This window comes from Dermacentor silvarum, chromosome 9, assembly GCF_013339745.2.
Source record: "Dermacentor silvarum isolate Dsil-2018 chromosome 9, BIME_Dsil_1.4, whole genome shotgun sequence".
Lineage (NCBI taxonomy): Eukaryota > Metazoa > Arthropoda > Arachnida > Ixodida > Ixodidae > Dermacentor > Dermacentor silvarum.
Window position 1 is genome coordinate 128,435,195 of NC_051162.1, and position 127,473 is coordinate 128,562,667.

Consider the following 127,473-nt stretch of genomic DNA (forward strand, 5'->3'; position numbering starts at 1 on the left):
GGAGAGTCGATGTGCAGGAGCAGGCTGCGTATCCTTGTGGGCCGGAATCGGAAACCAGAGTTCTGAACCTGGAAGGACACAGTGCTTATTTGTTAACCAATGGAGGACGCAGCCGTAATACGAGCCGTCTATACACGACACTTACCAATAGCAGTGCCGGATGAGCAAGAAAGTCCAGTCTGTCAGCAGGACCACAGCGGCGAGAGGATGTAGAAGGGATAACACTGTCGCTCATGGGCGGGTGTTGCTCGTGCTCGAGGTAATCTCCTCTGGAGCGTTGACCGGAGAGTCGATGTGCAGGAGCAGGCTGCGTATCCTTGTTGGCCGGAATCGGAAACCGGAGTTCAGAACCTGGAAGGACACAGTGCTTACTTGTTAACCAATGGAGGACGCAGCCGTAATACGAGTCGTCTATACACGACACTTACCAATAGCAGTGCCGGGTGAGCAGGAAAGTCCACTCTGTCAGCAGGACCACAGCGGCGAGAGGATATAGAAGGGATAACACTGTCGCTCATGGGCGGGTGTTGCTCGTGCTCGAAGTAATCTCCTCTGGAGCGTTGACCGGAGAGTCGATGTGCAGGAGCAGGCTGCGTATCCTTGTGGGCCGGAATCGGAAACCGGAGTTCTGAACCTGGAAGGACACAGTGCTTATTTGTTAACCAATGGAGGACGCAGCCGTAATACGAGTCGTCTATACACGACACTTACCAATAGCAGTGCCGGGTGAGCAGGAAAGTCCAGTCTGTCAGCAGGACCACAGCGGCGAGAGGATGTAGAAGGGATAACACTGTCGCTCATGGGCGGGTGTTGCTCGTGCTCGAAGTAATCTCCTCTGGAGCGTTGACCGGAGAGTCGATGTGCAGGAGCAGGCTGCGTATCCTTGTGGGCCGGAATCGGAAACCGGAGTTCTGAACCTGGTAGGACACAGTGCTTATTTGTTAACCAATGGAGGACGCAGCCGTAATACGAGCCGTCTATACACGACACTTACCAATAGCAGTGCCGGATGAGCAATAAAGTCCAGTCTGTCAGCAGGACCACAGCGGCGAGAGGATGTAGAAGGGATAACACTGTCGCTCATGGGCGGGTGTTGCTCGTGCTCGAAGTAATCTCCTCTGGAGCGTTGACCGGAGAGTCGATGTGCAGGAGCAGGCTGCGTATCCTTGTGGGCCGGAATCGGAAACCGGAGTTCTGAACCTGGAAGGACACAGTGCTTATTTGTTAACCAATGGAGGACGCAGCCGTAATACGAGTCGTCTATACACGACACTTACCAATAGCAGTGCCGGACGAGCAAGAAAGTCCAGTCTGTCAGCAGGACCACAGCGGCGAGAGGATGTAGAAGGGATAACACTGTCGCTCATTGAACGGGTGTTGCCCGTGCTCGAAGTAATCTCCTCTGGAGCGTTGACCGGAGAGTCGATGTGCAGGAGCAGGCTGCGTATCCTTGTGGGCCGAATCGGAAACCGGAGTTCAGAACCTGGAAGGACACATTGCGTATTTGTTAACCAATGGAGGACGCAGCCGTAATACGAGCCGTCTATACACGACACTTACCAATAGCAGTGCCGGATGAGCAAGAAAGTCCAGTCTGTCAGCAGGACCACAGCGGCGAGAGGATGTAGAAGGGATAACACTGTCGCTCATGGGCGGCTGTTGCTCGTGCTCGAAGTAATCTCCTCTGGAGCGTTGACCGGAGAGTCGATGTGCAGGAGCAGGCTGCGTATCCTTGTGGGCCGGAATCGGAAACCGGAGTTCTGAACCTGGAAGGACACAGTGCTTATTTGTTAACCACTGGAGGACGCAGCCGTAGTACGAGTCGTCTACGCAGTAGGTCATAGTAGGTCAACACAGTAGGCCAATGAGGCTTAACCTCATTTATAGCGTAGGCAGGAGTGTGCGACTTGGACGAGTGACTTGAGTAATGTGCTCACGAAAAGCAGAGTACTTCAAGCCAGAGCAAAAATATTTGGGCCGCTGGAATTTCTAACGTCATTCACCATAACAGCTAATAACTGTATTCAATGACTGGGAAACGGCAATATCTTGAGACAGTTAACACCCTTCCGGACAAAGATAAAGGATCTATGCAGGAATGTATCGAGGAAGTTAAAAATTCAGACTAAATGCCTGGAGAGTACATCTTCAAAAAGAAACAGAACATAAGCACTGACACTTATTTTCTGGGATGCAAGCCCGGCGGCCCGTAAGTGCAGCAATACATGGTACTGATATATGAGAGCGGAGACAGAGTGCCTATTCTGGCAAACAGTAGCTCTAATGAAGACCGTCGCCAGTCTCGCAAAATTAGAACTTGCGAGCAAAAATGTGCGATGCGGAGGTACATCACGAATAATCTAAAACGAGAAATTGACTTTAGTTTTGGAGCACTGCTATAATTGAGCAGAATTGGTGAAGCGTCCGTTGAACAGACAATAAGGAATTACTGAGGGAAAAAAAAAAACCGTGGATCAGATTTCGTCGCCAAAAATTTTGTCAGGGATCCGAGTTGCTACAGACTAAAGAATAGCGTTTCAAAAAGCAGGATAATAATGAAAAGACAGAAATATGAATCACGTGTTAGATATACGCAAGAAAGGATCACAAGACAAGGTATTGAAGCTGACAGATTCGGCAGTTACTTGAATATTTGGAGAGTAAGTGCGTGAATGTTTCGTTCTGGAAATAACAGAAGACAAGGTCAATAGTCCACTAAAAAGCAGAACAAATAAATACCGCCGATACCTGTTTCATTTGGCTAGAACAAACTGAATATTACAAAAGAATTGAAATTCAGGAAGCAAGTGAATGTGCAGACAATACGCGGATGTCATTGTTTTAAGACAAGGCCTATTGAGACTACCACGCAGGACGCCTGCGGTAGGGCCTATATGACAAGACGAGCAGCACCAGATAACATTACATAGAAGAAATTTCTTGGCACTATTCGACACGTATATGAACAAACGTTTCGTGGTGAAGTGCGTGACACTCCGACTCTTATAAGAACCAGATTTTGGGTAATCAGAGGACGAAAAGAAGCGAAAGAAGTAACACCACAGTGCGTTGCGTGGCGACAATTCCAGACCGTTGTAACAGGAAGTACCTCATCCTGCTGATAAGTGACGATGGCCGCATTATTTGAAATAGCTGGCCTACATCTCACCGGTGCTCTGGGAGCAACTACAACAAAATGATAATTGTAAAACTAGTAATTTTTACATGTGCCGTCACAAGAGCTGTACACTTAGAAACTGTTAAAGACGCTTCACCTCAGTTTTCTACAGGCTTTTCAGCGCTTCTAGCACGAAATGAAACGCGCTTAGAGACAATGGAAGACTTTCAGGAGAATAACAAAGAATCGAATCGCTAAACAACTCAAGATTTCATCAATCATCAAGTGGAAATCCTTCCGGAAAACGCACTGTGGTGGAGTGATCGATTCCTATGAAAGGACCATTCGCAGTTTCAAATCAACAGCGAAAAGCGATTGGCCGATGTGTACTGCATATTGCAACACTAGATACCTTAATATACGAACTAGATGGTATCATGAACAACCAATCATTAGCATACGTTTACGGTGAACCTGGAGAACCTACCCCTTTAACTCCCGAGGACCCGACTGGCGGAAACAAAACTTGGAGGAATCAATGAACAAGACGGCAACCTCAAACAAAAGTGGAGACTACGTGAAATTAGAAAATTATGGCACTCCGACTACATGAAAAAAATTAGGGGTGTCAAAACGAAACCAGCTAATAAATATCACCAGGAACTGAAGAAAGGTTACATCGTCTTATACTTGGAGAGCGACATTTAAGTGCCTTTTGGATAATCTGCGTGGCGAAGGAAGTTTTCCCAAGCATAAATCAAACCTCTACGGTCTGCACATTAAGGTCGTCTGACAGCAAGTTTCTTTGGAAGCCCACACAGTTGGTTTATTTGAGGCCCCGGGAAGATGTAGCAACAGTATTAAGGAAAGGAGCACTGTGAGAACACAGAGCCGTCACTGGAAAAGCCCCATCTTCTGACAACGCTTCATTCAAAACCAGACGTTGGGAACCTGAAATGTCACAGGGCTTATAAACCACACGAGAAAACAACCGTAGTACTACTGGAGTACACATGGTACTTGCCAGAAATAGTGCAGGGAGCCGAACAACAATCCGTCTCCAGCAGCCCACAGGCAATAAAATGCAGGTGTAACACGTCCGGCCATAGGACGAATAGAGCTTAGTCTTTGTAGCGTAGGCCGGTGACTAGATGTACAAAAGTGCGCTGGATATCCTTGTGAATGGCTGCAATCGAAAGCAGACGGTCGGAACCTGAAATAACGCAGTGATTATTGAACACCCGATAACACAGCCATAGTACCATTTGAGTGTAAATGGTACTACTTGCCAGTAGTAGTGCCGGGAGAGGATCTAAGTCCAGTCTTGCACCAAGACCTCCATAGCGAGGGAATGCGAAGGAGTTAACGCGGTCGGTGAAGGCACCAATGGTGCTCAAGGTCATCCTCTGCAACGCAGGTAGGAGAGTAAACACACACACAATGAACAGCTGCAATTGCAACGAAATGGACTACTTACAGTAGCTGCTGCACGGCCACGTTACCGCCGTATGGGTGCAGGGCGATGACCAAGGTCTCGCCTGCCAGCAAAACCACACCGATGAGGGAACACGGTAGGCCGTGGTACGAGTGATACTCTGGAAGATAGCGAGGACAGTAAGTACGCACTGAAAAAAGAACAGCAACAATGGCAACGAAACGGCCCGCTTACTGTCGCTGCTGTCCGGCCGAGCTCCGATGCGGACCGCAGGCGACGTCCGGCGTCGAGGGCTGCATTAACAGGATTAGTAGCTAAAGCTGGCGAGGAAATTCCGAATGCCGCGTTTGCTTCCCCGATTCCACATTTCGATCGATAACACTGACGCGCCCGGGCTACCTTCTCACGAAATAGTGGTCTCGGGTCGCAACGCAATTCGGAACGGGTCCATGTCCCTGACGCAGTCGAAAGAGGACGGCTGTCAGCTAGCCTGCCTAGTGTGAGCTAAGCCTTGTGTCAGCTAAGCCTGAAGCTACACACGCCGCCACCCCGAACACGGTGGCCCGTCCTCTTCGATTCCGGCACGGAGAAGACCCGATGTGGCCGCAGCCGTGCCCACGAAATTCGGGCTTACCATTAGTCATCTAAACTAAAGTTACGCAATTTTCCAATACAGCTACATTTAATTGACAGCTAACGTTCCAAAAGCGTACGCCACCCTTGCCAGCTTGGATACCACTTAGTATCTTACTTGTTGAGCGTTTAAGCTCGTGTAGAAGCTTGCTGTGACGAGGGGTTGCTCCGCAGTTCCTTGGTTAGTGGCCACGCTCGGACTTCGATGTCCACAGCTGCCGGCCAATGTGCTAACGGGGAGCCATGGGACGATTGCTGCTGAATATGATCTCATCTGGAACGTAGGCAAGAAGATACTTGTCCAGGTATGTGCTGAAACCAACGCAGCAAAATTGTGACGTATTTTTGCCGCATTTCTAGGCGAAATTTCCCATTCCTTTACCACATGAACACGTTTAGAAAATAAAGATAAGCAGCGAGAAAGTCACTTTCAGAGCATCTGCAGTTATAATCAATTCCTGCCAAACTGCTGGTCGAGTGGATTATAACTTCTTTTAGGTCAAACTCCAACAAGCACGATATATGCTCCTGTGTGACCGGCAATTTGAAAATAGTTTCAAAAGCAGGAACAGTGCATTGGTAAAATGTTTCTTCTAAACTTCACACATCAAGCGTTATTGCCAGCCGTTCACGCTTTCCAACATTTTATTAAATTAATCAAGTAAGCAATCCGTAAATTAAGAGTTGTATTTGCCCCTCCCCATATGCACATTTCAAACTACATACTAGCCTGAGAAAATGAAAGATATCACTCAGAATTCAGTTTTATACATGGGTAGGTTTTTGCCGAACACACGATGGCACAATACATATGAATCTGGTAGTCATCGCCCTTAAATGAAGTAACTCCTCCTTTAACAAGGGATCCTCCAACAGCTTGGCTGAATGTCTTTTAGCCATTTAGCCTTGCCTGCACTGCGATCGCCACAAAACTCACTAAGGTCGCTCACGTGAGCATTATGCAATGTCTGTCTTTGCAACTTCTAGTCAGCTGTGGGAAGCGTAACCAAAGCTGGCTATAAGATGCTTACATTTAGAAACTATGCAAAACAGCATCTATGCAACGGTTAAGGCTTGAATGTAATTGGTCACTAACAAAAGCATTTACTATTGCCCATATCGGTACACAGCACTATAAAAAGCAACAAGACATTTCTAACGTCACCAATGAAGTTCCCACCTTTTGGCAACACTGGCTGGAACGTCCTCGTGCACCACCATCGAAAATAGACACCTGGAAACCCGAAACGACAGAGAGCTTATTAACCACTGGAGGACAGCTGCAAAGTCTGAGTCGTCAGACGCGATATTCACCAGTAGTAGGGGGCGAGGAGCAAGGTCTCGTCTGCTAGCAGGACGCCATCGGTGAGGGAATGCAATGTAACACACACGGTCAGCCACGGTACGAATGTTGCTCTAAGCCATCTCCGGGGGGACGTTGGTAGAATGGCAAACGTGGAGCAGCACATGGGATATCCTTCCTACTCGTGGGCCGCAATCGAAAGCAGACGTCGGGATCCTGAAACGACAAGGCTTGTTTTTTTAACCGCTCGAGGAAAGCCAAAGTACGAGTCGTCTGTACGTGGTACTTACCCATAGCAGAGCAGGGCGATGAGCAATCTTGTCTGCCAGGAAGACCACAGCGGCGAAGGAGCACAGTCGGTCACGGTACGAGTGGTGCTCAAGGTCATCTCCCATGGGACGTTGGGAGGATGGTAAACGTGGAGCAGCGCACTGGATATCATTCCTACTCGTGGGCGGCAATCGAAAGCAGACAGCAGACATCGGTATCCTGAAACAACAAGGCATGGGCATGGCAGCGCTACCAGCACTCAGATCGCAATTAAAATGTTCATTGACGTTCTGCAGCTAATGTTCGCGTCGGTTCGGCCTGCGCACGTGGGACAAGCGGAGCGGTTCGTTCGATGCGACTTGGGCTGTGTAAGAGCACAATGCCCACACCTTTCGTTTGATTATCTGGTACAACTCCGAAGAGCTACACGTGCAGACCGCTCTGCACATATCGAGACAGCGCAACGACACCTCTGAACTGTAAAAGGCCGCACCGGTAACGCCATGGTCAGTGGGCACAGCAGCGCTATACCAGCATGCAGGTCGCAATGAACCCCTTCGCCTACATTGCGCAGGTGATGAAACGTACGTGCCTTCGCACGAGTACTTGGTTTTTGCTAGTTCTGGCATGGGCACGGACATTTTCCTTTGTGATCGACACGGCTGTGTGTATTAGAAGCCTACTTCTGCTAGGAGGGGGCATTGAAACTAACCAAGGACCAGGCCTTACGCAGTTTGCTAACATAACGAAACTCTTGCCGATATTAAGGACACAAAGTAAAAGCGACCGGTTGATATAGAAACCAAATTAAACTCTTTAACGACAGTGGAAATAAATAATGATGCTTGCAAAATCGAGGTTATTAGTGTCAATGGCAAACGACAAACACTCGAAAAAAGATTCGACCACCTGAAAAAAAAAATCACTTAAGGTCAAATTTGATTGTATATGACATCCCCGCGGTGGACAGGGAAACAACTAACCTGCTAGAAAAACTTGCTACGGGGTTTTTGACAGCTGGAAGCTTAGTCACGTCGAGTCACGCCCAGAGCAGCCGAGCAGTTCCAACCTAGCGTGAGTGGCAGCGCCGAGGCTTCAGTTTTCTCAGCAGCCAAGCGGCAGGAGCGTTGCATGAGATCTGTTCGTTACACAGAAAACAAGAACTCAATAAGGACGCCCATGGCCAGGAAGCGGCAACTATTGAACGCATCCACCGTCTATACAAGGCAAGAAACAAAGCAAGGCCTGCTAGATCTAGGCGCCTAAATTCGCAAAAAAAAAAAAAAAAACGCATTCAAAAGACAACTTAACATACGGTCTGGTTTATCCGAGAATACCTTGCACGAAAAGTAGAAAAGGCAAAAGCTAGGGAAGACACTACGAAAATAACTAACGAAAAACAAAGTGTCCCTCGCATTCGGCAAGCTCTACACCAGCAATCGGCCATACGTCTGGTGCGACCAAAACAACGCAAAACAACGAGAAAGTGCCAGCGCAAACAATTTACGCCGATCCAGCGGACATGTTTGAATGAGTGAAGCGAGGCGTTCTTGAAACGGTTGATTCCGGCGTGTTTGGCGGAAAAAAAAGCGCGCGCATGTTCTCACGTAACCGTGCTACAAAATGTGACAAATCTTATATAGCCTTACATTTATTCATTTCTTATTTAATTGTACCGGTAACTTCGTCGCCAGTCCCCGTTGTGGTTATGTACCATAGTATGGAGATCATAAAAACGCGGTAATCATCGCGAAGAGCTTATTGCGTAAGCACGATATGCACCTCCTACTTGGGCATTCGCCGTTTTGGGCATGTACCATTACGCCGCCCACTTCTTGCCCGATGCGTCGCATGAAGCGATGCGTCGCATGAAGAAGTGACAGGGCTAACCTTCTCGCCGGCTGTAAACGATGGCGCACAACAATGGCTAAGCAAACACGTCTGCCCTGTGTACACAAACGCCGGTACACGTGGGGTACGCAAGGTAACGTTTAACATCAACTCGCCACTCAAGTATTCCACTGAACGCTGAATCGTCAACGCAAACAGCACAGAAAGCTTTCGCATACATCGATTCCCACAGTGCGTGGAATCCGCATATCCTCTTTTTAGGTACTATCACAGTTATATGAGCTACAATACGAAAGCGCGTTATTAAGCGGTCGCGCGCTGTAGCTCATACTAAGCTCGATGGTGCATGAGGTATGCCCACCTGCTATGCTCTACATCGAGAGCGGTAATGTTGCAAACAAATAAAAGTGGTCGCAGTTTCACCTGAAAGGCGAAGCATCAATTGCGATAGCAAACTTGTAGAGAGCTATACGGAGTAATGATATTAGCTTTATCAGCTGTATAAACTTGGACATGCAGCAGCATCGGCAACACGCAGAACTGTTGTCGACGCCATCGGCGTTTTGCCCGCGTTCGCTCAAAATGCGTGCGGCGTTGGTGACTGTTGCCGGAGCCTGTGATATAAATAGGCACTTGGTGCTGCAGCTAAACGTCGCCTCCCTTCCCTCCCCCTCCCCCACGGCTTATCGCGCGTCGGAAGAAGGTGCGTTTGCTCTACATATATGGTGATTGTAAAGGAGAAAAGAGACGCCTACTTCTGCAGCCCTTAAGCGAGCACGGCGCGGAACGCGCGTTTGTTCTCCGCCGTGCGTTCACTCCTCGTGAAAGACGCGCCCCTCGCGCCTTTTCACTCGCACATACAGCGTTCGGCGCGCGGCGACGATTTCTTCTCCAAATGACGTCATACGGAACCTCACGGCGACGGCGACGCCGACGGCAGAAATCTGCTTTTGAGTGTCCATATAATTGCTATCGCAATAAAATGATAATAGAGGACATTTCAGTAGTACGAATCATGTGTATGATATTTACCAGCAGTATACGCAGTCAGCCACGGTACGTGTGGTGCACAAGGCCATCTCCTGTGGGATGACGTTGGGAGGATGGCAAGTATGGAGCAGTACACTGGATGTCCTTCCTATTCGTGGACCGCAGTCGAAAGCATACATTGGGATTCTGAAACGACGACAAGGCCTATTTTTAAAACCACTCGAGGACATAGCTGTAGTACTACTATTCGTCTGCACGTGGTATTTACCCGTATTGATGCAGGGCGATGACCAAGGTATCGTCTGCCAGCAAGACCACACCGACGAAGGAACACGGTAGGCCGCGGTACGAGTGATACTCTAGAAGATAGCGAGGGCAGTAAGTACACACTGAAAAAAGAACAGCAACAATGGCAACGAAACGGCCCGCTTACTGTCGCTGCTGCTTGGCCGAGCTCCGATGTGGACCGCAGGCGACGTCCGGCGTCGAGGGCTGCATTAACAGGATTAGTAGCTAAAGCTGGCGAGGAAATTCCGAATGCCGCGTTTGCTTCCCCGATTCCACATTTCGCTCGATAGCACTGACGCGCCCGGGCTACCCTGTCACGAAATAGTGGTCTCGGGTCGCAACGCAATTCGGAACGGGTCCATGTCCCTGACGCAGTCGAAAGAGGACGGCTGTCAGCTAGCCTGCCTAGTGTGAGCTAAGCCTTGTGTCAGCTAAGCCTGAAGCTACGCGCCGCCACCCCGAACACGGTGGCCCGTCCTCTTCGATTCCGGCACGGAGAAGACCCATGTGACCGCAGCCATGCCCACGAAACTCGGGCTTACAGTTAAGCAAAAAAACTAAATTTACATAATTTTCAAATGTAGCTATACACGCCTAGCGAGCGCTAACTAGTGGAACTCAACAAACAGTTAACTTCTCTAAGGCGTGCGCCACCCTCGCCAGCTTGGGGACCATCTACAGCACTTTACTTGTTGAGCGTTGACGACGCTCGACGTGTGGAAGCTCGCCGTGACGACGCTCGACGTGACGAGGGGTTGCTGCGCAGGTCCTCCGTTAACAGCCACGGTCAAAGTTCCACCTCCGCAGTTCACAGTCCAGGTGTCGCCGACGAGTGGGAACGCGCACAAACAAAAAAACGAGTACTCCGCAGGCACGACTTCAGACTCGTACGCTTCGTCGGCTCAACTGGGGTGTCGTTGGCGTATGGTAACGTCGCAAACGCCCCAAGGGCTGAAATGCCGGCTGGACGTCTCATACATTCCGGGAGGTCGAATGTGCCGAGAAGGAGCAACTTGACGGATAAAAATGTCCGCGGTCACCGCTGTTTCACAGGTCGAACAGTGAGCCGTCTCTGGTAGCAGCCGGTATACACGTTTGCTGCTGCGGTGTCGGCAGGCGTTCCGGGCACCAAGTCTCTCAAAGCGTGCCTCACATTTCGCAGGCCCGGGCCAGTTCTTCCAGAGTCGGCCTGAGGCAGGAACACGCGTAGCGTGCAACGTCCTGAAGCGCTGCCACTGTTAGCGCGTAATTAGGACCAGCAGGACCGCGGGTTACGGTACGACGCAGAGGGCAGCCGACACGAGGAACATCGAAGTCGACAGAAAAATACAAAATGGCGGCCCAAACCCCCGGATGTTCGCGATATCATAGAGAAAGAAATTGCGATATGATCACGACGACCACGATGCCAAGCTCTTTGGCGCATGCGTTGATACTCCCGGGCATTCCTTTTCTTCTCGCATTGCTCTCATCTCGAACTACGTCACTGGCTCGCTAGCCGCCACGCCGCCGTTATCACCGCGATCGGCGCGACTGGTGATGGAAAACTAAGCCAAAGGAATAAAATCAAAAGGAAAAAAAAAGGAAGTAGCCTGGATACAGTTGCCGAACTCGGAATGTTCTAGAAGCTTCCACATGCTTCCACTGTGTCCTTGGGCAGTATTGGCGTTATCGCTGTTGCCTTCGTTTTATCGATATACGTAAGCCGCCGACGGAAGACGGAAGCTTCGCGGTTCCGTGGCCGCCTTGGCATTCGCGTTGGGCTCCGGCCGCGAGCATGACTTGCCACTCACGAGCGCGCGTCGCATCATGCTTCGAGTTCTCTGTACACGCGTGGCCGCCTGCTCCTGCGCACCGTTTCCCTTCGAACAAAAATTACAATTCTAGGCGTTGGCGACCTACGACCTGATTAAGAGAAACGCCGTAGCTGGGGGCTCCAGGTTAATTTTGATCACCTGGGATTCTTTAACGCGTGCACAAATCGTACACGAGCGTTCTTGCATTTCGGCCGTTATCAAACGCCTGCCGCAGCCGTGATCGATTTCAAACGTTTTGATTTCTGTATGACTTGAGCCACTTTAGTTTTTCCGGATGTTGGTGTCCTAGAACACTAGCATCGTGTCTTTGCTAGCGACGCAATAGAAAAGTTAAAAATGAAGAAAAGAGAGTTAATGGAAAGCTGTTCTTTCTATACTCTGACTGACTCGGCGAAAAGACATGGCAAAGGATTTCGGACGAGAAAATCTCACGCATGAAGATTTTGTAACCACGAGAAACACCATGACGAATTATTCCATAGAGCCCCTAATCACAATCAACACTTTTAAATATATTTCAATCCCTTGTTCAAAACGTTCTTTACCAAAGATTGATACATCTGATCCGACCGCCTGCTTCCTTCGCGTTGGTCTGGCCGATGGTAGACTGAAGTTTGTTTGCTTCCTATTTTTGTATAACTTTATTTCAATATTATTTTGTCCTTGCTTTGCGCGGCGATCTCTCAAGCAGTGGCCTCATTGATCCATGGCGTTCTCGTGCTGAGAACGGGGTCGTCGGTTCGATGCCTACGGCCAACGAAGGCTTAACACAGGAGCCAAATTTAGCGCAGGGTAAAACGACCTTTTATTTTAGGTTAAAACCTATACACCCGATAGTAAACATGTAAGTAATGAAGTAGCTGCATGCCTAATCAATAAAACATTTATAGCCACGACAATTTCAATGAATACTGCACGATCCCCCCCCCCCCCAAAAAAAAAAAAAAATTGTCCACGTGCTTTTTATTTTTTTTTTTCATACAGCTCCGAATTGCCAAGAGACACCTTTACATGACGACTAACAAAACAATTATACGCATGTAGAATTATCATTCAATAGGGTAGAACTGCCAAGCAAAAAATTGAGGAGCCATTCCACTCCGTGAAGGTGGATGACCAGAAAAGCTGTAGCACGTCACACAGGCTTAGACAAGGGTACATTGTATTTATTCTCGTCATGTAGTAATTGCAGTGACGATTGCTTTGTGATTGCTGTGATATACACTGGTTGGTTTGGTTACAACCTGTCACGGAGCGGCATAGTTTCGAGTCATCGACACGCCGATTAACGGGCGCGCCAAAAACGTCGTGGTCTCACGGTGCGGCATAGTTTAGAGATAGTGACACGCCGATTAACGGGCGCCAAAAACGTCGTGATCTCACGGTACGGCATAGTTTCGAGACAGCGACATGCCGATTAACGGGCGCCGTATGGCCGGCGGCCGCTGTTGCTTCTGTGCTTGTCAACGGACCCAAGTGTGTGCGTGTGTGTCTGTGTGGTGCAGTATAGGGGGGGGGGGGGGGGGGGACATCCGTTTCCTCGCCCCTGATTAAAAGGGGCGCAGGCCAAGACTTTTGGGAGGAGTCATGAGATAATTAGGTGAACCGTCACCCATACCTGCCGTTCCCCGACCTAAGGAACTAGGGAAAGGAGAGGCTATTTAAGCGCAGGTTTTAGGCCCTGCTATTCAATTCAGTATCGCCTTGGCCGCCTAGCTGCGTCGGAACTCCTAGTAACTAGTTGACGTACGAGACGACAAACCAACGTCTGCAACGAAGCTCACGGTAGTTCACCTCAAGTTAGCTCAACCTGCTTGAGGGAAGTCGTCAGATCTAGACTCCCGGGAAACCCAGCCCAGCAATCGCATCCACCTGAACAAGATCGGCTCGCCGGCACTCTGACTCTTTCACTGTGTTCGCTTGAGCACGTAACGACCAACCCGCTTGTATACCCCGTCTATCGACTTCGCGCCGACGGCGAACGGGTGACAGCCGTGACATGACAGAATTTAGGCCAACAAAAATTTAATTATGGGGTCTTACGTGCCAAAACCACGATCTAATTATGAGGCTCACCGTAGTGGGGACTCCGGAATAATTTGGACCACCTGGGGCTTCTTTAACGTGCACCTAAATATAAGTGCACGGGTGTTTTTTGCATTTCGCCTGCATCGAAATGCGGCCGCCGTGGCCGGGATTCGATCCCGCGACCTCGTGCTTAGCAGCCCAACGCCACAGCCACTAAGCAACCACGGTGGACAATTTAGGCCAAAGTTCAGAAGGTTGAGTACTACGGCCCTTGTTGATCTTGTTCTGGATGACGTCAGTGATTTATTCAGCGTTTATTTCTGAGAAAAGCAGCTCAAGTTATGTTTATTTGCATCACAATGGCGGGTGTGCTCAAGCAAAAAGTGAAAGCATTTCATTTTAGGGTGCCCCAGTACCCTGTGTAGATTACGTACGGCAATGTTAGCAAAAGTACGTCATTATTAAACGAATAAAATTCGAAAAAAGTTTACTTATTAGTACAGTCTAGTAAAAAGAAAGGATACCACAGTATAGCTGTGGAGGACGCCAATAATGAACAGACTGAAAAAAAAAGAAACACAATCTTGAAAGTCTGTAGTAAACAGGACAGACCATTCGCTTCTTGGAAGCAGGATAAGGTTACTCCTGAAGGTAGAACGTCTAGTGGACAAGTTGGCTCTCGTATTCATGAAATGCCGCGATTATGCCATAACAACACGCGACTGTACGCTAACAAATAAAAACATTTTTTTTAAATCGAAGCTTTCTTTGCGACTATTCCATTGCTGCTGCCGCTGTCGCCGCGTCGGAGGGTGGTTCCGAGCGTGCATATTCATGGGAGGACCGTGGCAGAAAGAGCGACGCGAGAAACTCGTTTGAACCTTTCCATCGCACCGCATGTGCACAATGCCCTCTGGAGCTCCCTGGGCGTCGTAACATTAGCCTCTTGACAGCTGTAATTATCCGTGACCCCTCGCAAGAACACTGCAGAAAGTGCAGTGCTTACCCTTCCACTAATGTGCAAGTTTTGAAGAGACGTAGACAGAATGATAGAGAGGGGGCAGGGAGAGCAGGCAGAGAATTGACAGAACAATCACATATAGATACTCTTCGCGCCCATATCGCGGTCCATTGGCATAATTGGCAAAATCAGATGGTTACGGCCCCTTTGAAAGACAAAGCTGCTTTACTAGACTTTAGTTTACTCGCGCATACATTACTGCCTATTAATCTGGGGCACAACAGCAAAAACAAATAAAGATAGTATTCACACGCTGCAAAAATGAACGTTCCGCGCCGAACGCCTTCTGCTCTACTACACCCGCTCCAGCATACACTGGCACCGCTAATGACCATCTGGACGCGCCCATACAATCAGCAGAAGTACGTGCAGCCATCCTCGCACTCCGCCCTAACTCGGCCCCGGGACCTGATGGCATTACTAATAAAATGCTTCGCAACCTAGATGAGGATTCTCTAACAGCCCTCACAGCTTATTTTAACACGTACTGGCAAACTGGACAACTCCCGCCACAATGGAAAGAAGCCAAAATCATTACGATTCCCAAACCCGGGAAGCGCCTCCTACTCGAAAACCTCCGCCCCATCTCACTTACTTCATGCGTCGGAAAGGTCCTGGAACACGTCATCCTCACACGCTTACACAAACATATGGACGACAACGATCTCTTCCCCAATACCATGGTTGGCTTCCGCGCTAAACTTTCTACTCAAGACATCATGATTCAGCTCAAGCACCAAATTATCGATGGCGATAAAAGCTCGAGGCTGGACACCAGAGCCATCTTGGGGCTAGACCTAACTAAGGCTTTCGATAACGTCACGCATGAGGCCATACTGACCCAACTGGCACAACTCCAGGTTGGACACCGAACATATAACTACGTCAAGGATTTCCTTACAGGTCGCACTGCCACCATCACCATCGGAGGGATGCAGTCGCGAATTATTCACCTTGGCAGCAAGGTACGCCGCAAGGATCGGTTCTGTCCCCTATTCTGTTTAACGTGGCCTTGCTCGGATTACCGCCTGTATTAGCTAGCATCCCCAACCTCAAGCATAGCCTCTAAGCGGACGACATCACCCTGTGGGTTACCGGTGGCAGCGACGGGGACATCCAAGACACGCTGCAGCAAGCCATCAACGAGGTTGTTGCATACGTAGAACCACGCGGCCTTGGTTGCTCCCCACAGAAATCGGAGCTCCTTCTATACAAGCCTACGTGGGGAGGTCGACGCCCAGACCCTCATCCCCCCGAGATACAACTCCACGTGCATCAGCAACTCATACGTACAGTGCCTAGCATCCGTATCCTTGGCTTACGCATCCAACAAAACGGCAGAAACACGGAGATGCTCAAGCAATTAGATAGTCATGTACACCAAACCACTCGCCTCATTGCACGCATCGCAAATCAACATCATGGCATGAAAGAAAACATCCTGATTCGTCTGGTAACCACCTACGCCCTGTGCAGGATCACCTATGTCGCCCCGTACCTTCACCTCAATGCGACTATAACAATCTCAAAGTCAACATCATGATTAAGAAGGCCTATAAGCAAGCCCTACAGCTTCCAATTTTCACATCTAACGAGAAACAGGATGTCCTTGGCCTTCACAATACCATAGACGAGCTTATTGAAGCTCAGCATATAACCCAATATGAACCACTCGCCAACTCCACCACGGGCAGGCACATTCTGCGCACCCTAGGCATAACCTACACCACTCAATTCGGACCAAAAGTACCCGTCCCTCCAAACATTCGCGCTCAGTTAGTTATATCGCCCATACCTCGTAATAAGCACCCAGAACACAATCAGGAGCGACGTGCAGACAGGGCTAAACATCTACAAAAGCGCTACTACCAAGCCGCAGATGTAGCCTACGTGGACACCGCGGAATACCCCCACCAGAAAGCCATGGCGGTCGCCGTAGTCGCGGGCTCGCAGTACCGCCTCGCCGCGGCCGCATCAATACTCACCACTCAACCCATGGTCACATTCAGAGAAATCCTCCTCCACTACTGCAGAGAGCGATTACGCTACCCGCCAGCACACAAAACACTGAATAAATCACAATCCACCACTTGGCGACTACTTCAGACGCGAACTTTCCCAAACCCCGTGCTATATCACCGAATTTACCCCGATGCTTACTCCCCACTCTGCAAAGCCTGCGAGGCCCGCGTTGACCTCGATCACGTCATCTGGGCATGCCCGAAAGCTACAGCCACCAACACACACCGCACTAACACTGCACACATCCTAACTACGGCCGAGCAGTGGGAGACTGCTGCTCAGCTTGGACGCAGAAGAGCACCTCTGGGCCGTCCGGATGGCCGAAGACGCCGCCAGAAAGCAAGGGCTGGCCGCCGTCTGAGGAAGGGGAGGCCTGGGGGTTATTCTCCCAACCCCCGCCGCCCCCAGACCCCATCATGGGCACAATAAAGTTTTATCTCTCTCTCTCCACTTTTCCATAAGCACAGCATCTTAAAATTCGAAAATATATTTTATAATAAGGTAGCGACAGTCATCTACGATCAAATTAAATCGAACTCAGATATATTTAACGATACTTACTCCCGGAGGACACACACGCATAATCTTAGGAGAACCACACATTACAGTGAAAGGATTCGGACCAACTACGGCAAGCAAGAACACGAATTATTCCTTCGTTTTTAAACAGGATGGTCATGAGCATAGTGAATGAAAGCCGGTCCGAAGCAATTTTCAAAAGAAAAGATAAACACTTATATACTCACGCTTCGAACATGACAGTTGTTTCTCTCTCTTCTGTGAAAGACTTGCTTCTCTTGTATGCTTTTCTCGGAAGTGTATTGTCCCCAAAATTCAGCCGTGAAAATTTGTTTTCGATAAGCTCTTCATATCAACTATGTTCTAATTCACTTGTTAAAACTACGTCTTCGTTTATCCTCTTCTTTCTTGTTTTTTTTTTTTTTTTCACTGCATTTATGTATTAGAGCACCAGGCTGAGTGCTCTGCAATATTTTTGTTTTGTTTTACAGCCTAAGCTGTTATGGGCTGTTTGTACATTGTAATGCGCTGTTTGTAAACGTAGCTGTTTTGTACATTGTAATACCTTGTGGCAAATATATATTACAGCTAGAAACTTGCTTACTCTTGTGGACCGTCACGAAACACTCAGCTTCCACCATTGGTGCGCCATAGGTGCAGTCCGTCATTTATTGTGTGTATACAGCGCGCATATATTCAAGTGTGTGTCCATTCACTTATTCTTGATACGTCGGCGATAGAGTGGGCGTAAGTTTTCCTGCCATTTGGACATATGTGTGATAACGTGCGCGAAACTTACTATGACAGGAAGCGGCGCTACTCCCTTTGTCATTGTTTAACGAGTGGTACTCACTCTTGCCGACGTTCTGGGGATGAAGCCCTTTCTTTGAAGGTTAGCGATACAAGGCGGGCGGATGAGCAAATTTCTGTATCCTCGAGGAAAGCTGTACGTCACGAAGTGCCGGTAACACGTTCGGACAGTTGCAGCAGCTGTCCGCGAACTTCGCCACACAGATTCATTCTATTCCTTAACATGCCAGTCACTATTTTTGCAGCCAACTACTGCACACGTCTTTCACATTACATTATTCAATCTAGCATGATTGGAGCACAGTGTGTTAGTGAAAACTCAGTTGCATTTCCGACAGCTGATCGCACAGAAGCAAGGTGGAAGCGGTAATGGTTTCGTATTCGTGCGCGGTCGCTGAGGAGAGGTATGGCGCGCCGCCGAGAGCGCCATCTCGTTTCTCTAAAACAAACTGCTCCGCGAAAAGGGTCAATAGTTCTAAAGTTCATGTGATGTTTTCTTTACTTATTAATTAGACAAAAACACACGCAAGCATTGATATCAGTTATTTCTGCCACAATTTTCGGGGCATACGAATATAATTTTTATGAAAACATACATATTTTAATAGACAGTGCATAGCGTTCAATAATTCGTTTGCAGCATCTAATATACAATGAAATTGGCAATGCAGTTATTCATGCATTCGATCCCACGACAAAATCGATAAGGAGGAGGCCGCGCTGCAACCTGAGCCCCCCCCCCCCCCCCCCCCCCCGAACAAAATTTCTGGCTACGCCACTGGCAGGCGGCACGCATTACGGCCGGCTTAAACAGCTCCGCTGTTACAAAGGGGACGCAGGGCAAGAAGCTGCTTTGATACAGCTTGAAGAACGCCCGGCGGTCGATGATCACATGCCAGTATCTTCACAATAACCGAGAACTCGACCCAACTCCGTATAGGCTCATGAGCTAATGGATCGAACAGAACTGTGCCGGGTCGGAATCTTTCGGGCACGGGCCAAGTTTAAAAGTCACAGGCGCAGCACAGTCACAGCGCAAGCTGGTAGAGCGGCTCAAGAGTAGCTCCAATTTCGGCACCCCACACACCAGAGTCTTCGCGACAAAGCCTCTTCGCCTCGTTTTGACGAGAACGATCTGAACTGTCCGCCCGGCGTCGACGGCGAGCTGCGGCTTGTAACGCTCTCTGCACAGCAGTCTGCTGAGCCCGATGATGCCTGGTTGTAGCCGCGCACGTAGCTCTACGATTCGCTTCTTCAGCAGCGGTTCGTACCTTGCGAGGAGACGCCATAACGTGTACCGAAGAGGTATCCAGAATACGGGGCGCACATCTCACATAGGAATCGCGTAGATTGCGCCTCGTCTGAATCGCATCTCGTCTTCTGCGCCTGCTACGTTTGCACGTGCCCTAACTAGATGGCGCCACCATACTGGCGGAGGCTCGGATCGTCTGCGCCTGCGCTTATAGAGCATTTTTCCGGTGCCCGATAGCAAGCGCCTGCGCGGCTCAGTGGTAGAGTATCTGGCTCCCACGCAGCGGGCGCGGGTTGGATCGCGGCGGGAACCGGGTACTTTTTCGAATTTCCAGCGATAGCGGTTACGGTCGCCGGACGCCGTGGGCGGCGCACACCATCGCGAACCGAAACGGCTATTGGAATGAGCCCATAACAGCTTACGCGGTAAAATCAACGGGACGCGTTCGGGCGGACCGACGCATGATACTTTCGGGCTCGACCCGAGCCTGAAATACCGGCCGCTGCAGTGCTCTGGGACACTCTACACAGTACAACTTATAAAGCTGCCCATCTTAATTGATGTGCGACGCTCTTTGCCGTAGATAGGTGGGTCATCTTTCGTGGTATGAAGACAAGACTGATGTTAGAAAATCAGCGTAAGCTTATCCAAATTGAGTACCAAGAATCATGTTACGTTGTAATGACACCTGGCGCCACATCTAGCGATGGTGGGTCCCTGCGAAGTTTGCTCCCATTATGAAAACTTCAGGCCACGTCCGTTATGTAAAGCAAATTGCCATTCTTAATTCATATACTACATTACTTACGACAGATATAGCGCCAGCACTAAAAAGCCCTTTTATAGAAGTTACCGTATCTAGGGTGTAGGGGTGAAACATACAATATGGCGGCTGTATGCTTGACGCGAAAAATACGTCCGTAGCGACTTTCACGCGGTTTATAAAAATGAACTCTGAAGGTCCGCTCACACACGCATTGACTTACCGTACGGCAAGTCTTCCCGACCTGCAGAACGAAACAAAGGCAAGGCAGACGCTTACCCTATTACCGTATGCGGTCAATACGGAAAATTGGCACGACTGACGCCTGAAACTCTCATTGTTGGCCACTTCTCGTTGGGTGAATCCCATGGATTCAAACCTCGCAGCTATTTCCGCGTAGCCGTATGGCCTATTGCATGCAAGCAGGGAACGACAAAGTTAACATCTGAATTCGTTTATTAACTGCAACGAACTGGTTAAAACACAGTAGCTGTATTTTTCATTGAAATGAAAGGTTTAAAGATAAAACATCTCAGCATTATCGCTTTGTTGGAGAATGACAATGCTACAGAAAGTGCCAAAAAGGTCTTCATGAAAACTAGGGGCAAGGAAAAACTTCGAGACAACATATTCCGCTGTACTCTTGGGTGTTGAATTTGGCACTGGTATGGTATCGCAACAAAATGTTGAAGGCATACAACGCAAGGTGAAGCGTCAGTGTGAAACATTCCCGCATGTTTTGATGCTGGATTTGGCATTAGGACAGCTTTTATCACCAGACTCACATAGCGGCTGCATTAAGCTTGGGGTAAGGTGGAATGTTTCAGCATCCCCTTGATGCTTGACTAGACAGTCTAATCACATGGCTACGGAGAGTACTTGAAAGGCCGCACAGCGTTAACGGTGGATTCTCAAATCGTACCAACTCGTTACTGGCCTAGCCTGGGACCTGTACCGTACTTTCCCTTCCGTAAGGCTCGCTTGAAGTTGCGGGCCCAGAGTCGAGCATCCTTCATTCGTCCCGCTGGTACATCGGCAAACTCCGGTCTCTTCCACAACAGGTCGTTGGGGTCCGGCGCCACGAACGCCGTCAGCCTCATGGCGTAGTCCACGTGATCGCACAGGTTGAGGTCTAGGAAGAAACAAACGCTGGCTGTGCGGCACCACGGCCTCGTTCGCTGCATCGGCTCGTCAGCGTCTGCCAGGAACTCGCGAACGCGCTGGCTAGACAGGTCTACCTCTTGCGAGTGGCTATCACGCAAGATGCGGTTGAGCACCTTGGCGCTGAGCGCAGTCTTCTCTTGCACGACGTACAGGAGGTGTATTATGTCCAGGTGACCGAACTTGGCTGGCGTCAGAAAACCTTCCTCCAGGAACCTTACGTCGGCGCTGAAATAAGGAATATAGAAAAACAAGACTCTGTTAGAGGATTTGAGTCACGGGCGTGAAATGTTGTCACGCGAGAGGTACTGGTTCAATACCGAGCACATCTACAAGATGTGACGTTGTGACGGTGAAGAACACGGCTAAAAATTAACTCTTTATTGGTCGAACTTGTCCCTACCAAAGCAAACAACACACAAAGCACAACGATAGCGGCGACCACAGTCAACGGCCGCCGAAATCTGATCTGCGGGTCAAATGCGTCGGCTACATAAATTTTGTACATGACTTATGGTACATTGCAAGGTAATCGCCGCGGCTCGTGCACGTCCCATAATGTACATTATTCGTGTTGTGCACAGAAACTGATTAGAGAACATTCTTTCGCTTTAGAATTGGCGACAACATTCGAGAAAGCTCTGATACATGTAGCACGTCCTGCGCAGAGCAATAACTCTGCAACAGTGGTGAGCCTATCATACTATCTTCACCAGCAATGACGTCCATGGAACGACGAAGGTTGCATCACGAAGACGGCATGGTGACAAAGGGATGGCGATGAGTGCATGACGATGATGACATGACGATGATGGCACACACCCAGCGGCACTTCACGTTACAGCAAACAAACAAACAAGCACGCTAATTGAAACTGTACATTGCATTACATCCACCATCAGCCCACCACTGCGGACGGCGCAAAACTAGCAACTAGCTAAGAAAAGGTAACGCTGTGAAAATAAGTTCAGCCCTTGAAGTAAGGCAAACGTACCGCCATAGGCCAAGTGTCAATCTGCCTATTCCAAATCTGGCCACGGGGCATCCTTTCTGCTAAAACGGCCAATTTCATCGTTCACTTCTACGTCAACTACTCTCTACGGCCTCCCCAGAAAAAAGGATGGCGCTACTAACAGCGGAGAGCACTGCGGCTACGATTGTTAACGTGGGCGGAAAACGAACAATAACTTGTAAATAAATTACTGATATTCACAAGTGTTCCCTGTAACAAACGGGCGACCACAGACGCGTACGTTGTTGAGATTTCGTTTGTTTCGTTGATACGAGCCAGGCCACGGGCTCCAGCGGTTTCCAGAGCACCTTTGTTCGCGCGCACTGCCATGATAATTATGATTTTCGATAATCTAAGCAAATCTCGTGCTCAGCAGTGCAACGCCTTAGCTAACTGAGCCACCGCGGCAATGCACGTTGAAGCCGCAATCTGTAGGCGACTATATAGCGCCACATGCTAAACCGACGCTACACGAGGCCACAGAAGTATCGTACTTGTGGATCTAGACGTTCTTCTGGCTTTGTTTATTGCGCCTTATATGCCTTCATTGCTGTAAATTTAAGAGGCATCTATACTTTTCGAAGTGCAGAAGACGCTGCGAACGCGCGCCACTAATTACAACGGTTCAGCTTGCCTAAAGTCCCTAGATTTTCTGCTCTTTTTTAAAGAAAGCAAAAAAATATCTAGGGACTTTAGGCTTGCCGATGTGGCCAAATCGAAACGCGCCAAGCGTTTCAATGCATTGGCTTGCCTGCGATAAATTAATAAGGGCGTTTTATGCCGCCAGGCATTGCATGCGTTCATGGGTTTCCTCGAGATCACATTTCGTTCAGATGATCATACACTTAAAGGACATTTACGACCAAGAAGAATGTCAGCCGGCTTGGTATTCACTTTTGATTAGGTGTTTAACTTCCCCTTACAAGTTTTTGCTGTGAAGGACGGTGTTGCTGTGTGTGACGTTATCTTCATATGGACTGCTCGTTGACCTTTGATTAGTTATGTCCACCTGGTACTCATATTATTGTAAATAGCTCCTGTAAATACAACATTTCATTCATTGTAATAAATACCATGTTAAAAAATGCGTTCTTGGGGTAATAGTTTAAATATCGGGCTTCTCTGCAAGAGTATTGTGTTCGAATCATGCCATCGGATAATTTTTAGTAATGTTTTTTTATTGCATGATTATTATATGAAACTCTAAGCACGCGGCTACACTTGGTTCTATGACTACACCGCGTTGGAGCCTCTTCGGCGCTGTGACTGCCGAAGCACTCCCTGTCGGCGCTCGATAATGTCACGATGCAGTGACATTAGGCAAAATCATAACAAGAGCTTGGTGGCGCAACCCACCACCCCGTTTCAAGGGCAACGCTCATAGCGTCCATCGATCACATCCGTTACATCCGTGGCCTGAAATCAGTAGTGAAACCCGGCATAAAACACTTTCGTGTTAAAATGCAGGTCGGAAATACGATTACGAGACCTACGGTGTTCGGTGATCAGACCTGTTCCGCCGCCAGGATAATTTTTGTGCGCTATAATTAAAGAAAGGTAAATAAACAAGTTCTACTTCCAAGTTAGGCCGTGATTTCCGGTGTGAACGATTTCAATTGCGTCCCAAAATATTCAGTCGTTTTCAATGTGCTGCGTAATTACTTTTTTCCGCGCTTGACTTGCCGCGCCCGTGAAAAGGGCAGCGTGTTTATATGCGAGCACCCTCGCCACAACACCACTGGCGTCATAAATACTAGATTGGAGGAACCCCGCTCATTGCTTGACTCGACAATCGCCCAGAAGTGGCAATATGTTGATGTTGTTACTAAATTGCGTGTTCCGCATGATTATCGCTGTCTGCACAATTGAGGAGGCGGTTGGGGAGTCAAGCAATGAGCAGACGGAGTTCTTTCAGATCACTGTCGCGGCTACCGGAGTCGCTGCACACGGTACTTTTGATTGCTATAGTTTACTCCCGACGAGTAAAGCGCGGAAAAGATATAATTGCGCGCGGAACATGGCGCGCCCAAAATGAACGGCATGTTTTAGGACGCACTAACGGCTTTTCTATGGGAAGCCACGACCTTTACTCCAAAAGCTTAATTTACCTACCTTCTTTAAACAGAAACGTAATTATTACAAAACAAAATCACGCGCTATTCCACTGCTGTGAAAGTGAATTACCAGCGAAGCAGTTTGGCACACGACATAGAGGTGACACAGAATTTAGATCAAAGGTATGAGCAAATTTGAGTATGATCATATCAAAGGTATGAGCAAATCAAAGGTATGAGCCGTGACGCCGCTCATTCCGAAGAAAGACACGAGCACACACACTTTCATTTTCATCGGCGGCCTTGATCGGCGGCATACATTCGCGTGGAAGACTACCGCCACTTCGGGGAGCCAAAGGAAACTAGACACGCGGGACGGGACCGTCGCGCCGGGGGAGCAGAAGGAAACTAGGCATGCAAGCGCTTGAAACGACGACAAAGAGAGGGCGGTGCGAGCGTACACGTGGCCGACGCGGGTCGCACAGCAGCAAATCTTCGAGAAACACTAATTCTCTATCTGATAGTCTACTGATCTTTAAAATGGTGCCTATATCGATAACTAATCGCCTGAAAATGCATATCCTGTAAGCTTTTTTTTTTCAATTCAGCTTTATTCAACATCTCTCAGATGTTTGGAGCACGTACAAAAAGCCTGAGAAGGCTTGACTGGGTTCATGCACCAGGACACGACATACATCAGTCCCATATCAGTCATATCAGTGGTATCAGTCCCCTACATGTACAGAAGAAAATCAATACGCAGGAAATGCAAAAAACTTCAGAAAACTATATAAGAATGCAAACAATGTCAAATATATGCATACAGAAATTCCATAAATATACTAAAATATTTAGAAAATTGATTGAAACAGAAATGGAAGAAACCGAGAAAACACAACTAGTGTTTCAACAAAAGGTAAAACATTGGAGAGTTATACATATAAGCATATAAGCTTCGAAGCTCATTAAAAGAGATCATTTCTACATCTGTGCCATTTTTGGCCAACTCATGTAACAAATTCGGTAAAGTGTACCTTAGCATTTGCTTAGCAGCATAGGTCGTGCGGCACTTGTCAACTTTCCATGTTTTGGGATAGCGTGTGTGGTATGAGGGGAAATATTTTTTTTTTTTCAATCTCGCCAGTGATTTCAGAAGGTAATTTTTCTTATTTGTTTCCAGCTTACGTTGTCGAAGCAGTCTGAAATTGTACATACATTGTACGTTAACAATCTTAAACTTTTTGAACATGTCCTCTGTGTGACTTAAGGAGCTTTATAAACTAGGCGTATCGCACGCTTCCGAAGCAAAAGACGTTCCTTCATATTTTCTTTTGTTTTGTTCCCCAAACTAGTGCACCGTAGTTTAGCGTGGAAGAATGAATGCATAGAATGAAGCGATCTTGTTTTAAATTCGGGATCTGAGTTTGTGCACACCCAGATCTGTTGATGGACACGGAATGCACGGAACCCTTGCCATAGACAGCCTCGCCGTTAAAAAAAAAAAAAAAAGAGTACTCTGGTGGCGGAAAAGAACTCAAGACCAAAAATCATTGGTCGGGACACACTTGCCCAGGCCACACTGTATACTCAAAGCACGCACGCAAGCACACACACCATTGTGTTAACAGTAGATGTCGTTACCTGGGCTGTGCTTCTGCTGCGTTGACGTGGTATGCATACTGACCCAGCACCAGGAACACGATGTAAGGCTTCACCTCTCCCTCGGGCGAGTACGTCTTGCGGGCCAGTTCGGTCAGGAACCTGCCGTTGGGGACCAACACGTCTCCGTCGAACGACGTGGGCACAGCCGCGGCCAGCGCCATCTTCATCCGGGTGCGGAAGAAGTCCTGCACTTCTCTCACGGGCTTGGCTGCGACAACGGCCAGCGCCAGGCTGTAGAAGCCGATGATCAGGCCGGCCTCGTTCAGGGCCGCCCGAGAGCTGCGACTCTTCCTTATCAGGTCGGCGAGGAAGTCGACGAACCCAGGGGACGAAGGGAGCGGCTCGACATCCTCGAGCTTGTGTGCAAAGAGTGTGGGGATCTTGTCGGGGTTCAGCACAGGCTCTATTACACCCCGTAAAGGCAGGTATATGACGTCCTCGACTCTGTAGATGCTGGCGAAGAGCGGCTTCCAGGGGGCAGACGGCGACGGCGTGGAAGCCACGCACTCCAGCATGAGGTGGTCGAACAACTGCTGCCATCTGGTGGAGGCAACGACCCTCAGCCACGACGCGTACAGCGACCGCCGAGTGTCTTCGTCCGGGTAGCTGACTCTCCTCAAGATTTCCCGTGCGGCCTTCATGGCGACGACGTCGCTCCAGTCATCGGGGTTGGATATTTCACGTTCTACAGCGGGGAATACGAACATCAGCAAAAATCGCATCATATCGGCTACAAAGTCCATAGCTGAAAAAGAAGCGAATGGCCGTCAAGACGGGACAACAGTAATGAAACTTGAGACCGCGAAGAAAGCGTAGTTCCACATAATTCAGACGCTATATAGCGGGTGTCTTTTTAAGGGGCGAAGCTCCTTAGGGTCGAGCCTTGTCCCCCGTCGCGCCGTTGTAGCCACGCTAGTACTCGCCGCTCCCGCTAGAGGCGCAGCTGTGCTCTCTTTCTCTCTCGATCCCGACGCGCGCTTTCTCTCTCTCTCTCTCGTCCGTAGCTAGGGGCACTGCGGTGCACAAGGGCGTTCATTCCCGACGCGCTCTCTCTCTCTCTCTCGTCGGTAGCTAGAGGCGCTGCGGTGCACAAGAGCGTTCGTTCCCGACGCGCACTCTCTCTCTCGTCCGTAGCACTGGTTTACCCGAATGATCCCCCGGTGCTTCGCCCACTCATCATCATTCACGTCGTGGATATGCGGTGATTTTATAGGCCTTACAAAAGTTGCAAAAATCGTCTGTGGCAGAAAGCGTAATTGTAGCCCCTGAACTGGATTACTTGAAGCGGCGGACATTACTTGCACGAGAAATCGAATACATAATCGACTACACTGGGACCTTGTTATAAAGAAACGGCATATAAGGAAATAATGGATGTAACGAAGTAAATGAAATTTCCCTTGAAATCCCCATAGATATCCATGTAATTAAAACCTGGTTTTAACGCAGTTAAATTACCCTGGCAATGGATATAACGTACTAGATTCTTCTGCGAAACAAAAAATTTAAAAAACCCGACCGTTGCGCGCCGAGTTCATTGCTTTCCGCGGGGTTCGGCACTAGCTGGCCGCGGCAGTTCAAAACTCCCTCGCGTCGAATACGTCGAGCAACACTGTTTTTTTCTCACCGCCGCGCGCGCCCGCGCACAAGCAGCAGTTCCCAAGCAATTCACTTATCTCTCTTGCGCGTGCCTGGCTGCGCGGCTACGCACGGTGGTGCGAAAGATTAGTGCATTCACTTCTACTAACTTCTACTGGTGCAGTGCGCCTCGCACGCTGGCGTAGCTGTGCATGGCCTCGGCGATCTCCCCGGCGCAATCTCGGGGGCCACGCGCCAGCGTGCGCGAGTCGCACCATGCTGCGCGGCTACGCGCGGCCGGCGGTGCGAAAAATTAATGCATTTACTTTCTCTTTCTCTACAGCGTGCCGCGCAGACAGCCGCAGCTGAACCCGGCCTCAGAGATCTCCCCGGCGCAATCTCGGGGGTCACGCCCAGGCCCTGCAATCACTTCTCCCTCTTGAAATCCCTATATAAGAAAAGTACCGCCATCTACTCTTTCCTCCGCCGCCTCCTCTCCTAAAGCGCTTGCTTTTTACTTTTTGCTTGCGAAAGCCAAGTCGACCGTGGCGCACCTAGAGAGTCCACGTTGAAGCTTTCAGGCCGGGCGCGCGCCATTGCCGCCGGCGACTGCGGCTGCGCAGAGGACTTTCAACATGGCTCTGAGGCGGAAAAAAAGAAAATATAAAGAAGTAAAAAGCGCACGCTATCATTGTCCAATCAGAGATACAGGAGAGAGAGAGAGGCGGCGTTTATCAAAGGATGGCGGTACTTTTCTTATATAGGGACTTTACTCCCTCTACCTTCGCCGCGCGGGCTGGCAGCTGAGCGTGGCCAACGAGATCGCATTCGCATCGGTGCCAAAAGTTTCCTACAATTACAAGAGGGAACTCTGGCGCTGCGATCGTTCAGCCCCCATGGAAGTGATTGATGCTACATGGATTTGCCTGATCTTCGTGCTTGGGGCTTCAGACGTTCTTGTGGCTTCGTTTATTACGCTTTGTCTGGGCCTAAATTGGACTTTCAAAGCAACTTACACTTTATTTTAGTACAAAAAGTAATAAGGCCCTACAAGCAAGCATAATCGCTGTTAATTGCAGAGGTTCCGCTTGTCCATGCGTCCGGGTTTAATGGTTTCAATATAGGGCCACTGTGCTAGCGGTCCAGTGTTCGGATCCTGCCATCGGACAATTTTAATAATGTTTCCTTAACTCTTTATAACGCAGTACTTTATTGAAAATGAACACTTGGCAAAGTCACGTACGAAGCCATTCAAAGACAGAAGAACGAAGTCTAGGCGAATCCATGTACTACCCAGTATTCCTATGATGGCTGAACTCCCCTGATTGCAGCTACAGTGGACACTAACGCCGCAGTTCACTCTTGTAATTGTATGAAAGTTGCGAAGTTTGCTTGCCTCCGCGATCACACAGCAGATCGCTGTGTTGCGTGCCACGTGCGGCTCGACCGCGACGAGCCAAGCGGAAAGCGGACGCGAAAGACCATCACAATGGAACAGAAGGCAGCTACCTAAAAGATGCCGCATCAGGTGCTAAGTCACGTGTTGCACACGCCGAAGATTATTTTGACGTTTATTCAAATGTAGCGGTTCCGAGGGCCGCAATGGACGTCTTCTAATTGCCAAGTTTACAATTGTGCACCCCATTGGGCATATATTGCAGTAAACGACCATAATGGATACAACGAAGTAACGGATATAACGAAGTAATGGCAGCTCCCGACTTCAACTTCGTTACAACGAGGTTCGAGTGTAATTAACGAAAATGAGTAACTTTCTAAGTCATTACTTTACGCCAAATATTGCAATTTAGGAGTTTTAGCCGGCGAGTTTGCCAGGCATATCCACCTAAAGCGAATAGTGAGGACGGCAGCGGTTTCGAGATATGCGCCGCCAAAGTAGCGTAAAACATGTGCTGTTGTTCCGCTTACTTTTTAAAGAAAACGTCGCTTTACGCATTAAAGCACAAAAGTACGTGGGACATATATGTATTTTGTCGCCAACTTCGGCAAATAATACCTCGAAACTGTTGTCAGCCTGAAAGTTCGTTCCAAGCGGATGCGCCTTGCGAGCTTACTGTAGTGTTGACTTTTGCTTGTACAAGCAAAAGTCTATAGCTTTATATTTTACGCTACAACCTCTGATGGTTGCTTTACAAGAGGCCGCCGTTTTGCGTGTGTCTACGGTACACAATTGTCCAACGGCACCTTTTTTTATTCTTTTCCCACAGTTGCTGATCTTTTTTTTTTTGGCAACCATTTATTTCACGTTTTTGGTAAGCTAGTCAGACAGCAACATTTCTTCGTTCGAAAGCTTGTTTGCTACCAGGGTCGAACGTTGTTGAGATGCTATTCGTGCAGTTTTCTTTTTTAATTAAAATTAGTGATCCTGTGTTTAAAACTGATCATTTGTTCTTGATAGCTGCCTTTTTCGCACAAGCCAGTTAGGTGTGGTACCTAATTATAATGAGATAAATAGACCTGCTATAATTAAATTCGTCAGCGTTTGAATATTCGATATTCGAAACCTACTATTCGTATTAGAAAAATGTCATATTCGCCCACCTCTAGTAACGCCAAAACTGAGCTCTAATCACTGCTGAAATCAGGGTAACGAACCGCAACTGAATAAGAAATAAAAACGTTAGTTTTATATAAACACCGCAACTGAATTGCAGCTCGAGTGGAAACAGCGGAAAATACCAGGACGTGAGAAAATGTGAAACGAGGGTGCAACTGGAGCGTTACGATATATATATATATATATATATATATTTAGTTGTATCCATCCGGGACAAAACGGGACAATAACGGTTTTTGGTTCAGGCTGGCAACGACCTCTGGAGAATTTCATCCATGCATTACCTGCACTTCTGGCAAAAGCGTGCTACCTCATATGTAAATGCACACTACGTTACCGTCATTTCAGAAGCGGAAGCACCGTTACTGCTGTTTTCAACTTGGCTCGTCGGGAGGCAGACACGTTAGTAATGCACTCCCGAGCGGTTGAAATTGGTGACTGTCACATAGGTCTGAGGTCGGAGACCTGTATAATCGCTGGAATGAAGGCGCACTCCCTAGTCACTTTTGATCGCGTTGGTTTGCAGACTGAAGGTGCGACAGAACTGGCGTACTTTTTCGGACGTATTGCTTCTGAGGCGTGCTTCCACAATGTGTTTTATTTAACTGCTTGCGGAATGAACATTACGCTCACCATTTTTTAAATCTTTTTTGTGCAGCTAAGGACCAGCATTTTGTTGCTGTACAAGAGAAATTTATGCTGCTTCCCTGCAGTTACTCCTAGAATATGCAAATGAACGAAACCCGGAACATACCAGTTTCAATCGTAATTTTTATCGCTCCAGAGTTTAACTGGAAATTAACCGTTTTCGCTGAACCGGGAACGGAAACCAGAACGAGAAGAGCTTCAATTGGTTCAACACTCCCGAGGAAATCGAAGTTTAATGTTCTCTTTACAGAGGCACTAAGTAGCAACGCGTAAATTTAGTTCGACAAATAATATTTTCAAGGTTCAATTTGTATTTATTTTCGTAAAATATTTGGTTATTAGCGGAGAGAATGAAGGTCGAAGTTTATGCAAGTATTTCCCATCCGAATCGCAGCGCCGATACGTCGGCTTCGACATCGCGGATGTTCGAGTTAGAACATTTGCCAAAACTTACTGTTTGCTCAAAATTGCTTTTAACATTCCCTTCGTCCCCTAGGTTGAGTCCACGGTTCTTTAAGAATGCTATGCAATCTTAAGTTTATCGGTGACCATTTAATCATCGCGTTACCATTATATGGTTACCGATAACACCTTACACCGAGTGCGTATGCGCAGTCGTTAACATACTCTGAACAGTCAACAAAGTGCTTCCGAACTTTGTCACAACCGCGATCAGCGTATCATTTATCGCGTGCCTCTGACATATGAGCGATTGGCTGATAAGAGCATCGCAACAACGCCGGCAGTACAAATGCTGGCTTCAATTATTGCTCTGGACTGACAGAATGTATGGATCTCAATAAAATTTCGATAAGACCAGTATTGTATGGCAACCCGTAAGAAGCTAATTAGATAGATAAATGGAGCGGATATGATAGCCGGTTAGGTGACCTTTGTGTGTCTAAGTCATCAACCTCGCTATCAGAAAGAGAACTGGAATTTCTGACAGCCCGATGCATGCATAGCTCTGAGCGCGCTGGCGACCTTAATTATGGCGCAATCCTCCGGTCAAAACGAGGAAAAAGAAAGAAAAGAAGGAAACGCAGTTGAAAGCACTATGTCTATTCCTGTCTCTTTTTCGTGGTCGTTTATTGTCACCGCAGGAACAAATCGCCTTAAAGCCGCTATGCGCTTGTTCTATATAAATGCACGATAATGGAGGAGAAAGAATTGAATAAATCTACTGCCCTGAACTTGATGAGATGTTTATGGCATTCTAAAGAGAAAAAAAAAAGTTGAAATGTGCAGACTGTAAAGGGACCGGATTTCATGAGACCATAAAATTTAAAAAATGCTGAGACAGTTATATTCAATGTTAAGTTTGCAACTCTGACTAAAAAAAAATACATCATAGTTGTGTAAGCTATCAGATCCGCTGCGACATTCTAAAGCGGACAAAATTGATGTGTAGATTTTTAACGCAGAAATTTAGGACAGCACAAAAGCACACGAAACGAGAGGCACAAGCGCTAACTTTCAGTTACGGTTTAATGCCAGACGCTTTGAATATACAGATGAACACATGCCCCCCCCCCCCCCCCCCCCCCCCACACACACACACACACACAAGAAACCAGCCAAACACATGGTAGACATACAGTTGGCATTGTCGACATACAGTTGAAACTCGATATTTAACGAAGTGATGACCACGCTCGAATTACTTCGTTGAATTGGAAAGTTCGTAAAATCGAGACATGAATTGTCGGTGCTTCACAATCTAAAACTGTAACCTAGCGACACCCAAAAGCTATGGCGACATTGCATTTGCCGCTAACACAAAACACCCAACACCCTCCCTCTCCCCCCCCCCCCCCCCCCCCTTGCGCCATCTGGTACATAACAGCGCTACCGACTGCTGAGTCCGTTGTTCCGTGCATACGCACCGTGCAGCCTCGTCAAACTAAAGCTAGGACCGTGTCTAGGGCGGCTATAGATGATTTAACGCGATATATTGGCGCGCACGCTCGAAGAAAAACCTGTCTGTCTCAAAATAGAAATCACCGCTTTCTTTACTCATTTATTGCAGGAAAAACTTCGTTAGATCGGGTTTGGTAGCCATTAGTTTTGTTAAGTGAAGTTGATGACAGCATTGAATCCGATGGGTACCTGCCGGGGAATGAAAATCTATTGTTAGGTCGGGAACTTCGTAAAATCGGGTTTCGTTAGATAGAGTTTTAACTGTATATTCAGCTGTCACCATGCAGCTACCATCGAGAAAATCAATTTCTTTTCTAGATAAAGAAACTGCTGGAGACCTCACGCACTCATAATCGTCACTAATCATTGTTGTTGCCTCAACAATATTGTGCGTGCAGCGATCTTGGTCCCGGAACAGAGTCACAACATGGCCAACATATGGAGCACAGCTGCAATCGCCACTATGATGTGTAAGGTGACATTATTTTTTCCTTTATTAAACGTAAAATATACAAATACAATATTTCCGACTGAATGTGGCCACAGTATCGTGCAATGTCGTGGAGGAAGCATTAGGCATCCAAGCGATCCAGCGAGCTCGAGACCGGAAGTGCTAACGCCTATCCCGCCAAAAGAATCCTGCCTTGCGTGCCGCGGAAGCAGAAGCACACCGTCGTAGACCCCACGATCCCGCGGTTTGAGCCGTCCAGGTTGAAGCGAGGCGCCGGATTCGGCAAACAACTACACCAACCAACACAGAAGCTGCAACCAATGCCTTCTCCACACAGTTTCTGGACAACTCACTTCGCTGCAATGGCTCGGTGTGCGATCGGTTTTGTTTCAGGGACGATCTCTGCCGTGCCTCTGCATCACCAGGCGATACTATCGTTAGAGTTCCCTCTCAATGTTTAGGTTGTTTTCCCCGTATCTGCAGTCGTTTCGCAAGCACTAAATACCTCCTAAGTAAACCGCCAATGGCTACAAGTCGAATGAATGGTACAAATCAAAGAACAAATCGTAAACATACGTGTCGATGAGGTCGCGATGGTCACTTCGTTGCCTCGAAACATCGAACACGACAGGCCTTCAAACGCGCACATCAAGAGACGCGTGGTCGAAGTCCTCGTACATCACCGGGGTATGTAGTAAATAAATTTGAATTTCAACCGTGGTTCGTGTTTCTCGTTGACACCGTTTTAAACATGTACGATGATCCCGCAACAACTACACAGAAATGAAGACCAATTGGACCTGAGCCAAATCGGACACCTCACGACTGCACTGACATCTGCGACACCGTACACGTCGCCACGGTCATGAGTTTAAAATAGGGACACCCCCGTCGTGTGGGACGAAGACAAATACCTCGCGATAGTGCCAGGAGAGAGGAAGGCACCTGAGGCGCCGTTACAGGTGGTATAGGAAATGTGTTTTGATGCACATCTCGACGTCAACACGGCAACCGCGTGGTGGGTGTGGCCATTTATCGCCGATAAAACGTACACGCAGAACGATTGGATCTCTTCGAAGCTAGACACCTCTACGAATGTGTGAGGTGTGCGCAGTGCCATTAGAATACTCGTCGTCGCAGTGACTTACTTTAATAACAAAGCCTCACAGGTTGTGTCCTATACGTCCCCAATGCATCGCTGCCGTCAGATATTCTCCAAAACTTCTCGTTGAAGACTTCAACATTCCAGCGAACAATGCTGATTTCCTGAACGATATTCAGTAACCCTTATGTTGCGACTCGCCACCCAGCCGGGATCCGTCGTCACATCTGGAGGAACGTGTATTCATTTCGCCGGTCTTCGAAAACAACAATTTGATGCAAGACTTTCGCAGTCGGATACTTGTGAAGCTTGATGCGACTGTTATTAAGTGCTCTTATACGTAATTCTTTAATTAAGTGCTCTTATACGTAATTCCATTTACGCTTCGAGACTTCTATTCGCAGAACTGCTTCTGTTCTTCTGCTAAGCTCGGATCAGTGCGAGGACTTTTCGAGACAAGCATGGAAATTGGTCAGATATTTATTTTCTGTCCTGTGTGTGTCTCAAAGATTGGATCATCTCTTTAAATATTCTTTCACACAACGGTGCACAGTAACGCCCAATCAAATGGCAGTTCTTCTTTCCCAGAATTTGTCCACTGGTCCGAAATTTGCCAATTCTCTTTCCCAGCAGCTGTGCATTGGTGTTGAGCTCGGCGCAGTTGTTCATTGGTATTAGACTCGGCAGCAATCTTTCGCACGGCACAACCACAAAAATAATTGGTTCTAGTAGGTCACCGATCGCTCCCGCCTTCGTCCGCCCCCGCAGACATATATATCAGCGTGTGAACTACTACGCTGCCGTTGTTGCTCGTTTTCATAACAAGTTGGGGAGGGCCGTACACAGTGTCTTCGGGCTCACACTTGGGACCTCATGGCTATAAACAGTGGAATACCACCGTAGGGCGCATTTCTGAGAATCCGCGTCTTTCGCATCGCGTTAATGTAAACGCCATCGCTTGGACGTGATAACCCCACTAGAAGTATGCCCTGCAGACCACCGGATGGCAAACGCCATTCCCATTGTCAGACACGCTCTGCGCCTTTGAATACATGCGTCAAACCGAAGGAATGAGCAAGTGCGGGGCGTGGCAAGTTGTCTGCCTTTTAAATGAAAATTTAAAATTGTTCAAGCATGATTGTAACAGAACAAGGTTAAGGGGGTGAGTGCTTCGAGTTGCACGCGCAGGACACTTCACAAATGAAACTGGTGCCGCAATAACCGACGACCCGTGAATGATACATCAACAGATCATACATCTATTCATGTATAATCAACAAATGGTTAACCAGCGAAGCTGAAACGTGCGGCCCCGGTGTTTATCACTGGGTTAATCCCAAAGGTTCATTAAAGTACTTCTCAATTATGAGGTTACACACACGTTCGGCTGTGACGACGTCACTGACGCAGTCCGCCGTTGTCGCTTGCGTTCGATGTCTCGAGTTTGCTCGGCGGCGTGGTTAGCAGCATTCGCCCGCCATTGGCGCTTGCGATTCTTCGAAATTAAATTGCTTCAAAATTAAATCTGTCCGTTACGGTAAGACAATGAATGGCTCACACCTTCTTAAGCAATGGCTCATACCCCTATAAACGCGGCCTCCCCATTACGACGACAGAAGAGCAGTGAAATTTTAGGCTGGAATGATGAGCGGCAACGCAGCCAGCTGTGGAAGACGACGACGACGACGAACGCGGGAGCAGTGGCACGAGCGCGTGCCGAGGCGCCAACGAGCCAGCTGCGGAAGACGACGACGACGCTCGAGTCAATGCTGATGATGATCGTTTTCTGTACACAGGCGATTTCGCCTAGCCATATACGATTTCGCCAACACGCACAATAAAGCTTCGCTTTAAAACGCACACACGCGCGCGCACACACAACACACACACCGCAGAAAATCGATAAGCACAATCGGCTGTAAACTGGAAACCAAACGTGGTGATTAATTCCCTGTCACGTCTATAGGGCTTGATATATGTGGCCGCGCAGCAAGATACGTATAACACGCACCTCAAACGTGAGCGTCAAAAGTTACTAAAAGGATTCGATGTAAACCGCAGGCAACTACCGGGAGATGTGATCTAAATTTCTGACTAAGGCGTACTACTCAGACTGGAATTGAAAAATAACTGCACTTAAGACGACTTCGATCATTACCCATCAGAGATTTTTAAAAGATATGTACTGGTCATAGATTCCCCCTTTTTTAAACACTGTTCAGAGCATTTCCGACGCATGAAGTGTTTACGTTTTCTTTATCGGTTGCCGATGGATATAGGCGCGACCGCTTTTAAAACCAACGTGGCCAGGACGACAGTTCACATGGGCCTCCTATAGCTGAATTCAATTCAATTATGCGGTTGTACGTGCCAAAACCACGAGCCGATTATGAGGGCCCGCCGTAGTGGGGGACTCCAGAATAATTTGGACCACCTGGGGTTCCTTAACGTGCGCCTAAATCTGAGTACACGGGTGTTTTCGCATTTCGCCCCCATCGAAATGCGGCCGCCATGGCCGGGATTTGATCTCGCGACCTCGTGCTTTGCAGCCCAACACCATAGCCACTAAGCAACCACGGCGGGTCCTAAAGCTCGGCAAAGTGTCGTTTGTGTCTTTGGGAATAAAGCAGGTCTACCTATCTCTGCAAAAATTTCGGGAGTAGTGGGTGTGATTAATAACAAACGAGATTCTAAATAAAGCACGACAATTTCAGCTCAAACAAGCATAATACTAAAAAGTGAAAGCAAGAACCACGATCACACTACACACCATTGGCATGTGCATAGTGCAATTTTGTAATGGAATCAAATACGAATAGATGAAAAACGCATACTCGGAGCATCAAATTAATGCTACATAACTTCATAACTTCCTGAACTAATCATAATACGCAGCATACAGTTACAAGGCGGGAAGAAAACATACTGGACTTATTTCCTTCGATAAACACACGCTACTTGGATGTCCGCTCCAGGAGGGTATCTTAAAAAAAAATCGCCAAGGCTGCTGCTGATTAGCTAATAAATAAAGACGAAGCAACAGCTTCACCAATACGTGGTTCACTTCTTACTAAGGCATTGGTAATTACGAAATCGTCAATTGTAATTATTGCTTCTGATTGTACTGCGAACTAATAAGCAAGAACAGGTGCTGCAGACGGAACACAGGTGCTGCTTATAAGAAGTATGAAGGTAATAATCGCAGTAGCTATGTTCATACACAATATTCGAAGACATCGATGATCAAATTCTTTAATCGAATACTTCCACTCGAAACAGAATCATTCGTTTCGCGTTAGCAGTATCAAATATTTGCAAAACTCAAGCTACCTTCCGTCACAATGATGTGACGCACCAAAATGATTGGCTGGCAAGCATCGCAAAAGAACGACTTGCAGAAAATAATTTATTTTTAGCTTCCAGGGTTACGAAGTCTTAATTGAAACAGCTGGCAGAGATATTCTACGCGTAGTGCGTCTCGGTTTTCGGGTGAGTATCACGATACAAGCGTGAGTGAATGAATCACACGACATCGAATCATTCATTCGATCGAGGATCGCCGATTCGCGTGGTTTCGAATTCGACGAGAACTTCGGCACGCAAACAAGAGCGTTTCACGGACACGCACGCTGGCCTATCACCGTGTTGCACTGAAACACAAATAGCGGAGACATACCTGATATAAAGTCCATCTCAAAGCGAAGCTTGACGACCTGTTCGAAGCAACATAACCAGTCAAAGCTTTCAACTACACCAGACGCGCAGCACCCAACGAGATCAACAACACGCACCAGCGAAGGCCAAAGCCGGCCGGTGGCGCGCAGTTTCAATGGCAAGACATACCGCGCTGTGATTGGTCCGTCATTGTGCTTTGTTTTCACGATAGTTTGATAGATGGCGCAACTTGGCAAGCGGGAAAGATACCCCGATAATTAAAAGAACGGTGGCACTAGAGATGGGTCGCTCAGGAGCGAGCCGGATCTTGTGAGCGGCTCTTTTTAAAGAGCGAGTGAGCGGTCGTTCAGTAAAAAATGAGCGGCGGTTCTTTTGGAGAATGGGAGCCGGTTCTCTCGCGTTCAGAGAGCCGTGCCGATGCGTTCCGTCAGAGCCGGGTCTTCTGCTGGGTGCGACTTCCGTCCGACTTCACCCCCTTGCCTTCAGCTGAAGAACGACAGAACCGCCGCTCACTTACTGAACCACGGATCTTATCGAGCCGCTCTTTTGAAGAGCGGTAGAGCCGTGGCGCTCAGGAGCGAGCCGGCTCTTTTGAGCCACTCTTTTTAAGAGCGAGGGAGCCGTGGTTCAGTAAGTGAGCGGCGGTTCTTTCGGAGTGAGGAAGCCGGTTCTCTCTCCTTGAATGAGCCGTGCCGAACCGTTACGTTAGAGCTGGGTCCTGCTGGGTTTCGAGGCTTCGATTTCTGACCGACGAATGGTTGCTGGTGTGGGCAGACTCGCGCTACTGGTGCTCGCTCGCAGTGTGTGGTGTGCGCAGCAGTCCCTTTGGTTTTTTGTGTGTCCTATGGTGTGACACCCGATGCCACCGAGGGGAGAAGAAGCCTTAATTGGCAATGGATGGTACCGTTCGTTGCCTGCTGCTGTTCGAACGGTGTCTCACGACTCTCACCGATCGCACATCGTGCGCTGGTCCAATAACACTTCGGAGATGGTCTTCCGTGTCTTTAAAGACAACAGGCGAACGTACAGTTTACGTCCTGGTCTTCATTTGTGCTAATAGTGTAGTCATGAAAATGTCTCCCATGACATCCACTTCAGTGCATTTTCTGAACGTGTATTAAAAATATTAGCACGTCATTAAAACGAGTCCAATGATCTGGTGTGTTGTAATAGAACTTCTTTTTTTTTTCTTTGTCCTGGCGCATGATGGCATGATCGCCAGTATCGCGCGTGCACTCAAGAAAAAAAAAAAAAAAACGAAAGGTACGTGCGGCAGTTTTGTGGATATTTCGTATGATTTTTGTATTGTACTTCAAGAAATGATCTATACATTCATTTTGCATGGCGTTACAGCTTACTCATATTATAGTGAACGGACGTATGTGAATAAATGAATAAAATTGAAACATAATGTACAATCATTTTGTGTTCTTATTATGACAAAAGTTGATTTTAAAGTACCACAAAAACAGACAAGCTTCTGTAATGACGGTGAAGTCACATATTTTTTTTTTTTTTCTAAACAAAGTAGTTCGCATTCTGCCTGTTACAGTATCATAAGCATTTTATCCCCAATATCAGAAAACAAAGTTTCATTACAACTAAAAATTCACGCTTCTAATATATGTAAAAATATTCTCTAAACATAGCGAAAATACCAATAACACGGTTATTAAATTATGCATATATCGTTTTTTTCAAAGCCAGATAACTATAGAATATGCATAACACAGGTTACACGTTTAAGTGAACCGGTGAGACGTTCAAATGAACCGGTTCATTTCAGTGTGCTGAGCCGCTCACTGAAGTGAGCCGTTTTGCCCATCTCTAGGTGGCACCGATGGCGCTGCACTGGGCCTCTTCCATTATCCGTCTCTGACAGTCCCCGACTGTCCGAGAAGCTGCACACGCAACGCTCATTGGCTGAAAGCGCTGCTTCGGGCAGTCCGGAACTGTCGGGGACGGATAATCGAAGAGCCCCACTGTCGGTGATCGTGTAGTTGCTGTATATGGCCATGGCTCCATATAACTCGACGTGATCGGCGCGATATCTTCGAAAGCATGCGGCGGTGGTTTGGCTCGGAACTCGGAACGTATTTCCGCGCTAGGTCAGCTAACAGTGGCCGGCTCCAAGGTATGTTGGAGACGTTCGCGTTCATCAGGCTTCGCTTGATTTCTCTCTACATTGGCCTGAGATGTTTACTTTAAGTCTTACGGTAAGCGAATCGTAAGCACAAAAATTCTGTCGTTCTATCGACGTCATTCCATCTACGTGATTTCATCGTCCTCACTGCATACGCCGTCGGCTCGCTAGAAAAACATCAATTAAAAATAATCTTTCTCTTCCATCCCGTGCATCTCGTCGAACAACAGCACGTTTGACCCTGTTTCACAAACTTTATTACCATTCGTCCCTTCAGAGGAACTTCAATTTCCGGCCTCATTACATGTCGAGCCGCATCGATCATGCGAATAATGTCGGAATTCAAGCAGGCTGCACTAACACTTTCAGTCAACATTTTTTCCCAGATCATCACGGCAGTGGAACCACCTACCCGGTGAAATTGTCTCCATTGCATAACTAGGAATTATTAACATGTTATTTCGTTTATTTGCCGTACTTGCAAACGAATAAGGAAGCCATTATTATGAAGATCTTATTTTGTTCACATTATTTGTCGTACTTGCAAGCTATTAGGCTAGGCATTACATAAGATTGTATATTTGGGAATTACTAATATGCTAGATTGTTTATTTTATTTTTCGTATTTCATTACACTTCCCGCTTTACCACTCCCCTCATTAATACCCTCGCGCCTTGAGGGTAACAAATCAACATGACAGTCACTTTAGCATACGCCAAAGAAGGTGAGGCGAAAGCCCGCGCGCTCAAGAGACATTCATTAAATTACTTGACATTCTCATTCGAATGCGTTGTTACTTATTACTTGTTTTCTCCCACCAAAGGTTGTGGGTTCGAGTGCATTAATTGACGCTACCTTAACTGTGCCTTCATTATATTCGTCTTAACACCAAAGGTCGTGGGTTCGAGCGCTTAAATTAACAATTTTAATTAACTGCGCCTTAATTAATTCCGCCTTAGCACCAGAGGTCGTGGATTCGACTACATACATCGTACGGCGACGATGTTATCGTGTTTAACTTTATCGGGAACATCCCGGCGACGGCAGGAATGCGCTTGGATAGTGTCCATATAATTGCTATCGCAACTAGAAGCCCTTCTATGGAAGTAACCGTGTCTAGGGTGTAGGGGTGAAACATGGCGGCTCGATGCTTGACGCGAGAAATACGCCCGTAGCGACTTGTATGTGGTTTCTAATCGTGAGCCCCGAAGGTCCGTTCGCACATGCATTGACTTAGCGTAGGTAAGTCTTCCCGACTTGCGGAACGAAGCAAGTGCAAGGAAGAAGCTTACCATATTACTGTATATGCGGTCGATACCGGAAAGTGGCACGGCTGACGCCGGAAGCTCTCATCATTGTCGGCTGCTTCACATTGGGCAAATCCGCTGGAGTCAAACCAAGCAAAAAATTTTCCCGCAGCCGTAACGTCTGTTGCATGCAACCACCAACCAGGGAACGACAAAGTTAACATTTGCATTTCGTTTATTAACTGCAAAAAGACTGGCTAGAACGCAGTAGTTGTATTTTTAATTGAAATGAAAGGTTCAAAGATAAAACATTCCAGCATTATCTCTTTGCTGGAGTTGGAACTCGAATGACAACGACACAGAAAGTGCCAAAAAGGGTTTCATGAAAACTAGAAACAAGGGAAAGCTTCGAAACACCATATTGCGGCGTATACTATTGATGTTGAACTTGGCACTGGTATGGCATCGCAACAAAATGTTTTTGAAAGGCTGCACGATCCCAAGGAACAGTTCTTAAGGTGAAAGGTCCCACGGTGTGTTCTCGATGTGGACTTGGCAGTGGAACTGCGACACTAAGTAAAATACAAATGGGTTACATGAAGGTATATAAGGCAAGGTGCTTGAAGCCTCAGTGTGAAACATTCCGGCATGTTTTGATGCTGGATTTGGCAATCGGGCGGCTTTGATCACCAGACTCGCATAACGGCTGCATTAAGCTTGGGGCAAGGTGGAATGTTCCAGCATCCCCTTGATGCTTGACTAGGCAGTCTAGTGACGTGGCTACAGAGAATGTCTGAAAGGCCGCAGAGCGTTAGCGGTGGGTTTCTCAAATCGTACCAACTCGTTACTGGTCCAGCCTGGGACCTGTACCGTACTTTCCCTTCCGTAAGGCTCGCTTGAAGTTGCGGGCCCAGAGTCTAGCATCCTTCATTCGTCCCGCTGGCACATCGGCAAACTCCGGTCTCTGCCACAACAGGTCGTTGGGGTCGGGCGCCACGAACGCCGTCAGCCTCATGGCGTAGTCCACGTGATCGCACAGGTTGAGGTCTAGGAAGAAACAAACGCTGGCTGTGCGGCACCACGGCCTCGTTCGCTGCATCGGCTCGTCAGCGTCTGCCAGGAACTCGCGAACGCGCTGGCTAGACAGGTCTGCCTCTTGCGAGTGGCTATCACGCAAGATGCGGTTGAGCACCTTGGCGCTGAGCGCAGTCTTCTCTTGCACGACGTACAGGAGGTGTATTATGTCCAGGTGACCGAACTTGGCTGGCGTCAGAAAACCTTCCTCCAGGAACCTCACGTCGGCGCTGAAATAAGGAATAGAGAAAAATAAGACTCTGTTAGAGGATTTCTTTGAGTCACGGGCGTGAAATGTCACGCGAGAGGTACTGGTTCAATACCCAGCACATCTACCAGATGTAATGATGTGACGTTGTGACGGTGAAGAACAAGGCTCAAAATTAACTCTTTATTGGTCGAACTTGCGCCTACCAAAGCAAACAACACACAAAGCCCAACGATAGCGGCGACCACAGTCAACGGCCGCCGAAATCTGATCTGCGGGTCAAATGCGGCGGCTACATAAATTTTGTACATGACTTATGGTACATTGCAAGGTAATCGCCGCGGCTCGTGCACGTCCCATAATGTACATTATTTGCGTTGTGTACAGAACCTGATTAGAGAACATTCTTTCGCTTTAGAATTGGCGACAACATTAGAGAAAGATCCGATACATGTAGCACGTCCTGCGCAGAGCAATAACTCTGCAACAGTGGTGAGCCTATCTTCACCAGCAAAGATGAAGATATTATAAAGACGACAGCGTGACGAGAATTGTCTGACTAAGCTGGAATGACGATGATGCAACACCCACGGCGGCATCGCAACGGTGTGACAACGAATGCATGACGTCCATGGAACGACGAAGGTTGCATTACGAAGACGGCATGGTGACAATGGGATGGCGACGAGTGCATGGCGATGATGAGGTTACGATGATGGCACACACCCAGCGGCACTTCACGCCACAGCAAACAAACAGGCACACTAATGGAAACTGTACACCGCATTATATCCGGGATCGGCCCAACACTACGGACGGGGCAAAACTGAGCAACTAGCTAAGAAAAGGTAACGCTGTAAAAATAAGCTAAGTCCTTGAAGTAAGGCAAACGTACCGCCATAGACCAAGTGTCAATCTGCCTATTCCCAATCTGGCCACGGGGCATCCTTTCTTCTAAAACGCCCAATTTCTTCGTTTGCTTCTACGTCAACTATACTCTCTTCGGCCTCCCCAGAAAAATGGATGGTGCTTGTCGGGCTGAGCGACGCGACGCCGGTGATATGTGAAAACAGTGGCACAGACGTCGATGTTGGGTGGCTTCTGTAACCGAAACCGCGGCCTGCTGGAGGAATGCGCTGGTTGGCACGGGTCGCGGCTTGCTCCGGCGTGGTGTTCCGGGAAGCGCGCCTTCGAACTGACGTAGCAGTGTTGGCCGGAACGTCTCCGTCAGCACCTTGCACATCCGTGCGGCGGACGCGAACCACTGCGGGGGACACGGGCCGCTGCGGCAACGATCGTTTACCCAACGAGCGGTGGGACTCCGATGTATGACTCGAGTGCGCACCACGGAGTGCGACTCTGCTGAGCGCCATGGCCCGACGATTGCGGTGGTCCTGCATCGCGACGGCTTGAGGCGTTCCTGTGGCGTGCCTCAACCGGGGGACCGTGACCCTTGCTCGGGTTAGTAATGGATGACCTGGAGAGGACCCTGTGCAGCGGGGGTTATAAGCAGACCTATAGTGGAGGGTCTGGGGGAGACCGAGTTCAGAACGCGCCGAGTGCGCATCGTGAATAAACTAACCGCATTCACTCCAGTCTAAGTCTCCTCTCATCAGCGACATACACAAGAGCCGACTTGCGCAGTAGCATGTCAGCACTGGAGAAAGGGGCTCGCGAACGTCACTTGCTACTAACTACGAAGAACACCGCGGCTACGATTGTTAACGTCGGTGGAAAATTAAAAGAACTCCTTAAATTATTGATATTCATAAGTATTCTCTGTAATAAAGTGGCGACCACAAACGCGTACATTGTTGATATTTCTCAAGTTTGTTTCGTTGATACGAGCCAGGCTACAGGCTCCGGCGGCGTTCAGAGCAGGTATGCCCGCTCACACTGCCATGTTACGATTTTCGGCAAGCAAACACCGCCGATGCCTGTCACCTCAAAAATTTGGGCTTCAAGTCCTGCATCACAATCTACCGCAAAAAGCTCATTAGTCTAATCTGCAGAATTACTTGATACATTACTACGTCAAGTCGTTTTAAAATGTATGTCTCTGTGGTAAAATCAATCACACTGATATCGTTTAATTATCGCATTTTCCCTATATTTAAGGTACTTCGAATGCATTTTTGGAATACCCTGTCAGTCTCCAAGATGTCCCGCCATAAGGCATTCATATCAGAAAAGGAGTAGTGCTCTAGTATGCGCTCATAGAGGATCACTGAAGAAGGAGGCGCACCGATAATGCAGGTTTTCTTCAGATAATGCATACAGGGTGTCCCACCTGAAGTAGCCAAGCTGTCAAAAATGCTTGTAGGAAATACGATTACGAGACTTACGGCGTTCGGTGATCAGACCTGTACCGGCACCAGGAGAGGTATTTTATAAGAGTCCACCTAGTGGACTGTCCATTTCGGCTGACGCCGATTGGCTCTAGCTGCACGAGCAAGTAGACTGACTGGCTCCTTCTCGCTCGTGCAGCTGGAGCCAATCGCGACAGCCGAAATGGACAGTACGCTCAGTGGACTCTTACAGAATACGCTCTACCCCCCCCCCCCCCGAATAATTTTTGTGTGCTATAATTAGAGTAGGGTAAATAAACAAGTATTTACCTTCTGAATTAAAGGCGTGTCTTCCGGTGTGAACGGTTTAAATTGCGTCCGAAAATATTTACTCATTTTCAATTTCCTGTGCAATTTTTCCGCGCTTGACTCGCAGCGCCGTGAAAAGGGCCGTGTGATTTTATACAGGGTGTTTCAGCGAACACTTTCAAAATTTATTTAAGGTTGCCTGTGGCCAATTCTAGTTAATGAGCTGGTCTACCCGAAGAGGCGGACATTACTTGCACAAAAAATTTAAATTCATAATCGAATTAACAAAAATTCACGAATTAGGTTTTTAACTAATTACCTGATGGCCCATATTGCAATTTACAAATTTTATCCGTGGAGTTCGCAAGGCGGATTCACTTAGAAATAATTCTCGCGATGACACCAGTTTCGAGATATTAATTCCCGAACTTTGCGGAGAAATGCATTGGCGTTCCAGTTAATTTCGTGCTTCAATGCATAAAGCGACGTTTTCTTAAGAACTTAACTGGAACGCCAATGCATTTCTCCGCAAAGTTCGGGAATTAATATCTCGAAACTGGTGTCATCCCGAGAATTTTTCCAAGGCTGAGGTCAGCGTCCGCAGCAGGCAGGCGCCACAGCCAATCAGCACTTCAGCAGCAGACAAAATAGTCAAGTCCGCTAGGTGGACTCTTACAGAATACCTGCCCTGGTGGCGAAATAGAACTCAAGAGAAAACTCGTTGGTTCCATGCAAACCGTATATAAGTTAACAGCATGCCTGGGACACTCTGTAAGCTCAAAGCAGGCCCGCACAGCGCTAACTGTAAATTTCGTTACCTGGGCTGTGCTTCTGATGCGTTGACGTGGTATGCATACTGACCCAGCACCAGGAGCACGATGTAAGGCTTCACCTCTCCCTCGGCCGAGTACGTCTTGCGGGCCAGTTCGGTCAGGAACCTGCCGCTGGGGACCAACACGTCTCCCTCGAACGACGTGGGCACAGACGAGGCCAGCGCACTCTTCATCCGGGTGCGGAAGAAGTCCTGCACTTCTCTCACGGGCTTGGCTGCGACAACGGCCAGCGCCAGGTTGTAGAAGCCGATGATCAGACCGGCCTCGTTCAGGGCCGCCCGAGAGCTGCGACTCTTCCTTATCAGGTCGGCGAGGAAGTCGACGAACCCAGGTGACGAAGGGAGCGGCTCGACGTCCTCGAGATTGCGTGCAAAGAGCGTGGGAATTTTGTGGAGGTTCAGCACGGGCTGTGAAACACCCGGGAACGGCAGGTCCATCACGTCCCGGACTCTGTAGATGCTGGCGAACAGCGGCTTCCTGGGGGCAGTCGGCGACGGCGTGGCGGCCACGCACTCGAGCATGAGGTGGTCGAACGACTCCTGCCATCTGCTGGAGGCGACGACCCTCAGCCACGACGCGTACAGTGACCGCCGGGTGGCGTCATCCGGGTACATGACTCTTCTTAGCACTTCCCGTGCGCCCTTCATGGCGACGACGTCGCTCCAGTCTTTGCGGTTCGACATTCGCTCGTACACCAACAAAGGGAAAGAAAGCATCATATCGGCTACCATGGCTGAAAAAAGAAGCGAATGGCCGTCAAATAGGCACAACAGCAATGAAACTTATGACCGCGAAGAAAGCGTAGTTCCGAATAGTGTACATATAAGGGGTGTTTTTTTACAAAATGAGAAAAAAAATCGCCTGTGGTAGAAGCGTAACTGTATTCCTTGAGCTGGATTACTCGAAGCGGCGGACATTACTCGCACGAGAAACCGAAATGCATATTCGACTAATTAACAAAAATCCCAAATTACCTTTTTAGTGTATTACATTACGGAACATATAGCAATTTACGAGTTGTAGTCGGTGAAATTGCAAGGCATATCCACCTAAAGAGAATAGCAAGAACGGCACCGGTTTCGACATCTGCGCCGCCTAAATAGCGGAAAATATGCCCTGTTGTTTGTTCCAGTTAATATTTAAAGAAAACGTCGTTTTACGCATTGAAGAACAAAAGTAAGTGGGACACCTATGTATTTTGTCGCCAACTTCGGCAAATGATACCCCAAAACTGATGACATCTTCAAAGTTCGTTCCAAGCGGATGCCCCTTGATTGCGAACTTAATGTAGTGTTTACTTTTGCTTGTACAAGCAAAAGTCTATCTTTAAGTATATTTTTTTATCTTTTACGCTACAACCTCTCACGTTTTATTTGCAAGCGGCCGCCATTTTGCATGTGTCTATGGCACAAAGGCCTGTGTGCCAATTGGCACCTTTCTTTTTTTTCCCACCCCACCTTCTGATCTTTTTTTTTTTTTTCAGCAACCATTTATTTCCCGTTTTTAGTAAGCTAGTCATACAGCAGCTTTTCTTTGTTGGAACTTGGAAACCTTGTTTGCTACCAGGGTCTAAAGTTGTTAACAGGCTATTCGCGCATATTTTTAGTGAAATTTAGTGATCCTGTGTTTAAAACTGATCCTTTGTTCTTGATAGTTAGCTGTCTTTTTCGCACAAGCAAGTACAGGAGTGGTACCTAATTATGATGAGATAAATATATCTGCTATAAATAAATTCGCCTGCGTTTGAATATTCGAAACCTACTAGTCGTACTCGAAAAATGTCATATTCGGCCCCCTGTAGTAACACAACTGGGCTCTAATCACAGCTGAATCGAAAAAAAAAAAGTTATTTTTGCAAACACCGCAACTGAACTGGGTTTGAGCGGAAACAGCGCAAAATATCAGTACGTGAGAAAAGTCAAACAAAGGTGCAACTAGAGCGTTACGATTCTTTTTTTTTTTTTTTTTTCACTCCGGAACAAAACAGGACAATTGCGTATTGCTTCTTAGGCGTGCTTCCACAATGTGTTTTCTTTAACTATTCGCGGCATGAACACTACGCTCACCCTTTTTAAAATCTTTTCGTGCAGCTAAGGAGCACCATTTTCTTGCTGTACAAGAGAAATTTATGCTGCTTTCCTTCAATTATTCTTAGAAAATGCAAATGAACAGAACCCGGTTCAAACCAGTTTCAATCGCAATTTTTATCGCTTCACAGTTGAACTGGAAGTGAGCTGTGCTCGCTGAACCGGAAACGGGGGGAAACCAGAACAAAAATTTCTTCTTTCAACACTATGGCGGAAATAGAAAGTCAATGTTCTCTTTAAAGAGACATTAAGAAGCGACCCGCAAATTTCATTTAGTTTGACATATCATTTTCAAGGTTCAATTTGCATTTATTTGGCGCAAAACATTTGGTTATTAGCGGAGAGAACGAAGGTCAAAGTTTATGCAAGTATTTCCCACCCGAATCGCAGCGACGATACATCAGCTTTGACATCACGGATGTTTGAATTAGAAACAATTGCCAAAACTCACTTCGTTTGCTCAAAACTGCGTTCAACTTTATGTTCGTCCCCTAGGTTGAGTCCACGGTTTTTTAAGAATGCTATGTAACCTTAAGTTTATCGGTGACCATTTTATCATGGCGTTGGCCATTATATGGTTACCGATACTACCTTTCACCTACTGCGCACGTGCAGTCGTTGACATGCTCTGTACAGTCAACAAAGTTCTTGCGAACTTTGTCACAACCGCGATCATTTATTGCGTGCCTCTGACATGTGCGCAATTGGCTGATAAGAGCATCGAAACAACGCCGGCAGTACAAATGCTGGCTTCAATTATTGCTCTGGACTGACAGAATGTATGGGTCTCAATAAAATTTCGATAAGACCAGTATTGTATGGCAAGCCGTAAGAACCTAATTAGATAGATTACTGAAGCGGATATGATAGCTGCTTAGGTGACCTTTGTGTGTCGAAGTCATCAACCTCGCTATGAGAAAGAGGACTAGCATTTCTGACAGCCCGATGCATGCATGGTGCTGAGCGCGCTGGCGACCTTAAATATGGCGCAAGGGTCAGGTCAAAAAGAGGAAAAAGAAAGAAAAGAAGGAAACGCAGTTGAAAGCACTATGTCTATTCCTGTCTCTTTTTCGTGGTCGTTAATTGTCACCGCAGGAACAAATCGCCTTAAAGCCGCTATGCTTGTCCTATATAAGTACAAGGGTAGGGAGGGGAAAACATTTATTCTACTGCACTGAACTTTATGAGACGTTTATTGCATCCCAAACAAAAAGTCCAAATCTACGGACTGTACAGGGACCGGATTTCTTGAGATCATAACATTTTAAAAATGCTTAAAATTATATGCAGCGCTAGCTTTACAACGTATATAATAAAAAAAACGATACATCATTGTTGCGTAAACTATTGCATCCGCTGCGACATTCTAAAACGGACAAAATTGATATTTAGATTTTTAGCACAGAATTTTAGGGCTGCACAAAAAAAGTCGCAGTTTCGCCCGAAAGGCGAAGATAGAAAATTAGTAGATATTTACGGATCAAGGATACTAGTTTTATAGTCTGTATAAACTTGGACACATTCGCTTTACTAACTGAATTAACAAGCATGGTGTCAGCGCGCACAAGCAAACATGAATAGATCCCACTCGACGACCGCAGACAACCGCTGTCAAGACGCTGGCGTGAGCAAGCTCAGCAGCAGCAAGCGAAGGTTCGTGCAGTCTATCGCTTCAACGGAAACTGAGCGGCGAAAGCACAGCACATACAAAGGTATGAGCCGTCTGCAGATGGCTTTAAAGAAATACAAGTACGCAGTTGCGGGCAGAATAGAAGCCGCACCCCCTCCCTCCCGCGCTGCCTTCCCTCTTTCCCCCTTTCGCGTGCGAGACTGAGTCGCCACTCGCCAGTTCCCCTTGCGCCGTTGGTGCCAGAGCACGACATCGCCCCCCCCCCCCCTCCTGTGCGTTCGCTCTCCGTGAAAGCGCGCGAGGGACGCGCGCTTTCATTCGCACATACAGCGTACGGCGCGCGGCGATTTTATCGCCATTGGACTTGATACGGAACCTCACGGCGACGGCGACGGCAGCAATCTGACTGGAGTGTCTATATAATTGTTATCGCAATAAAAAACACGAAACGAGAGGCACAAGCACTAACTTCCAGATACAATTTAATCTCAGATGTCTTTAATAGACGGAGGAACACATGCCCCTCCCCCCCCCCCCCCACACACACACACAAGAAACCAGCCAAACACATGGTAGACTAGCATGCGTGCATTGTCAACATATATTCAGCTGTCACCGTGCAGCTACCATTGAGAAAATCAATTTCCTTTCTAGATAAAGAAACGGGTGCCGTGCTCACGCACTGACAATCGTCACTAATCACTGCTGCTGCACCTAAATATTGTGCGTGCAACGATCTCGGTCTCGGAACGTAGTCACAGCATTGTCAACATATGAAGCACACCTATAATCGCCACAATGATGTATAAGGTGACATTATTTCTTTATTGAAACATTAAATATAAATATACAACATTTCCAACTGATTATGGCCACAGTATACTGCAATGTCATGGAGGAAGCATTAGGCACCCAAGCGATCCAGCGAACTCGAGCGGCCCGTCGCGCGGCAATATCGCGTGTATTCACGGGCTTCTTTTATGCCGCACCTATTGAGCAACAGAAAGCTGCGTCGGGAGTTCTAAGCGAAAGCTGTATATGGCTAGGCGAAACGAAAAACCGTCCGTCCCATGTTTCGATAAACGTCTCCATTGGCTGCGCTGTCAGTTACGTCGTTCTCTACGTCGCATCCAAGCGCGCGCGCCATTGGCAGCGCCGTTAGTGACGTCGTTCTCTGCGTCGTGCCTGCTCTGCCCGCAACGCCGGCTCCTCGGCTCGCCGTTGTCGCATGCGTTCGATATCTCGAGTTAGCTCGGCGTCGTGGTTATCAGCATCCGCCCGCCATTAGCGCTTGCGTTCCGCTAGAAACACAAACAAGTAACCAATAATTGAGAAACGCTTCAATACAGCATCGGGATTAAACCACTGCTAAACAACGGGGCCGCACGTTTCAGCTTCGCTGAACCATCTGTACGGAGTGCTTGGGCGGTGTTTTTTTCACGTTGCCCTACAATTTTCTCATTGACACTTTTCATCTAACTATAGTATTTGAGAGATCAATTAAGCCATTACATAATTAGGCGGAATGCAAAAAAAAATAAACTGCGTATCTCCAAGTGACAGCAAGCATTACCAAGCTTGGGTCTGTCTACTTACGTGGAATTTGCATATTTTTAAAGTTTGGTGCATGATAATAGTTGGGACACCCTGTAGTATATACGAGCGTGTGCGACTCGGCGCGCGCTATACTGGTCGCCGGCCTATGAACCCCCCCCCCCCCCCCCCCCTGAACTTAAGGGAAGCACTGTGATACAGGGCGTTCAAAATTAAGCTTTACGGAATTTTTAAACAGCCTGTGGCAGGTAGCACAATTCTTATCGTTGAGATGGGTTATTCGAAGTGGCGGACATTAGTAGCACGAGAAATCGAAACACATATTCAACTAAATAACAAAAACTGACTGATGAGCTTCTTACCTAATTACCTTACGACGCATATTGCTATTTACGATTTGTAGCCGGTGAGCTTGTCAGGCATATTCACTTGGAATAAATTTCCAGGATGACGCCAGTTTCGTGATATGCACGCCATCAAACTCGCCGTAAAAATGCACTGTTGTTCCACTTATTATTTTTTTTTTACCAAAATGGTGTTTATACAGTGAAGAAGAAAAGTAACTGGAACGCCCATGTATTTCGTCCCACACTTTGGGAAATAATATCTCGAAACTAGTATCATCCTGGAACTTCATTTCAAGTGGATGCGTCTTGCACACTCACCGGCTTCAGTTTGTAAATTGCAATATGTGTCGTGAAGTAATTAACTAAGAAGTTTATCACTCAAATTTTGTTAATTAGTTGAATATGCGTTTCGATTTCTCGTCCGCCTCTTCGAATAATCCAGCTCAAGGATAAGAACTATGCTACCTGCCACAGGCGATTTTTAAAAATCCCGTAAAGCTTAATTTTGAAAACCCGGTGTGTTGCTGCGCTGCAAGATACCCATAACACACTCAACATGAGCGTCAAAAGTTACGAAAAAGGTTCGACGCAAATCGTAGGAAATTACCAGAAGTTGTGTTCTATATTTCTGACTAATGCGCACTACAGTCAAACTGGCATTGAATGATAACTGCATTTTCGCTTTTTTTTTTTTAAACAGTTAAGAGCATTTCTGACGCGTGTAATTTTTACTTTTGCTTTATTGGTTGCTGGTGGATATAGACGCCACCGCTTTTAAAACCAACTTGGCCAAGGACGACAGTTCACATGGGCCTCCTAAAGCGCGGCAAAGAGCCGTTTGTGTATTTGGAAATAAAGCAGGTCTACCTATCTCTCTGCACAAACTGAGGGAGTAGTGGGTGTGATTAATTACAAGTTAGATTCTAAATAAAGCACGACGCTTTCAGCTCAAACAAGCATAATACTAAAAAGTGAAAGCAAGAACCACGAGCACACTACATACGTATAATCGGTAAGTGTATAATGCCATTTTAGAATGGAATCGAATACGAATATATGAAAAACGCACACTTGGAGCATCAAATTAATACTGCAGGTTGATAACTTCCCGAAATGCTCATAAGAAGCAGCGTGGAATTAGAAGGCAGCAAGAAGACATGTTAAACTTATTCCTTCAATACACACGTTAATTGGAAGTCCGCTCCAAGAAGGTATCTGACGAGAAAAATCAATTTTCACCAAGGCTGCTGCTTTTTGGCTAATAAATGAAGATTTGAAGCAACCGGTTGACCAATGTACATGGTTCACTTACTACGGCTAATCGCAGTAGCTATATTCAGCCAGAACTTAATATTCGAAGAAATCAATGATCAAATTCTTTAATCGAATGCTTCTACTCGAAACAGAATCATTCGATTGGCGTTCGCAGTATCATATACTCGCACAACCCAAGCTACCTTCCGTCGCAATGATGCGCCGCACCAAACTGAATGGATGGCAAGCATCCCAAAATAAATGACTTGCTGAAAATAATTTATTTTTAGCTTTCATGGTTATGCAGTCTTCATTGAACCATCGGGCAGAGATGCTCTACGCGTATTGCAACTCGGCTTTCAAGCGAGTATCACGATACCCGCGTGAAAGAATCACAAGACATCGACTCATTCGATCGAGGATCGCCGATTCACGTTGTTTCGAAATCGACAAAAGAACTTCGGCACGCAAACGTCTAAGAGCGTTTCATGGACACGCACGCTGTTATCACCGTGTGGCACGGAAACACATATAGCGGACACATACCTGATAAAAGGTCCATCTCAAAGCGAAGCTTGACGACCTGTTCGAAGCAACAATGTCCAGTCAAAGTTTTCAACTACGCCAGACACGAAGCACCCGACGGGATCCACACCACACGCCAGCCAAGGCCAAAGCCAAACTGGCGCGCAGTTTCAACGGCAAGACATAACGCGCTGTGATTGGCCCGTCATGGTGCTTTGTTTTCACGATAGTTTGGTAGATGGCGCAACGTGGCAAGCGAGAAAGATTAGTAAAAGTAGAGTAAAAGAACCGGTGGGCCGTGGCGACGGTGGCGCCGATCGCGCTCCACTGCATGCCGGCGATCGTTGGCGGTGCGTTGTACTTACGGCGCTGTGGCCCATGATCTTTTTGCGCATCGTTTAGTTTCGTTCGGCGCTGCCTGCAACACCGGACCAGACGGAACATGACTCCGCTGCTGGTCTTCTGACAACTGATCGCCTTCCTGCTTTTGTTGCGCTCACTGCCGCGTACCTGCAGATTTGTTTGTGCTAAACTAAGAAGTATGCAGACAAAGCGCGTGTGTACATATGTCGCACCGGAAGCGGCTGCATTGTGTCGTCTCGATTGCGGACCCGCGAATTTGGTCCTGTGCGAAGGAAAGTACGAGGAACCTGCGATGTCAAAGCCTTCTCCGACTCAACCACAATGCCTCGAGCGGCCAGTCGCGTGGCAATTCTGCATGTATTCGCGGGCTTCTTTCACGCTCGGAAAAACACATTTACGTAGCACGTATTGAACAACAGAAAGCTGTATCGGGAGTTTTTCGTGTTGCTCTACAATCTCCTCATTGACACTTTGACAATTAGTACAGTGCTTCTCGAGTTAGATAATTAATTACAATTACCTAATTAAATCTCGGCAACCAAGAAAGTTGTCGCAGTTTCACCTGAAAGGTGAAGCATCAATTGCGATAGCAAACTTGTAGAGAGCTATACGGAGTAATGATATTAGCTTTATCAGCTGTATAAACTTGGACATGCAGCAGCATCGGCAACACGCAGAACTGTTGTCGACGCCATCCGCGTTTTGCCCGCGTTCGCTCAAAATGCGTGCGGCGTTGGTGACTGTTGCCGGAGCCTCTGATATAAATAGGCACTGCGTGCCGCAGCTAAACGTCGCCTCCCTTCCCTCCCCCTCCCCCACGGCCTCTCGCTCGTCGGAAGAAGGCGCGTTTGCTCTACATACATGGTGATTGTGAAGGAGAACAGAGACGCCTACTTCTGCAGCTCTTAAGCGAGCACGGCGCAGAACGCGCGTTTGTTCTCCGCCGTGCGTTCATTCCCCGTGAAAGACGCGTCCCTCGCGCCCTTTCACTCGCACATACAGCGTTCGGCGCGCGGCGACGATTTCTTCTCCAAATGACGTCATACGGAACCTCACGGCGACGGCGACGGCGACGCCGACGGCAGAAATCTGCTTTTGAGTGTCCATATAATTGCTATCGCAATAAAATTACTGGCGGCTACTCCACTGTACTGGAAACAATATGCACTAGGTTTGCTTCGCGTACCGCCTTTCCTTTTTTTTTTTAATCGTGCTGCGTGATAGCTGGGACACCCTGTATATATTTATGACCTCTGCATACAAGTGGCGATGTTTCCATCCCTAATAAATGTTGTAAATTATTAGAGTAGTTTTTTTTTTCATGAGTTGTTAGCATTTCCTCCTGCAAAAAAAAAAAAAGCAATACTAAGACGCATATTATGCACGTGCATTTCACACGCCGTTGATAAAAAGACTCTGCGAAAGGGTTACTGAAGTCTGCAGGTTTGTCTGTTTCAGGGTAAAAAAAAGCTCGCAAAGCAATTTGAAGTGAGGTGAACATACAGCAACATATTCATTGTCTAGGCATAGGCTATCCATACCATTACACATAATTGTTAGTTGGCTACCTCCTTCACTTAAAAAAATATAATGCACATTGTCCTGTGTATATATTCAAATATATTATGTCTGGGCATGGTGTTCACAGTGGAAATAAAAAAAAAGACGTTTAAGTGAAAAGCCGGCAGATCCCACGCTTTGCGGGAATCAATGTTATGTGAAGCAGTGTGCGGGGAGCCTACCATGTTAACGAAATGGCCATGAGAGCACCAAGACGTAGGCGGCTCTTTCATGACCTACATGACACGCATGTCATGACACTCATGTCATGAGTACTCAGGAGTCCCTTTAGCTACACCTAAGAAATCCTAAGACGAAAGCCTTAGTCATGCTCATGACTATGACTTCGACGATCAACCTTTAGCTTTTTTCCTTCACTTTTACCACATACGAACCCATTCCATTGGTCTTTGAGTATTAATCTTTTTTCGCTGAGCCATTCTCATTTTTGTAAACTCATGGTCATGACTATGACTTCTACCACAATCATTTAGTGTTTCCTTCACTTAGTGCCGACGTCTGAACCCATTCTAGTGGTTTCTGAGTATTAATTTTTTTTCGTGAGTCATTGTCATTTTGCTGAGTCATGCTCATGACTATGACTTCTACCAGCATCCTTTAGTGTTTCCTTCACTTAGTACCCACGTCGGAACCAATTTCAGTGGTTTTTGAATGGTAATCTTTTTCGCTGAATCATTGTCATGACCTATCACTTATGTTCGTCATACACTCCTGTCATATTAGGACAATTTTGGTACCTACCAAGTTACCGAAAGGACCATGAGAGCACCAAGACGTAGGCGGCTGTTTCATGACCTACATGACACGCATGTCATGACATTGTCATAATATATCATTTATGTTTATATACTCTTGTCATACCGAGTTAACGAAACGACCATGAGAGCACAAAGTCGTAGGCGGCTAGATAGATAGATAGATACTGTCAAAGTAGCAAATGTTCGCCAAGAAATGCTTCGCATTTAAAACACGGATGAGGTAGCCGCCCCTGGGGCTTCTAATGCGCTTGTCCTCCAATTGTCAGGATTTGCATAAATAAAGCGAATATATGAATTAAAAGACGTACACGTCCACGCCAACAATGATGCAGTAAGCTTTTAGCCACAATAATTTTTTAAGTGAAAAGGTAGAGGCAACGCGGAAGAAACTTCAAGTGATGTGGGTAACAAAACTCGGGTAATGACAGTGTAAGAGGGTGGGGTTAGGCTTCGGCATTGGCGGGGAGGGGGGGGGGGGGGGGTCACTCGGGCCCGGGAGCCTCCCCCGTAGTCGGCGCCTATGGCGGGGCGGGTACCTGTCCTCCTTGAACTATTGTCTTGCAACATTTCATTTACTTCTGTGCGCGCTAATAATAAACTCTTTCTAAAATTTCTTGCGGTAAACTTTCTCCGGACGTCACTCTAGAAGTTCCAATACATAATCAAAATTCCCTACAGATCGTGATCAGGGGCCCTTTATTAGCGAATAATACCTTAAACATCAAAACTGGTTCCACGAAGCTATCATTGAAGTGACACGGTACAAGTTCGCAATAACAGCGCAATATTCTTACGGGGTGCTTTTCTAAATATCGTCACATTCTGCCACACTGTCACATTTTGTAATGGCTGCGTTTTTAGCCACTAAGAAAAGTCGTAGCAGCCCTCTGGATCAATGAGAACTTGCAAGATGACGAATTTGACAATTTGACGGCGGAATTTTACATCGTTGTCCGGAATATCATCCCAGGTTGGGCTCACTGGACCGCCGAATCATGCTACGAAGTTCGGCTTGCTTGGCCAGTCCGGCAAACTTTCCTTTGCGCAAAGCCCGATTGAAGCCTTTGGCCCAAAGTCGCGCATCTTTCATGCTCGGCCGAGCAGCGTCCGCAAACTCCTGCCACCGCTGGTCATTTGGGTCAGGCGCCAGGACCGCTGTCAGCCGCATGGCGTACTCCACGTTGTCGGCTAAGTCCAGGTCTGCGAAGTAGTAGTAGTTGGACGCGCGACTCCAGGGTCTCGTACGCTGCGTAGGCTCCTCCGCCCCCTCGAGATAGCATGCAACGCGGAAGCAGGACTTCGAGACGGGATCATCGCTTCCGAGGCCTTTGTGTAGGATTCGGTTCAGACTCTCGGCACTGAGTCCAGTCTTATCCTGCACGTCGTAGAGGAGCTTCACTACCTCGAGGTGGCCGAACTTTGCTTGCGTCAGGAAGCCTTCTTCCAGGAATCTTTGGTCAGCACTGCATAATTATGACAGGCGGGAAACAGCAAATTAGTCTGTAGTCTATAGCGAAGTGAATTCATTCATTCATTCATTCATTCATTCATTCATTCATTCATTCATTCATTCATTCATTCATTCATTCATTCATTCATTTAGGATCTGATGCGGTCTCAAAGACGATGCAGCTAGGGTTACACATACCAGCCACAATAGCCCAGTGGCTATAGAGTCACGCTGCTAAGCTTGAGGCCACGGTTTCTATACAGGCGGCGATGGCGGCCTCATTTCCATGGGGTCGGAATGCAAAGCGCTCCTGTGCCGTGCATTGCGTGCACGTTAATGAACCCCAGGCGTTCAAACACGAGCAACACTAGGCAAGCACACTGTACTGAGTGACGAACGAAAGAGAGCTGTTGGTATGAGAGATATATAGGCTAAGCATAGCGGCGTAAGAACGCATTGGATATATTGTCTGAGCCACAGGTGAGCCTTTCTTTTGTCAGATTTAACAACAGTGTAAGCACTCCTTCATGCGGTATTATTCAGGCTCAACAAGCGGTGAGGCCTGCAGCAGCGTATCGTCATTATCTGAAGAAAGCACGGAATTGAAATATTTATTAATTGCGTTGTCCAAATCTTGGGGGCTACTGATCAAGGTATTATTATGATTGAGCTTATTCAAGCACGCACTTTTCCTGCTCAGGTTATCGCCAACACTTTTCAGGATTAATATTTACAAAAGATGGGCAAGGTAAAAAAAAAAAAAGAGCCAGTTTCGCTATAAAGGCGATGCAATGAATCCGATGTGAACATGGGGGGAAAATAGTGTGCGGTCAGTTGGTTTAGACGACACCTAAATCACGAAACTAGCTTTTTATAAGGCTGTGCCCACGAAAGCAAGTGACGTTCAGTCGGCTATCGAAAGCAGTCGGCTATCGTCGAAATCTGATGAGCGGGTCAAGCGTGTTTACTTTTACACCTGATGCAGTAAAGCTCTTGTTTGGGCTAGATGGTGCATTTTTGAACACATAACAGGGCAGCGCGAGAAGCAAGGACGAAGGAAGGAACGTATACACAGGACGGGCGCCTTCAATGGTTGCACCCGTCCCGTGTACGTACCTTTCTTCGTACTTGTTTTTCACGCTGCCCTGGGCACCAGCGTAATCGCTGGTGCCCACGTGCTTTACCGAAAGTACTACACAATTCGCGTCACGCATATAATCAGGTAACACAAGGTTCGGTGACGACAGACAACGGATAGAACCGTGGACAACATTCGAGAAACTTCGGATACATACAGGCGCGTCCTGCGCCAAGCGAAAACGTTTAACATTTCTTAGCCAGTGAAAAGCTGTCACTGGAGAAATATAAATAAGTACAAGTGTCAATATATATATATATATATATATATATATATATATATTGTAGTGAAGACGAATGCCCGGCGCTGCAGCCACATCGCCAGTCATCCGGGAAGCGCGAGCTCGAGATTGCCTTGGCCGCTCTGGTTGAGACACGCTGCGAACGCTGCCCGCTGCTCTCTTGTCCTGTGTTCGCATTAGATTCTGGTGGAGGTGCTACGGTTTCCCCCAACCTGGAATTACGCACCCGAACTTTGCCGTCCGTCATGCCTGACGACCCCAGCCCGACATCCCCACCGGTTACTCCAGCCATCGTATGTGCCGGTGCCCAGCGTCAGCAGGATCCTGACATCTTCAGCGGCACTGATGAGAAAGACGTTGAAGATTGGCTGGAATCGTATGAACGCGTCAGCAACACTAACAAATGGGACGACACCCACAAGCTCAACAACGCGATGTTCTATCTATCGGGCGTCGCCAAGCTGTGGTTTCGAAACCACGAAGCCGATTTCCGCACGAGGGCTCGCTTCAAAACCAGCATCGCAGACGTTTTCGGCCGCCCTGGCGTGCGCAAGCTTCGCGCTGAACAACACCTGCGCAGCCGATCCCAGCAATCTGGTGAAACGTTCACCAGCTACATAGAGGACATCGTCGACCTCTGCCGGCGTGTCAACCCGACGATGGCGGAGGTCGTCGCAAATGTTCCCCGCTGCCTTTCGCTGTTTTGGACGTTCATGCCGGCATCAGCAGACTGCTCGTCTCCAACCAATTGTCCTGTCCTCTCACTTTGCTTCGTGGGGAGTGCGTTGGCCGCGTCCAGTGTGTCGACGCTGCTGCCATCATTGGCATGCCAACTGGTTCCATCGCCACTCATGAGGTCGCCGGAATGACCTGTAACCTTGCGCAGGAGCCGACTTCGCCCGATGTTCTCCATAGCTCCATCGCCGACACGTTGACTGTTTCCCAACGCGCCCAGCTTCTACGCCTTCTCGACAAGTTCCGTTCGGCTTTCGACTGCCAGCATGTTCCCTTGGGCCGCACGTCAACTGTTCGTCATCGCATCGACACGGGTACTAGTGCGCCACTGCGACAAAGACCCTATCGTGTATCCGCGACAGAGCGCCGTGTCATCGATGACCAAGTAGCTGACATGCTGAAGCGCGGCGTCATTCAGCCTTCGGATAGCCCCTGGGCATCTCCAGTTGTTCTTGTTAAGAAGAAGGACGGATCGATTCGATTCTGTGTCAATTACCGTCGTCTTAACAAAATAACTCGTAAAGATGTTTACCCTCTTCCGAGAATTGACGACGCCCTTGACTGTCTCCAAGGCGCGTAGTTCTTCTCTTCTATCGACTTACGTAGCGGCTATTGGCAAGTCCCCATGGCACCCGAAGACCAACCTAAAACGGCCTTTGTAACATCAGATGGCCTATATGGATTTCGTGTCATGCCTTTCGGGCTTTGCAACGCCCCAGCAACATTTGAGCGTATGATGGACAACCTGTTGCGTGATTTCAAGTGGAAAACGTGCCTGTGCTACTTAGATGATGTGGTTATTTTTTCGCCCGATTTTCCCACCCATCTCTGTCGGCTGGAGGAAGTGTTACAGTGCCTAACTGCCGCCGGCCTTCAGCTCAACCTGAAGAAATGTCACTTTGGCGCAAGTCAGCTCACCATCCTTGGCCATGTCGTATCTAAACACGGTATTCTTCCTGACGCCGCCAAGCTCCGTGCAGTTGCTGATTTTCCCAAACCTTCCTCCGTACGAGAACTTCGCAGCTTCCTTGGCCTCTGCTCTTACTTTCGCCGCTTCATTCGGAATTTTGCGTCCATCACCGCTCCATTGAATCAGCTTCTACGGAGCGACTTGAACAATTACGCCTGGTCCCCTGCCTGTGACGATGCCTTCCAAGAGTTGCGTCGTCTATTAACATCGCCGCCTATACAGCGTCACTTCGATCCGAGTGCTCCGATCGAAGTACACACTGACGCCAGCGGTGTTGGGCTCGGCGCTGTGCTCGCGCAGCGCAAATCTGGGTTCGACGAGTACGTCATTGCATACGCAAGCCGCGCCCTCACCAAAGCAGAGACGAATTATTCCGTTACGGAGAAGGAGTGTTTAGCCATAATCTGGGCACTTGGTAAATTTCGACCCTACCTCTATGGCCGCCCCTTTGACGTAATTACAGACCACCATGCACTTTGTTGGCTGTCCACATTGAAGGACCCCTCAGGTCGATTAGCTTGCTGGGCTTTGCGGTTGCAAGATTTCGATGTGCGCGTTGTCTACCTGCAGGTCTGGCCGCCGCCACACCGACGCCGACGCGCTTTCCCGTTCGCCCGTGTCAACCGAAAGCGATGCCTGCCTCTCTGCCGTTGACCAAGTACTTCCGTTCCCAGCAGGCTCCGACATGGCTTCGGAGCAACGCAAGGATGCCTGGATAAGTGCTCTTATCCGCTTTCTTTCTAACCCGTCCACTGTTCCTCCACCTTCTCGAGCTTTGCGCCGTCAAGCTTCGCACTTCGAAATGCGGGATAGACTTCTCTATCGCCGGAATTACGTCTCCGACGTCCGCAAGTGGTTGCGCGTCATACCGCGACGTCTTCGCGGTGAAATATGTTCTGCCTTCCACACTGACCCGCAGTGTGCACACGCGGGTGTCTTCAAGACGTACACCCGGCTTCGCTCCAGGTTTTATTGGCGTGACATGTACACCTTTGTGTGCAAATACATTCGGTCGTGCCCTCAGTGCCAACGTCGCAAGGTTTCTTCTCAGCATGTCTCTGGTACACTCCAGCCAATCCCGTGTCCTGCCAGGCCCTTCGATCGCATTGGGATTGACCTGTATGGACCCCTTCCGAGCACGGCTTCCGGAAACCGCTGGATAGTCGTCGCCATCGACCACTTGACGCGATACGCAGAAACAGCCGCTCTGCCTGCTGCCACAGCTCGTGATATCGCATCCTTCCTACTGAAAAACTTTATTCTCCGTCACGGTGCACCTCGCGAACTTTTGAGCGATAGGGGACGTGTGTTCCTCTCCGAAGTCGTAAACGCTCTCCTTACTGAATGTCGCATCGTTCATCGCAGCACCACCGCCTACCATCCTCAAACTAATCGTCTGACGGAAAGATTTAACCGCACCCTTGGCGACATGCTCTCCAAATACGTCGCCTCTGATCACACGGATTGGGACCTCATTCTGCCATTCATCACGTTCGCCTACAACACTGCACCACAGGCGACCACAAACTTTTCCCCATTCTTCCTCTTGTATGGCCGCGAACCTTCGACTACCCTCGACACCATTCTTCCGTACAGACCCGATTCATCCGAATGTACACCCATCTCTGAAGTTGCCCGCCGCGCCGAGGAATGCCGTCAACTCGCCCGTTCCTTTACAGCCGTCGACCAATGGCAACAAAAATCTCGACGTGACGATGATCACCAGCATTAATCACTTTCTTCCGGACTCCCTTGTGTGGCTTTGGGTTCCTGCCGTTCCTGCTGGCCTCTCATCCAAGCTTGTATCCAAATATCAAGGACCCTACCGTGTTGTAGCGCAGACATCGCCTGTGAACTATATGCCGAGCCTGTCACGCCACCTACGGACCAACGCTGTCGTGGTCGTGAAACCGTCCACGTACAACGCCTGAAGCCGTATTACGACCCCATGATTCTATGTTCACCATGAGTCGCCAGGATGGCTCCTTTTCCGATGGGGGGGTGACTGTAGTGAAGACGAATGCCCGGCCGCTGCAGCCACATCGCCAGTCATCCGGGAAGCGCGAGCTCGAGATTGCCTTGGCCGCTCTGGTTGAGACACGCTGCGAACGCTGCCCGCTGCTCTCTTGTCCTGTGTTCGCATTTAATATATATATATATATATATATATATATATATATATATATATATATATATATATATATATATACAGCACCTCGAACGTTTAGACGACTTTCTCACGTGTCTTGCCAAAGCCGGTCTCCAGCTCAATGCTACGAAGTGTCGATTTGGGAGCCGCAGCATCAGAGTACTAGGTCACGTCGTCAGCAAGCACGGCATTGAGCCAGATCCCGACAAGGCCGCTACTTGGCTGGGAACGAAAACATCAGTACAGTTCTTGACATTTCTTGAAATGGTTTCCCAAACTAGCAGCATCAATATCAGCTAGGTTGTCAGCAAGCAGATAACGTCCAGAATATACTGATCATCAGCGCGGCCGAAATATTGGTAGTCTTAATTACGTGTACGTTGCTTTCGAACAGTCTAGCTGTTATCACACATTAAAGCTATACTAGCCTATGATCTGATCGGCCTTTTTTCGACGCTTACATTACACTGTGCCAGACATCGGCTCCTATCGGCTCCATCGACACAGACAAAAAACCATAAAGACTTGACGATTTATGTACCCTGTTTGAGCAGCTTTCCAGCTTTGTTGTTAAATAAGAACAAATGCAATAAAAATAACATGTCACACTTTTACACAGTAAACGAGTAGGTTTTGTAAATTGCATACACAACATCTACATCTACGCAAAAAAAAAAACCACATATAGCACTTGAATATAATGGTATACAATGTATTAAGCGCAAAAACAGGTTAACAAAATTTCTGACATCAAAAATGCTAAGCTATATGCAAAGTACCAATACCACCGTCACCAGTTATATCTGGTTCCCGCGTTATATATCTGGTTACATACTGCCCTAGGTCGCAAGCCAGCATCATGTCACGAGTATAGGGTTCCTATTGAGTCAAATGTAGGGGCTATTGATCTAGTCAATTGTACACAGGTTAAAATCACCGGCCATAATACTTTTTCTGGTACTCAGCGACGACATGTCATCTAACATTGAAAGGAGCTCTGGCGGCGCTGACGGAAATCTATAAACAGCACCGAACGTAAACATGTGGCCCCAGCATTTACCATTTCAGAAGAGGCTTTCGTGCTTATCGATCTGTATGGGGGAGGATCGCGGCTGAAAGAGCATGGTCCGAAATTTTGCGCAATACTCTTACCCCCCCAATGACTGCGTGTCTCAGAAGCTAAAGCATTAGTGCAAGAGGCAGTCATTACCTTGAGTCCGCATCGTTGTTGACGTGATAGGCGTACTGACCGAGGATCAGGAGCACGATGTAAGGCTTCACGACGCCACGGTGGCCTTTGAGAGCGAGCGGCGTTAAGAACCTCCCGTTGGGGAAGTACGCATCTCCGTCGAACGACGTCGGCACCGCCACGGCCAACGCCCTCTTCATCCGTTTCCAAAAGAAGTCCTCGACGTCCCTGACTGGCTTGGCTACGACAACGGATAGTGCTAGGCTGTAGAAGCCGATGATCATACCAGCTTCGTCGAGAGCCTCGCGACAATCTCCACTCTTCCGTATCAGGTCCGCCAAAAAGGTGACCAATCCCGGCGATTCAGGAAGAGGCTCGATCTTCTCGGGTTTGCGGTTGAAGAGGGTAGGAAGTTCTTCCAGGTTCAAGACAGGTCCTAAGGGCGGTGCCCGGTCGACGGGATCGTGTACCTTGAATGGACATAAAGACGAAACAGACAAGGCTCATTCAACAAAGCTACGTTTGTAGAGTGTGCTTCTGAAATAGCGGGTTGGTCTCTTTTTGTCGAAAGCAGGGATCTATAGTGTGGCAGAAAGTGACGCAAAGGTTGAATAAACATCCCGATGCCATCTTTTTTTTTTTTTTTTTTCGCAAGAGCTCCGACCTCACCGCTCAGCTACGGGCTGTCCAGAGGGCTCACGACGCGGCTGTCAAGCACGGCCTGCCCGTCCCAACGTGGGAGCGGCCCGCGGTGGCTCCTCCCCCGTAAGGGGTTCTCGGAGTCGCTCCTCAGGACTTAAAATAAAGTTCACTGCCTGCCTGCCTGCCTGCTAAGCGTCATCGGACGACGGAGCACCTCTATGCGCGTAACGGCTGGTCAAGGCTTATATTTGCTTATTGAGACAAATACGTCCGTCTTAAATATTATTCAAACTGGCATCTTGTTCACACCTTTCCGGGCCACGAAAACTTGCGCCGCGAAATTTGCGACACCACACAATGACGTCATACCTGTGCCTTCCGACATAAACGACATAAATAAACAAAAAAAAATTTACTGCTGGGTCTGATGTTGGCCTTGAATTTACTTGATAAGTCCTTTAGGCATAATTTGTAACACAAGCGAGTCACGTTTCGCCGAATTATTAGTGAGGATAGTCTTGACAACAGTAGTCTACCCGTCTGGCTTGCTATAGTTTGTGCATTGTGCGTGAACTCTTTACATCAGCACCCTAATTGAATTGAGTTTATTTCCATATTGAATGGGGGAAGTCCGAAGTGAAAATTAATTCACTTGACAGAGATTAGGACCCCCTTTACAAGGCATACAGTAGAATAAACCAGTGAGAATATTTCTAACATTTCAATTATGTGAGCACAAGAAGCGTTAAAAACAAAACAGCATACATTTCAATATCAAAATCAAAATTTGAGGTACGAACTATAACTAGTGACAAGCGCAAGTTACTAATGCGGTCACGGCACATTAAGTTGGTCTGTGTGCCAGTTAATGAAAACAATGCTTCTATTTTACAGCATCGTTTATTTCCGCGTTTCTTGCAAGCCACATTGGGTAGTCACTTTCAATTAAAGGCATCCCACGACCGAGTATTCGCAGACGCGCTTTAACCACCGTGACTACGTCAAGTAGACTTACTGTTTGTGCTCGCGGGAGCATGTACAGTAATTCTACCTGCAAGTGGAGCGCAGCGCCGCCCCCCGACCAAAGTAGTCAGTACTGTTAAATAACGCGCTTCGAAGATTCCTGAGCTGCTTCAGGTGGGGTTAGCCTGGTCGGCCCTAAACAACCCCGCTAATTCCTCTGAATTAAGACCTTACCACTAATCAAGTTCGAAAGGTCTATCCGAATGAGTTAGGTTTAAAGAGGGCTCCCCAATAAATCCCTTATTGTAGTAATCGCCGAGGAGCACTTTTCGCATTTTGTGTCATAAGGCATCACTGTACTCCACTAGGGAGGATCGTTTATTAAGGCGAAAGCTTTATATGTGTAATCGTTCAGTCGACCTTCGTACAAACACTAATGGCTCACGCCCCCATAAGCACTCATAACCCGGAAGCAAGCAAGATGGACGATAAAGCGAATTAAGTGGATGCTTAAGCGAATTAGATGGAAGACTAAGCTAAGCGGATGACTCGGGAGAGTTAAAGACAATAGAGTTAAGATTGATGACTAAGTGATTTAAGAGGATGAGTAAGCGAATTAAGCGGATGACTAAGCGAATTAAGAGGATGACTAAGCAAATTAAGAAGGTGATAAGCGAATTAGACGAATCGAATTAAGAGCATGACTCACGGAATTAAGAGGGATTACTAGGCGAAGTAGACTAAATGAATTAATGGGGATGACTAAGTGATTTAAGAGGATTAGTAAGCAAATTAAGGGGTATCTGTATGTCATGTGTCCGTCTTTAATGCATCGACACTTGGGCTTTCACCTTCTAGTCGTCATTTCAGAAACTTTTCAGACAAGTTTCAGAAACGTTCCTCCCTTGTGTTTTGGAAGAACGTTTCAGAAGGAAGTCTACTCAAGGCACGTTTGTGAATAGCCAGGGTTACTATACTTCAATACTCATATGAATGAAAGAATGAATGAACCTTGAATATATCAGCGAAGAGAGGTGTGCCGGGAGTCGTCGGCGACGGCGTGGCGGCGACGCACTCGAGCATAAGGTGGTCGAATGAATCGTGCCAAACGCCGGAGGCAAAGATCCTCAGCCAGGACGCGTACAGAGACCGCCTGGTGCCGTCATCCGGGTACTTGACGCCCATAAGAACCTCCCTGGCACCCTTCTTGGCCATGACGTCGCTCCAGTCGTCACGGTTGTAAACCAGGCGTAGGAAATTTGGATGGCGCATGTCCATCATCATACTCAAAGAAAGAAGTCCCCTGTCCATTTCTCCCCATCGTCCAGACCTTGCACTGTCCATGACTCAGTCCCGCCGATCCGTGCTCCGTACAGCTGCAGCTACTAAGATAACTAAAAAAAGAAGAGAAAAAGATGTTTGCTGTGCAAGTTTCAGAGCCATCCAAATCGTGATAGTACCCAACCGTGGGTTTACTTTGTACCGTTATACAAGACATCATCATTATCATCAGAGCAGTGGCGGCATCAGAAACTGTGTGACATCGCTCTGATTATCTCTTAATTTATAGCTTTAAAGCGTACATTAAAATTGCAGGCTTGAAAAGTGTCACAGCTGAAGGCGCGTCCACTTGCTTGGAATCCCGGGGCCAGCTCGAAATCTGTGATATTCGTGTACCCTGTCGCATCTAACACGTAATTTATAACACTAGGTGACAGCTTCCGTTAAAAAGGTAAACTATAACCTAGTGTTATTTGATGGCTTAAAGATAGTTTCTTCATCTGCTCTGGTTTTATGCGGTACGCCTTCCACAAAGGTACTTCAGTGACAGACATGCCAACTGTAAAGTCAAGACAGTTGAACTTTTTATGATTTATTTGCTGAGTTACGGCCATATCCTCTGGTATACAGCATACCGACAGTCTAGGCTATACAGCCCTAGAATCCCAGAACCAAAGTACTATAGAACCAGTGCGCTGTAGATGATTACCAACATGATAAAACCCATCTGTGAGCTTGGGAGACTCCGCAACAGGGTTTGTCACGTCCATAGTGTAATATAGCCTAGCGAACAAAAGAAAGTGAAAACGAAGCGTAAATAACGGCAAAAATTGCCTGACGTAACGTGAAAATCGAAGGTTAACAACGAAAACAACAAAAACTTGTTCACCGATGAATGCCAGTCTGACAACTGATACATCAAAGGCAGAAAAAGTGTACAAGTTGTGGGGTCTCACACGCGCTCTTGGGACAAAGGAACGACAACACAGTAGTACAAACAATCAAAAGGGAATTTATTGCACCTTTCATACACTAATGCATGCTAGCCGAATTACTACCCATAGAACATTCACATGGGCGCGCGACAAATCAAGGAAGTCCGACTCACCGCGACCGAATATGTTCGCCCCAAGCTGTAGACACCATCGCCTAGTCGTTCACGTGTACGGTCACGCATACGGTGGCGCGTTCGAACGATCCGTGTTCGTCGTCCATACCGGTGCCCTGCTCCTCGCCTCGCGAGACGGTCTCGCGAAGCGTGGATCGGCGCACGCGCGGAACGTCCGCATCGCTCACCGATCCCACGCCCCACGTCCAAAAGGCAGCGCCAGCGCCTTCATTTTGCGTCCAAGTATCCCCGCCGTTGGGTGGCGTTAGCGGCGCAACACTAGCGCAATCTATCCGCAACCACGCCGACCGCCGTAAAGCCACGCGGCGAAGCCGGATTACAGGAGACGGGAGCCATGCGGGGAAAGCAACATCAGGGGACGCGTGACATGTCGCGCATCCCCACAAAGTAAGTTCTCACACTCTTCGGAAGAACTCTACTGTCTCACAAGTCATTTGCAGTACTGTGGAAGCTGCAGGACTTCTTAACCAATAGGAAAGTCGAATGCCCCTCAAGATGTGTTCATCCGCGCCGCGTCGTCTGCTCACCGCCGCGGTAATTCCCCGTATACAACGTGCATGCGCAAATGTCCTAACACCTCACGTATCGCTGTAACGTATCATGTACTAAGAAAAAGTAAAACCTTGTAGTCCCGTCAATAACCAGGCGGTTATTTACGCCCGGAACTATATTCTGCTGCGCAAGGGTATTACCTGTGTACGCCTCGTACTTTCGGCAGTGCTGCAAACGACTTGTGACGTGGGGTCTGTTTGCTGGCTCACGGCCTCACTCGCACGCAGCAGTAACGGCTCCACGTTGGAGGTCAGCTAGAAGTGTGTGCGGCAGCAGCGGTGAAAGCTGACGCTGTGGTGCTGGCACGTTAGCCCCGTTCACACTGGGAGATTTCTGGTCGCTGACAACATCGGGCACCGGAAAATCTACGTTGCGCGACCGGAAAAAGCACTCGTCAAGCCAATCCGAGACGAGAGTTTACTAAACCGAGACCAACTTCCGTCGCCTGAAAGGCAGATTTGTACACGTTACAGCAAAAATAAAAAAAAAATAAAAAAATAAAAAAGGAACCGAGTACAATTACGGTTACCTTCTTGGAAAATTGAAAACAGTACTGCCCAAGAAAGCAATGGAGCAGTTAATTAAAAGTAAGCTACTTTTAGGTTACCTTACTGGCGCATTTTATTAACATCGCACAAATATAGTATATTCAACAAGGTGGCCTGGCTCTAATTGTACATCCTCTGCAGCTCTTCGCACATTGCTTACTTCGCAAACGATTGCTTTTAAAAATTACGTCGCTTAAGATCACTACAACGAATTTGTCGTTATAACGAAGGAGTATAGGCGTCCCCGATGGCTGGTTTGTTGGATTACAACGAACGCGCGCATAGCGGCATCGCCACTTTTTTCTGTAGCTGCAACAGAGCAGCAGTGCGCAGAGGAAGCGCCGGTAGACCCTGCAACAAGTTATTGTGCAGGAAGGTCTAGACACCGCATTAGCTATATACTGTACACAAAACCTACTTCAAGACTGTAATGCAGAGCGTATCATATATAGGCTACGCTGAGTTTTGGTGACTTAATATGGTGATTTAAGCGCAGAAAACTTAATGCGAAGCCTATTGTTAAATTTTTGATACGCTGAAGTGAAGTTTCAGCGATGTATAGTTCAACAAGCCAAGTAATAATTAATTAGTTGCTAAAGTACTAATTAGGTCTCAGCTCAAATACAATTTCATTGTTTTTGTTGTAAAAATGTACTCTTCACGGCAGGAAATAAAGGTGATCAATTTGTTCCCATTCACCTCCATTACAAAATTCTATCAAAATCAGAGGCGAATATTACCACCGCCTCACACTAAACTGAACAGAACTGAGTCCGTTGCTTGGAGGCGATTACAAACAGAAACCTATGTGAGTCCCGTGCAGTTAAAGACTTTCTACCCCGAGATATACGCCAGCGATATATGCAAGCTATGCAAGTCTGCTAGAGCCACCCTTCAACACATGTTGTGGGGATGCACAATATATCAAGAAAAAATGGCAGTCTCCCCGGAAAATCTACGGGCGCGGTGGTCGGCCACGCTGCTCAGCTCAGAACTCCAAGACCAACTTTTGGCCGTCCAGCGAGCCATGGATGCCGTGCGGGAGCAACAGCTCCCAGTGGCCATCTAGGCGGCCCCAGGCCCGGGCCTCCCAATCGCCGGATTTAAAATAAAGTTATGTCACTCACTCACTCACTCACCTCCATGGTAACTGTGCTTGGGCATTAGAGGGTAAAACCGACTTGATAATCCGCTCGGAACTGACGGCTGACGACATCGTCAAGGTCATCAGGTTGGGATGAAAGCGAACGTCTACGAAGGAAGCTGTGAGAGCCCGCAGACATGGTATATCTGCAGACAGGTATGTCCGTTCAAACGCAACAGGTATGAACTCATGGCTGTTAGAATTTGGTCTAAGTTGATATTCGCCTCGATGTCGGTGAGGGAAACTTGAAGGTGTTGTGGATGTCGCGAAGTCACATTACAGTAGGCAAGGCGGTGACGCTGATTGCAAGGGGTTAACTGTTTATTAAGATCGAATAGCAAGCGATAGAAGGAAACTATTACACAGACATTAAGACTACGAGTCAAGAGTTACAATCAGTTTACGATTTTGGTCTTCTTTCTTTGCCGAATATCCACCGAATCCCCCTTTTCAACGGCCCCGCACTTACCTAAAGGCATCCCCAACATCACCCTCGCCCATGGTTCGTCCAATCACACTACGGCGCGCGCAGTGTGCACACAACAAGGCAACAGGGTGACAGTATCCGGAGTTCCATTATGTCAAGGCCGTTGTCACAAATCTTTTGCAGTGCAATGCGTGCGTCCCTTGTCTCACAACCTCGCAAGACACAGTGACGGTGACAAGAACATTTATTGGTCCTGAAAAACTGGCTAGGGGGAGCCGAAGGCTCCCTCAGGTCAAGTCGGTGGCTCCGCCCACGATGGCACCGGGAGGCGAAATCTCGTTGCGATGTCGCAGGCCCTCTGGACTACCTGGAGTTGGATGTGGTGGTGGTCGCTTCTTAGAAACTCCTCCCACTGTTGCTTTGTGGCAAGTATATAGAGTTTTCTATGGCTGGGCACAGCCAGAGCATATGATCAAAAGAGCATGAATCGGCTCCGCACTTGGGGCACGACTGCGGGAAGTGTGGGTCTGTTCTGCTAAGGGACCGCGGAGTGGGGTACGTGCGGGTTTGTAACATTCTGAGCGTGGTAGCTCAGAATGTTACAATGCTAGCTCAGGCCCGTTCTTATAAGCGCTGTCAAGGTGTTTATTGACAAGATTGAGAGGTCGAACTCGGTGCGGCAGTCAGAACCCTGCGAGCAGTCAGGACAAGCCCCGTGCGTAAAAGCGCTGGTGATGCGCCTGACCGACCGGCACTTCTTCGTCGTAGTTCATACACCGGAGATGCACCTGACTAACCGGCACTTCTTCTTCCTTACATTTGTCCCCCGGAGAAAAAGACGCCATCCTGGCGATCTAAGCATACGGTAACATAGAGGGATCGTAGAAGGGCTTGAGCCGATCTACGTGAACCGTTTCGCGACCGCGACGGCGCTGATCAGAGGACGGTGACACAGGCTCGACGACATAATTCACGGGGGAAGTTTGTGCAATTACACGGTAAGGTCCGTGATATCTTGGGAGCAGCTTAGAAGAAAGGCCGGGAGCTACAGGTGGAACCCACAGCCAAACCAACGAATCGGAAGGGAAGCTTGGTGGAACAGAGCCACCACGACGGAGCTTCTGTTGTGTCTGATCTGCGGTGGTAAGACAACGGGCGAGTTGTCTGCATTCTTCAGCATGCTGCGCAGCTTGAGACACAGGAACACATTCCGATGAATCAGGCTGGTAGGGGAGCATGGTATCGATGGTGCAGGAAGGTTCACGGCCGTACAGTAAGAAAAACGGAGAAAAACCAGTGGTAGCTTGAGTGGCAGTATTATAGGCGAACGTGACGAACGGAAGCACAGCGTCCCAGTTGGAATGGTCGGACGCGACGTACATGGCGAGCATGTCGCCAAGAGTACGGTTGAAACGCTCCGTCAGCCCGTTCGTCTGTGGATGGTATGCGCTAGTGGTCCTGTGGATGATGTGACACTCCTTCAGAAGCGACGTCACGACTTCAGATAGAAATGTGCGGCCTCGATCACTGAGAAGTTCCCGAGGGGCTCCGTGACGAAGAACAAAACGCCGCAGTATGAAGGATGCAACATCTTGGGCAGTTGCAGATGGAAGTGGAGCGGTTTCTGCATAGCGTGTGAGGTGATCCACTGCAACGATAATCCAGCGGTTGCCAGCACCAGTACAAGGAAGCGGGCCGTAAAGGTCGATTCCGACCCGATCAAAAGGACGGGATGGGCAAGGAAGCGGCTGCAAGGGTGCGGCCGTGGAAGTAGGGGCCGACTTTCGGCGCTGGCAGTCGAGGCAGCAGCGGACGTACTTCCGAACGAACTTGTACATGCCAGGCCAGCAATACCGGAGCCTAAGGCGGGTGTAGGTCTTTAACAGGCCACCGTGTGCACATTGGGGATCAGCGTGAAACGATGCGCATAAATCAGCCCGAAGATGACGCGGTATTACTAGGAGCCATTGCCGACCCTCGGGGAGATAATTGCGACGGTATAGGAGTTGGTCGCGAATAACAAAGTGATGCGCCTGCCGCCGTAGAGTCCTAGACGCCGTAACAGTGGTAGGATCAGATAGAAACTCCAAAAGCGAAGAAATCCACGGGTCCTTGCTCTGCTCAGAGCGCATGTCATCGATGGCAAGTGCTGAGAGGACAAAGTTGAGTGGGCAAAGACGGTCAGGATCAGGGTCAGGTGATAGTGGCGAGCGGGAGAGAGCGTCGGCATCGGTGTGCTTGCGTCCAGAGCGGTACACAACCCGGATGTCGTACTCTTGCAAACGGAGTGCCCAGCGTGCGAGGCGGCCAGAGGGGTCTTTCAATGAGGAGAGCCAGCACAGCGCATGGTGGTCCGTTACTACATCAAATTGGCGGCCGTATAAATAAGGTCGAAATTTCGTAAGGGCCCACAGTATTGCTAAACACTCCTTTTCTGTAACAGAGTAGTTTAGCTCCGACTTTGTCAGCGTGCGGCTAGCATAAGCAACGACGTATTCCACAAGACCACTTTTGCGTTGGGCAAGAACCGCCCCAAGGCCGACTCCACTAGCATCGGTATGGACTTCAGTTGGGGCATCGGGGTCAAAATGCCGCAGAATAGGAGGAGAGGTGAGCAGATGGCGAAGGGTCGTGAACGCGTCATCGCATGCTTTCGACCAGGCGGATAGGGCGTTGTCTCCAGCCAGCAGTTGAGTCAAAGGGGCGATGATCATGGCGAAGTTCTTCACAAAGCGGCGAAAATAGGAGCAGAGGCCGACGAAACTGCGTAGTGTCTTCAGATTAGTGGGCTTGGGGAACTCGGCAACTGCACGGAGTTTTGCAGGATCCGGAAGCACGCCTTCTTTGGATACCACGTGGCCTAAGATGGTAAGCTTACGAGCAGCAAAGAAGCATTTTTTCATGTTAAGTTGCAGGCGAGCCTTAGTCAGACAGCTTAATACCTCTCTTAGTCGTTGGAGGTGAGTCGAGAAATCAGGTGAGAAGACAACGACATCATCTAGGTAGCACAAACACGTGTGCCACTTGAGACCGCGCAAGATACTGTCCATCATACGATCGAACGTAGCGGGCGCATTACATAGGCCGAATGGCATGACATTAAATTCGTATAATCCGTCCGGTGTAACGAAGGCGGTTTTGGAGCGGTCAGACTCTGCCATGGGGACTTGCCAATATCCAGACCGCAAGTCCAAAGAGGAAAAGAACTCGGCACCTTGCAAACAGTCAAGAGCATCGTCTATGCGCGGTAGGGGATATACGTCTTTGCGCGTAATTTTGTTAAGACGTCTGTAATCAACGCAGAATCGAATAGAACCATCTTTCTTTTTTACGAGGACAATAGGTGATGCCCACGGGCTATGGGACGTGAGGTGTCTCCGGCTGGCAACCTGGATCACGTGACGTGTACGTCATGGACCCCTATAAATACGACTGTGGAGAGCACAATAAACGTTCGATTTTCTACAGTCACCATGTAGTTGTTTATTGGCTAGACGCGACGTATCAGTGGCGACGAGGAAGAAGCGAACGCAGCGGCTTCACAACGCAAGGAAAGCAAGGATGAGCCTCGGAAAACCACCCGTGTTCGATGGAATCGAGACTACATGGACGACCTTCAAGATTCGACTCGAGGCATACCTGGAAGCGCAAGAGATAGCAGACGAGACGAAGCGACGCGCCATCTTGATATCTTCGTTGCCCGACGCGGCGGTAAGAGTTATTCAAGGACGATGTCACCCAAGGCAAGTCAATAACCTTACCTACCAAGAAGCCATTGGATATTTGCAGGATTATTATGCGCCGGAAGTCAATGAGATAGCCGCAAGTTACGCATTTTTTATGCGAACGCAGCAACCAGGCGAAACAGTACAAGGCTTCATCGCAGAGATTCGGCGTCTGGCCGAACAGTGCAATTTTGGAATCTCCCTGCAGCGTATGCTTCGGGATCGAATCGTTTGCGGCGTTACAGATGAAGATGTCCGGCGGCATTTACTCACCAGACGTAATTTGACTTTGTCGGAGGCAGAAGACTTCGTCATTTCGGCACAGAACGCGAGCGAGAACGCAAGAAACATGCACGCCTCGGAACAGGGGGTGGTCCATTATACGAGAACGCCGTCTAGAGAAGGAAGATTTCAGCAGCGTCTTCAAAAGTGCCAGAGATGCGGAAGCGACACACATTCCGAAGAAGCGTGTTTTCATCAACAAACCATATGTCGGAAGTGTGGTCGACGTGGACATATCGCCCGGGTGTGCCGTTCTGGAATACGAGGTAAGCCTCGCGGTACCTACCCCATGTTGGCGGATGCCGATGACCGCTCAACCGACCACGAAACACTTTATACTCTCGTGGCACATCAAGACAGCAACAGAGACATGGTGAGTCCTGTTGTTAAGGAAATCGTTTGGAATGGGGTACCACTTCGCATGATCGTGGATACCGGATCGCCAGTTAGCGTCGTCTCCACATCGGTGTTTCGGCAGCATCGCCGTCATTGGCCGCCATTAACGAACACGACTGTTCGATTATCATGTTTTTTGGGAGAGCTCCCCGTAGCGGGTCAAGTACGCATGACTGCATCATGTGATGGACAGACGGTAGTCGGATCTTTAGTCGTCGTCGACATCCCCGGCCCGTCACTTTGTGGAAGAGACATTATAAAAGCCTTCAATCAATCTGGGATAGCGATGCTCAAACCCAACCAGGTATCTATGATTCAAACACAACCGGATAAAGCTCTGCAGAATTTACTGGATGAATTCAGCGATGTCTTTGCCCCTGGACTTGGGAAATTCACCGGCCCACCCGTGAAATTCCAACTCAAAGTGCAAGCAACTCCTCGTTTCTGTAAGGCTCGTTCCCTGCCTTATGCCTTGGTGGACAAAGTTTCGGAGGCGTTGGACCGAATGGTAGCAGATGGCATCTTATCACCAGTAACGACTGCGGAATGGGCCACACCGGTCGTGCCTGTTGTGAAACCGGATGGATCTATCCGCGTTTGTGGAGATTTCCGTCTCACTGTGAACACAGCTACGGTTACTGAACAATATCCCCTTCCACGGGCAGAAGACATTTTCGCACGGCTAAACGGCGGCGAAGTGTTCACCACTCTCGACTTGACACAAGCGTACAATCAACTACCCTTGGACGACAAGGCCAAGGAATTGACTGTGCTCAACACCCACAAGGGCCTATTCTGCTTCAACAGACTTCCGTTTGGAGTAAGTTCAGCGCCAGCCATCTTTCAAAGACGAATGGACTTGCTCTTCAGGGATCCGCCAGGTGTCCAAGTTTACCTTGACGACATCATCATAGCGGAGAAGAAAAATGACCTCACACTACTCCGAAAAGTGCTTCAGCGGTTACGAGATAATGGATTTAGACTGAACCGCAACAAATGCCGATTTCGACAAAAAGAAGTAACCTTTCTGGGTCACCGCGTGGATGCTTCTGGCCTCAAGCCCAAGGATGACAACATAGCAGCTGTCGTAAGGGCACCGACGCCGACTTCGGTGACGGAACTCAAGGCATTTCTAGGCCTGATTAATTACTATGCCAAGTTTTTGCCTAATTTGTCGACTCACCTGGCTCCACTGTACGACTTGCTGAAGAAGGGTGCCACATGGGAGTGGCGGGACAAACAAGAGACGGCCTTCAAGCACGTCAAAGGAGCAATTCAGACTTCGAAGTTTCTAGCCCACTTCGACCCGAAAAAACCATTGAGGTTGGAGTGTGACGCATCAGCAGTAGGAGTTGGCGCGGTTCTCTCTCACCGTGTAAATGGAATTGACTACCCCATCGGATTCCGTTCCAGGACGTTAAATCAAGCAGAACGAAACTACTCGCAACTGGAAAAGGAAGCGTTGGCACTTGTGTTTGGGGTGACCAGGTTTAAAGACTATTTGTACGGAAACCAATTTGTCTTGGTGACGGATCATAAACCGCTCACGGGTATCTTCAATCCGAACAAAGCCATTCCGCCCATGGCGGCAGCCAGGATACAAAGATGGGCCCTCTTGCTGGACAATTATCAGTACGTCTTAGAGTACCGAAAGGGTGCAGACAACGTCAATGCTGATGCACTGAGCCGACTGCCACTCCAGACCAGTGAAGAGTCTCAGGGCCTACAAGAAAACCCGGAGTATGTGCTGTACACAGACTTTCTAACAAGCAAAGCTATCACAGCACGGGACCTTGTACAGCTGACGGACTTGGATCCTACTTTGCAACAGGTCAAACAGTGGATTGTGCAAGGTTGGCCGAATTTCTTAGGGGAGCATCAACAGCGATACCGTCCCTATTTCAACAAGAGACAAGAACTGACGATCACGCAGGATTTGATTTTCTGGGGACATCGAATCGTCATACCTACTGCTGCAATTAAAGCTGTCTTAAATGTGTTACACGATAATCACTCGGGCATGGCAGCTATGAAAAAGACAGCAAGATCCTTGTTCTGGTTTCCAAACGTGGATGCAGAAATTGAACGCCTAGTAAGAGCCTGTACCGTCTGTATAGAAGCCGCACCGATGCCTCCACGACATACGCCAGTACCATGGCCAGTCTCGAACGAAAGATGGAGCCGCCTGCATCTAGATTTCGCAGGACCAGTGGACGGGCACATGATATTAGTCGCAGTAGACTCAACAACTAAATGGATTGAAGCACTGCCTATGAAGTCAGCCACGTCAGAAAACACTGTGGACGCCCTACGAGTCATCTTTGCAAGGTTCGGTTTACCCAGAACCATAGTAACCGACAATGGGACACAATTTACCAGTGCATTTTTTCGGGACTTCGTGGATAGGAATCAAATACAGCACCTCACCACGGCTCCATACCATCCCCAGTCCAACGGTTTGGCAGAAAGGGCAGTCCGCACAGTCAAGGACGGATTAAAGAAGATGAGACAGGGAAATTTACAGACCAGACTCTCCAGATTCTTATGCAGCTACCGTCGAACCCCTCTCCAAGAAGGCAAGTCTCCGGCCGAGTTATTGCTGGGATACCAAATAAGAACGAAGATAGACTGCATCACGCCGAACCAGCAAACAAGAAACGTACAGCACCAGAACACCAAACAGAATTGGCAAAAGGGTCAACGGGTCTGGACTCGAAGCTGGACGAGATCCAAATCGATACCAGCCACAGTGAGGGAACAACAGGGAGCAAGAATGGTCACCGTTGACACGCAGCAAGGGGTTCAACGAAGGCATTTTGACCAAGTGCGAAGAGGTGAACCACTGCAGGATCAACCGACAGAACAAGATTCACCGACAAACTTCAACACGATGCCAGGACCGTCAAGGCTGGATATACCAAGCCCAAGTATACCGGCGCATCAAGCCCCTGATCCAGAGACTTCACTCCGAAGGTCTACCCGCCAACGCAGAGCCCCTGTCCGCCTCAATCTGTAGGGGGAAGATAATGAGGTGTCTCCGGCTGGCAACCTGGATCACGTGACGTGTACGTCATGGACCCCTATAAATACGACTGTGGAGAGCACAATAAACGTTCGATTTTCTACAGTCACCATGTAGTTGTTTATTGGCTAGACGCGACGTATCAGGACGGCTGAATCACGCCACGCCGAAGCATATCGCTCACTTGTTCGTCGATGACGCGGCGTTCAGAAGCTGAGACACGGTAAGGACGCTGCCGGAGTGGGGCGTGCGAACCGGTGTCGATGCTGTGCGACACTGTGGCGGTGCGGCCGAGAGAAGGTTGATGGCAGTCGAAGGAGGCGGCAAATTCGCGTAGCAGGCTGACAAGTTGCGCGCGTTGTGTGGTTGTCAAATCACCGGAGATTGACGGTTCGAAGCACTCCAACGGCGGTCGAGTCGCATTGTCGAGCGCGGCGCGGGATGTCAAATGCGCGGTGTCGGGAGCATCGAAGAGCATCGAAGAATCCACAATTTCAGCATAACCGAGGCACTCTCCGTGATGCAAAGTAACCGGCAGGAAAGACACATTGCACACACACATCACACCACGGCCAGCACTGATGGCGATGACGGCAAAGGGCAGCGGAAGGGAACGGCGACGGGCGAACAAGTCACATGGCGTGAATAAGACGGTTGCGTCACGTGCAGATGCGCAAGACAGAGACGACGGCGGCGGACTGAGGAGGGATATCGGTAACTTCGGCCACAATCATTTTTGGAGGCGTCACAGGATCGTGGTCCATGGCTGCAGCGGAAGGGAACAACTCCACCTCGGCGCGGGCGCAGTCAATGATGGCATTGTTAGACGATAGGAAATCCCAGCCTAGAATGACATCGTGGGAGCAGGACGGCAGGACAACGAACTCAACGACATGAAGAGATTCCGCGATGACAACACGAGCAGTGCAGGCTCCCAAAGGTTCTACAGGCTGTGCGCTCGCAGTACTCAAATACAGTCCGGAAAGCGACGTCGTTACTTTTCCCATCCGTCGGCAAAGACCTGCGCTTAACACCGAGATTGCTGCGCCCGTATCGACCAGTGCGAATGTTGGAATGCCGTCGACGTATACCTCAATTACGTTGCAGGGGTGATTTCGAGGCCTTGGGTAAAGCGAAGGGGACGCAGTTCTCGCCTCGGGAACTGCGGCACTTAGTTTCCCTGAGGCAGAGGGCTTGGCCGGCGTCTCATCGGTGAGATGGAACGGCGGCGTGGGGATGGCGAACGACGAGTAGTGTAGGGAACAGGGGTTTCATCTGGTGGCACAGGGGATTGTAGCAGTCGAGGGGCGTAACTGTTCATGGGTCGGCGGTAATCATAAGTAGGCTGCATAAGGCGTCGACAAAAGCGGGCAACGTGTCCCGGAATACCACAATGGTAGCAAATCGGGCGGTTGTCGGCTGTGCGCCAAGGATTTGGCTGGCGTGGTAGCTGTGGTGCAGGCGGCGAGAAGGGAATCGGGGGCGGTCGCGCAACAGCTTGGCGAGGTGGACGTGGAGCGAAGGGCGGCCTTGCAGCGACGTCAGCGTATGTCAAGGGCGCCGCGACTGTAGGCGGTGGAATAGCAGCTGGCAGGCACTCAGCGACTTGCTCCTTGATGACGGTCTGTAACCCCCGTGTCAGTGGGGAGTGTGGTTGCGCGTTCGTAAAGGGCACCAGGGAAAGCTGCTGAGCAACTTCTTCGCGCACGAACTCCTTTATCTGGTGCATTAGAGGCGACTCGTCAACACCTAGCGTCAGACCTGAGACAGGGGCAAATTCTGAGGGCGGGTGTCGTGTGACAACTCGCTGCCTTCGAAGTTCGTCGTAACTTTGACACAGCGCAATGACGACAGACACTGTGGTCGGGTTCCGGGCGACCAACATCTGGAAGGCGTCGTCCTCAATTCCCTTGAGGATATGCCGGATCCTATCGGCGTCTGGCATCGTTGCGTCAACTCTGTTGCACAGATTAACGACGTCTTCGATATAGCTGGTGAAATTCTCACCTGGTTGCTGGGCGCGTCCGCGCAGGCGTTGTTCGGCCTGAAGTTTACGTACGGCAGGGCGACCAAAGATTTCCGTGAAGTTGGTCTTGAACGCCGACCATGTCGAGATGTCGGATTCGTGGTTCCGATACCACAAGTGCGCAACGTGGCTCAAGTAGAAAATTACGTTGTTGAGCTTATCCCTATCGTCCCAGTGGTTGTGCCTGCTGACTCTGTCGTACGAGGCGAGCCAGTCCTCGACGTCCTGATCACCGGTACCCGCAAAAATCGCAGGATCCCGCTGACGCTGCACGCCAGGACAGATGACAGTTGGTGCCGTGACTGCTGCTTCTTGGGCTGGATCGTCAGACATGGTTCGAGAAGACTGGGCTGGATCGTCCGGCATGGGCCGAGATGATTGAAGGGTTCGGCTGCGAAGTTCCAGCGTTGATGGAGTCGTACCCAGCACTCTCCACCAAATGTCAAGGTGTTTATTGACAAGATTGAGAGGTCGAACTCGGTGCGGCAGTCAGAACCCTGCGAGCAGTCAGGACAAGCCCCGTGCGTAAAAGCGCTGGTGATGCGCCTGACCGACCGGCACTTCTTCGTCGTAGTTCATACACCGGAGATGCACCTGACTAACCGGCACTTCTTCTTCCTTACAGCGCGTCTAATTTGGCCTTCTCAGCCCTGCTCCAATTAAGGTAGGGGGTTATATAGGTAATGTGGCTTAGGAAAAAGTTGCAGTGGCTTAGCTCGGCTATGCCAGGATATACGTAGCGTTAGCAAAGGTTCAGCTGATTATTCTTAGCTTTCCTGGTTGTCTCCTACGCTCAACCGCTAATTGCCAGGCAACTACTTCGGGATCCGATGAGTCAAGCTTCTCCGTTCTTCTGCGCTGTTGAGCAGCATTTGCGCTTTCCTTCTCCATGGCTATATCACACTGCCAAACGCCAGTCAGAAGCGCAGCGGCTCCAGCGCAGTGTCAGACGGCGACTCCACAGCGAGCGCGCGCCGGCGCCAGTGCGTCTACCACGGTTACGACGTCACTCCTCTGGAATGCGCAGACCGGCGGCGGTGAGTCGCGCGCGGCGGCGGCGGAGTGCGCGAGAGGTGCCGGCTCCGGTGGCTGCGGTGAGCAAGCCGTGTGACATCACTGATCCTTGCGCATGCGCAGCACGGCTCTTGATGTGCCGCGCGAAACGGGCTTGGCTAGGCCAGTGTAGCTAACGCTACAAAAGGCCTGGAAAGATTTGATAAGATTGTCCTCCTTTAGCCCGCCTCTTAGGTTGGAGATGCGGGTGATCAATCTGATGACGTTTCCAGCCTGACCAGAAAGCTTATTGAGAGCCGTCGTGTTACAACCCTTGGCGTCGATGAGCAGACCTAGAATTTTGACCGAGTCTACCCTCGGTATTGGCTGCCAGTTTTTGGCATTGATAACTATCGGGAGACTTTCCAGAGGCTCGAGGTTTCTGACTCCCGTTTTTGGCATTGATAACTATCGGGAGACTTTCCAGAGGCTCGAGGTTTCTGACTCCCTGCCTAGATTGTCTGTACAGCAAGAGTTCCGATTTGGACGAGGAGAGATCGAGCCCCGTGCCGGAGAGGAACCTCTCGATGGTTTCTAGCGCGTTCTGTAATGAGTGTTCAATCGTGACCATTGATCCTCCCGGCACCCAGATCGAAATGTCATCCGCGTAAATGGCGTGTCCCACGTGCTGGATCACGGCGAGGCGAGCGGAAAGCCTGTGCATGGCTATGTTGAACAGTAGCGGGGAGAGGACCGAGCCCTGCGGGGTTCCACGGTTTCCCAGCTCGTATGGACCTCCCGAAACCGTTCCTAGCCTGACGTGTGCCTTGCGGTTCACCAGGAAGGACACAGTCTCACAAAGAAAACACTCCCACGCACATTGGGGCAACTGGTCCGTTCGCGGAATGTCTCGGCATGGGTGTGGTCCAGCGACGAGGGGTCGGCCTCAAAGCCACGGCACTGCTTCCACGAACCTACCGCCGGAAGCCCCGACTCACAGTGAAACCGCTTGCGCGCTCTCTGTAAACCACAGCTCCCCCACCACCCCCCGACGGTTATAACTCTCCGCCGCCGTCTTGGTGTCGAACCGTGCGTCTCTTTTGACCACCCCGCATGGCCCTTACACACAGCCGCCCGCACAAACAACACTGAACTCCACTGTCTAGTTTGTTTTTAAGTAGTACATCATGTGAACAGATGTTGCATCTGAGCGTTGCTTGTGTTTTCTCCCTTATGCATAACCTGTACACATAATCGAAATTGGACCGGCTACTAGCTTTTAAGCTATCGGTCCAAACAATGTTTTGTACATTTCTGTTGGGTTCTTGAATAAAGTGTTTACGTCTCAAAAAAGACTAACGAAGGAATTTGAAAAGACACCTAAGTAATAGCGGCATTCGACGCTCCGCAGCTGTACCTTGCTTCACTAGCGGATTTCTCAACTGAGCATGCCACGATCCTCGATGCCATGACGTCTGTTGTAGTCGCAGATTCCGTCGAACAAAGTGTGTAACTTAATTGCACACTTAATTAGTCCCTAACACGTAGCAACTTAATTAGTCCACAAAGTATCTCTTGAGTTCAGGTTAAATAGGTTTTCTTTTGCTGAACGTGCTTGGCTGTGCGCGACCTTTACAGCGAAGTCACCCGTACAACGAAGGATTCTGAAGGTCCCAAACGCTTCATTATAAAGACGGTTTGACTGTATGAAGCTACATCATAAGTCACGCAACAAAACAAAGATCAAAGCAACAAATTATAATGTGACATTACGAGAAGTTCTTGAGGCACGAAATGTCGCTGCTGAGAAATACACTTTGAAATTTCGCCAACACATAAGAACACTACATATGCACTGCACTATATCCACACTAAACTGCAGACACAATAGGCGAAGCAAAGTGACACGAAACTAGAAAAGCAAAAGCCTATCGCCAAAGTTGAATGAAAAGAAAACAGCGGTAAGCGCTGCATATTTTAAAGTATTAAATGTAAAACGCATGCGACTGTAGAGTGTAATAGAACATGCAAGCATTCAAGCACTCTCTAGAAGGAGAATTAAAGTAAGTTCTATAGCAGGAGTTGATACAAAGCGGCACAGTCTACCATTCAGTGCAGCGCGTACAAGAGCGCACTTCACGGCGTTGTCCACCTATTCCTTATACACGATTCACGCACGATTCGTACTCATGGACTCACAAACCGCCTGTCGCCTGTATCTCTCCGAGACGGCACCGCGCTTAGTACTAAAAATTCTAGGGAGTCAAATTACCGGATACCACAACCTCACTTGGTGCCCCGCACACGAGGGCATGGAGGGCAACACAAGGGCGGACCGGCTAGCTCGCTTACTAAGCATCCGAGCTGCGGACCGACCCAGTGACGAGCCTCCCTCTACACCGCGCGACATCCTCGAACACCAAAGAGAGGAGCGGAGGCAATATGGACGCCCTCACCCAAAGTTAAACAGTCAACAGGCGAGGAATTGGCACCGACTTCAAACACACACATACCCAAATCTACATACACTTAGCCGTATTTACCAAGCACGATAAACTGACGAATGCCCGTGGTGCGGGGACACGCCAACGTTACCGCACATCACGTGGATATGCCTAAACAGACCGACACATATAAACTCAACACTATTAAAAACACCCACAGGCAGTGGGAGGCGCGGCTTGCGGACGAGGACCAGGACAGCCAACTGGCTCTTCTGGACCAAACCCAGCGAGCCGCTCGTGCCAGTGGAGCCCTGGACTAGGGGCCCCAACCACGGGACCTAAAATTTCATTTTATCCATTAAAGTTTCTTTCTATCTCTCTCTTCTCCTAACAAGTTTGTCCAAGCGAAAATGGAAACAGTACTTCACCTGAATATTTCATTCTGGAAGACCAAAAATATTGCATCCCGACATCTCTTGGTGAAAACGTTGCGGCATACTTACTTTCGGAACAAACGCTGGCACAACTTCACGCGAAGAGCCTTATAGAATATTTGCTGTTGTGCACCATACGCGTAGATAAAGACCGTCATAAGTTCCGGCTATCAGCGCCGTAGTTCGACGTACGATCTATCAGCCATGCAACATTGACATTTTTACTCAGATACGCACGGCCCCATGCCGCAGCACTTGCGTGAGAAAGGCTTCATTTTATTCTATATGTGAGCCTCAGGTACGTTTCTCGCTGCTGACATTTATCCTAGGCGTATTGAGCGCCCTGCAACAATGATCGTAACCGCCATTATCATAATTTATCTGTTTAAGTGCATCTTTAAGGCGGAAAGCCTCTCCCGGAGGTCTCCAGTTACTTTTGTCAACCTAACTAATAATATTAGAATCAGAATCGGGCTTTTTTTCTCTTAAGGTTTGGGAGGACCCCAGTCAATAGCTTGACTGTGTCTGGGGCGCTGGTTACATGACATACGATATGAGACGCAGGGGGTAACATAAATACATAGCATCGAAATGAAATACCGGCATATTTCTGTAACTCATCACCCGACATAATTCCCTGCTGTCCATGAGTACATTCGCCTTGTCTCGGCACCCATTCGGTCACTCCGATTGACCATCGCTGGTTTGTTCTACGCATTATATGACCTGGCCAACTCAACCTATTCTCCTTGATTACCACTAGAATATCACCAACTCGGGCGTTTTGTAATGTATGCAAGAAATCAGGATGGTTTGTATCCCAGCGAACATTGGCCAATGTGGTTAAAAAAAAGTTGTAAAATACGGTGCAAGATACCATTATAAGACTTACGGTGTTCGTCAGAAGTCTGACAACCTAACACCGTAGGTTTTATAATTGTATCTTGCACCGTGCCTTTCTAAACCTTCCTTTTTGTTTTCATTGAGCAGCTTGGAGAACGTAAGCTGGGGACACCCTGTATACATGTATGCATACATACCCGTATTACATACATGGGCCGGCGAGTGGCTATTGTGAGACTTGGGCTGGGTAAGAGGCACAGAGTCTTTGCAAAGAAGAACGCGGTTTAGAAGCAAAACGACAACATGGCTACACGGTAGCAAAACGATAACTCGGTTATGCACTGCGGACCAAACACAGCGGCTAAACGCGTAAATGGAGCGAGAGTGCTTCGGTGTACGGCAGGAGTGTACGGGTATTCGACGGTGGGAGCGGCGGTCGGATATGCGATACCACATGCGGTATGGAAACGCGGATCTGATGGCTCGCATGAAGCGCACGTGACAATTAAGAGGGGTTGCGGGAGAAGCGCCCTCACAATATACGCATATACTTTGCGTGTATTCGCGGGCATCTTTCACGCTCGAAAAAACACTTTTATGTGGCACGTGTTGACCAACAGAAAGCTGTATATCGCGAGTTTCTCGTGTTGCTCTACAATTTTCTCATTGACACTTTTCATCTAATTATAATAATTGAGAAGTAGATTAATTAATCGAGACTAATTATCTAAATAGGCGGAATGCAAAAAAAATAAGCTGAGTATCTCCAAGTGACGGCAAACAACAATACCATTACCTCGGTTCTGTCCAGCTACGTAGCATTTGCATATTTTTAAGGTTTGACTCAAGTTAAGTGAAACACCCTGTACATGAAACATGAGAACTTGCGTACTGGAGCAGGCTGCGTCGCTTAGGTAGTCATACTTTACAGGCTATACAGCGATCATTCGCACGGTCTGAAAACGTTTTAAATTAAATTCTGGGGTTTTACGTGCCAAAACGACGATATATATATATATATATAGCGCAACGCCATAGCGACTACGCCACCACGGTGGGTCCGCGCTGTCTGAGGAGTCCTGTGCATGCGAAGAAACTACTTGCTTGCTCCTAATGCTCCCTGTGTGCTTCTAATAAACAACGCTTCATAACGTACACTGCAATGATAGAGACTTGCTAACTTTAGGTATAATAGGATGCGAACGTCGTCGTTTTATATTAATTTTGATAACGGCTGTTCATTATTCGAAAACTATTGGTTATTAGTAATAGTTCCCTTGTATAACCGAGTTATCGTTTGTTATAGTAATAGTTTTATAGCCTGCTACGTACTCTGCTCAGAAGGAAAGGAAAGATAGAAAGAGGGGCATGATGAGGGATTCCGAGGACAGACGGTAGGATGCGATTCGTGTAGGATACACGTTCAGGTCCGAAAGGCCCATCCCCATGCCTTAAATCTAAAACTGTACACGGCTAGCGGTGCATCAAAATGATGTACCCGTCTTTTGTAATTGACGCCGGTCAGTTTAACTCGTATCATATTGTGTGCTTGTGTGTACTGTGCCCGTGAATATGTGCGTGTATTCGTATCTGTCGTTTCTTTCGCTCGTTCTTTCTTGCACGCTTTCTTTGTTAACTGAGGACTACTCAAGAAACTTGCTTTTAGCGAAACGACCTCTTCAGTCAGAATCTTGTAAACAACTCGGAAGACGAATGAAAGGAACCTTAATGTCATAATACATAAATATAACTGTATCCTTCTAACAACTCTACGAGCTGACGAGGCTGATTTACCAGGCAAACATCGTGAGAATGTATCCAATAAATTTTCCTCTGAAGTGACCGTCATTGATGCCACCTGCATAACACGGGCATATTCAGATATCTAGATCCGGGATAAGTATTCTCCTTGTTTCTGGAACCAACAACGACCTAGAATTTTTTTTTCTGCCTTCGATCCTTACTTAAAGTGATGCGGACATAAAATCTGAAAATTTTACGAAAATGCTGAAAATGAATCCTCAGTGTGCGATTACACCGAAAAGAAGTAGTCACTTAGCTCATTTTGGAGCCGATGGCTTTATTTTTGGCGTTTTTGTGAGCGCGCGCCTCTCCGCCCAACCCGCGGGAGATGGAAGGCGTGACGTCACGACACCCTCGTCGGATAGCCAGCCGGCAGGCCACGGTCATTCGAAGCGCGCCGACGCCGCCATCGCGAGCGTGGATTCGAGTTCCGTTGCGTCTACCAGCGATGAGTACACGCCTGAAGACGAGGACCATTCCAACTTGGCAAGAAATATTACCGCTTACGGTTACGAGCCTTCCGCGTCAAGCGACGAAGAAGAGCAAGCGGCCAAGGAAGTGCCGGTCAGGTTTTCGCGAACCGTAGCGCGAAGATTTCGCTCTGCACCAGACACTTGTGCAATAATTATTTGTCATTTCCTCTCTAAACTTGATTTTAGTGGCGAAGCTCTTTATGGTCTAGCCTTGTCCGTCCGGCGTCGTCCGTGCTCACACCGAATGCCACGACATCTGTCTGTAATCGATGAAACGTTGCATACAGCGGCTCAACGTCTATACACGAGATGGCGCTGCTGTGTATGGCGCGCTAAAATCCCTATATAAGAAAAGTACCGCCATCTACTCTTTCCTCCGCCGCCTCCTCTCCTAAAGCGCTTGCTTTTTTCTTTACTTTTTGCTTGCGAAAGCCAAGTCGACGGTGGCGCACCTAGAAAGTCCACGTTGAAGCTTTCAGGCCGGGCGCGCGCCGCCGCCGCCGCCGGCGACTGCGCAGAGGACTTTCAACATGGCTCTGAGGCGGAAAAAAGAAAATATAAAGAAGTGAAAAGCGCGCGCTATCATCGTCCAATCGGAGATACAGGAGAGAGAGAAGCGGCGTTTATCAATGGATGGCGGTACTTTTCTTATATAGGGACATTATGGCGCGCCGTCGTCCATGCTCACATCAACTGCGACGCCATCTGTCTGTCATGGATGAATCGTTGCATGCAGCGGCTCAACGTCTATACACGAGATGGCGCTGCTGTGTATGGCGCTTTCCAGACCACAGAATATCTTTCTGCCATGGACGAACGTAAGGCGCGGCATGCTGCGGCTCAGCGTCTACGCAGACAGCAAGCTACTCCGGCGGCGAGGGCGCGGGAAGCATCGGCAAAGCGGCAACGCCGACAGCAAGCTACCCCGGGGAGCGGCGGCAAAGCGGTAACGCCGACAACAAGCTGCTCTCTTACTGTGCATCTCTTACGACTACAAGCAACCCACACGACCACGAGGGGAACGTGCATAGACCTTGCCTTCGCAATTAAACTTTAGGATGTATCCGCTAGGAAGAACCGCTGGCTCTGCATTTCACCGACCATAAAGCAGTAATAACGAAATCGAAACGCAACCCGGAACTCGACACGATGTACGCGTTATGAGCAATAAAACACATTGTATATACTGTACACCGCGTTGTCACGCATTTACATGCGCGAGTGGGGCAATGTCACGGGTGATTTTACGGTTATAACGATCCCCAGTGCTTCGTCCCACTCATCATGATTCACTTCGTGGATATTTTTCAAGAGCGCGTGCAGGCGAGGCAGCTGCGGGGTACTTAGCACTGCGTGGATGACTGAATAGTAGTTTATGCCGCCGGCGTGAGCAACTGCTGTGAGGTATCAGTACCTCCGAGACTCTCACGTCCACTTCGCCAGCCGACCGACAGATGGCAGCACCTGTCTGGCATTCTGTCCAGTTTTTTCTGCTTTTTAGCCTGTGGAGAAGCAGAGCTGTGTGTGTGTCTGATCTCGTGAGTCGCGTTCGCTAGCCTTGTATTGTTTTACTATGCTTTGGCAACATTTTTAAAGACATTCTGCCTTCGCGCCCAACCTCGCCCTCACACTGCTCAAGAAGGCTGCGAGTGAACGAAAACAGTACCGATATCTTTTCGCCTTCTCTTTTCAAACGCGCCGCTGATCATTTCTGCCTTGCGTTTTCGTGAGAAGACCGATGGCACAGCGTCAGGCTTTAGGCATTGCCTTTTGAGCGGCATGCCGAGGCTTTTTAGCGCAGCCGGGCTGGTCACATAATCATCGTCGACGAAGTGGTCTGCGCAAATGAAGTCATTTTATTGCGATAGCAATTATATGGACACTCCAAAGCAGATTTCTGCCGTCGTCCTGAGGTTCCGTATGACGTCAATGGAGATGAAATCGTCGCCGCGCGCGGAACGCTGTATGTGCGAGTGAAAGGGCGCGAGGGACGCGCGCATCCACGGGGAGTGAACCCACGGCGAACAAACGCGCGTTCTGCGTACGCCTTCCGACGCGCGAAAGGCCGTGGGGGAAGGGGGGGGGGAGGCGACGTTTATCTGCGGCACCAAGTGCCTATTTATATAAAAACGTTGTGAGGCGAGAAGGTGGTAAAGACTTCCGACGCTGCTCGACGAGTGTCCCGTTGTTTGGCGCTGAGCCGTGCATGCTCCCTGATGATAAGTGGTTCTTGAGGGAAAGGGAAAGGTTGGCGCTATCTTCTGCAGCCCTTGAGGGAGCACGGCTCAGCGCCAATCCCTCAAGGGCTGCAGAAGATAGCGTCAACCTTTCCCTTTCCACACGAACCACTTACACAGTGTCCCGTTCTGATGTCGTCGAAAACCTCCGAGCCGCCCCCAGAGGCTCCGGCAACAGTCACCAACGCCGCACGCGTTTTGTGCGAACGCGGGCAAAACGCCGACGGCGTCGACAACAGTTCTGGGTGTTGCCGGTGCTGCTGCATGTCCAAGTTTATACAGCTGATAAAGCTACTATCATTACTCCGTATAGCTCTCTACAAATTTGCTATCGCAATTGATGCTTCGCCTTTCGGGTGAAACTGCGACAACTTTTTTAGATGTCTCCAGGCTGGGCGTGATGGCGGACAGGCAGGTATCCAAAGTTTACGCACCTTCTCGTCTCTGGGAAACGTGTGCGACGGCGTGTCACGATCGACGATGCTTGTTATAACAGCAATGTCTGGACATTTCCTTCCGCCGCGACGAACGCGTCAATACGGAGCGACGACCGCAGGAAGGCGCATGCAAGACGCACCACCTGGGTGGAGCGCCGACGGGGATAATGTTTCGAATGGACCACGTGCGAAGATCGCCGAAAGGAGTTAAACGCTGCAAGGGACCGACACCCCCACACCCCCGGAAACACTGCGACGGCTGTGGCCGCGCGCGCCCGGGCGGGTGTTATGACGTCAAATTTCAGCTTCTGCCGGCGGCCGCTTGGAGGCAAGGTGCATCAGAAAATCGCAAAAAAAAAAGATGTTTCTCGTTCTTTTTTTCAAAGCAGCTTGTTGTATTCGTCATTTTCAACAGTTCAACTTTTGTTCCGACGCAAAAAACCACCCGCCAACTTTTGTGTCCGTATCCCTTTAAGAAATACGAATATCCATGACGCATTAGGTATCACATAGACAGTAGAGCGATAAAACAGAAGTCGAACCTCGTCCGACACGAATTTATGACGTCGCTCTTGAAGCAGGTAATTTTACCCGCTGTGCGGTGGCGTTGTACTGCTGTGCACGAGGTCGCGGGTTCGCTTGGCGACCCCGGTGGCCGGATTTCGATAAAGACCAAATGCAAGAACGCTCTCGTCTACACAAATTTGCGGCACGTTAACGAAGCCCACTTTGCGACAGATGCTTGCCATATGCAAAACGTGCCGTATGAATATTTGCCGTTAAAAAGTGAAGATACAATTACGGCAGAACCACGACGTCTGTCGACGGTAACGCATTTGCGTTGAATCAATATAGCGACAAAACACCGTCGCCATCTAGCGCCGGCGCTACAAAGCCTCCGCGTGGCATCCGAAATGCATGGCGCGCTCGTGCGTGCGATTGCTGAGAAACGCCTCTTGCGGCCACTTCATAATCCTATCTTGCGCTTCCTTCTGGGCACGATGCGCCATCTAGTGGCAATACCTAGTAGTCCGCGCGTGGCCTCTGAGACGAGGCGTGGCGCCCCGGAACCTGCGAATGTAGGATGCCTCGATGCCAGGCGGCGCTGGCATCGAGGCACCCTATGCGAACGTAAGGTCCCTGTATGTTCCAAAGGTAGCGCAAACCATTGTTCAAATAAGAAAGGAGAATTTCCTCCCCGCCTTCTACCCCTCTCCCGACTTCTTCGCCGTTTTCCGCTCTCCCATTGGACGAGGCTTGACACGTGACGAATAACCCGCGCGGCTCTCGTTATCGCGGGAAAACGGCGCCATTAGTGAGCGTAGAAACACGGGGACACGTGCGCCAGGGGCGGATCCAGGTTTTTTCTGAGGGGGGGGGGGGGGGGGGGGGTCAGCTTCTGTCAATGATGATGATGATGATAGTAGCCTTCATCATTTACCGAAATTCACCGTTTCTGCTCACGATAAACCCGCGTTTTATACGGCTAGAGCAACACCTGTGGCCCGCCGTGGTGGCTCAGTCAGTTCAGGCATTGCGCTGCTGAGCACGAGATCGCGCGATCGCATCCCGGCCGTGGCGGCCGCATTTCGATGTAGGCGAAATGCAAAAACGTCCGTGTGCTTGCGTTGTAGTGCACGTTAAAGAACCCCAGGTGGTCAAAGTTAATCCGAAGTCTTCCACTACGGCGTGTCTCATAATCAGAACTGGTTTTGGCACGTAAAACCCCAGAAAGAGGAAGAAGCCCTACAGCGAAGCCAGGTATCGGTTTCTCCGAGCTCATAGGAAAAGGACGTTACCCAATACAGCCATGTGCTTGGCGGCTTTGCCTGATAATGCAGGTTGTTAAAAACTAAGCTTTATGGTTTTCTTAAAATTAGGCACTGGGAGGCACGCGAAGACCACCTGTGCAAATAAGTTATGTGGCCAGGTGGCACAAAGTGAGATGATAATTATCGCGGTGAGCAGCCCAATTAACTAAAATTAAACAATTATTTTTGTCGACTGCAGTAAGTGGGTATGTTTGTATTGAAAACTTAGAGGCAGTCGTGTTTGTACACAGTATCAGTCGGAAGAATTATTCTAGCGTGTTGGTGCTCCGAGATATCCTACTCCAAATTTCAATTGCACTGCGCAGAGTTATCGACTCGACGCGAGAGCGGTTTATGCTTTGCGTTGCTGTGGAAGGGAGGCATTTTGAACATTTTTAGGGCATTGACATTCTGATGGGTGAAGTGTTGTCATGAGATTTGTGCATGACAACACCAAAGTTAAAGCGGCAGTATGAAATATTCGTTAGCATAGCTAAAAAGGTTTCTGCTGTTGATGGTGCAGTTGTTGCTTTTGATTTCAATAAAACTTACAATACTTGGAAATCAGCAGTCACTTTATTTGCGTAGCCCAAACAAGGACCATGCCCGGTCGTGTAGTCACCATTACGCACGCGCACTGCCCTCCGGCTTCTCCGCTCGCGCCATTATCTCGGCATGGCAGCTGCCGCCATCTTTACAAGCTCCGCGGTCGCATGTTACGACAGCGGTTACGGGTTCTTCGATTTCTTTTTATTTCGCCAGCCGTGAGGGGAATGGGGGCAGTTATTATCTCTGCCAAAGCCTTCTGCTCTGCGCCCAATACCCTCTACCACATGATATGGGAATGTCGACAAAACCCATCGACACCACCCATCACCGGACCAACCGTCGAGCAGTGGGAGGCCCAGCTGACAAGCCCGAGCCCTGAAGACCAGCATCGCCTGGTGAGCAGGGCCAAGATATTGGCTCAGGCCCACGGCATCCTGGACTAGGGACGCCGCCCACCTCGGACGATTTTAGCGTCTGCTCATTTCCCTAAATAAAGTTTATTCCTCCTCCTGCCTCCGCCGCGTTGTCAGACTAAACGCTGCACCCAACAGCCGCGTCACATCAGGGAGGAGCTTTGCGCTGATCCTCACTCTCTTGCATGCGTAATCATGCGAACGACAATTAAAATTTGGAGTTGGATATATCGGAGCAAAGACATGCTAGAAGAATTCTTCCAAGTGAAACTGTGCAGAAACACGACTGCCTCTAACTTTTGAATACAAACATACACACTTATACTGCAGTCAATAAAAAGTTAATTATTCAATTTTAGTTAATTCGGTTGCTGACAGCGATAATTATCATCTCACTTTGTGTCCCCCTGGCCACACAACTTATTTGCGCAGGTGGTCTTCACGTGCCTCTCAGTGCCTAATTTTAAGAAAACCATAAAGCTTAATTTTGAACACCCGGTATATCAGCCTGTATTTTTTCTTAAAATAAAATTTGGGATGGTCTGTCGCAGGTTCGTTATAAATGCGTAAGCACGGGTCCGTCTTTGGAGTTCTGTTGGGACACCTTGATTTCCTTAAGAAGATTCTTTGTGTTCGGCTGAGACACCTTCGTTTCAACGCGGCAACCACTACGCTGGTTGTTTACGATACGCGAATCACCGCGTATGAAGACTCACGACGCCACCTACAAGAAGAACGATGTGGCGTAGTAGCCGTGAGCGCGAGCCAGCGTCTTCATGTTTTGTTTCCCACGCGACGTCATCCTTTTACACAAGGCGCGCATCTGCTCCCGTTTCTCTAACCACGCGACGCCATCCTATAGGCCCGCGCGCTGGCGTTGGCCGCTGACGTCACTCTCCCCCACTTCGCAGCCCCTGCTCGAGGCTTCGCCCCGCTCCGCGAGAACGCCCACTCAGATAAACGGATCCGGTGGGCTTGAGTCTCCTATAGAGCACTGCACGGGCTCGGGCTTACCCGAAAGCCCGGGCCCGGCCCGGCCCGGCCCACGTAGAGGAGTTTTTTCACGGGCTCGGGCCGGCCTCGGGCACGGCGTGTGCTTTTTGACCCGGGCCCGGGCCGGGCTAGGGTTTTCTGCGAGTTATTCTCGGGCTCCTCAACTCTGAAGAACATGTATTTTTCGGTCTCGGGCCGGGTTCGCGCAGGTTTCGAGTCGGGCTCGGGCCGGGCTCGGTATTAAGGTAAAGGGGTGGCGGGCCGGGCTCGGGCTGGTAACGTAGATTATTTCCGGGCCCGGGCCGGGCCCGGGTCTCGCCATAAAAATTTTGATCGGGCTCGGTCGGGCCGCCCAATGTAAAAACGGGCCCGGGCCGGGCCCGGGCCGCAAAAATCGGCCCGTGCTGTGCTCTAGTCTCCTATGCTTAATGTACGACAATAAAACTGCGAAGTTACAATGAAAAGCTTGTAGCGTACGAACGGCACTATATGCTTCTATTGGATGTTGTCAACGTGTAACTGTGATCACAATGAGTGCTACAGTTAAAAAAAAAGTTGTATATGCGTAGTTCTTAGTTTAGCTGTTAGTTGTTATTTATATATGAACACTTCAGCGAGAGATCTCTTTCATTAAGCAGGTTGGTCGCGGAACCGATGACAGCAAATGAGCCAACCGATGACACCCCAATGGGGAACTAAGTTGATCAGGCGCGAAGGCGCTCGCGCGGACATCGGCGTGCTTGGCAAAAGGGACGTCCCCTCGTTCATTCGACGCCACCGACGGGACGAGTAAGGCACGGCCGGCGCCAGGAGGTCCAAGGTGTTCATGAGAAAAATTAACTACGGCAACTTCGCGACACCACACCCCTACGGAGTACAACTAAGCTTGTGAGCGAGCTACCTTTACTTATACATGGCTGATACCACTGGTACTCACGAAAAATAATTTTGAAGAATTCTGGTGGCCATATTTTATTTTGACAGGGCCATCCCCCTATCAGCGAGGGGGCGATACAGAAATCTGAGGGGGGGTCAGGACATCCGGACATCCCCCCTGGATCCGCGCCTGACGTGCGCTGTGCGTGAGCGTAGGCTTTTTACATTTTTTAAGACGCGCTCGGCTGCAGCACGATGCCGACTTGCTGTGCTGTTGGATGTTCGAATAGCATTGCCAGGCCCGGGGGGGGGGGGGGGGGGGCAAGCTTTTTGCGGTTCCTCGTGGCAAACGAAACCTCAAACGGCAAGCAATATGGCTCCACCGTATCGGAAAAAAGAAATTTGACTGCCACCGAGGAAGGTATTACTGAGGGGGTTTCTGTTCGCTGTTCTCACCCAGTTAGTGATGAACGCGGTAAGGTGGGTGCATTCGCGAGTTCACTATCAGCCAACAACTGAGTAAAAAAAAAAAAAGTCCCGGTTTATGCTCTGCGTCGAACAAAAGGGCGCATTTTGGCAATATGAATACCAGCATGACTTCTAATAAAATGAGCATAATGAAAGAGTCGACAATTAAAGAGCAAAACGCAGAAAGCGCGCGCACACACGGGAACCAAGGCATATAACTGACGGGGAAAGAAAAGCGCGCGGATGCATTTTGGAAATATTATATTTCAATATATTGTGAAAATAATATGAAAAAAAATGTTAAGAAACACGGATGAAGTAGCCGCCGCTGGTGCTTCTAATGCGCTTGTTCTTCTATTGTCAGGATTTGCCGAAATAAAGCGAATATAAATTAAAAGCCGTGCACGTCCGCACGAACAATGATGCCGTTAGCTTTAAGCCAAAACAAAAGTGAAGAGGCAACGCAAAAGAATCCTCTAATTGTGTGGGTAACAGAACACCGGTAATGACACTTTAAGGGCACTTTGTGCACTTCTACGTGGTTTTCAGCAATAATTCGCAATCAGATAGAAAAAGTTATAGAATCTGAAAATGCGATTTTCACAAAATCAATTTTATGGTCATTTGTTGCAATGTGAAAGCCCCCTCCCCTTAAAACGGTGGCCTTAAGAAACTGTTGCAGGGCCCCTTTAATACCCACATAACAAAGCATAGAACCCGAGCCCTTACGCCCTTGCAACACTTTGCAGAATCCCAAACGATGCTAGATAGCCAGCCACCTGTGAAGTCATTGCACAATATTCGTTCTCACAGTGTGTGGGATCTGCATAATTTTTCTTCCGAGCTTTTTAACTACTTCCATTACGTCTGTTCACCAACTAGCCTAGCAAAGAATTTTGGCAGATGACAACTATAATTAATTCCAAACAGGTGACATCGGAACCCGATTCTCTGCACAGCTTGCGGACTGACTCGCCGCCAGCTCTGCAGTGGTATTTCAGGAAGCTTCAGAGTGGGAACGTCCTTAGTAGAGGTGTAATGCAGCTTACCTTTAACTGCTACATGAAGCTGTGGCATTGCAAGACTTATACAAGACGATGGGCAACATGAGAACAAGGTGAGAGCAGGAGCCAACGTTTCGACATCTGGAACTTGTCTTCTTCAAGGCCTTGAAAAAGACAAGTCCACTTGTCGAGACGTTGGCTGCTGCTCTCACCGTGTTCTCAGTGTTGCCCATGGTCTTGAATTTCCATCTCCCGCATTCTCCGTGTTTTCCCCAAGACTTATCCAAGTGACACTTGAAAATACGTCACCAAGCTGCTTGACATTAGTGTCTTCCAAGACAAATATAATGCGAAATCAACTGATGGTGTACATGATCATGGAAGCAGCCAGCATGAATTTACAAGAGCCACTGTCCTGTGCACTGCGTTCATGCGTGTACAGCTTTGTCTTATAAAGACTGCATGGTTGCAGAGATCAGATAGTTTTGCACCTGTGAAGACCCGCCACCACTGATACTTTGAGCTCTGCAGCTATTCCACGAAAAGAGGAACAGAAACTGGTTACTCATTGAATGCCATGACATCGTGTCACGGTGTTAAATGCCTGCACAACATCGCAAGACAGAGAGGAGGGCCAGTGCACCTACTGCTTGGTGGTGTGCAGACGCACGTTATCGAAAGCGTTGGCTGACACTCCAGTCACTTTCTTCATCGCAACAATGCATTCGTGCGGGACTAAACAATGCATCCAAAGTAGCCATTGTAAAAAAACTCAACGGCTGATCATTACTTACATTGCCAGCGAGAACAAGTTCATCAACAGCTGCTTAGGACATACTCTTCTGAAGTCAACCAAATGTCTGCCATAAAGAAGCAGATGGAAACTGCTTTCAGTATGTCCTCTGGAAGCTACGTAAGCATGGTGTCATCATAACTGATAGTGCTCCATGCCATTCCTGTAGGGGCAATGCTGTGCCCATCGATGACAGTGCCTATAAAACAGGCACCCTTCGCATCAGTAGGAAAGGTTGTTTATCCTACACACTCGCAACATAGCCCACTTGTCATCCGCGTCATGCTCAACACCATTCCAAATTTTTTTGTAGTCAAACCTCGATATAACGAAGTCATACTTGCAGCGAAAAACTTCGTTACATCGAAAATTTTGTTATATCGAGGTTTCGTTAATTCAATAGAACTAAGATGAGGAAATAAAAATACTTCGTAACAATCGCAAATTTCGTTAAATCGAGGTTCATTACATCAAGGTTTGATTGTATCCCTATAGCTCCAATGGTTTTCTCAGTGAATCAGCCTTTTTCACGAATGCAAAGAGAGCTTGTGCACTGACCTCACTTGGAGAAGGAGACCATGCTTGAACTAGTTGAAAACAAGCGCATGACTGAAATTGCAAAGCATATTAGCACCTAGTTATTTTCTGGCAACTGCCCATACTATATCTCCTGCCAAGGATTATCACACATTAATGGACACAGTCAGTGCAAAAGAGAAATGTCAACCTGTGCAGTACCAAAACGGTGGGAGCAAAAGCTTGCTCTCTTCAGAGCCTTCAGGAAAGTTACCGCATCCGTGCAGGTGATAAATGCAAGTTAAGGCTCACAGTCAACCACAAAAGCTTATGGACTGTGTGTTTTGAGAAAATGCTGAACATCTATGCAGCATGGAATTATTAAAATTTACAGCTTGCACATATACACTGGGTGTTCAAAATTAATCTTTACGCAATTTTTAAAAGTGGCCTGTGTCAGGTAGCATAATTCTTATCGTTGAGCTGGGTTATTTGAAGAGGCCGACATTAGTAGCACGAGAAATCAAAACACATATTCAACTAATTTTTTTTTAAATCACAAATTAACTTCTTAATTACTTTACGACACATATTGAAATTTACGAATTGTAGCCGGTGAGCTTGTCAGGCACATCCACTTGGAATGAATTTCCAGAATGAAACCAGGTTGGAGATATGCGCTACCAAACTCGCCGTAAAAATGCATTGTTGTTCCACTTACTTTTTTTTATCAAAATGCTGTTTTATACACTGAAGCACAAAAGTAATTGAAACGCCCATGTATTTCGTCCCACACTTTGGGAAATATTATCTCCAAACTGGCATCATCCTGGAAATTCATTTCAAGTGGATGCGTCTTGCAAACTCATTGGCTACAATTAATAAATTGTAATATGTGTCATAAAGTAATTAACTAAGAAGTTCATTAGTCAATTTTTGTTAATTAGTTGAATATGTGGTTAGATTTCTCGTGCTACTAATGTCCGCCTCTTCAAATAACCCAGTTCAACGATAAGAATTATGCTACCTGACACAGGTGATTTTCAAAAATTCCATAAAGCTTAATATTGAACACCCGGTATATGCAAACATAGGGCAGTACAGTTTTACCGGCCTATGGTCACACACTGCTCAGAAATTCAACATATTTACAGATCGTGTGTTCTGTGAACTTTTGCGGTTGACTGTACACAGATTCACAAGAAGGGACACTAGAAGTAGCAAAAAGACAAGGTTGATTCTGTTTTTCTAAAAAGTATGTATTTCATCACAAATGTGCACGTGTCAACTGCCATGCACAAACAGTTCTCAAGAGAATGGTCAAAATTGGCGGCAGCAACACCCAGCACTGCAGCTTTTCTTAAAAAACAGCACGTATGGTGGACAGTGAAGCTATTTTGCTTCCTGCTAAAATGTAACAGCAAGCAATACTTCTGTTAAATCCGTTCTAAAATGGTTCGTGAAGATCCAACCCAATCCATGGGTAGTAACTGCTCATTGTTCGATGAGAATGCAGTACTTCAGACATGGTACAGAAACATTTGGTACTTGCAAACTGTTTCTTCACCAAAAAAACTCGGTAGCTTTGTTCAGTGTCAAAGGTGCAAAACCTGTGCATGTCCAATATGGGCCTTTTATGCTTATAAACCTGTCGTCTGCCCTACAGATGTCAAAGAAAAGTTTTGTGTCACCGTAGGGTAACGGACTAGAAGCCGGTAATACCACAGTCAGAAGCTCATAAAAAATTTTGAAGATTAGAAATAAACTAGGCCAAATGTCCTAGTGCAAGTGAATTTATTTGAAGTAATGATGTGAGCAATAAATAGAGAACACTGGTAGCAGCTGATTTTGCTCTTCAAATTCCTGTCCTTTGTAAACACTTCTTCCAAAGAACATCAGCTTTTGGTACATCCAATAAAGAACCGCAGCATTAAACCATTTAGTGTCAGATGTTTGAGCACAAAACTTTCTTCCAACTTCAACCAAATTCAATAAGTGAACTCTTTGGTATACAACTTCAACAGGCCATAAAAGAACACATCCTCTGCAGAAGCTACCACAAGCAACGTGAAAGCCGCTCCTTCCAATTATGTACCAATAGGCATTGCACAAGGAAAGGTGAAAACGGAAGGAAAGTGTCCGGGTGACGTACACAAAGTGCTTACACTGTTTCCAGATTCAGTCGAGCGCCGAAAGCAACTAATAATTTACCAGCCGATCTTGAGAATTGCAAGGTTCTGAACACACAACAGAATCTTGCAAAACACAAGCCAAAGCTGTTGACACGACCCTGGTTGGTCAGTGCCAAGACAATGGTCAACCAATGTCCAGAAGACATTTCACACAATCTAAGCACATTATTTTTCTAGTAGGCACCTCAGTTGTTCAACAATCTTGGAGATAAACAGAGTTCGGCTTCCGCTTGCTTTAAAGGCAGTCAGGACGCTCGACACAACTTGTGAGGAACCATCAACTTCCTCCTTACTGACCCTACTTTTCAAAGCAACAGCCACACGGACGTTTTGGTAGACACGAATCAACACAGGATCTACGTGGCGGTTCAAGAGCAACGCTGCCCAGTTACCGACAGCCTCAGATCCATCCCGGTGGATGTTGCGAATGCTGTACCGATACAGATCATCAATGCTCAACATGATTGGTCCCATTTCCTCTTCTTCAAAGCATACATCAAAGAAGTCCGTAGAAGCAAACACCGTGGTTGTGGCCAACTCGCATGTTGCACTAGACAACAGGTCGGCACAGATGTCGGTCAGGAAAACTTCCTCAGCAAAGGTGTTCAATTCCCCTTTGTCAAATGGTTGTTCATCATTCTGAAAGATGGAAAAACATTACGTGCAGTGAATATCTCCGCAAGTTGGCATGTGGATACCTATAAAAAACGCTGGCAAGTACGCTGCAGAACTACAGAATACAAGATAATTCCAAGGAAAGACTGTTGAAGGTTACCATGAGCAGATGAAGACTATCCTAAGCTCACAGACAAATATGAAAAAGCACAGCATGAGAGCATAACATGTGCTTCAAGTCTGCACATTGAAATATTTTTGCTAGGCTTATATACCCACTTGTAAAACCCGGAGATCGATACCCTGCCCCTCCACCAATTTTTTATGTTGTGTAAGTCACATATAAAGGTGTATTTACAATATTTACAAGAGAAGCAACGATGTACAAACAAGATGGCTGTCGAGACCGATTTCACCTCGACACGTCAAATCGTCTTCTTCCGACTTTGGCGCCACTCTTGGTTGCGCCGCAACAATATCAAGAAAACAGTAGAAAACCTTTTGAATTTCTTGATGCAGAGCGAACGACTACACACTTTGCCTATTCATATTGCACTGTTCGCTTTACTTGCATAAGGGACACAGAAAGCATTAGACATACAATGGAACCTGTTGGCAAATTGCTTGCTGTTGCATTTTCCTGGCTGCTATGTTGCATTTTCGCAGTTCCGACCTAAAGCTTATTGACTCCTATGTATTAGGTTCACATTTAATACGGCACCATCCTGTATGTTCCTGCACCTTACGTTGCATTTCAACGTGGTCGTCACATAAATTTTTCAGTGCAGAGACAAATTTGCTCTTACACTGTTGCAAAGACAAGACTAAATGTATACTCGCAATTAAGCCTGTCAAGCCCCGCCTGTGGCCCCGCCTGTGGCTTCGCCCCAAAATGCTGAAAGCATGTGATCTTCAGTCCTGATAAGTGTGTCTTGGCACCATTGCAGTTTTTGCCAGTTAAGTTAGCTTGGTGGCAATACTGCTATGTTTTGCAGTGAAGCATATCAAGATTTAAAAGAGGCGACTGTCACAGAACACAGTGTGCGTCCCTTAATTATACACATGCACACACCATCTTCGGTCAGAGTATAAGCGCTGAGACATCTAATAACTGTATTCATATCCATTTAGAGCTGTTCCTGACGTTGCAGTGGCAATTTGGGGCCTTCCTTGCTGTTATGTCTTCCCAACTGGCAAGGATCTTTTCCATGGTACCTTGAAAAGCATATCAGCAGGGCTCTACTGTAGTCTTGACACGCTTTGCTGATAACCAATGGTCTATAATAACTACTACTAATAAAACAAATACAAGATTGTATGTCTCATGGAACGTACACTTCACTTCACTTTATTTTTTTTTTAAGAACCCCTTTCAGGGAGTATTACATAAGGGGTGGGGTTACATATTTGACAGATAAAAATCAGTACAGGCCTTTGGATATGAGTGATCACTGCATCAAGAAATGCAGATGGGCATGTGATGGCGACGACATATACTCTCATTTTATTTTTCCTTCCTGCTGGCTCATACTTTTCAAAGTGCCACTGTATTTACTTGCATAGTAAACCCACCAGAGTAATGAACCCACCTGGTTTTTTTTTTATCCTTGAGCAATTACTGTTCCTTTTTACTTCGAGTAAAAAATGCTCACCTCACCACGACTGTCGATGTAAGTGAATAGCTGAAGCTTCATTCGCTTGAATAAAGGGATGATGCACTTAATGGTGCATAGTAGAGAGTAGAGCAGATATGTGCCGATACTTAGGTGGCATTTGTTGTTTCATTGTGTAATTTCTCCGATGACGGACTTGTTAACCAGCACATCTGCAGTAACATTTACTTATAGGCCGATTCAACTCATGTGTGTTGTCTCCAGCAGTACGAGCCTCACCTTGAAAAGCAACTGCCATCCTCCTCTCACGACAGAGAGTCGTGAGAAGAGGATGGCTCACAGGTGACTTGGTCAAGTCACCTAATGACGCCATGTGACGCCTCTTGGAAAAGCAGCACTGCACTTCCCGCTTCTTTGCACTGTCTCTGGGATCGGCTTATGATGATGAAACGTGATTATGTCATCACCTCAAATGTCATGTTATGACATCACACCAAAAGTCGCGTGATGACGTCATCAGATTAAACGTTACATTACACGATAACGGCACCGTCATGTGACGATATCGCCTGATGACGTCTTCGTTAAGTGATGATGTCATGTGATGCCTCTTGGAGAGACAGCACACTGTGCACTCCCACTTCTTTGCACTTTCTCTGGGATCGGCCCACATTTTTGGGTGAGCAAAGGTTGTGCGACACAAAAAATCCCAACCAACTAGAGGCTAACAGCTTCGCCGTAAAATGCACACATACCTCAGCGTCCACAGCCGGCATCTGGCTAGCCAGCATCCAGCTGACCAGACTGGGCACAGCAAGAGCTGGCTCGCAGAGACATGAAAAAAGGCACAGGGCCAGATGAAGCGGGGTCTTCTCCAAAAGTGAGCTGGCAGGAAGCCCTGGCTCATCTGCAAGCAAGGAGAAAAGGTCACAAGATGCCAACCAAAAGAACACCCAAAAAGTTCCTTCATAAATTTTCTGTCCTTGCAGTAAATGATGTTCTCATCTTGAAGACTACACCTGCAATGGCTAGTATCATTTCACATAATTTTTTTTTACAGTATAGCTTGCATAAATGATGCCTTTTCAAAAAATATTGCATAGGCACTATACTTGGAGTTACTGTCAGCATAAGACAAACAGGGTGAAAGTTGAGGTAGAAATTGAATTTGACTAACCCTTTGCAGTCATGAGGATTTGCCTATATTGAGGTCATTCCTGTTAAGAACTATTTTGTGCGTTATGGATGCCATGCAGAGAGAGCTTGTGCGAACAAACATGGTTTACTTCAGAAGCTTTCTTTTTTTATTGCTGAGGCTCTTGTACAGCCTCCAGCCAGCACTGCATTTTGGGTAATCACCACAAGAACAGTTTTCTCTAAGGTCCTCATCACCAAATTTTTCTTCAGTATTTTAATCTGAGGATGCTTGCTGCTCATGCGAAGGCAGAATACTTCAGATTCACCAAACTCACGCGAGTTATTTTTGTAAAACACACACGAAGGCGTTGCCATCGTCTTGGTGCTTCACCATAAAAAGCGCACACCAATTCCTTCAAGAGTGCCGCTAAAATAGTGCCGCCCTCATACACAGGCGGTGTTAAGTGCAATTATCAATGATAAGGGCAGAAACCGTGTTTGACGCTTTTTAACATCTGACTGGAACCTATATTTTTGCACTTTAAGAAAGCCCTGACACATGATCGCAAAAGGTTATAGTGTCTTATGATCCAAAGCCACTACGGTGGAATCTCATTGATACGATCTTCACGGGAACCGGAAAATAAAGCGTATCGTCCGAAAATCACATCATCCAATGTTTTATCCAACCAAATCGTATTATCAGGAAACGAAAAAGAAACATATTATCCCGAAAAACGTATTATGCAGAATCGTATCAACCAGGTTCCACTGTACATGGCTTATGAGAACCGCAGCAATGATAAGAGAAGGCTCCGGATTTTGACCACCCAGGGTTTTATAGTGCGCACCCAAAGCATAATATGCAAGTGTTCTTGCATTTCACTCACATTGGAATGTGTCTGGTGCGGACAGAAATTGAACCTGAGACTTCATTCTCAGCAGCAGACTGCCATCATGGCCAGCAAAACAAGACGTCCATGGTCCCCATTATGTCAACTTGCAATCGAACCCAAGGCAAAATTGCTGTCAAATATTTGTGTTCCCATAACTGCTGCGGCAACATTTTAGAGTGCAGCTCCTAGGAGGCGCTCATTCCTGCAACGAGTGTCGGCGTTGTCCCTTGTAACCGAGCGAAAAAGCACAGTGAAGGAAGAAAGCGAACGCGAAGCGCAGCGGGAGATAAAAGACGTCAATAGTGAAGAGAGCGTGAGGAGGAAAGCGGACGAGAAGGATATGGCGAAAACGTGAGAAGAAAAGTGTAGTAGTGTTGCACAAGACGGGCTTTGCGGTGACGATTGCTACGATATGACGCCAGTGTAGCGCGCGTCGTGTGGGAGGTCTGTCTATGGCGGCTGCTGTGAATCATGGCCACGCGTCACCCACGCGCTGGCTCTCGCGATCTCCAGATTAGCGAGGCAGTCGCGCTACACTTCGCTTCGTTTGCAATGTGCCGCATGGGACAGATTGTCCACGCCAGTCAATATATCGCGCAATGAACCCACGTACAGAGCTGCTCTCAAATTTTGCATTAGGGAGTATCTAACCGTCGGTGTTATTTTTTTTCCTCCTTCTGTGTCCCACGTCAATCACTGGCATTGTGCATATGTCCCTGGCATTCCGCAATAACTGGCATTCCTTCTGCAGGCACGCAAGTAAACTTTCACCCCTTGGGGTTTTTTAACGTGCACTCCAATGCACTGTACACAAGCATTTCTGCATTCCACCCCCATCGAACCCACTACTTCGAGCTTAGCAGCGCAACGCCATAGCTGCTAAGCTACAGTGGTGAGTACATTCTGCATGTATGCTATCCTGTGTTCTGCACAGACTTCATTTATGTACACAGTGCTCTATTTGTCTAGCTATTAGTGGTCATAAAATCGAACAGCTACAGTCAATCACAAAAGTTTCTAGACCGTGGGATTTGAGAAAGAGCTGAATATCTCTGCAGCCTCATAATGCAGGTTGGTTCCAGCCTGTACTAGTACAGTATATTCTCATTAATTCGAACCAGTTTAATTCAAACTTCCGATATAATTTAACTGATGCTGTGGTCCTGTCATATTTTGGTGTATTTCAATATGTTAAAATTCCCGGTAATTCAAATGCATAAGCATTTTCAACGATTAATTCAAATATACTGCACTGCCAATCATGCTCTCAGCAACGCACCAACTCATGCAGGGGCGCTTCCGACTTTATTGCAAGTACCGTATTTTGGCACGTATAACCTGCCCCAATAATTAGAAAAAGTAAACAGTAAAGTTGGGGTGTGGATTATATATGAATTTTGCCTTGAGATGCGGCTTCACAGTAGCGAAAATTTTGCCTAACGTGCTGCCGTGAAGCCAGACTTCCAGAACACATCACTCGTGTTAGCTCAGGGCACATGCTCCGCCTAATGCAGTGCTGCAATTAAGTCATCCATTCAGTGAGCTCCCTTTAATTCAAATTTAATTCAATTCAAGCAAGTTTTCGGGCCTCTTCGAATTTGAATCATCAATATGTGACTGTACTGTATATGCGAACATAGAGTACAGTTTTACTGGCTATGGTCACAAACTGCATTGAATTTAAATGTTTTCTCAGGTCTCACATTCCATGAACACTTGCAGTTGAATGTACATTGTGTTTCACAATATGTAAGAACACCAACTACACAGGAACTTTTTTCGTCATAAGCATATCCAAGGTATGTGAGCACTCTACTACAAATACACAAAACTGGAATTTGAGCGCAGGAGACAACAGACGAGCAAGTCTGCCGAGAAATTAGATGTGAAAAGTGTCTTACTCAGCAGCGTGACAAGCTTGGTGACAGCCTTCACACCACCGTCCCTCACGCCAGACTCATCGTCCTGAAGGAAGTTGACAAGTGCCCACCAGAACGACACAATGGAACCACCTAAAAAAAACAAGAAGTAAAACTTTTATTTAAGAAAGCTTTTAATGTAGTTGTCAGAGTTGCAACAAGGCCCTAACACTTCCGTCACACACTGAGCTAGTCTTAGTCTCAATGGCAGAGTGCTGAAAAACATTACGCAAGGATTTTATCCCTTGGATTCTATTCAGTGTTATCGCCTGCCACAGCAAGTGGCTGATGCTGCCGATAACAAAAGCTTGGTGTAGTGCAGTAGCGCTTATAGTGCAGATATTTGTGACTCGGGCAGCTTACATTATAAGCAGTTCATACTGCATTTCTTTTCACACATAATGATGCTGCTACTACTTGAGACAAAGCACTTCCCTACAGAACAGGTGCATAAATTGATCGCATGAAACAACAATGAAGAAAGCACAAGGCATCCCCATGGCCCTTACCAGACTGGTATGCTGAAACAACAACTTGTGCAAGAGCAGACATGGCACCGCTAGCCATAAGCCTCCTGGACAGGTCCTCAGTCGGCTCTGACAGTTCGAGCAGTTGTAGGATCCATCGTAGCACAATTGGATGCTGCCAGAGGTCCTGCTGCAATGCCGGAGCAACAACGGTACATCAAACAAAACAAGAAAGAAAAGCACCTAACGAGAATAAATGAAGTGATCTTCAGCAGTAACGAAATATTATACGAGACATTAAATAATTAAACAGAAAAATAATTTGAGGTGTAGCATTAGCACGTTACTCTTATGCAATACCAAAAATATGCAGGTGCCACGCACTTTGGGAATCAATGTAGGCGAAGCTTTCTATAGTGCTTGCGTTATTTGACAGTACAGTTGACTCTCGTTAATTTGGACACACTTAATTCATAATTACGGTTCATTCGAACTGACGCTGTGGTCCCGTCAAAGTTATGTGTATTCCAATCAGTGAAAACGACCGGCAATTCGAATGCAAAAGCATTTGCGACGGTTAAGCAGTGCGCCAAATCGCGCGGCGGCGCCTCCGACCAGCATTGCTCTGACCCCGTCAAGAGGAAAAGCTTAGGAGAGACCTCTGAACGCGTGACGAAAGAAAAAAAAAAATGTGGCGAAAACTTTACCCTCTCAAATGGCACGGTCGCCATTCCTGCGGCGCACCAGAACACGCGTGTATGTGCCTCAGTCTCAGCCACATGCATAAAATGTCCGTGAACCCTTCTCCTTTCTGCTTCCTCCATTTTCTGGTCACGTGTTGACCTTGATTGCTGTGGTTGCGGCGCAGAGGTAAGCTGTGGCGGAGGCCCAGTCCGGCCAATGAAACTGCCCACGCCGGCCAACGCTCACTTCCCGAAAACGGCAGAAAACGAAACTTCAGGGAGCAGGCTTAGCTGGCGGTGGCAGGCGCGTGGTTACCGTCAAAGGTGAGGGAGTTACGGCAGAAAAGGCATGAAAACGCAGACTAGTGTGAACGCTGACTTGAAGTTCCTGCATTACGGATTTTGAAGGGTCTCCTAGGGCCTAGTTAATTTTCTTTTTAATTGCGCAGAGAGGCTGCATTGAAATTTAAGAGAGCCAAAGACTGTGATTTGACTGTCCAAGAATGGCCCAAATGCAAAAAAAAATTTGAAATGCCTGATCTCACAGTGACACACCAGCAAGATTTTACAAAATGAAACTCTGATCTTAATTTTTCTTTTAATTATTTAACCTCGTACTACGAAATGAAAAAATATAGTTTTCAAAGAGTGCTCTACCAGTCTAAACTGATTCAGTACTTCACTTTAGTGTCACATTAAAGATGGTGAATTCATCAACCTCAAAAGCGACTTACATTCTTCAAGGTAACCAGCTGCTCAGCAACGCTGCATATGAGTTCCAGAAGAGAGCGTTTCGTCTGCTCACTGTTGGGCAAAAGAAAATACCCCGTCTTTCATACATGCTTAACATTCACTTAGAAGGAGCAAGCACTTGAACAAAGGCAGAGTTGTGATCTCCCAAATGGGAAGAAGAAAAAGAAGACAATGAAGACTCATCCAGGCGTGAACTTGCCGTGACCCTCTAGATTTCAGAATCTGACAGGTGGCAAATAACGCTGAACCTGACAATGAATCAGCGCGGATGGCACCTGCTCTTTACCCTCGGCGCCGGCTACATGTAAAATGGTGACCGAGTCACGTGATGCGTGGTCCTTTTGTCTGCTGCGCAGTTTGGCCTTACGATAACTCGTCTGCCGTAAAGTTTGGATAGCCCTTCTGTATTTTGGAGAAAAACTGGAAACCAAAAGTTTCTATGCAATAAATAAAAGATTGTCACAAAACACAGGTCCACTATTGAGCTGAGAACCTCATTGGTATTCAGTACAAAGAGCATCACTAATTCATTGGTTTCAGAGGGGAAAAAAAAGGTCTTGATTATATGCAAAAAAAAAATTCTATTCATAAAAAAAATAACTTCCAGACCTTCATGTACTATAGAACTGAGCTGTAATCAGCGCTGGCATACTAATTTGGTGTTTCCTTTAATAAGACTAGACTGTAATGGATATCTTGACTTCTATGTACATAAGTTACCGATAGCTGGCTACAACATTCTTCTTGTGCAATGCTAGGAGATTCCCGAGTATGTGCAGCCCCGTATTTTCCTGGCCAAAATTTGTAAGCATTAACTTTGTGAAAATTTTTCTAATATTCAATTTGATATTCGACTTTTTTTTTTTTATTCAATTGGATATTCATTTCAAGTCAAAGAGTCACTGAAGTCAGTCACTTTTTATCCCTACTCAATGCCAGAGATGTTTACAAAATCATTCATATGTCCAATGAGGTCACCCACAAGTCACTTAAATACTGAAGACATAACCTCCCTACCTTTCCCTTCTCGTTTATCTCTCTCTCTCTTATGAACACACACTTCAACACTGATCTTCCATTACACTTCCTCCCTTACACACATTTTCACCTCTTGCTGCAATGCAAATGAGATCGCAAATCAAGTTTTTAAAGAACCAACACTCACTTTTTATGTTTTCATACCAGTCAAGAAGATAGGACAGCACCTGTAAGATTTAGAAATTTGTATTAGCGAAAAAACTAACAATGATTGCAACAAATAAAAGTGGTGTATTCCGAAATACTAACGGTGCCAAGGAAAAGAAAGAAGGTACGGGAATTGGCACATACAGTAAAATCCTTGGTGATGTGATTTCCGTGGGGTCGCACGAAATATTTGTTTCACACAAAATTCGCATGAAGACATGCATAAATCAAGAGAAGGTGAATTTATTTGCAACCAAAAAAATCTACAATGCTAATTCTTCTGGGTTTTGTTATTTCCCAAATCATCAACGACTGCCTTATGAAAGGCGCAGCGTGCACATGTCTTCTCGACCATTCTCACATGCCACTGCATGCCTCAGCACACTGAAAGCAAGGAGCGTTTTGGCTGTCATGAGCTGCTCGTCGTTGCTGCTGCAGCGGTCATCGTCTTCATCCTCGCTGTTCAAAACATCAGGCTGTGATGTGAAAACTTTATCTGCAATGTCCTCTATGGTGCGCAAAATGCAGGTCACCAAGATTGTCATCCGCGGTAAATTGGGCTCGGTGCATTCAACGACGAGCTTGTTCCGATTTTCAATTGCAACTGCTCTTGCAGATTCTCTTCAGGTGGCTTGCCAAAGCTGTTAGGGACAGTTAGGAATCGTCGCCGGTGAGGCGCATCTAAGATGCTGATGTTCAGTTCCTTGTCTTCCCGTTCTAACTTTGCCAGCAAACAATGCACCAAGAGACTCTATTACTAGGCATTCCAAATGACAGCAATATCGAATGGTTGTAAATGGCTTGTCGTATTTGAGGCTAAAAAAACAAGATTGACGTTTTGGAGGGTGGCAACCTTTGGGTGGGCGGCACACTGATCCAAGACCAAAAAGTTCTATGCCTCAACTTGAACCAGTGCATGCAACCCCCGGAGGCGGGTCCCCAACAACGCGAAAGACAGAGTGAGTGGCTGCAGCTTACCGCGCTTGCTCCGCAGTTGCTTGCTCTGCACCTAGTGAATTGCCAGCCAGGTAAAGCAGAACCATGTGCACAGGCTCGAACATATTCATCCCTGTCGCCTGTTGCAACAGTGGCACAATGCAACAGTGGTTAGAGCGCTCGGCTACGGAGCGGCAGCAGTGGTGGTGGGGCAGAGGATCAAATCCTCACCATGGCAACTTTATTTTAGATGCGAAGCAGCTTATGGTGGGGGCTTTGTCCGTCCCTCCAGTGGCGTCCTACACCCCCACAGCGCATGCGCATCCCCTCCCCTCTCTCCTCTCCTACGCTCCACCCTTTCTCTCCTCTGGGAAACCGGAGCGGCGCGCACGACAGGTGGTGCGACAGCTGCATACTCCGCTGGGGGCGCCACGGTAGTTCCGCGGTATGAAAATGACGAAGCGTGTGCCATTCTCTCTCCTGTGCAGCGCCGCGATGAGCGCTCGGGCTGCTGCCGCGGCAGCAGTCCGAGTCCCGCTGCTTCGCATCCACACATCCCTTTCCTTATCCCTTTAGCGGGCGATGGAGTAATTTTTTTAGTAAGACGAAGATGACATAATTTGCGCGCTGTTTTTTTCCCACAGCTTTCTGATGATGGTGGAGTCGCACAATGAGCCAAGTAATGCTCTTGCATTAAAGGTGAAGCTGAGGTCATCCCAACACGGCGTTGGGGGATGCAGACGCCTGCCCTCACCTCATAGAGAACAAACCGACGGGCCATCCAAGGCACGCTTGCTGACATCCTGCTCTCTCATGCTTCCTACCCTCTGTTTGCACCAGGCATGGTCCAATCCACTACAGGGGGACCAATGAGAGATTGGGCAGCTGCGTGACCCAGCTGATTGCATGGCAAATGCAGGCAATCAACATACAGCTGCGCTGGCCACTCTGCTGGCTCTGCCACCACTTTGGCTGTGGCTTGTGTGCTCGTATGGTCCGCAGTGGTGCAGCCACGTGTTCAGAACAGTCAATGTTTTGTGCATTGTAAGCAATGTATATTTGCCAAGGAATATTACAGATTTGTGTCACACCAAAATTTGCACCAGTTGTAACCCTATCACCAAGGTTTTACTGTATGCCACCGCTTCACTTCACTGCCTCACAAAATAAAAATGTGTTCAATGACTTCGCGTACAGTAGAGGCACTCACATCTTCAAATGTTGATCGCCCCTGCCAGTCGAGTTTTTCCAAGTGAGGGCCATTACAGGCTGTAAGCACTGAACAGGCCTGAAAACAAGAGAAATAAGATAAATAAATCTCATATCACTAGCAACACACATCCACTGAAATAAAGCCTGTATCATGAACCATCGCAGAGAAATTCTATCAATCAACCCTTTTCAATTGATGCTGGAGAATGAGTATGTAATGTTTCACAGTTGAAAACACAAAAAATGTAGACATTTAAATAAAACTACTACTCGATATTAGTTACAAGTTGCTCGCTTTAGTAGCAGTAGAGACAAACAGCTGTCAATTTTCATGTTTTGTTAAAGAATGCACTAAAATAGCTGAAGCTACTTTCTCCACTGTATGCTTTACGATTGTGCTTATGCTTAACCTTTATAAAACCAGCTTTCTAAGCCAGCCTCTTACAAAATAAGCTCTTATCGCAACTTCAGTTTCCAACAAAAATTACTACAGGTAAATTAGGCACTAGTTCCCAGAGAAGCTGCAAATATGGCGATTCAGGCAGCACGGGAATAATGTGTTACAGGTAAGGGTGTGCGAATTCCAAATACAGTCACCGACTGATAATTCGAACATGCTTGATTATTCAAACAACTCTGCGGCACCGCCACTGGCCCCATAGACTTTATATACGGACAACCAAAATTTGAGACACCTTACAGCGTGCCGTTCGATAATTTGGGCTCCTACCAAGCGAATGTGAGCAGAAATAGCGATATTTTCCTTTTGATGCATGGCTGGCACCTCCTTCGAAACCAAACTAGCAAAGCCTAGTCGATATATAGTAGTCACCAATGAGAATTTAGTGCATGCACTGACAGAACTACCTCTATCCATAGCAACAGCATGACAATGGAAGAGATACAGGCTGCGATTTTGTAGCAATGCCTTTCGCTCGACGGCCAGCTGATCCCACTGATAACGTGTGCGGAGCGTTGCTCTGACTACTGATGAAGCGTGAAAAGTGTGAAAGGGAATAGCATTGCTAGAAAATCACGGCCACAGAATGTACAGGCCAAACGCAAGCGTATGTGCGCGCAACACCGCATTGACAAATGTGGGCCATAATTTTGGATAATCACTTCAAAGATGCTTTCATTTTTGTGATATTTCACGTGACTTGCACCGGATATGTTGACAGGTGGCAGCGTTTCCGTACTGTAAGATAGCATGCTTGGCCCTGTGCCAAGAATGCCGGAACTTGTAGACGCCGATCTCTTGTGCTAGTCACACGAAATTGAAGGTATCCCCATAAGTGACGATCTGAGAATATGGCACATCTTTTTATGCCACTAGTGGGGGGGGGGGGGGGGGGGAACACCTTATTTTCAGGTGAATCCGGAATTTCGAACTTCCAACTATTCCGACTTCTTGGCAGTCCCCGTCGAGTTCAAAATATCGGTTGGCGACTGTATAACCCAAACATTAACGAACAGACCTGAACAGAATGGGCAGACACTAACACTGACAACACATAACATAGATGCCACGGATGTGCGGTCAATGTTTGGGTAAGTCTGACCGCGGCTGTGCAACAGAAGTTCGATCAGTACAAATGCACTCATGCACAACACACAGCCAGAAATACAATATACAGTATTTACTAGCACAATGAACGCACTTTTTTTCCACGAAAAATATACGCAAAGTTGTTCATTATGCAGGGTAAAATTATGACTACTTTCTTTTTTCCGCGGCCACCTCTAAAAATGTTGCAGCTTCGCCCGAAAGGCGAACCATCGATTGCGATAGCAAATGCGTAGACAGCTACAGGAAGTTAGGAAATAGTCTTAGCGGCCGTATAAACTTGCAATCATTTGCTAACTATGTAAATTAACAAGCATGGTGTCAGTGCGCACAGGCAAACATGAACACATCCCTATCGATGACCGTGGGCACTTGCTGTCAAAACGTTGGTGTGAGGAAGCACGGCAGCAACAGCAAGCGAAGTGACCTTCGTGCTGTGCATCGCTTCAACGCAAAGTGAGTGGAGAAAATAGAGCACGCATAAAGGTCACATAAGTCGCCGTCGCACCCAGACTCAGCCCCCGATGCAAATTTCTTTCAAGATATGGCACACGCAGCCGTGCAATGCACAGTTGCTGCGCCGCCACCCTCCCTCCCCTCCCCTCGGCACCATACACACGACGGAATACGGTGCATTTCCCCCCCGATTTCCTCCCTCGAATACCGGAGATTGAGGCGTCGGCGCCGACGGCAAAAATGCGCCTGGAGTGTACATATAATTTCTATCGCAATATAAGTAGGAGACACGGTACGATTCAACGTCCGATACGGCGTCTGCTACAATCGTACTTTCCGGACGCCATATCAGACGCCAAACCGCACCGTGTCTCTCCTACTTCACAGCAGCAAGTTCAGGGTGCGTTCAATATGCGAGGAAAAGAAATACTACAGTTCTCGATTGGAAAGGTGGGGGGTGCATTCTTTATGCGAGTGCGTTCATTAAGCGAGTAAATATGGTAAGCAGACAATAGAGAAAATTGTCTTTTGTCAAGTTCCAAGTTGGACGCTGAGATGCACAACTGTTAGTCACCTCTGCAAAGCACGCCATGTACTGTTGATGCTCTCCAGGCCCATCACAGACCGTGCGGATGACACGGTTGAGAACCTGCTGAGCCATCCGGTCGATGTCGGCACCGGCGGCCAAGCAACAGCTGCTGCATAGCTGCACAACTGACGTACGCCTCACAAACTGCAGTGTCATCCAGCGGGCCTCAAGTGACATGGAAGACAGTGACCTGAGCACAAAGCCAAAGTATCCATCCGGTCCAGGGAAAAGGTCGGGCCAGCGCAGTCCCAATTCGAGGAGGAAGTCCTGGCGAGTCGTAATAAGGAACTCCTGTCCTGGTTCCTTCCTGTGACCATCGGAATGCCTCGGGTCCGATGGGGTTTCCAGTAGCACGGCTGCTATAAGTTTGTATGGCAGCGTACCTTTTGAAGAAGTGAAGGTAAAATGGCTGTGAGTTCAGAAGGATCTGCCTGTAGGCCTATCTGGTGTATACTTGGCAAAGCAAAAAAAAAAACAAAGAAAAGGAATAGACAGGGAACAGCTGCTTCTTTTCTTCTGCAGTGTATATGAGCTTGCACTTCCTTACTACTATGTCATGTTAGCTTTCAGTCATGCTGTAAGCCATTTGATTTCATATGCTGCAATTGCATTCTCAAATGACTCCCCGTGAGCAAGATGAAAAACAAGAATAAAGAAAGAGAGCAAAAGTTTGCACTTCTGGCCAAATTGCGAAGTAGTTAGGGTGATAGTTAACGCAACGTAATATGCGGTAAGACATTCACTGCCCTGTACAGTATCACTTGCAGTATATTGTATTTCTGGTGGCACACAAGCAATTTAATCTGTACAAGCCAGTTTTATTTATGCTGTGGCTAGGAGTGGATGAATATCAGAATATTTTGCATACCAGTCGGATATTATATTCTTACTACAGTGGATCCTGAATATATCGAACTCGAAGGGGACTGCAAAATAGTTCGATATATATCGATAATTTGAAATATAAAATACGCCTACCTGAAGCTTACCCGAGATCTCCGCACGTCTCGAACAGTTTCCCCGAGATCATGAAAAGTGGGAACCTATAGATTTGCTTCTCCAAAGCTGTGTTGAACGCACATAAGCTGACTTATTTGTTGCTCACAAACGTTGCAAGTTGCTTTCACTGCAGAATGGTCTCTGATATACTGATTGCAACGTTGACAGGTTTACATAAAGCGAGGACACAACTTAGCGCAATGAAAGGGAATGGGAACAATTGCTCAATGAAACAGAACTTGCAACTGCAATAAGAATGCTTTTTTGGGATGTATACGTCCGATGGGCCAATGCACTACAGTGATGACTGCCTATGCTGCCTTACTATTCAAATGTGTCAGCTGTCCACCGCTTGACTATGTGGCCCCTCAATGCAGCATAGAGCAATTTCCGATCTGTTACCATAATACGCACCTCCGCAGAATCCAGAACCTTTGATGATCCTATGGGCAACGCGCTATGGGCATTAGTGCCACAATGCCTCTGAGGATCACACTTCACTAAAGAATGCCATTCCATACAAACAAGTATGGGTGCATTACACATTATTAGTACTAAAGGTTATTTTATAAAATCAATGTTACTGTATTTTTGCGCGTATAACCCGCCCTTGCATATAACCCGCACCACTAACTTTGAACTCCATGAAAAAAAAAAAAAAATAACCTCGTGTATAACCCGCGCGCTTATCCGAAAAAATGAGGACTAGGAAGTTACAACTACGCGCAGTCATAATTTCGTTTTCAAAACAAATTTATTTCAAAACGACCGCCGCAACCCGTTCAGTGCTGTCATCCGATTCACTGCTGCCATCCGAGGCTTCATCGCCACTCTCAAAGACGTAATTGTCTTCGGAACCATCTCGCAGCAGCTCTGTTGCCGATTTCTTCAGCAGCGGCTACGATCTTCAGTTTCTCTTTTTCTCTTTCACTGTGAAAGACTGCCGCCGAGACACACTCATGATGCCTAAACAAGGCTGGCCAACTGTGCAAACTGGGCGTACAAGAAACGGCACCTGACTCGTGCAAAAAGCGTGCAAAAAGCGTCTAACCAGACTATAACCGTGGATCTGGCTATAACCTGTGTTGGCCTCTTATTGGCTTAACACACATCGATGTCAATAGGCATGCGGACAATGCGGACTCTGCACGGCAGGCCGCGCATTGCCATGAAGCCGACCCCTACCCCCTCCCTTCGCGAATATTCGCAGATAACCCGCACCCCCACTTTTTAAGCAATTTTTTTCAATTTTTGCTGCGGGTTATATGCAAGAAAATACGGTAATCTTTTTTTCAAGTGATTGAGGCACGTGCCCTACTTTCACACCTTGCATTCATTTGTGGTTAAGTTATATCCTTGCAACTATAGGTATTTCGACGACAGCGAGTCAGTTGGATATCTCACACCGAAGAAAAGCAATAGAAGGGGGCTTCCCACATGCACTGTACTGCTAGAGTCCTGCATGCCTGTGGCGCAAAATGTGGGTAAAAGAAAAGGTGCTGTTTCTCACAATGTTTTTCTTGCTAAGCAATGGTCACAGCAAACAGCTCGCTCATCTTTTCTTCCTTTCGTCCTGAGTTCTGCACTTCATCTTTGATAAACATGTTTCAACAACTGGCCCAAAAGACTACTCTTCTAAAGTTCACCACCACTTTGTTTTAGCTAGGGGCTAGCATAGCTTCTGCCTCACCCATTTGTCATTGCATGCAGTGCTACCCACACTCCTGAGCTCATCCCTTGGAGACAAATGAGCCGAGTGGCAGGTGGCGCAGGGCCAAATGCCTCAGAGTTTGTTGGAATTTGCATGCTGTATAATACTACACAGGTTGGCAACACTAGAAAGATAATGTGGGTTCCTCAATTTTCTGAATTAACCAAGGGCCATTAAACAAGCTTGCACTGCAATAGCTTATTAGTCTAGTTTTTAATGTTGGCAACATAGCTGCAATGTTCTAACATGATAAAGTAAACTTGCTAATAAATGCATCTGCACATCATTATTTGATATTAGAAAGTAAGTACTTGTATGCGATTCATATTCGAATATTTGGATGTTCACACATCCCTAGTTGCAGCAGGTTACCGTACTTATTCGATTATAAGGCGGTCACGATTATAAGGTGAGGGTGCCAGTTGGAGGACCCAAGAAAACGGCATCACAATGCATGCTGCCGTAAAGCCACACTATAAGGTGAAAGTTGTGTATAAGGCGGGGGGGGGAGCCTCGCCTTGTGGTATCACATCGGAGCTGGAGCTGCCTGCTTATGATGAGTCAAGCAAACACCTGCCATAATGAATGAATGTTACTCTCTCACTTGCTTCCACAGTCATGGAGACAGCAGGATAATCTAATCTCAAGAAACCACTTACCCAACTGGCTGGGATCTGAGAGGCATTGCAGCCAGGACAAGATGACGTCCAAGTACGCTGCTCTCGACACGAAGCACTTGTTTGCCCTACAAGGGATCAAAGTATGAAAAACAGCAAACTCTCTATGACAGTAAATCGCTCTATTTGCACAAACATAATGGGACTATACATATATAGCATGTGCAAGACTGACTAGTACAGTCAAACCACGCAATAATGAAAGCCAGAGACAACCAAATTCTCACTACCATAAAATATTTTCGTAACCTCGGCAAATGCCCAAGGAATTCTATGCATTTCGTGCCTCTCGACAATGAAATGTCACTAAACTGCAATTCCAATTTAACAAAAACAAGCTCAAATTGTCTACTTGGAATTAAAGCTACCGTGTAACACTAACAAAGTCTAAATAGTGCTCAAAAACATTTTTCTCCACTTAAATTGCCTAAAATACTGTCACAGCATGCTTGCAAGGCCACTGCCACTTCTGTTTGCAAAAGACAGCAGGGCACCGGACGCATGTCATTGCCACCATCTTGCTTGTAAATTTCTCCTTTAAATGCCACAGCCGTATCACGATCGACCTTTACTGACAAGTGACAACAGTTTTTCCTTACCATGCGCTGTGCATAATCTGTGGCTCTGTGAGAAAAGTAGTCAGTGCAGCAAAAACAATGAAATTCCTCTCCTACTGACGTGGACTTGTTTATAATGCTTAAGATGGTGGCCTCAGCAGGGGCTGCCGAGCTTCTGGCCATTATTGAGAACTGGGACCGTATTGCGAACCCGAAAGTGACTGTGAGAAAATATACATCCTGTGCTTTAAAGGGGCCCTCAACCACTTTTTATCAAAGATGAGAAATGCATCTTAGGTTAAAATAGGCTATTTCAGAAATACTTTGCCACAGAAAGTACTTCAATGCCTTCAGCAGAAGTGGAGTTAATGGCAATTAAACATGCCCTTCGCAGTGCTTCTGCTCCGTCTTCAATGCCTTGCACTGCGAAGGATACGGCGGAGCGGGGCGTGACCACAATGCTCAGCCTACTGAACGACACTATAGCGCACAGTTAAAATTTGATCTTGGATGTTAACATAGACGCCACAACTTCCGATTTTGGTGCCTACGACACGCCAAACGTAAGCCAAACGCGGTTGTCCTCAGCAAGCTACAGTGCGCTCAGCGAGTTCACTAGTGGACTCGTCGCAGCCCTCTGCGGTGGCCGCAGTAGCTACGCTACATAGCAGACTGCAGTTACATGCAACTGTAGTGCACATGCGCAGCATTTGCTTCGTGCAAGACAGGGCTTGAGTGTGAGTTCACGCTCATATGCTCATCTGACCAGGCTACGTGGTGTGGACCGGCTTTATCTTTGACCAGCTTGACCGCCAGATAGTAGCCATATCCAACTTGCACATTTTGAAGCGCTACCAATAGTCTGCCAAGGCGTCTAATCAGGAGTGACCAGAAGTGAGCGCGTCCTGGCAAGCGTGTGTATGGTCTGACCTTAAGTGTCGTGCGGTTCGAGGCTAGTTGAGAATTCAAACCAACTTTTTAGAAAACTTTCTCCATGGCACCATCTGATTCACAGCTGCTGCACCAATGGCAACAGAAAATTCCTTGAAGTAAGCGACCGCCTAAAGTAAAATACAAAATATGTGCACAACACTTCGAGAAGTACATGATTTTTTATATGTAGTTCAGTGAACACAAGGCACATGTCCTACTAGAAGAAAAGGAAGTGCCCTAAATTCGTAAGGGCACTGTTCCTACAATATTTGAGGGAAGTCAGACACAACTTGGCGATGCTCGAGACAGCTTTCCTAGTTTTTTTCTTTCATAGTTTCCTTTCTTATTTAGTTTATTTTCTGTGTGTTTTCTGCTCCTGTACCGTGTACAAATTCACGTAACAGCCCTTACTAAATGCCTTGCATTGGGCCTGTAAGGTTGATTAAATGAAATAAAATGAGATGAACAAATGATTCGTATGCTAATGTCTCTGCACAAACCGCAAGAAGCAAGAACTACGCACGCTACGGGCGTCAGGGCATGTGCCAAGCAGACGACAAATCGGATGTGCAAGCAGGTGTGGAACCATGGCCAAGCACAGCTGTGTGCCATTGCTATAGAACGACAGAGAGAGCGCAGCTTGGTCTGGCCGTGTGTCGTGCGTCCCTCGTGCACAGTGCTGTCTCGCAAACGGGCTGTAAAGCGGCAACCAATGTTTCAGGAACTGGCCCTTCCAGAGGAGCGGAGTCAGTGCTCCTGTCTATCTTACTGCGAAGCCTCGCTCCAATCCAACCGCAACGAAGATACAACCTCCAAGATGAGTGAGAGAATGCCGCACGGGAATTTTGGAAGCTGCAAGAAAGGTCACTCGCTTTCCAGGCTATGTCTCTAGAAGCAGTATGGTACAAAGGGTCAGTGATTACAATGTTATCAGGAGATTACAGTTTGTCAAAGCATTGTTTGCCAATTTCGAATTTTGTTTTTCATGGCTGAAGAAAGATAAGAAACGTAACATCACCGCTTCCAGGCACTGTTTAAAACATTCATCATAAATTGGACTGATGGCATTACTTCTCCAAAAAAGAGAAAACATAACTTCACAGCTTCCAGGCACCAGGCACTGTTTAAAATATTCATTATAAAAGGGTATGACTGCATTACTTACCCAAGATGAGCCTTTTCAACTAATGTCTAGTTAAGGTTAGATGCACTGTGCCGTATACAGTTAAGCGAGATGCTCACACACACAGCTAATGATTTAAAAGCTTGAAGCACAAACTTACGAGCTGGCTAACCAGACTTTTTCTTCCAGCTTGGCTGAGAATAGGGCGACGAATGATGGCTCCATGCAAGACTGCCTCGTGTAGCCAATCACTTGCAGCACCTACGTGGTGGCACAAAAGGCAGCAACCCACACATCAACTTTGTACACATATTTCTTGAATTTTTGATGCGGGTTACATCCATTAAGACATTTTATTTATTTTTACTTATAGATAGTGTGATCATATGGTAATTGAACACACAATATAAGAATGGTAGATGGCAAAATACTTAGCAATGTACGGCATGTCTGGGACACTAAATCGAATCGGTTCACTAATACATTTGGTTCTAAGAAGACTGCGTCAAGCATTTGTCACAACTGCATCTTAATCGTCAATATGTTGAAGGACACATTAACGAGGTTTTACTGTACAAGCCAAACCTAAGCTAGTGCAAATATTAAATTTTTTTTATATTCAATTGAATACAGTTGAATCTCGATAATTCGAACTCAAAGGGGCCCTAAAATTTGTTTGAATTAAAAGAAGTGCGAATTAACGGAAGGACGTATTTTTGAAGCATTCGAGCACCATAGCAAGATGAACGAACGGTGCGAGTCGTGAAATTTCGCGGTGTGCAAGGACATAGCGAGTTGCGCCCACGCCGGCAAACGCTCGGTTCCCGATAACGGCAGAAAACGAAACTTCAGGGAGCGGACGGCGCCGACATGGCGACGGGCGTGCGCGCACCGAGACCGTCGAAGGTGAGGGAGGAGGGTGGCAGTAAAGCGGATTTGGCCTCGGCAACTCTGCCGCTTCGGAGGCAGTGGCTTCGGTGGCTCCCCTCGCCCTCTCTCTCAACTCTCTCGCAGCTCCCTCACCTTTGACCGTCTCCGTGCGCGCCCGCCGCCGTGCCGCCACCGCCGGTACAGCCGGCTTGGCGCAGATTAGCCCACTCCTTGAAGTTTCGTTTTGTGTCGTTATCAGGAAGCGAGTGTTTGCCGGCATGGGTGCCGACGCCGCCGGTCCAGCCGGCCCGGCGCCAGCTTAGGTCGCTCCCTGAAGTTTCAAGTTCGTTTCTGCTGCATATCGGGAAGCGAGCGTTTGCCGGCGTGGGCAGTTCGTTGGCCAGACTAGGCCTCCGCCGCTGTATGAAGGGGTCTCTCCTAAGCTTTTGCTCTATGACTGTGTCGAGCAATGCCAGTCAGAGGTGCCACCGCTGTTATTTGGCGCACTGCTGAGAGCATTGTCGGTCCGCGGTATGTTCAAATTAACCGTCGCAAATGCTTTCACGTTCGAATTACCGAGCGTTTTCGCCCATTGAAATACACATAACTTTGACGGGACCAGAGCGTCAGTTCAAATAAACTGGCAGTTCGAATTAGCGTGTTTGAATTAACGAGATTCAACTGTATACATTTCTTTTACTAAGAGGTTCCTCGTTATCTTTGGTGGCGACTAAGATCCGCCCCCTGCAAGCACCAATCGGTGAATCAGGAGAGCTCATCGTCTCCACACAAGTGGGAGTCATGAATGGAAGAAGGCAACGGCCAGTGATTTCACTGTAACAATAAATGCTTGTGGTGACTCTCGGCAAGCTGGGCATCCTGATGGCCTCACCTGGAGAAGCGTTCCATGGACAGCATTGTGGCTGACGCAGCAGTCGGGGGCTCCTGGCAGGGTTGAAATGAGCTGCAGTAGAAGGGTGCGTCGTGCAGAGGGCGCCACCAGTGGCACCAGCGCACGAGCTGCCAGGGCACGCACCTTCCACACGGGGCTGCGGGCGCACCGTGCAACGTGCGGCACAAAGTCTTCCAGCCGAAAGCTGCCTTCCACCACAGACGGGAACAGACGTGCCAACAGCAGCAGCACAGGAAATGCATTGGATGACAGAACCCTGGGTGACAGATTCATTCTGGGGATTGAAGATGTTGAAGCAACACTGGAGCTATGAGAGACAACATTGTGAAGGGCTACGAATTAATTTTGACCATCAGCCAATGGCTTCCCAGCATCCGGTGTGGCTGCTCAGCGTGTCAACCCCCACACCCCTCCCCCCAATTCCTTCTTCTCTTGCCACTCCATTTTATTTCATAATGCACATTTTGTATAGTGAATGTGAATAATTTTAACTCCTATTTTTGCATAGAGTTCCGGATCTATTTCTGTAAAAATAAAGAAAAAGACAATGTGGTGGCTATTTGACATGTCACATTTTGTAAGCATTCTAGAAAATGCGCTGCTAGACACTGTGAACTCTGAGCCCACACTGTTAGCAGCTAAAATATTACACATTAAAATGACAAAGTAAAGAATGACGTGCATGATACAAACAATGCTTATAGTAAAATATAATTAGTATTCCTTATAACCGGAAACAGTTACTTTTCATAAATGATCAGGCTTAAGCCAACTTAAAACAATGAATGGCTTCAGCCTGTTCAACTGCCGTAGGCGCAGACGTTTACTACATTTGGCTACGAGTTGCGGAGAAAACGAATGCTGTTGTGGCAACCACAACGCAGCCACTGCTCAGCGAGCTGCACCCGGAACAGTCCGTCACGTGTTCGCAATCGCAATCTCAATCCCATTGACTCCCATGTATCGTGTTCCCCTTTCATACGTCGCCATTCTGTAACGTTGCGGCATCTTATGTTGCATATGAACGCCACGTGGTGCTCCCATAAATTAAGCGGTGCAAAGGAAATTCGCTCTCACATGCTGCTACAAAGACGATAAACGTACACATTGCAATAAGTGGCCAATACATTGCAACAAGTGACTGATACGCTGCAACAAGCAAGCGATACATAGCAACAAGCAATCAAAGTTGAACAAACCAGGCGCTGGACAAGCATATTGGGAGAAAATGTGCACAAAGCACTTGGAGAAGCACCCAAAGAAGTGTACATTGGTTAAAACCTACTGGGAACCATGCACACTTGGTCAAATCCACGGAGGGTAGGCCTACATTTATATTGAGACCAGCATAATCGCCAGTTCTCTTTAGTCAGCTTCAGTCGCAATAGAGCCAGTGTTATGCGGTGAAGCATATCAAGAATAAAAGGGACCACTGTCACGGAACATTGTAGTATCTCTTAATATATGCGCGTATATCTCAAAATTGGCCTTCACCAGGTAATTCGAGCTTGACTGGTCAGCTTCGCCGCACCACAGCCCTGATATGCGATCAAGCATATGCAATTTATTGCAGTGAATCATATTAAGAATGGAAAGGGGGCCACTGTCATGGGACATACTAGTACAAGTTTTTTAAAGGGACCCTGAACCACCCCTCGGGCTTGGTGAAATAACACAGTCCGCAGGTAGCATATGCTGCCGTGAACATCTCAGTGAAGTTTTGCTGTCGTACGCGGTGCGTGGAGCTCGCAAGCGGAGCGCGAAATAACCTTTCTCTCAAATACTCTCTTTTCAAACAGAAGCCTGCTCCTCATTCTCTTCTGGACTATTCATTCGTAACAAAGCACATTCCCATATGCGGCTGCTATTGGTAGCTGCAGTCGGCTACACAGCATAGATATCCTGGCCACCGCGGGGTGCCGCCACGAGTCCACTGGCTAACCACACTGTGGCTCGCTGAGGACAACCGTGTTTGGCTTACGTTTAGCGTGTTGTAGGCACCAAAATCGGAAGTCATGGCGTCTACGTTATCCGAAATGAAATTTTAACTGCGCGCCACCGTGACATTTAGAAGACGGAGTGTTGTGGGCACGCGCCACTCTGCCGTAGCCTTCGCAGTGCAAGGCATTGAAGAAGGAACAGGAGCACAGCAGAGGCAGTGTTTGATTGCCAATAACTCCGCTTCTGCTGAAAGCATTGAAGTACTTCTTGCAGCAAAGTATTTCTGAAATAGGTTATTTTCACTTCAAATGCCTTTCTCCACTTCAATAAAAAGTGGTTCAGGGCTCCCTTAATTAGACAGGTGTGCACGCGCCATTTCCGGTCACAGTACGAGCACCTAGACGCCTAATAAGCATACTGGCAACCATTCAGAGCTGTTTCTGATGTTGCTGTGGTGATTTAAGCCCTCGTTTCGGCTGCCATGCATGTCTCGTATATGAGACCATTAATGGAGCCTAGTATGCATTCCTTAATTATATGCGTGTCCAATCGCGATTCACAGAGAAGCGGAGAAAAGCCATTTTGGGAAAGCTAGCAAAATAGAAGGCTGTAAAGATGAAAAAACTCAAGAAAGTCGAGGGGATGTTTAAAGCTAACAAAAGAAGCAGGGGTCTATCTAAAACTAACGGCCTGCCAGTAAACTTATTAAGCGTCTCGGTGCTCGTACTGTGACCGGAGACGGCACATGCGCGTGTGTAAATTAAGGAACATGTGCTATGTTCCGTAACAGTGGCACCTTTCACCACTTTAACATGGCTGTATTGTGAAAAAGCAAACTTTAAGGCCACTACTGCCAAGTGACTTAACGGCGTGTTTGAACATTCTTTGTTTAATTCGACTCGCTGGATATTTTGACCAGTTTCGTTGGTTCCATCAGGATCAAATTAACGGAACCTCGAATGTATAACTGATGGAACGAATGGTGTGCAAACTGAGCCGAGCCAAGCACTTACAGATCGCGTGAGTAGGTGGCCGACTTGGAGAGCTCTTGCAGGAGAAAACGAAAGAGCGGTGGAAAGCGCAAGAAGAAGACATGGCCTGTCAGGCAGTTCTTCCTCTGCGTCTCCTCGCGGCTACGGTTGACGCCGAAGATGCGGGTCATCAGCGTGCTGAAGAGTAGAGTTGCAGAGTTCCTCACCTGCATGCAGCAATGGTCCAGTCTACAGGTCACACGTGTTGTCCCCTACATCACAAACCCACATTTTGAACAGTATTGCATGAAACAAAAACACAGCTGAAACTATGAAAAAGCAATATTATTGCTCCATACTAGTTGAACAAGGTCCCTCCGACAAAGAAAAAAGTGCCCCAAATTAGTACTTTCATAAGAAGCACATTTCTGAAAAAAAAAAAAAAAGACCGCATTTTTTTTTTACTTTTCAAGCAACAGAGATAAACTATCTGAAAGGAATGTAATCTCAAACACATAAAAAAATGTTCCTGTGCAGCTTGCACATTACAGCTTAGAGTATAAAGATCCAGTTTGACAGCACCTACAAAAAGCAAATCTCTTTCCGAAGCTCTATTAACATTATCTGCTAAGAAAGAAACCGCCAAAACCACACTTTTGCTGGAATTGCACATAGCATTGCCAGTAACATAACCTTAGTGAATTCATACACAACCCTCGCAAACTATGAGAACTGGTTCACTTAGGCCCATCGTGAAGTCCAGATATCACGCATGCGACCTTGACTCCACAATGCTGTCAGTTTAAACTGTGTTCTGCAAATTCAACAGTTAGGAACATTGTCCACAAGTGAGCTTTCACTGTTCCTACCAGTACGCGCACATACCCACTTTTGCTATATGCGTTCACGGTATTTGCCGGCCGATTGCCTGCAAGCCCTGCTTCACACAGGCTGCCGTTAGTGCAGCCTGTGCAAGTGATCTCGTGCCAGCTCAACCTATATTCGTCTACAGCTACGAACATATATCAAGGGCGAGCTTGCCATGACGGCATGTCACCAGACACATCTGCCGGCTAGGCCTAACCAGCAATTTCTCTGGAGTCGGTGGCCAAGTTGCGGTTTGGTGCAGGGTCAATGAAATGCTTCACAGTGGTTGTACGGCACTTGGAAAAATGGTGGAACCACCTCGCTAATGAAATTGAGGGCACATTCCGGTCGTATGCTTCGATTCCCGAAGACACGTAGCTGCCTACCTGATTTGCACATACCTAGGCCTCTGCAAAATTTTGTTTTGGTTATAGTGCGGTACCGCTTCTAGTATGGAAATTCACGACTCTGGTGACTTGCGTTACAAGCAGTCTATGCTGTATGAAAGGAAACAGCAAGCATTACACATTGCAAAAAGCATTTATTTTATTATTTTGCAACTTTGCTAAGACAAGAAAATGCAGCAGCTACACCAACCAAAAGCTGCTCGCCCTATTTGCTGACGCATCAAAAACCACAAGTAGGAAAGATAAGATACTCACAGCCCAAATCTTGGATTCAAACCCGATAATGGCCACCTGAATGCCATCAGCAGCATATGGCATCACTGCATCACCGAGTCTTGCTTCCCGAAACAGTGCCCGTAGCACATTCATAGCGTGAACCTGAAAGTGATGCCAATGCAGTTTTAACAGTTCAAACATCTCCAGGAAAACAAAGCAAAACATCAGATATGTCACCATCAAGCAATCTTTCTTTGTTTATCACCTGAAAGTGGCATCAAAAATCAGTTTGAGTAGATATAGTACCTTTGGTTCAACTGATGCATCAGTGTCCATGGTTGCCAGCACAAGAAGTTCTCTGATGGCTCGATGGAATGTTGCTAGTGCACGCACCTCCGGCTCCGACACTAAGATGGCCTGTGGGTAAGCCAAGAGCCCAAAAAATCTTGAATCAGCATCACAACCAATCCTTTGGTTCAATGCATTTATTACCTCAGGGCTACTTCATTATCTAGCAGGCCTAGTGACACTAAATATCATATGAAAGTTCTGCATTCTAGAGAAAACTAGCTGAAAGGCTGTGAAAAAAGTCACAGGCCTGCGCGGCACACGCAGCACATTCACAGCATAAGCTGGTGGAGGGGCTCAAGAGTCGCTCCAATTTTGGCACCACGCACAACAGGGTCTTCGCAGCAAAGTCTCTTCACCTCGTTTTTATGAGAACGATCTGAACTGTCCGCCCAGCATCGACGACGAGCTGTGGCTTGTAATTCTCTCTGCACAGCAGTCTGCCGAGCCCGATGATGCCTGGTTGTGTAGCCGCGCACGTAGCTCTACGGTTGTAGGCGTCTTAACTAGGTGGTGCCACCAAACTGGCGGAGGCTCGGGATCGCCTTGATTGTGCGTCTCATCTGAATCGCATCTCGTCATCTGCACCTGCACGCCTGCCTAGGGCGCGTTTATAGGGCATTTTTCTGCTACCTGATAGCAAGCGCTTGCGTGGCTCAGTGGTAGAGTATCTGACTCCTGCGCAGCGGGCCCAGGTTCGATCCCGGCGGGAACCAAGTACTTTTTTCTTGCCTTTCCAGCGATAGCGGTTACGATCACCGGACACTGGCGGCAGCAGACACCATTGCGAACTGAAACGGCTATTGTAATGAGCCCATAACAGCTTACGCTGTAAAAATTTATACGAAAATTTAGCCTTCAAGAGCAGCTTTAAGGCAATGATGCATTCCAGTGAAGCCACATAAGGCAAAATTCGTGCTTAGCTCACAGCTTCACTTGGTGCGCCAATGCTTTGAATTTTTGGCACATGTATGCGCAAAAATACACTGCAAGTGTACAGTTGCAGTGCTTTAGGAGATGGAATGATGCCCATGTGGTTCCTTCCACTAAGACTTTTAAACCTTTGTGTTGGGCTTTTTCTGAGGTGACGCACCCCCAGCGGCGAGTTTTTTTTTCTCAGATATGAAATGAATACATCAGTTTATTTTTCGTTTTGCAGAAGTAAAAATTTACACAGATAATGACAAATGCTCCCTTGATATGGTCCGCACGTTCCTATCTGACAAAAAGAATAAAAAGGACAGCAAACTCAGAAACATCATCGTTCTGAGTACTTTTTCATGGTGTCAGGGTCAGAATCCGAATTGGATGAAGCTGCCTCTTTCTTGGACGACAAGCTGTCATCTTCTGAGCCCTAGCTTGGCTCATATACAGAGTCAGAAGAGCCATCGCTCCAGTCAACAGTTGAAGGTGCCACGCCAGCAGCCATCTCATAGCAATCGCGTGGTCACCCTCAAGGAA

General features: G+C 47.7%; 4 protein-coding genes and 2 long non-coding RNA genes across 37 annotated transcripts in view; all 6 read right to left on the bottom strand.

Moving 5' to 3' along the window:
• LOC119464280 (uncharacterized) overlaps positions 1-1,938 on the bottom strand; it is a 6,316-nt gene extending 4,378 nt beyond the window's left edge. For 21 of the 30 annotated variants that reach the window (XR_007463302.1, XR_007463303.1, XR_007463297.1 and 18 more), the window contains exons 1-4: positions 1,561-1,760; positions 1,278-1,483; positions 995-1,200; positions 712-917 (exon numbers count right to left, since the gene is read on the bottom strand). This is a non-coding gene — a long non-coding RNA (uncharacterized LOC119464280). The other 9 variants (XR_007463280.1, XR_007463282.1, XR_007463290.1 and 6 more) reach the window with 9 other exon arrangements.
• A 2,472-nt stretch (positions 1,939-4,410) lies between these two features.
• On the bottom strand, positions 4,411-11,282 carry LOC119464281 (uncharacterized). Its single transcript, XR_005194431.2, has 11 exons — positions 10,034-11,282; positions 9,869-9,959; positions 9,643-9,786; positions 7,743-7,897; positions 6,780-6,978; positions 6,501-6,705; positions 6,367-6,420; positions 5,305-5,460; positions 4,788-4,846; positions 4,596-4,713; positions 4,411-4,524 (listed from the first exon to the last, which is right to left on the bottom strand). It is a non-coding gene; the product is annotated as an uncharacterized LOC119464281 (long non-coding RNA).
• Positions 11,283-20,594: 9,312 nt separating this feature from the next.
• LOC119464992 (uncharacterized) lies at positions 20,595-38,198 on the bottom strand. Of its 2 annotated transcripts, none has more exons than XM_049655823.1 (3): positions 37,963-38,198; positions 25,989-26,754; positions 20,595-21,509 (listed from the first exon to the last, which is right to left on the bottom strand). In XM_049655823.1, exons 1-3 carry the CDS (start codon positions 37,976-37,978, stop codon positions 21,050-21,052), a joined length of 1,242 nt encoding a protein of 413 aa, XP_049511780.1. In that variant the 5' UTR covers positions 37,979-38,198; the 3' UTR covers positions 20,595-21,049. The 2 variants fall into 2 exon arrangements, with proteins under 2 accessions (XP_049511780.1, XP_037581770.2); XM_037725842.2 differs by having other exon boundaries at positions 25,989-26,694; positions 37,963-38,062.
• Positions 38,199-41,528: 3,330 nt separating this feature from the next.
• On the bottom strand, positions 41,529-53,602 carry LOC119464282 (uncharacterized). The gene is made up of 3 exons (XM_037725188.2): positions 53,483-53,602; positions 46,050-46,797; positions 41,529-42,656 (listed from the first exon to the last, which is right to left on the bottom strand). Exons 1-3 carry the CDS (start codon positions 53,496-53,498, stop codon positions 42,197-42,199), a joined length of 1,224 nt encoding a protein of 407 aa, XP_037581116.1. The 5' UTR covers positions 53,499-53,602; the 3' UTR covers positions 41,529-42,196.
• Positions 53,603-56,810: 3,208 nt separating this feature from the next.
• On the bottom strand, positions 56,811-85,250 carry LOC119464283 (uncharacterized). 2 transcript variants are annotated; one of them, XM_037725189.2, is made up of 4 exons: positions 85,084-85,250; positions 66,652-67,034; positions 64,057-64,505; positions 56,811-57,626 (listed from the first exon to the last, which is right to left on the bottom strand). In XM_037725189.2, exons 2-4 carry the CDS (start codon positions 66,982-66,984, stop codon positions 57,125-57,127), a joined length of 1,284 nt encoding a protein of 427 aa, XP_037581117.1. In that variant the 5' UTR covers positions 66,985-67,034; positions 85,084-85,250; the 3' UTR covers positions 56,811-57,124. The 2 variants fall into 2 exon arrangements, with proteins under 2 accessions (XP_037581117.1, XP_049511808.1); XM_049655851.1 differs by lacking the exon at positions 66,652-67,034.
• Positions 85,251-98,478: 13,228 nt separating this feature from the next.
• On the bottom strand, positions 98,479-107,606 carry LOC125940008 (uncharacterized). The gene is made up of 5 exons (XM_049655667.1): positions 107,516-107,606; positions 106,141-106,285; positions 105,614-105,724; positions 102,435-102,586; positions 98,479-100,090 (listed from the first exon to the last, which is right to left on the bottom strand). The coding sequence occupies exons 2-5, from the start codon at positions 106,196-106,198 to the stop codon at positions 99,617-99,619; spliced, it is 795 nt and encodes a 264-aa protein (XP_049511624.1). The 5' UTR covers positions 106,199-106,285; positions 107,516-107,606; the 3' UTR covers positions 98,479-99,616.
• Positions 107,607-127,473: the final 19,867 nt, after the last annotated feature.

Coding starts and splice junctions, on each gene's coding strand:
- LOC119464992 (XM_049655823.1), bottom strand. Junction 21,510..25,988: donor GCAGCAGAAGCACAGCCCAG/GTAACGACATCT, acceptor TCCTTATTTCAG/CGCCGACGTAAGGTTCCTGG.
- LOC119464282 (XM_037725188.2), bottom strand. Junction 42,657..46,049: donor GCATCAGAAGCACAGCCCAG/GTAACGAAATTT, acceptor TCCTTATTTCAG/CGCCGACGTGAGGTTCCTGG.
- LOC119464283 (XM_037725189.2), bottom strand. CDS start 66,984: ATGGACAGTGCAAGGTCTGGACGATGGGGAGAAATGGACAGGGGACTT. Junction 64,506..66,651: donor TCTTCGCTGATATATTCAAG/GTTCATTCATTC, acceptor TGTCCATTCAAG/GTACACGATCCCGTCGACCG. Junction 57,627..64,056: donor AACAACGATGCGGACTCAAG/GTAATGACTGCC, acceptor ATAATTATGCAG/TGCTGACCAAAGATTCCTGG.
- LOC125940008 (XM_049655667.1), bottom strand. CDS start 106,198: ATGGCTAGCGGTGCCATGTCTGCTCTTGCACAAGTTGTTGTTTCAGCA. Junction 105,725..106,140: donor TGTTTCAGCATACCAGTCTG/GTAAGGGCCATG, acceptor TGTTTTTTTTAG/GTGGTTCCATTGTGTCGTTC. Junction 100,091..102,434: donor TGCCGGCTGTGGACGCTGAG/GTATGTGTGCAT, acceptor TCCATCTTTCAG/AATGATGAACAACCATTTGA.